Source organism: Aquila chrysaetos, chromosome 5, assembly GCF_900496995.4.
Source record: "Aquila chrysaetos chrysaetos chromosome 5, bAquChr1.4, whole genome shotgun sequence".
In the NCBI taxonomy this organism is placed as follows: Eukaryota; Metazoa; Chordata; class Aves; order Accipitriformes; family Accipitridae; genus Aquila; species Aquila chrysaetos.
This window is the reverse complement of record NC_044008.1, coordinates 36,708,711-36,812,544: the sequence shown is the minus strand read 5'-3', so window position 1 is coordinate 36,812,544 and position 103,834 is coordinate 36,708,711. Positions and strand designations below refer to the sequence as shown.

Below are 103,834 nucleotides of genomic sequence, written 5' to 3'. Positions count from 1 at the left end.
TATGGAGCCTCTCAGTCCCTCCCCTCATGACCTGGCATTATTAGTCTCTGATGTGACAGGGGAAAGAAGTGCGTGTCTTCTGGCAAGGAAGCCAGGAACATAAGCAATTCCTTGGCAACTTCAATAGTTCCAAGTAAGAAATAGTTAACATTAAAAACAACAGACCCGGTGATGTCAAGTTTCAAGTTTCCAACAGTCTCTCATCCTCACCAGCCTCTGCAGTCTTGAAGCTGTCAACTTCGGAAATATCACTGGTCATGGAGACTCATGCCAAGTCTAAGGCAGATATTCTGTACACAGAGAGCAGCAATTATGATTCCAGCTTGAAGATCAGGGTCTTCAATAACAAAACTGCAAAGATGCCAAACCGATACCTGACTTACAAGGAATTTTCTTCCTTATTTTTTCTATTGGCAATCCCCTCTGAAAACAAAACAGACCAAAAAACTCTCAACAGCATCAAACTGACAGGCAGTATGGGCTGAGGCTTTAGAGTATGTTTCAACATTGCAGTATTTTTCATTGAAGAAAAAGATGGTAGCTGTATCTAATGTCCTTTCCATTAAGGAACATGCTTCAGGTGAAAAGAGGATTATGGTGCTGACAAATGAGATTCCTGAAGAAGTTCTTAAGGTAGGCATCTGGACCACCAGTGGGAATAAACATGTTAACATGGAGAGAAAAGCTTGTCATACCGATTTTAAAAATAAGCTTATCTGAGAACTCCTCTAAACATAGATAATAAATTCGAGCAATGAATACTCTCACCTGTTGGTAATGAAATGCTGCAGTTAGCACAGTAAATACAGGTATCTTACCCTTTCTAGCAAATCTGTTTTGTAATCAAGACTTAAATGCTTAAATAAGGAGCTCAGAAATAGAAGGATCAGGTTTTGGCATGTTAACTGTCTAACTGATAGGACACAAGGACTATTATGTTCTGAATCAGAAAAGTGGATGGTAACTAATGCATTGTAGCTCTTCTATTTGATGCCTTCACAATGCGACACAACCCCCCTGTTCTGTTGGTAATACCGCTCAGTACTATTTTTATTGCAAGAATTCCATCCAGTCTTTAATATACACCTTAATTCTTTAAGACGTAACATACATTGTTAGGTGAAATCTAACAGAGTAGAGATCAGGTGTTCGATACATAATGGAAAAATGCAGATTTATTTATTTAAATAAAGTTTTGACTGGATGACTTAAAGACAATTAACACAATCATTGTATAGATTAAATGTTATAATATCAAATTATGGATTATGCACAGAAATGGATCAGTTGAGAAAGCCAATATAAAATTTTAATTGCTTAAAAGATATTAAAACTTGTTTTATACTTCTATTATTAGAAACTGTTGCAAAAAATATTTTCAGGTCTAGTTCTTGATGGTGTTAATGACAGCTGTTTACACTGACAGCCATTTTAACACTGGAGCAATTTTCTAAGGAAAACCATCAAAGCTGTTTTGAAATTAAGTCTCCTATTCTAGAAGGCTAGGACAATTAAATGGAAAAAGCTGACTGCTGCTTAAGAGCAGCATCTTACAGTCATCTTGATGAACTGCATTCTGGTTTTTGGGAAACCATTTCGCCAGTTTTGATGTTGAGTTATAATCCTGTTTGCTAGCGTACTTGTAATACATCTGTCAATTTGCTACCGTTTTAGTAAGCACACTCTCTTATCCTTATATTGTATTCAGAGAAGCTACATGTAGAGTCTGCACACTCTGACCTTGATCAACTAATACTTGCTTTTAGGGTCTTGTCTGCTTGGCTAGACTCTGTTTCCCTGGTTTGCTTATGAAAGAGTCATGTGAAACAGCATCCAAAGCCTTGCTAAAATCAAGAGTTAGCAACTAGTTCTTATCCCCATCCACAACATATGTCACTTTTTCATAGAAAGAAATTAGACTTGGTTTATGTGACTTGATCACAGCAAATACTTATCAGTTGTTACGCACGTCATGGATATCTTGCTGATGCTAACAGCAGATTTTGATTTTTACTTGTCAGAAAAAGAATTAATGTCAGGCCAGTTGATTTCCATCTTCTCCATTTTGTCCTTAAAAAGTTCAAGCACTGGTTTTGTTTTTTTTCAGTTACCTGGTACTTCTCTTGTTTTACATTAGTTTTCAAAGATGATCTTAAAAATGCTGAAGTTCCTCAGATTAGTTCTTCAAATACCAGGAAGAAATTCTTCAGGCCCAGTCAATTTGACAACATGTAACTATCTTCTATCCTGTTTTCCTTTTTCTAGGTAAACTTCTTCAATGTTTGTCACTCATATCAATTGCACGAGCAATACACTGGCAGTCGATTTTTGACATTTTGCATTAGTCATCACTATTAACAAACCAAAAAATTCAACGCACAAATTGAAAATTTGAACCAAACACATGATCACCTGTGTCAATAGCCATCCTCTTTTAAGTAGTCAGCACTTTTGTTAGCGGAAATCTTTCACTACTTACGTATTTATTCTCTGTCAGTTGACAGTTGTATCTCATCTACTTTCATCGCTATCTGTTAACTCTGTTTTTTGGTGGCATCTGAATTTCCACCTTCTGTAGGCCTCCCCTCCTTGTGTTTGAAAGTCAATGAAATTCCTCATTTAACTGAGTTGGTCTCTTATTACAGCTAGTCTCTGTCTCCTGCACTGGGGTATACTTTCAGTCATGACCTGCACCTCTCCAAGGAACTGTCTTATCTCCTCAGTTCCTCTCTTACCTCAGACTTGTCTTCTGTGAGATCTTACCTATCAATTTTCTGAAGTCTGCCTTCCTGAAGTCCAGCGATTTTTATTTTGATGTTCTCCCTCCACCATAAGAATCGTGAACATTTAATTTCACTATCTTTCTTACACAAGTTGCCTTAAACCATCCAATTTGTTTCCTTACTTGCTGCTGATGTAGTCATTCTTGATCCCAGCAACTGGTTCCTAGAGGGTGTAACATTGTCTGTCCTAAATGAGAAAGCAGTCATATTTTGAATATGATAAATCTAAACACAGCAACTGGGCTATGAAACAAGATTTACATTTGATGAGTTCTTAAAATATGATGCAACCTTCATGTGAGGAAAGTATTCTTATCCAGGAAGCATGCTTACATGCTGGTGCACAGGTCCTACTGAAGCTCTCTGTTTGAGAAGCTCTTTCCTGAGACTTGAGATAAACTAAATACTGCACAGACCTTACTCACTAAATTTATTCATAACCTGCAGCCAGGAAAAACTGTCCATATCCTGTTAGCCTTGCAATAGACAGAGCAGGAATCAGTGAGGTCTCAAACAATTTACATCCCTACCTAAGCATTTTTACCTAAAGATGCTAGAGATGAAAATTCTGAATCTCGCCTGCATGTACAAACACTAATCATTAAAAGAAAATGTTTTTTTGTACCAAACCAGGCTCATAATGAGCACCACACATTATCTTAGAATATTTTATCCATAAAACTGGAAGGCATTCCTGAGAATTCTTAAGCAACACAATCTCAGTTCACCATGCTAAAGGGGGAAGAAAAATGTTATTCATTGGTACCACACAAGCCACATTTTCATAGCTGATTCCTTCACAACACTATACGCATGCTATGCACATGTACACAAACTATAACTTTTTGTGATACTCCCCTTCCTCCTTGAAAAGTGGCATGGAGAACGATAACAGAATGAAAGCTTAGAATAGATGGACAGAAAATACACATAGTCTATTTTATTTTCTGAAATTTCTGCATCCCTGGAAACTAGAGGTGTTTCCGCTAACAAAAATTTCTACTGCAAATTTGTTTTTGAGAAAGCCATTCTCGTATATTCAAAATTTTTAGTGTGGGCTTTTCAGGTTCCTTTCCAGCAACAGAGCTGTGCTCTTGGACAGAGCCTGGAAGTTCTGAGTATTGCGTTAGATTAGCCCAAGTTTAGATCCCTCAGGTTCTCATCCCTTAATTTTAGTTGTGTTACTTTTTTCATTAATGTCTTTTTTTTTTTTTAAGCTAAATTTTTAATAAAACACTGCAGCTTCTAGTGAAGCATTTTTAATTATTCTTTTCCCAAAGAACAACCGTATCTATTTACAACCAATTCTTAGCACTCTCTGTGACAAGGCTGCTTCAAAACTTGGCTTTTTATATTGGTAACACTCAATAGTAACAGCCAAATTCTTAATCAAATGTTTCTAATGAACATCAGATGTTAAAATAAACCTAAAAGACCCCACTAGTATGAAAAAAATGCACATTTTCAAAACAGTCTTCTACAATGGAAGATAACTATATTAATCCTTCATGACTTCAAAGGACAGAAAGAAGAAATAATTATTTTCTGTATGTCCCTTGTAGACTTTCCACTGTAACATACTGCCCATCAGTGTTACAAGTACAAGAAGCCACTGCTCAATCATCCAGTTCTGATTTAATTTGAAGATTCATATGATTCGCTTAGCTGATTTTTAAGCTTCAGCTATCATATAAAGCTTCCTTCTTCCTCACCATTTCTATATTCATCTAGCACCAGCTTCCTCTTCCTGCTTTTCATACAATTTCACCATTTTGGGTGAAAGACTTCTGTGTAATTCAAAATCTGAAGACATCCTTTCTTTGCACATCTCTGCTGTCATCATTATCTCTGTATTTTCAATTAAATAAAACTTAAAGGCTGTAAGAAGCAAAGAAATTTTTGAGTTCTATTGTATTTCTTAACAAAGAATGAGCAGCCTTGTCTGATACACTTTCCAACATTCAAGAAGGTAATACTGCAACTGTAATACTGTTATATCAGTATTGCAAAGCACACATTTATAACTGAAACAAACTTGTGAAACCTAAAGAGTATTTACTCCCCAAATGAAATTATGTTCTACATAGACTGTTACAATCATTTTTATTGGACTTGTACTTGCCCTGATATGCAAAATACTGTCTAGACAAACAGTCCCTGCTCCCAAAACTTAAAAATTAAGAAAAGCACACACAACAAAGTATTGTCAGAAAACAGGGGTGGAAAATCCAGGGAGAAAAGAAGAACACGGGCATATGGGATTATTCCTCAGTGTCTTAAAGTAACAGATCAGATAGCAAAATAGTAAGTGATAATGTAGTAAAGGTTAGTAAGTGCTTACAGTTAAGTCACTTGAAGAGATCAGACAAATGCTCATTAACAGATTCCCATCTTAAGCCAGTCAATAACTATTTTGGACAGACAAAAAGGAAATAAAATGTCTACCAGATTGCTTCTTAGTGGTAAAAGCTCATCATAGGACTGTTCTGTAGAGCTTAAGCAATATTCATGACTCAGCAGTAACTGACTGCTTTCTCTCTAAACAAAAAAAATAATGCAACATGTATCTCTAAATTTAACTTAAAAAAATCAAGGAGAAACTAGCAACTATTTGGTTGAAATTAATTCTTGCTTACATTCACAGCTCATTAAGTCCTCCTGATCTGAACAGTAAAATGAAGAAACCTCAAAGAAACAAAGAATTTTATAGTGCTACATTTGGAACAACTGAAAATGGTCTCAAAGACCAAAGGAATAGCACATATCCTTTTCAACGGACAGATGATGTTCATGCTTCAGTTGGGCTTTTTTTTCATTGCTGACACAGGTGTCAAGCAGTAACAGTTCACTCTGCTTCCCCAATAAATGTTTAGTCTTCCACTAGATAGCCAGTCATACAGGATAAATAACTGCTACAGGAGCCTTAACTGCTTGCATAAACAAAAGTGTAACTTTATGGCCCAATGCCTCAACAAAATAGGAATTGCGAAGAATTTACTTTTTATTCCACATGATTGTAGAAGATGACTATAAACTGTAAACACTGTTAATACTTTTACTTGATTTATTCCTATATAGTTTATTTCACATATAGCAAATTTCCAAAATACTATTTTCAAGAAAAACAAACTAGAATTTCTGCAGATCTTCCCTTATAACTACATCTAGATAGACAACATTAAGAACAAGGCTAAACAGTATTCTACATTGCATGTTACAATTTCTTTAGGGCGAAGAAGAAAACAGAAGAACCTCGACTAGAGTTGCTAGTTCACATTTTGTTACAATAAGCAAGGTCTCAACTAAATTTATATGAGTCCCAGGGCAGATAAAGTGAACTATATATGTAAATCTATATTCTTTTGTCAGAACAAGTAAAACTTCAAAAACACTGAAAGAAGAATGTTGTGAGTACAGTGGCATATAAAGGTACTATAGAAGAATCCTTTTGTCTCAACTCCAATATCAAATCATTCCCTTTTTTTTCTTGCATTATCATGAAGTAAAAACCAAAACCCAACCAAACAGGAAAAGAAAAGAGGATGACAGCAGAACTCACTGCTATATGTAAGGAGACAGCTGGAATATCCTAGCATTGTCATCACATAATCTGAAATTAACTTCCAAGAATTAGGAATATATTCTAAGATACTAGTCTGAGGCTATACAACTGAGGAAATTCCAAAGAATTAGACCGTGGTCTTTTGAGACAGCACTGATCATCTTTTTTCCCCTTGTGAAGTCAAACAGTAGAACCTCCACTGAATACAATGAAATGTGAATTAAGCTAACTCGCTGCTTCTGTAGACACTGCACAATACCTTAAAATTTACCACATTTTTAAAGCACAAAAAGTTACTGGAAGTTATTATCAGCCAATGTTTCAGGAGGAAAGTCTTTTCACCTATGCAGAAGTTCAACTAACTACTTTTTTTAAAATTTGCTTTTCTTGGGGAATACAAATATTCTATCAATTAATATTTTGCTGATGGAAATTAAGTGCTGTACATGTACACATGTAGGCCATGTCTGTGCACTAGTTTGGATCCCAGTTTAAACAAAACCTGCACCCTAGCTGCCTTACTTGTAACTTTCTGACACACTCCACTCTAAACAGCCTTATAGGCATGTAGCAGTACCTACAGTCAGAATGTGCACCACTCGCAATGCAACTGTGCCCAGAAATTCCTTCTTTCACGTAAAGAGCCTCACCTTATTCAGGAGGATTCAAGCTGAAGGTTGGAGAATATGCCTGCCCACAGAGGAAATGAGTAGCAAGCTGCATATTTGAGGTAAACAACTAATGAAAGACACAGAACTGAGCCGTACAGAAAAAGATGAGGAGAAAACAAGCTTTTTTTTCCCCCAAGAACAGTAGTATCCTGAACTTCTAAATGAATTTCTGTAGAATACATTGATGACTAGTACTTGTGTTTGCCATGTGCTGAGGAAAAGGAAGGCATTAACCTCACTAAAAACATCTTGCCTGAAGGGTTCAAAAGGCCAGCTATAAGAAAGTTTGCCATTTGGCACAAAGAAACAACTCAATCTGGGTGAAAAAAAAAAAGCCAACCCTATCTGCAGAATATGATGATAAACTACTGAAGTTTCACAGATGTACTCCTACTTGCTCTTTTAAATAACTACAAGTGACCATGTATTTCATGTGGCTTAATGTCCGGTAACGTTCCACAGTTCACCAATAAAACAGGTGGGAAAGCAGGCACATGTAAAAGGGAACAAAACGGATGTCCAGTTAAATAAGGATCACTGATAATAAGCAAATAGCCACTGTAAGTTATTTCTAGGAATAAGTCTTTTTATAAGAAGTTGTCTGCTTGAAGCATCTGTTTCTTTTTCTTAATCAGAGTTACTATGTAGTCTTAAATCCTTGTGTACATTAAGGCAATGGTCATGGCATTGAGACACAGAAGTTTTCCCAAGTCATCAAAAATCTTGATATGAACCTTCTAATAATCTGTAAGACACTCATATTTTCTCTTTGGATTCCCAATCCATGTCTTTTTTAAAGTTGGGGAGAAGAAGAAAAAAGGTGAAGACTGTGGTTACATTCAATAAGCAATTAATGCTCTTCCTCTAACTTCCAGCTGACATATTTCTATACAGTCAGCTGTACCCCTTTTCTAACTGATTTCAGCGACACAATGCAGGCACAATCCTGAAAATGTCCACGTTTTACTTCTCATGACTAAGCAACCCTACAGACTTGAAAAGAACTTGGATGTGCGTCTACTCAATAGGTAACATCAAGTTAAATTTCTTCAGGAACAAGACTTACCTTGTTAGAACATGTAAAAATGTGAAATTTAAATATTAAGAAATGCTGTTTGCATCAAAGAAGCCCTAAGAAAATTGAGCAAAAAGTACAAATAGAAAAAAGAAACTGATACTTCAAGCTGGAAGAAATAATGGAGCACTGGACAAGAAGGCACAGTAAAGGGAATAATTCTTATTCACAGACAAAACTAGTCAATGAAAAACTTCTTTTCTAAACTAAGGAGCCTTGTTTTTAGTTCTCAAACTATTTATACTAAATACAAGAAAGCAGTTTGATTATGGTCAGCCTCAGCTTGCATGTCCAAAACATGCCTCAAATAGCACTGATATTATTAATTTTGTAATTAAGAGGAAAGGAAGGCAAGTTAGCTCATTGGTATTTTACTTCAAAACCTTTTGACGATGAATGTCCATAGGTGGTAAATTTTCTAAGTTCTGGAGTCAGGAAAGACTTATACACCTCCTTTTGAAAAAAAACCGATAAAGCTGAAGATTTGCTTCATTGAACAGAATGCATCTGTGTTATCACCAAAAAACCAATTAGAATCTAATTGGAAACACACTCACCTTCAGTTTGGTCTGCACACCTCTTTCCAGAAATTCTGGTTAAGATAATACATTCTAAACCAAATTAATGCCCATCTTTCCTGTCCTACCCTTTGTTTCTTCAATGACCTCATAGAGCTTGACTTATCTTCCACTAATTAGGAGAGCAGTTGCCAGGTTTTCACTTTCAGAGTACAGATAATGTTGTTATCTCTATGTGGGACCCAGTTCTGCAGTATACTGGAACTGCTCCTCCTAAGGAGCTATTTTGACATAAATTCTATTAATGAGAAGCATTTGTTTCCTTAATGTAAACTATGTGTTCTCTAAAAACTATCCACGCTTGACAATTAAGTTCCATGCAACTTTGGTCACAGCAAGCTGTTCAAAGCCGTGCTGGCATAACATTATTCACACAGGGTATTTCTAACCCTGACCAGTTCATCACACCTTCAGCTTGAAGCTCCTACAACCTTTACATCTATTCACGTATACCGATCAATGTCCCTTTAGCCAGGAAAGTGTAAAGCAAACAGATATAATACCATTTCTTATGCATGATAATCTCTTTTAATATCTACAAAAGACTTTAAGGAACAAAAACCTAAAGGTAAGCTCTGAAATTCTGAAATTGATAAAGGCACCTGTCTTTTTTTTTTTTTTTACATTTGGCCTTTGTGCTTTCACATCAGAGGTTAAAAATATGTGAATACAGGTGAAACATTATTGAAATAATAATTAAATAAGAGTTTAAATGCTAAGTCACAAACTTTAAAAACAATACTATTAGAAGTGTTTTGCTTCGATTGTGTATTATGTGAAACATTCACAGTTACTTAATGACAACTTTTACTGCACTTCTAAATGAGTAGCTATCTTCAAAAATACACTTCTCATGATTTTATATCAGACACAGTTTATAATTAAAAGAGTAGAACAATTTGTTTGGGTTGAAAAGACATTACAAAACAAAGCACTTAAAATTATTGAACAAAATATTACAGCCAGGTATTTCAGATATTTGAAATCACCTTTCTTGGGTCATGATTCAAAGACTGTGATACCTGCCAAGAAGGTCAAAAAAGGCTAACAACCCTCAAATATGTATTTTTTTTAAAGCAAGGCTGCAACTACAAAAATGGATAGAGTAGAACAAACATCTTGAAACAAATATATTATGAAGTGAGGTATGGTAGTGCTGAAGTGCTACAGTGGAGATCAGCAGACTCTTGACTGCTTGCTGCAATCTTTTGTCATATGACCCTTTCTTAGATGTCCAATGGCCACAGAGAAGATACATTCAATTAAGCAAAAACTAATAACAAGATCAGATATGAATGAGTATATCTGGCAATTTAGAAGGCAAACTGTAAGTAAAAAGGCAAGCATCCAACTTATTAATAATAAATACATTTTCAAGCATTTAACATTATCAATATTTTAAAAAGAATTTAAACAATAAATGCAACTATTTTATACAGAACTGTACCATTTATTATACACACAAGTATATCAGTTCCCTTTGTTTACAAAGGCTGGTTACAGATATATGGAATGTTACAGTACCATCTTGCATAAAATTTTAGTACAATTTGTACTTCAAAAAAAGGGTGCAAAACACCAGCCTAATAAATCTGACTGAATTGAAATATTTTTAATTACATCATTAACACATACACAACAAGCTGTACATAAGCCCACTTTTCAATCACCACTTCAAGATACTGTAGCAAGTACATTAGATTATAAAGGATTCCAACTATTCAGTTAAATTTATTAAAGGTTTGCACTGCTACTCACTCTGGAACCTTTGAGATATAGCCTGTATTCATGAATTACTGAGCTCTTGTTAGTACAGTTAAAAGGCAGTCAGCACTGGTTGCCAAAGTACTAGTCACAAGAGATTTCCTCAGAGAAACTTCACCCGGGAACAAACATTTTTGGATACTTTTTTTCCTTCAAGAATAAAAAAAAAGGTTTTATGGGGTCAAGACTCTCCATTCTGTACCTTGGATGCTGGTGGGTGCATGAAGTCCTTAAAGGGAACCAGTGCCTCTTTCAGAGCAGAGCACACTTCCGAGGATGAGCAGGTGATACATTCTACTAAAGTCGGGTACAGGGCAATAACTTGTGCCCATGTGTTAGCATCAACTGCAATGAAGAAAAGAACAGACTGAATCACTTACTACTGTCCAAATTCTTACAATGGATTTTTTTCAATACCTGTAAAAATAAGGGCACATTTGGGTGCCTAAACATAGGTACCTAGTGCTATACAGACACTACGACATCTGTACAGGGCTCTCAGATATGATGTAGGATTTTAGCAGGAGAGCCATACTCTTTTTTTTTGCAGCAGCAGCTGGAAGCCAGATGGGATATCCATAAAATGGCACCACACACCTGTGTTTCTACATATGAGTCATTCACTGTGTTTTCTGGATGAAGAACTGACAAACTGAAGATAATACTTTTATTAAATCTGCAATCCACATACATTTTCTGCCTACTTTTCTAAGCTATTGATGGAAAATTGAATTGGACACACATTTCACTTTTGGAAACTTGTCAGCAATGAAGCCTTCTATTAATTTCAAATCATTCCAGATTACAAGAGCTATAGAAAGCAGAGGGAGAAACACTGGACCAAGACGCAAAAATATCCATGGTAAGGTTTGCTAGTGCAACAAGTGAAATTAAACACTGCAGCATCAATCTTATTTATTACGTCACTTCCTTGCTTATCTCTGTTTTAGCTCTGTTTTCAAAAGAGAACAAACTGCTGATTTCAGACATGAATAATTTTCTTAAAGAAATAAAATTATTAAAAGCTAGAAGAAGTGGGAGTAAAGTGATTCTCTACTTTGTCCACTGGTTCTCTTCATAAGAAAGCATGCAGGAGGTTTGGCAATCACTGCCACATACGGACCAGGTGAAGAATTTCTCTCATTGCAGGAAGAGGGATGTGGGGAACAGTCCAGCTGAGTTGGCTACTCTACCCCTCTAACAGAAAGGCCCACCAAAGTAGCACTGCAGTTGCCTTCAGGGTTCGCCAAAAGGCTTTATGTGTCCTGGCATAGTTCTGCCCTCAGCCTTTTGCCATCAGCCTTGGAAACCACATTATCATAAACCTGGCTGCTCAGTGATGCTGCAAGTGAGGCACTGCCTCTTTCAGGAAACCACCTGCCTGTGCTTTTCTGGAGAGGCGGGTTTCTTTGTTTGTTTCAGGACTGAAAAGTTCTCTTCTGTTCCTCATAATATCAAAAGCAGGGAGGTAGAGGGAAGTGTTGTATATGCAATTCAGTCAGAGTTTCAGAGTCCAATACAGCTGGTTTAACTAAGACTCCTAAGTTTTCTGGTGGGAACTCTTTACGCATACAGTAGGTGCAGCTTACAGGAGGAACAGGACACATGATGATACGTGAAGTTAAGGTCTTCATTTAATTCAGCCCTTCATATACATCTGTCAACCATTTACTTGGGCATCAATGAGCTAAGACATCTTTCTCAATGCAGGGGACAGGAGGTACTAGAGCAGGAAGAGAGGGAAAGCAAGACTCCACTAAGTATCTAACAGCCTACCCATGCGTTTAACTTGTACACCCCTTTAACTGCAGAGTGAACCTATGTGAACGTGATCCACAGCAACCTATAAAGGTATCATGAGAAGAAAAAAAGATCTAGCAAGACTACATATATTTCAGAACTCTATTAACACTTTCTGGAAGGGTTTTTATTTGTTTGTTTTTAGAAGACACCAAGCTCTATCTAATAAAAGACACCATAAATTGAAGTTTTCTATTTTATTAAACATATCTTGGGACCTTATACTTTTAGGTATACTGGAAAAACTTTGTGGGTTGTTTTTTTTTTTGGTCTACCTGCCACCTACATATACACAGAATTACAAAATACTGCATCTTACAGATCACACTTTTATTTCAAATTTGTGTGAAAATTACTGCAGGAAAGAATAAATATGTCTTTGTGGCAGACATAAGCTTATCTTGTTTAGAACCATGTTGTTTAACAATAACTTACCATTTTCAGGTTGAGTTTTTTTAAGTGAATCTATGAGAGTACTGACAGCTTTTAAAACAAAGATGATTTCTGTTACTTGTTGCCTACAAAGGGAAAAATGCACAGTCAACTACTCATTTTTGTCTCAAGAATGTTAAGTTTTCTGTGAAGCTTACACAACATTAATAAACCACATAATGGAAACAGCTGCAATGAAGCCTACCAAAAAAAGGATATTTAGAGATTAAGGTTATCATTTGTCTTTAACTTTCCCACCATCATCGTTGTCTCAGCTAAGATAGCTTTAAATTTGATACTGGAAACAGTAACAGCATACACATATCAACCTGAAAATATTCATGTACATGATTAACTGTAACACAAAAATAATCAATTTCATCATTCATGATCAAAACCTTCAAAAGTTAAGTGAAATTTAAATAAGTTCCCATTTAAAAGAATTTCCTGGTACTTCGGTCCATTTTTCTGTTTCAAGAACAATTACTTAAGTAATGATTCACAATGTTACTGTTTGGATATTTTATCTTATTTTTGAGGAGACTCCACCTCTCAATTTAGAAACTATACATAGCTCTACTGGGAATAAAGGGAAACCAGATTTCAGAAGTATTATGTTATAGATATCAGAAACCTTGTTTCAGTAACTGAAAATGATAGTTACTAAGTCATATTCCTATTGTCTATGTAACAGCACTGAATACAACCATTATTATTTAAAGCTTTTTCAACAAAAAATTAGTATCAACATTTTCTTTGAAACGTCTTCCCCACAAACATTTCCCTGGCTTTAAATTTCACCCCCCTCCACACACTATTTTTTTAATCATTGAAGGATATTGTGAATGCAACCTTCTTCTCAAAGTACTAGTAATACCTTTCATTTCCTAAAGACGATGTACCTACCGTGGAAGAGGACATTTGCCACTCAATCTCTCATCTTCTATGTAGCGATGCAATACATCCTGTGACCTTTTCAAGAGCACAGAAAGTGCCATTCTAGAGATGTAGCCTTCCTGAGGAGTTGTGACTTTATTACTGAATGAAAACTGGAGCAATGTTTCAAAACACACCTTAGAAAACTCCTCTCTCATTCGAATATCTATTTCGGCTTCTGTCAAAGTAAAATGTCGTATTTAATTGTGCAGGGTGCATGCCAATACAGTAAATGTTGCATTTCAATCAGTTTATTATAATTTGCAAAAAGGTTATTGCTCCTCTAGTATTAAAAAAGATTAACAGTGATAAGAACAAATATTAAGAATACATTCTAAGAAAAGGTGACTGTGCAACAATCACGATAGTTCCAAAAATAAAAGATAAAATATGCAACACATTCAGTAACATGTCACCTACTTGACATTCCTTTAATAATAAAATATACAAAATCAATTAAAAAGCCCCAGCAACCCCAGTTCCGCATCATAAGTACTAATATTTGGTACTGTACAATCCAAATATTTTTCTCTGTAATGGCTTATGTCCATTTTTTTCATCTTTCCCAAAAAACTATAAGTGTTTTTTCTTAAAGGCAGAGAAGGTATCTGGTTAGGTACACCATGTAGTTACATTAAGGTAACTGCATTTTTAAGAACAGGATATTATGTCTGTCTTACAATTGCCTGAAATTATTGTTAGAACTACTTCAGCTGGCACAATGCAAAACAGACTATGTAGAAAGTATGAAGTAACATAAGTACAATATTATATATGATATTGACCAAGAAGTAAGGAAATAATTTTTTAAAAATTGCAAGGAATGCTTGGCAAGTTCCATGAAATAAAATATAGTTCATAAAAACAAGCCGGATATCAAACAGTCTATACTGAATACATGCCATGGAACTTCAAGTTTTTATCAGAATAAGTACTTTCAACATTTTCAATACTTTCTAGTAGATTTAAACACCATATCTTTTGTCATTCAGGTACCATACCTGTAAAGGAGGATGACTGAGAATGTATTGAGCCTTTATTGAGCATAGTCATTATTTGACCAACAAATTCCTTAGGAATAAAATTAGCATATGGCAGTATCTCTGTGCTGATAAGCTGCACCACCTAAAATAAATTAAATGTATTTATATTGGTTTTCTGAATATTAAAGTTGTAATTCTAGTATGAAGACGACAGAAACATTAAACAAGAGACATGCCTAATGAAACTTCACAAAATCTTCCAGTGCTAGCTTTTAAAATTTGCAGATATGTCCAGAATTGTGGTCTTGCATGTAACATTAAACCCGAAATAATACACACACCCCCCACCACACTTTTGTCAAAGCTTCTAAAGCGGTTATCACTCAGATTTCCACTGACATTTGAAGTATGTTCTTCAAATTGAATTTATGGTTTTGAAAAGAGAAGATCTAAGATTAGGAATCTCCCTCTCCCTCCACCCAATTCAATATCCTCACTCTGACATTAACATATATAGCACATGCTTACAATGTGACATCTGAAAAGCAGAACAAGTGAGTTAATTATCTAAACGAGCTTAAGGCAAAATGCACATTAAGTGAAATGCTTTCTGTCCTTGGTCTTGATGCTCTCATTCAGGAACAGAGTGGGTTTAGATCTCCATAAGTTAGTGCATTAGATCTCAGAGTTCTGCTCACTGCAGACAGAACCGCTCCCGCTTTTCATCCAGACATCTTTGTGTCCCAGCTGCCACTCTGGAGAGATGACAGGCAATCAAACCCACAGGTATTGCTATGTCTTCTCTGCAACTCTTCTCCTTTGTACCCCTCATCCCCAGTCTGCCACATCCCTTTGTCCTGGAGTAAAAGGGGACCAGTCCCTCTTCATTCCAAGTATCATCATCTCTTAATTTTCTTTGGCCTTATCCAACCAAACATGATCGCTTTTACAATTACAGCGGTCTCTGTACTGCACAAAAAGACATCATTTCTTCATTTATGCACAAGCTTTCCAGTATTGAGAACACATCTAGAGGGCAATAAGGTCATTGCTGACTGAATGCTCCCCCTCAACACAGAAAGCACTCACTTTAGGTTTAATTGTCAGCTTCCTCTGTGGTTTACAATTACCTGTGTAATTGCTTGGCAATAACATAATAAGGAAGAATCAGGTAATGGGTTAGAGGCAGAAACAGATTCTGGTTTAGCCACTTTACACTGTTTTGAACTTGAGTGGACAAGAAGCAGTTTTTGGCATGCCGCTTCCTACTTTTTGCATAACTCCAAAGCAGCCGAATACTGAGCCTATGAATTTCCTGTCTTGTTTTCAAAAAGGAAAACAGTATCACAGAAAAAATAATGAATGGGTAACCTTTCAACAAATTATTTCAGGACCAAATGCAATCTGTGAATGTCACTATCTCGTTTTGTTCGACAGTATATTTGTTTTAGTCTCCTTACCTCAACATCAATACTCTCATTCTTCTGAAATTCTTGAATTGAGAGATTATCAGGAGGTGTACTAAAAATGAACATACTACGTTATACTTTTAAATTCACAACACGTGTAAGGAGATAAATATGGGAAAATGCATTACATTTAAAGTTATTACATGCATCAAGTTGGTACTATTATATGGTAATAATTAACAGTTTAGAATAAAATCTTACAAATAATGATGATAAAAGTGATTTAAAGGAAAAAAGTAGTAAAACACTAAAATTGAAGAGTTACAACTGATGGACCTGATTAAGGACTTGCATCACCAACACCACTTCTCATATGCATCTCAAAGTAATCTCTCGTCTTACATGTGCAAAAGTTACAGTATCTGTTCACATGAGTCTGTGAAGGTATCATCAGGGGATCACAGTTTATTACATTTTACTTTTTCTCTCACTATGCAAGATAAGATATATCTTGTATATTGATTTTCAGCAGTACATCTATAAAAAACTTAATTTTAATTTTACATTTTCTTAAGTGAAACACGTTTTTCATTAATGGGACATTACTTTGTCTTTTTCCTTGATAACTGAAATGATATATTTGTTCTCATTCTTAATTAATTTTATGAACAGACAAACCCATTTTACAAACAGTAATTCTGAAGAAATTCAGAACTTTCTGCAGTTCTTCCATTGTATATAACAATGTATTTACAGATGAAATATCCAAAGTGATTCAACCATGAAAATTACCCAATTTACCCAAAACTTTATCAGATCCTACCTTACCTGCTTGTAAATTTGGAAATCTTGTACCATTTGATTAGATGTTTTATGCCAACCACCAGTCATGCAGTTTTCTCCTGTGGAGTTTTATCTCATTTATTGAGTCCTTCCTTGTACTTACTGGACTACTCTTTCAGTAAATTCAAATTTCTTTCCTTTGCTGGATTATGCTTCTGCTAAGTTATTGGGCCAAGTTCCTCAGCAGGACAGAAAGAGTAAAGGCCTCCTACTTAGACAGCAATCAACTACTTCAGCTGATGTGCCTATGTCAGTGTTTTAGTTTGGATCAGACATGGGCTTTTCGAGTTAAACTTTTAGACATACCCGTTTATAAACCTTGGTTCATGTCTGGTCATGGAGTGCATAGAACTGGATTTATTTTCGATGAAACTAAACCAAAAAACGTACTCCAAGCTCTCATAGATGCTTGCGTGACGAGAAGCCAGACTAGAGCTACTCTGAAATAAAACACCCGAAGTGAGCATTCTGCGGGCGATGGCTCCTTATCATGAACTGTTTTGCTCTACAGATCTGCTTCTACAGCTCCTTGAGGAGGGGGCACGGAATCAAAGAAGGTCCTTCACACAATAGTTAAACTCTGAAATACCTTGCTTATAATCCCATAATCATAGGATTGCCTGCTAAAATCTACACAGATTAAACATACAGTTGGCAAAATTATTAGAAGAAAAATCAATTACGAGTGAATGACAACCTGTGGTACAAGAACTTTCTGAGCTACATAAATCGGGAAGCTGAAGGAGCATATCATGAAAATATCACTGTGTGGTCACCTTGTGCTTTTCCTTAGGTATCCCACTAATCCAGCAGAAACAGCAGACAGGTCTAGATATATGTCTGTTCTGACTTAAGTTATGCTGTTCTCGTTTTTCTGACATAGAGCAGAAGTCAGAATCCTCATGCCTACGTCTCTCTGAAATTTAAAGACAGTTGCAAAACTCACTGGATTGCAGGTTCAGTTTCTCCATAGTGTCTGATTTGCACTAAAGGTAACATGTTACTAGAGCTAATGGAATAACCAGTAGCATTAACAACAAAAATCAGAGACAAGGCGCTATAAAAGGTCCGTATAATTTCATATATTGCATTCTCTCCTTTTCCCATAGTTTTACTTTTTGTCTTTTTAAAATAACTATATAACATCTTCCAGCTGAGGAACAGTTTGGAAATTTGACCATTTGAAAGGAATAGTTAGAAATATTGGAATTAAGATTGCCTGTGGTACTTCGACTTGCTGCTGTTGTGTATGATGCATCTTAAATTAGATGATGCTTTTTTTTTTTTCCTCCAGAGAAACCATCTGATTAACTACACAGAACGGTCACTGCTGAGAAGGAAGGAAAATGATAGATTCAATCTGCCACAACATTCCCCGCCTAATTTATGGTGGAATAGGCAGATGCAAGGAAAACAGAGCTCTGGACTGAACAAGGAACCAAGCTGTTCTGTAAGCAGAGGAATCAGTGCAGCATTGTAGTGACAAGCAGACTGGCATCCTCTGGCCTATTCCCAAACTCCCTCCCCAGCCCCCAGCTTTTCCTCCAGCCCATGTCCCTCCCCAGGAAACAACAGACATGTGGTGGGTAGTGCAGAGCTAAGCACGTGCTCACTGGCAAGGCAGCTGCCAAATATATGATTGTGGACCTGTGCCAGCCTTGTCTCATAAGGGTACTCATCTGGGCCTGTCTTCTCCAACCCACTGCCAATTTTAATGAAAGGTTTAAGAACTTTAGAGGCTTCTAAATCTCGTTCAGATCTGGTTAGTTTAGCTAACAGTTGGGTTTCTTTCCCCAGTGCTCCTGTATGATGCTGACCAAGTCAAATAAGACAGGCTTTTTTCCAAGATAGGCTTTTTTCCGCCCCCATCTTCTGGGTGCTTAGCCTGAGACAGCCAAAGTTCAGTCTGCACACCTACAGCTAATTTTCAGTTTTGACAGTTATGACAGTATGTACCAATGTTCGTGCTTGAAAAATAAATATATCTCCCTTCCTCAAAGGGATTTTATGAAGATAACTTCACCCCTGTCCGTGAAACACTCAAGTGTTACCTGTATGACTAGAAAAAACCCAAAGAAGAAAATATGAAATACTGTATTTATTCTTGGTTTGTGTGTTAAGCAGTCAGGAAGTTTGGAGTTATATATTGAAAACAAAGAATAAAATAAAATATTAAGTAGCTGTTCAGTCAGTACCTTTGGTAGCACATAAAGAAGTTAACTATGCCAAACATTTAAATAGTAATGTAAACTATTATGATGCATACAAATGCAGGTCATGTTGAAATAGATGGGAAGCTTTCATTCTAACACTTCCTAATTTACGACTGACTGACTTTCTGAGCTGAGGTTTACTTTAAAGAGGTGTTAAGACCTTTCTGTCCAGTCATCCATATCTGATCTGCCATATATGCTACAGATTATGCTACATACTTGTTCATGTAGCACATTACTCCCAAGTAAATAGATTTTTTTAAGTGTCTATATGAAACATCTATCTAGGGGCCAAAAGCTTTGCTGGTCTGATGCAGTACAGCCAAACTGTACCAGAAGGGTCAAAAGCCGGGGAAGATAAGAGGCAGTGCGATGCAGACTGTAGCTATGTGCAGGCTGTCCTAGGTACAGAGCTCCCAGCCGCTGCCCACTGTCTAGGGAGGGCTTTAGAGCCTAATAACAAAGAGCTAACAGCTACCCAGAATCCTGCTGTGCACAGCAGCACGCTGCTCTGAAGCATCTTTTTGGAGAGTATTGATTTAATTCCCTCATGTGAGCACAAACTTCTGCTCTAGTAAATTATATATACACACACGTTTGTTGAATTTTATTTTATGTAACGGCTTGACATGCTTCCATGAAAGCCTCTGGGAAAGAAGAATGATATGAAATAATAAACAGAGCAGCCTCTTACTAGAAGACAACTTTGTGTAAACTAAGTTACATGAAATGTATTAATTTTTAAATGTCATTTTGATTCATAATAAAAATCAAGACTATTGAGCCTCCCGAGCTGTAACTTGCTTTAACAAAAAAAGAAGAAAAAAAAAAGCTGAAACCTATTGGTTGGAAATTGTTAATTCTCTATGACAGTAACACTTTCCTTTTTCATTTACCTGGGCTCTTTTGGCTATATTTGAAATTTCTTGATGTACAAAGCTGCAGAGACCATTTCTGCTGTGCTTTGTACTTTTTAAACATCAATGAGCATCTCCTCTCATTCAGCCCCATAGCTGGCTTGAAATCCTGTTTCTGTCTAAAAGACAGAGGCAAGACCATGCAGAGGAGGTTCACTATTTTAAACACAGAGATTCACAGAGCTTTAATTTAAGGGTTCTAACCACAGTGACCTCTTGCCTAACCAACGCCAACTCAGTTTCACTGGTGGAAGCAATATTAGGCTATCAACCCGTGCGATTTCTAAGACCACGATGATTAGAAGAATTGTAAGTTAGACTATAAAAATGTTTAAAATGTTGATTAAAAATTTAGAACATCAGTGAAATAGAAAGAGTTTTATCTTTCTACTCTATCCTCAGCCAGGTAGAGTCTTGGAGAATACGCATACAAAAATGAGACAGTATGCACTGGGCTATTTTAATGAACAAAGCTAAAGGGAAAAACTAGCCAAATCTGTTATGCAGTGTTGCTAGGAGGACTGACTGCAGAAAGACATTAGCAAGTTTTACAGAGATGCAGATGTTTCATATTTAGAACCACCCCAGCAGTGGTTCTAAATTCTTCTAAGCAGTCAGCTTTGAAGAATAAAGGTTTGAAGAGCAGGTACAAAAAGAAGATATTTACCTAGCTTGCATGAAGCCTGGACAGACGATAGCACGGAACATGTAGAACATTAAATAGTGGAAAGTGTGGATTACAAAAAGGTATACAGGAGTAAGGAAGAAAAGTAAGTGTCTTTGTGACAAAACATTTCAGTTTGCTTAAAGCAGAGAACTTAAGAAAAAATTACAGAATGCCAGCATAGGAAAGTCAATTTTCAGTTCTAACTGTATTCAGGTCTAACTGAATACATCCAACTGTATTCCTGCCACAAGGGATGACATGTTGGATAATGGTAAAAATCCAGATAATGCAGTAATGCTGTTACTCTGTCTCACCAATAGCCTCTTGGGGTGTCTCTGAATTGCATCTTTCAAATTCTTTGCGCTCCAGAACATTTTCACTCCATACTGGTCTTCAGCAGCGTAGCCAGATTTGTACACTTCTACATCTGACTTAATAAACCCCCTGTCCTGCATGGCCTATTTGCAAGTTGGAAAGCCACCAGGGGTGACTGACTTGCAGTCACAGTAAGCCACAGTTATGGTCAAGCAGGGTCACTAAAACCAAGTCAAGTTTACAAGTCACTAATCTAACTAAGAGCACAGGGTGCTCTCATCTTCTCATCTGTGGCTTGGTTAATTGATTTTGGCGATGTGGACAAAAATCCATGTATTACCAAAAGTTTTAAAAAAACACAACTCATTGTTAATATAAATACATCAGGGAACACACTGAAAACCAGTTTTTCTATCACCTAGCTGGCCTAAAACAAAGGACCAACATGGACAGTTGGAAAGGAAAGCGCATTCCCATTGCCTTCTCCTATAATCTGAAGGTTGACATGCACCTCAACTCAGCAATAAATTTTAGCTGTTATTTTCAAAACAGTGAATAGGTTCTCCCAAATTACTCTGGAATAAGACACCACTATGATTAACATGTATTTTCTATCAGAACTATAACAAAGAAAAAAAAAAATCAAAAGAACACAGTAAATTTAAAAATTCTGAATTCAATTTACTTAGAAACGGAACAACTACAAATGTAAGAGACTGACTATACTGCAATTGCAATCCATGAAAAGCCACAATTTAGAAAATTTTAACACAAAAGGGACAGGTTGCCCTATTTGCCAAGGCTAGTTTCACAGCATCTTGCACAGAAGTGCAAAGGACTTAACCAAAGGAAATCAGAAGAGAATTACCTCAACGTGGGGAACTTCCACAGCTATCTCTAGAGCCCTCCTTGCATCACAGTGAGAGAGGCACGCTTCAGGAGCATTGTGAGGGGGAGGAGGAGGAAGAGGATGAAGAAAAGGAGAAATGACTGCTATTACTAATTGTCCTGACTACTGACATGAGGCAGATGTACTCCCTTCTTAGCTTTAACTTTTTCTAGGACCACAAGGCTCAGGCTGACAGAACAGAAAGGCTATCTATCCTAAAGCTACCAAGGGATAGGGCTCTAACTGTAAGTAGGAGAACCATGCACTTGGTAAGACACACTGCTATTTAGAAAAAGGTGGACATTGCGGGGGGCAAAGAAAAACCCAACCCCAAACCAGATGTTCAATAGCCACAACATATAAGCAAAAATCATCTACTCCTAACAAGCTGGGAAACAGTAATGATAACGGCCATTAATTAACAGGCCAAATTATCCTGCTGTAGCCATATGGTTCTATAAACCACCAGCCTATTTTTAATATTTTAAATTCTTTTGAACCTTAAAGCTTCTAAGTGAGAGAACAGAAAAGTTTCGTATAACTTTTCCAAAAACATCTTTAATTCTGATGAAAACGCTGATCTCCAAACCACATTTTATACATATAGAATACACTTTTGTCTCTGAAGAGGCAAAACCAGACTTAAGTGAACACCGACAAGTTTTAGGGCATCATAAATATTCACAGAAGTACTATTTTTCCTTTACCTCCAGAGAATATTCAGCCATGTATGACAGCTGGCAAAAGCTATTAGAATTAACGCCAACAGTGATTGTTTCTAGTAAGCAACATGTTAAGATGGAATTTCTATGGCTGGACAACTTTCAAGAAAAGTATAAATCAGTCACTGTAAATTAAGAAAAACAGACAACATATTTGGCCAAAAAGGTCATGCAGATGACAGTGGATTATCTTGAATTACATTGAAGATCTGTGATAATCTTCCTTGGATTTATGAATGATTAATACCCAAAAACTGTAGCAGTGCCAGCCTGGGTCAGCTAAAAACATGCAAAATGGATATGTTTCATTTGTTTTGCAGATATTTAGGAATAATTCATTTACAGCAAATAGTACTATGTATTCCCAAAGTAACTTCTAAGTCAACATACATTCTTCTACAATCAGCTGAAAAACCTTCATTTTAATTTTGTAAACCCAACAATGATATTGATTATGGGTTGTTAACTGATCTGGACTGCCTCTTTCAGAATGGCAGCAGGACTACTAACCACAGCTGAAAACAAACCCAGACAAGATACTGCAAAGATTATTTTCAATTAAAGAAACAGTGAAGCATCAAAACAAAAACTTAGATTAAAGTGTCTTTTATGTAGTCTTGATGAGCTTTTCTATTTTAAGGACCTCCTATTTAATAATATTTCTTTGAAGTAAATGCAAAAACAAAGGAAAGGTTTTTCATTCAATTGTCATGTAACCCTACTGATGAAATTCCAAACCCATTCATTATTAAAAACATTTTCACTAACAGATGTGTCTTTAAAATTAAGTTTCATTGGTATTTATTTTTTGTCTGTTTTGGGCAAGCTGCTACTTATTCATCATTAGTAAATACAGCTGTGTTTGGTTGCTGATTTTTGTGTGTTTGAAAACTATACACACACAAACACACAGCATATTAGTGTTAGGTACAGAAGAACCCTACTGTTTTCTATTAAAAAGAAAGACTGTTACTGAAATCAGCATACACACAGAAAATCAGGGAATTAAATTTTTCATATTCCACATTGTCCTTTAATCCGAGACACTATTAGATATACTTAAACTACTCCTAAAAGATGCTTACCCACAGATGTTCACAGAAGATGGAAATTCCATACCACTCCTAAGCAGTCTTCTACAATACCTTACCTTCCTTACAGTAAAAGCTTTCCTTAATGTCTAGCCTAGATAATCTTGCTGTACTGAAATCCATTTTTACCCATTCTCAGGGGACAATAAAAATTCTTCTCTGGAGCAATCTTCTACCATATTCTGAAGACCTATCATGTCTTCCTAATGATATATTCTTTTGGTTGAACAAACTAATAGATCAGATTGTCTAAGTCTCTTATTGTTATTATTTTTCACTTCTGGACTTTCTCAACCTGCCCACATCTATAGTGTTCCATTCTTGAGAGATTATGCATGTACTTATACATCTGCCTGTCTGCCTAGTTATAAATCTGACTATTTAGCTACACTTTTCAGAAAGTATTATAAATAAAGCGTGGTTAATTATGAAGGTGCAGTCAATTTATCTTGGGTAGAAACAAATGCAAGATAACTACGGGCTTCTCAGTGAACTGCAACATAAGAAATAATTTTCCAAAATTCATTGTAAGTGGAATATTTCAAGATGGAACTCAAGAGAAATACATATAGTTAAAGGTGTTCACCTTAACTAAAAAAAGTTATTGTTGCAATTCTGTTCAAAGTGAAAAAAGGAACAAATTGAGCACACATCAGTAACTCTTTATAAAATCTACAGTAAACGTCCTTGGGAGTCCATACAAATTCCTTGGCCTAAACAGAAAGGTTTTGCCTTGTATTCAGAGGTCCATTGAGCTCCTTCTTGCTCTGACATTTCACATTTTGAATGAAGATTTTTCTACTACTTTCTAAAAAGTATACTTTTTTGAAGTAGACAGTCTGGTTACCTTTTTTTCTTCATTCATTAAAATAATTTTCAGATATCACATATCTCTAAAGATAAAGCTATTTTTACTGAACTCTACTGACATATTTACTGAACAATTTACTTACAAGTATTTTTCAGTATTAAATAAAAAATTAAGAAAAAAAAAAAGGGAAATTGTGTTTACCTTTTGGTGAATAAAAAGTCTTCAAAAGTATTTGCTAGCTCTGGCCACATACTGTCAAATTTTCCAGAAGATGCGTGCTGCCTTGCAACAGGTAGTCCGATAGAAAGAACTTTGAGAAGAGAGGAAACAGCTAGCTTCCATGTGCTTTCAGAAGGACAAGAATATTTCAGACTAAGAGGTATTCTTAGTGTCTGCAAAATGAAAGTTAAAACAAAATTTATAGTTCCTCAGACAAATCTAAGAATACCACAGGTTTCTGCAGAAGATCTTGGCAGACACTGTCATAGATGATAGTACACATCCCTGCTGGTATATGAGATGTTCTTTTAAAAAAATAATTATAAAGATGATTTACCATATACCAGCTGGCTAAAGCACAGGTCTGTTGCCAAGTACAAGGTTAGAAGTCAGAGTTGATCCGTTACCAACTACACTACGAAATTACATATTAATTTTCTTTTCCTCTATTGCCATCCACCACTTCTGCTAAGCCTGACAAATGGGCTTTCCTAACACCTAACAGATTGCAGGCAGTTCATTATGATCAGTGTATTCTGAAGAGTTTAGTCCTGTTCCTAGAAAGCTATCACAAGTGCTTCCACAGTAAAAAAAACAAACCTCATAAATTTAAACTTTTCCTAATATGCAAAAATTGAACTGTATACGTAACCACTGCAAGACACCTGGTCACTGCTGACTGTTAAACCACACAAAGATTAAAAGCAAAAAGAGTTAGTGAAATTCTAAGAAAAAGGCTGCAATACAACTCAAATGTATAGCAGATGAAAACACAGCAAACTAAGTCTTTTAGATAGAAAGACAGCTTCAGTATCCATAAAAGAAAGTCATTAATGAGTTTTAAAACATTAAGCATATGTGCTATTTACACGAGATGTATTCCTGTCAGCATTGTTAGTCAAATTAACTAGAACCTGATACCAAGTTATCTTGGAAAACTAACTACTTAATTTACATTTCAAATACATAGTGACTAAACTTGGGTATGTCGCATAGGCCCCCAATGCTTTTAGTGAAGTTTCTGATTTGAGGAAAGCAAAGGGTGAAAAGAGGAAAGACTCACTCTTGCTCTCAAGTGTGAGTCAGTTGTAATTAACTCCCTATTGCCAAAAATTATGAGAGCTAGGATCTAACCCTGGAGGTAAACAGAATATTTTCTTCTGCTGCTATTGTTCATAGGGCTCAAATCTAATTCCAATATCAACATGGGCTTTAGGGACATGAAAAATAATTCTTAAAACATTTTCATCTACTGCAATAGATCACATCATTATCAACTGTGAACGTTAAAGAAAAGTGGTGTTTATATCAGTTTCACCTATCCCATTAAAACAGAAGTGGAAAACAACTGCATTAACTTTGAAATAAAAATATTTAATTCATAACAGATTCCAAATAATACCACATAACTATTTTAAACACATTCAGGTTTCTAAATTTCTGTACAGGAACAACCTGATGTCAGCCAAGTCACTACAAACAAACCTAGGTCACATACATTTTTTTTCCAGGCATTTACCACTACTTCTATTATTTACCAAACTTATTTGCTAAAATGGAAACAAGGTCAAAAAAAGTTGGGAGTTTGGCAATTTCACATTAAAGGCACATTTGTGCACCTGTAACATTTCATAGCTACATCAATGACACACAAAGTCATTAAAAGCAAATCAAAAGTAATAGCTAGAGCACACATCCCCAAAGTATGTATGCCAGTCTACAGAAATTGGTCTTTGGCCTTCAATGCCATATTTACAAAGAGGCCTGCTTATCAGATTCAGGTGCATAATACTTTCAAAGATTAATATTTTGTGGCCCAACACATTTGTTAATTTTTATCTTAACATTGAAATACTGATGCTGGCATTATCCACCCAAAGAACAATACATGAAGCCTAATCAATAACCTTGCAGCTTCAAAAGAAATTACTACCTGCTGCTCATCTTCATAAAATATCAACTTGTTTACTAAAACTTTAAGCTTTCCAGAAAGTGTTTATCAACACTAGCTCAAAATAAAACTCATGATTTTCAATATAAGCTCATTAAATGGAGAGCATATGCAGGACAAACTTTTACCTTAATTACGTTCTGAAGAACCTTCTCTGTTACCACAGCTTTATGGCAAGCTGTTTTTTGGTATAAGTCCACAACGACTTCCAACGATCTCTCAGCAAATGGTACGTAATTCAATGCTACCCATTCCGCCTAGGAAAAGAAATTAGTAACTTACTGAACTATTAATATGTGAAAACATAATAATTAAGGAACAGAAAATGTATGTTTTGCATTGAACTCTCAGTTTAATGCATGCAAGGTTTGCTAAGAATATGGTCCAAGCAACAAAACTGCAAATACAATGTAGTCTGACTATGAAAATGTACTCTACATTGAAGTAAAGTACGTTTAAGTAGGAGAAATGTTGCAGTCTAGGCAAGACAACTACATTAGGACAATCTTTAAGGAAATTTAACTCACCGGTGCAAATAGTTGTATCTAGTGTGATTCCATTGTGTTGCAGGACAAATAGAATAAGAAAAATTAATACATACATAATAGTTACCTCTTCGATTACACTGAATCAGATGCTCATGCTTTGTGAACAGCAGAGTACACAGATAAAGAGAGTTATTGAACATGTCCCATTTCTTTACAGCATGTGCAATTCAAAAATTTGCAGCTTGAGGGAATTTTCTCCATTCAAAATTATCGTGTCTTCTATTAAAATGGGTACCACATGTAGGACATGTTATTTTAGACTAATTCACTGGACAAATTCAGACACATTCACTATGTCTGGTGTCCAGGCAAGACCCTTCCTACATGGAGGAACACAAAATATAAAAGCAAAGTAGAATTCAAAGGGAGCAAATGAAGATAACAAAAGCACGTAAAAAACCCCTAATAAATTAACTTATTATACAACATGCACAGAAAAGTTTTTACAGATGGAATAAATGCATCTTGCTAAACAACCTATGTCTGAAGCTGAATTGGGTTCACCAGCCAAGTGAAACAAGCAAGTTTTCTAATTGATTACCTGATTATACTTTGCATTTGCGATATGCTTTGTTTCCAGCTGTCCATACTGTGGAGGCTTGCAGGAAAACTCTACAAAGGCCAACAGCTGGTCGAAGATTGCAGGATACATTATCTGCATACTTTCTGAGCCCACACATATAGCCTATACCAAAAGAAAATACAAAAGCTTGATACGTATCTTGAGCTTTTGTATTCAAAAATCTGCATCAGTGCAAGGAGCTCCTAAAGAAAAATTCCCGTATAAGACTACGCAAGAGTCATGCTGTATAAAACACAGTGTATAGTTCTAACACTAAGGAAAGTAAGTTTTGTTATTTTTATTAAAGTAAATTAAGTGGCAAGATAGCTGGATTTACTAAACTATATATACCCAGGTATCTCATTTTGTCCAATAAAAGATATCTTTTCTTTACAAACTGTGCTTTGACATGACAGCAAAATATAAGTCTTATGAAGTAAGTCTCTTCTGTTGATCTCACCCACATCTTCTGTAAGTTCTGCTTCAAGGAACACTTAGACCTCAGAAGTAATTCAATACAAGGTTTTTGTAAGTAGTTAAAATCATGTCTTACAGAAAGGAACATAAAATGAGAATGATATGATTTTGGTATAGCTGAAACTCATAATCTTGCTTTAAAATGGAAAACGTTTCAGGAAGGGTGTACTTCGAAGATGTCAATGAAGTATCATGTTGGCATAGGCTAATGATTTCCTGTTGCAATATAAATCCCAAGACAATCTTAGGGGATTTACTTTCAAAGCCAGATACAATGATTCTATGAAGTTACTGCAATTATTTTCTATCATTTTAGATGTCTTGCTCTTTCTCCCAAAGTCTTTCCTCTCAAAGCTTCAATAAACAGTCTATTTATTGCTCCACAAAAAGACCCTTGTGCTTGTACTGTCATTTTTCTCTGTGGAGGAATCAAACCCGCTTTTCATTAACCACAGATCATCCATGACAAGTTGTGGCTGAACTCACTCAAGGTGCCAACAGCTCTGAAGCTCTTCGAGCACAGCCTCCATGCTGGGGCTGTGTAATGAGCTGTGGCAGTCGATGGGCTAGCAAATATCCTGAGTCCCCAGCCACGAGAGGGAGCAAGCGAACGGGGGCTACAGGCACTGTCATCACTAGATCACCCCAAGACCTAGCTGCACCTTCAGGCAATCTACAACCTGCAGCAGAGCACTCCATAAATCATCAGTGGCCCTTCCCTTTTCCTCAGCTTCCTGCAATTCAAAATGCATGTCTAAAGCTCAAAAAGCTTAATCAACATTACGAGTATAGTGCAACACTCCTTCTAAAAAGCCATACTCCTTTTCTGGTGCTCAAGTTCAAGACTGTACCAAACTCTGAAGAAGATGCTTTGATGCTAGATACTCACCTGTGTGGCAGAAGACTAAAAGGTTAATTGCTGATCTAAAAGTATTCAACACCATGTATAACAATTTCAGCTGATATGCTGCTGCATTAAAGTCACTGCATTAAATTTTAACCAGTTAATGCAAGATTACATACCTATTAGAAAAGGTATAAAAGATGATTTTATGTACCAACACATGGGTTAGAAAGGGAAAGAGAGCATCCACAAACCCCCAGATAACTTCTGTATAGATGCAACTTACTTGCACTGATGCAACTTACATTACCCGCAGAAGACTATCTTAACATCTGTAAAGGCAAAACTTCAAAATACATTTGCCATTCACTCCCCATTGGTTTTTATTATTACTATTATTATTATTATTATTATTAATTTCAGGATCAGTAGAAAATAATTTCAGATGCTACTTTTTCTGTACTGGTGAACAAAATAACTACTTCCTATTTGAAGTTTGTGCACGAGTAGCTTCTTATTCTTATTTTATGAAACTCTTGTAAAATTTTTGTTTTACACATAGAAGTATTTTCTAACCAGTCTACTGGGGTATTTTCAACTCTAAAAATTATCCACATAATATTAAAAAAAAAAAAAAAAAAAGGAAGATTAGGTCACTTAGTCTTGAAAATTCATCTAACTAGAATTGCTTTTCAAAGAGGTTTATGCTTCTGACTGACAGCAAGTAACTTTTATTTAAGCATATGAAAAACTCAAAAATAGCCTAGTGAAGTGCGTGATGAAGGATGTTGAAAGTATCTTTAAGAGCTGCTTATAAAACAGAGTACTATTTACTGCACTAAGTGCACTTATTTACATACTTAAGTAGAGAGACACATATAAATCAAAAAGCAATGGTCAGGCAACAACAAAACACAAACCAACCCTAAAATAAAATACTCTGCAGATCATTGTTGTAAAAATTGACACAGTACTTTAGTTTCAGAAATTTATGCTTTAAAGCATTCTGGTACTAACCCTTCACATTTTTTAATAATTCAGATTTATCTAACAACTCCCAGGGCAACTATTGTCATGGACTACTGTTGTTTTTTTTTTTACAGCTCTCCGTAGCTAATTCTCTACCATCTTGCCAGTGTCTATAAATACAGTGTTGAGTTTACCATACTCATAGCTTAAGAGGTTTGCATCCATACTGCCTGGAGAGGCACAATTCAAATATATCTGATCCCCAAGTATGTATCTGTGTTTCTCTACCTGATAAGCCAGCTGGCTCACTGCAGAGTTGACCCAGACTCAATGTAAGGAGGCAGTGAAAATAGTCAGAGAATTTGGGCTTGAGTACAAACTTTAGCTGAACTACAGTGATGAAGCAGGCACTTATACTACAGCAGTGAAGGACTAGAAAACAAGTTCTAATAAGCAATAAAAAGAAAACTAAGAACAAAACAAAGGGTGTAAAATGGGCTGAACACAGCAAAGTCTGAAAGGAGAACCAAGGTTCCATTCCAGTCCCATGTTCTTGAGTTGCAATGTCCTTTGCTAGTGCAATCACATCATAAAATCTCTTTGTTAAACCAGTCAGGGGCTCAGTCTTAAAAATGTCTGGTTTTTTTCATGCTATTCCAATTACAAGATTGTTCCAGAACTACTTAGAAAATGAGAACTGACCCAAATCTTCCTGTATCAGCAAAGAACAAAACTTAATCTGATCCCGCAATGCAAATATGTAAGAAACATTTTGTTTAAAAGCAGGTGGCAAGTATTTACATACTCTAACTGTTCCACTAGCTTCTGTGTGTACTCCTGAGACTATTAATTCATTTCAACACAGGAAGAAGATACTGTGGCCTCCAGCAAAACCATCTGACAGATGGCCTTTGCTCCACAGCAGCACTGGCTGGCCAGCTGTCTTACGTGATTTGTACTGTGTTACATAGCCAAGAAGAATGATCCAGTGACTTCACAGAACTTATGTCCAAATGACTCACAGTACTCTATGTCCAAATACACTTTAACTTATTTTTTTAGTGAATTCAGTGCTGTTCTGTTAGTAACTATAAATGGGGTGGGAGGTACTGTATAAACTGAGGTACCTAAGACTTCCTATTGAAGTCTGTATTTGCAAAGGCTTGTAACTGTCATGCTAACCATTTCGACTGGGAGAGGACAAGGGGGGACGTCTCTGTTTCTCATGGGGATTTATTGCTTTTTTGTTTAAGAAAACTTCAGCTAAAAGAGTTTAACATCTTGACAAGAACAAGAGTATAAAAAAAGTGCAGTTTTTTCCTCATGTTAAAAACTTTGGTAACCCCTTCTTTGAAAAGCATTAATGCCTGCAGCCTTTGGGAACTAAGAACATGTGGATAAGGAGACTGGCAAAGAAAAATCTAAGATGAATATATGGAGTGATTAAGTGGGGAAAACAGGACTTGGGGAGGGCTGAGCTGCTGGAAAGAGAAAGGTACAAAAGGGTCAAGCCTGACTGGAAAAGGATGACAATTTAGTGGATATGATTGGTGTTAAAACTTCATGTTATTCATATCCCCACATACAAAACTGAGATTTAATACCAACTTCTAATCTTATACTTCTGTTCCCAAAACACATTCATGAATATTTGTTAAACTCAAACTAAAGGAATGACTGCACGATAAATGATTTTGCCTTGCTTGTGGGGTTTAAGTAAGTATGACATAAGTCAACCCACACTAAGCAAAAAGAAAACAAGGTGCTGAATTGCTGCTCATTAAGAAGGCATCATGTGTTCTATGAGCTAAATGAGGCAGGATCCTGCCTGAGAGGGGGAAGGAAAAAAAAACCACAAAAAAATAAACCAAATGGTATGACCACATAGTTAAGCAAAGTAGTCATAATATGAAAGCCCAAAGGGAATTAAGTCCGGTCACACGGATAGTTTTAATACTGGCATTGCCCAAGTGGGTTTTTTGTGGGGTTTAGGGACTTGTTTTTATTAAAACAGTGCTTAACATAAATGTATGATCTCAGTCATTATCAACTTTGTTTCTTTCAAATAAATAAGTTTTTCTGAATGAACAATGTATTTTGCAAGGAGATGTTTTACAACTCCAGAAAGAAAGAAGCAATACCTTTCTTCTTAACTATCCAGAAAAAGGGCACCTAGATTCACTTGCATGAAGGGTGCTCTTTGAAGATGGGTTCTATGGTAAGAAATTCTTAAGCAGAGATGCAGCATTTTCCTTAAACAACTGATTAACAAGAGGCAAGAAGGTAGGTGGCCTGCCAGAGATTTTTTTATATTTTATGTTTTGCATGAACTCAAAGTTCTCATGATCACTATTCTTCTAGACGTTGTTTATGGCAGCACCTGGGCAACACAAGGAATACTGTTTCGGGGACTATTCCCCCAACTCTGTGTACAGACCCTCACAATAGTACAATACTGTAATATTAGATAGACAAGTAAATGGCTACAAATGGCTACAGCACCACACTTAAGGTATTTCTGCAATCAAGCAAAAGTGCATTTCATAAAGATTACACCATTCCTTTCAATGCAGAGCACCTGGGTTGCACCAGGAATGGAGATCTGATTGTTCTAATACAGTACAGTGTGCAATTATAAGTAATTTAAAAATTCATGTTTCAGTCACCGCACTATAGTTCTGAGAAGAAGAATTGAGACAGAGTGTAGTTTACCTTTCACCACGCATTTGAAGTCACATTATTACCTTTTGTAAAACATCTAAAGCTGTAAGCACCGCTTCCTGTAAACTTGTCAAAACTGCTTCAGTGTAAGATGGAAGGATGAAAGGGGAAGCATCAGAACTGATTGGAACTGAAACAGCACCGTGCAAAATGACACCCAGCTTCTGGAGATCATCCATGCTGAAACCAGTTTTGATGTGTTGGTAAAGAGCCGGGAATATTTGAATTAAAGCTGTAAGAAAAGGCTGGCTGGGAATGAAAGTCAATTTATCACAAGTAATTGGAGGCCTTGTACTTTCTGAACCAATCCTATACCAGCTGTTCCAGGCTGCCCACCAAAGATTCAAATCTTCAATCTCATCTGTTATTACAGGTGGTTCAGATCCATTGTATCTTCCTATTCTTTCTCCTATGGAGTCAGTTCTCATGAATGATCTGCCAAGACTAGTGGCAGTTGTTGTCCCTACCACCACAGGTACAGAAACATTGATAGCAGGTGGTGTGTCAGGTTTCTCTGAGTCTCGGACAGGAGAAACAATTTGTAAGATCTCCTGGAAGCTTTTCAGAGCAGCCAAGGAAACTTCATTATTTTTGCTGAGTGCTGCTGATTGGATGTGATCAAGAAGAACATCCCAGGCTTGGGAAAAGTCTCCTATTTAAAAAAAGAGAGGAGAAAAAAAAAAAAAAAAAAATCAACTTGGAACCAGCTTCCTATTCCCCTTCCCACCGCCCCTGTCTCTAAAAGGCTGTTCAAGTACTTGTTACTCTAATACAGAGAAATTTCATGAGGTTAGGTGATGGCTTGAATGACTTTCAGAATGTATCAGTTTAACTGTAACCAGAAAGAATGAATGTGACAGGGAAACACACAAATATGAAGAATGAAACAATATACCAATGTTTAAGTCGAATTTGCTAGTGAAAAATCACATACCACATCCCATACCAGGAAAATACATTTTCTTTATTCAGGATATTGAAACAGATTTTTCTTATACATACCAGATGCCTGTTGATTTCAGAAAGCGTTAAGTACGCACGAAGAATTACAGGTCACGTCTATATATATATATATATATATATATATATATATATAGTCTACATATGCATTCATAAAGAATTGATTTTAAAATGCTCTGATAATTGTACTGTGGAGAAAGATTTCATTTTTTGAGTTTTTCATTAAATTTAGCATTAACCTTCAATTTTCTATGTTAGTAATTACTGGGTTTGAATAATTAAAACAGCCCTGTAGTGTTTTAATTTTTTATTTAGTTTTACCTCAAGTTTAATAGAGTTTAAAATCTACTACATTTGTGCAAATGACTAATACTCTTGATAGCTATTAATGTGTTGATATCTGTATCACAAATAACCAAAATGAAATAAAACACAACTTATTTCTAGTTATATATATTAATTGCATATTATGGGATGGTGAAGATACATTAATGTAATGGGGAATTTTCTTTGCGAGCTATACATTCTTTATATCACATTTTTATTTTTGAAAGTAATTTATTTAAGTGATTCCAGTTAAACAAACCAGAAATGAAAGCTGTTTTGAAATGGTATCAGAATATCTGTTTAGAAGCCTAAACTGAAAAAAAAAACATTTTTCCGTACAAAACAGGCATGAATGCTGAATTATATTATCTAGTTCAACACATTTACAATTGTATGTAGTAATATTTTATATTTTACAATAGTTTAGTAAATGACCTAATGTTTAATTTCTATAAGGAGAAAGCGAAAAAGAAATAGGGAAAAATCAGAGCCTGAGAAAAAGGAAGAGAAAGACATAAAGATACCAAAGAGTTAAGGAAGAAAAATAAAAAACTTCAAAATGGGAAAGGTAGGATTTTAAGGAAGAAGAAGAAAAGGGGAACTCACTTCAGTTAGCTACATTAGGGACAACAGTAAAGTAACTCAAACTGTCATCTCTGTATAAGATAAACAGTGGAAGAGTATCACGAGGGGAGAAAAAGAATCACTTGAAATACTGGGTAATCTCTACATCTTTCACATCATAACAAGTCCAATCGTTTCATTAAAAAACTCCCTTTCTTGTTTTCTAAGCTATATACTTCACTGACTTTACAAGCAAGTTCCCTTTACATTGTAAGAGCACTGCTAAACTTGACACACTGATGCCACAGAGGAGTTGTAGGCAAGTGTTGCATAACCTTAGAAAGACAAGAGGAAAAATATGTTCCGACAACCAAAAGAACAGAAAAACTATTATTGTTATCAGGCTACTATAAATTAAAGCTATTTGGTACCCAGAATTGTGACTGGCGAGATTTAATCTCAAGTACCGTGATACAGAAGATGAAATTGGTACTTACAATTTTTGGCTCTAAGGAGCATGAATTAAAAACATAATTTTCATCACATTTCGGGTGAGATGCAACAGAACACACTTTTAAGCTAAGATTAAAATTCTTCCCCAGTACTTTAATTGAAAAAATATACAAAAGCAGAAAGTTTATTACTGTATCTTTCAATAACTTTAAACTATAAATTTTACCTAAAGGCTGCAGTAAGTATCTCCTGGTGTTAAATATTCTTGCAACTCCAGCCAGTGTTAATACCCACGTCTCAGCCCACTGTTTCTCAGCTGTATCCCTTGAATGATGGATGAGAATGTTGCCTCCTCCCGATTCAATCTTCTCTTTGTCAGCTGTGGTAGAAGATTCTCGAACCCTATCCAACAGGTGAAATAAAACCTGCAATAGTCAGAAAAAGAAGAAAAAAAAGCAACTTTTCAAACAACACAGTTGTATTCATGGTAAAACAACAAAAAATAGTAATTCTTCCATTATCCTTTCTGTCACTGTGTCACCTTGCAAATTCCCTTATTCTAAACAGTCTCTGCAACAGCTAAGAGCAAGAATCAGCCAACTGATGTTCACTCGAGAAAGGTTAGAAACAGCATGATCAAAACCACTGAGAACAGTGTTAGCACTAACAGAAGACTAAAACTGATGGATCTCAGTACCTCGCAGGTACAACAGGCAACAGACTCAACAACAGCCTGACTTTTTCCGTAAGGCACAACATTGCAACATGACTGTGACCTGGAAGAGGGCATTTGGCAGATCCTCTCAAATAAGAGAGCCAAAACAGAGTGCAAAGTAAAGCTTGATCTAACATCAGATGAATCCAATCACACAACCCTCAAACGTCACCATATTTTCACACAAAGGAGTCATTCATCTTCATAGGAAAGGAGCAGCCTTTTTATACAACTCCTAAGTAAGAAAGAAATGGTCAAGATACAAAAATTACATTTCATAAGAGGGTTTAAGGGCCAGAGAAAATAAACTGGGAAAAAAAAAAAAAAAAAAAAAAAGAAGATGGTATCAGACTTCTGCCACCATATTTTGCCTTTAAGAAGTCTTAATAAACTAGTTAACTGATATTAAAATAGCATATCAATTGTGACCAAAATGTGAATGCAATTTAAAAAACCTTCAGTGGAAGCTTACACATCATACCTTCCATATTACTGTGTGCCATGTTGAATGTTGCAATAAAGTTCCATGAGCACCAATAGTAGAAAACAATGTCTGCCCAGCACTCTTTCTAACTGCAGGTCGGGGATCTACACACAGTTCTCCAAGTTTGGCATACAGGCATAACCAAAGACAGTCAAATGGTGGTGCAGGGTGAAAAGGTCTATTCAGCATCACCCCCTTTTCTTCTGCCTGTTTCTGCAACACAGCTTCTTCTTTGTTTAGCTCCTTTTCAATTATTTCACCTCTTTGGAAAAAATAATCCGAAATATTCCACTACAAAATAAATAAGACATATGCTGTTGTACAGTAAAAATATTATAATGTTCTTAATGATCATGAAATAAATTGTTTCCCATTTTCACATTTAAAAGTATTTTGTGAAGTACATCAAGATATTCATTTCCCTACACTGATGGAAGAAGATGAGCACATAAATACTGCAAGGTGCAGAAAGTATTTTTCTTAGCCTCAGCTTTTAGGCCCAGTTATACATGAAATACTAGAAAGGGAAACAATGTATTAAAAATAAGATACAGGTGAACATGGTTACAACACAGCTATTTCTTCACCTAATCCTGGAGTCGTGCAGATTAAAGCTAAATTGTGCTCACGCAATTTACATATGATTCCAAATGACAGCATGGGAGTTCAATAAGAACACAAAAAATACGTTTTGGCTTTCATGTGTAGAATTGGCAACAGATAATTTTTCATTAAAAAAAAAAAAAAAGCCAGAAGCAGTATCACTGTAGGTTAATATAAAACTCACCAACAAACCAATTGAAGTTAAGCTAATATTTAGCTCTTGATTGTGTAGTCCAAAGCTTCCTGCAACTTCAACAACTATCTGTAGACAAGTACATGGCATTGTTGGAAGAAAGTCTGTCACAACCAACTGAAGACACTGGAATGCAGTCCGTATTAAGGACTCTCTTAAAAAAACAAAACAAGAACAAAACACACACACACACTCATTTCAAATTTCTTCCAGAGCACAGGAATGTTTTGAATACAATATCTCGGGAGATAGCTTTATTAAAAAAAAGAAAATATTTAATGTTTTTGAGATGACCTTGCAACATTTCAAATGTTTCAACTAGAGGGTTTTTTGAGATATAACATTAAGCTGAAGCTTCAAATTCTGACGAAGTATTTTAGTCCATGTTAACCAACTAGTGAAGCTGAAGTTTAGACTCTCCAGTGGTCCTCAGCTAGTTTTATATGGTAAAATCCACTTCTCTGTTCTAGAGTTCTAAGACTTGTTAGTTCAAATGTGTCAGCTAAAACGTTCTAAAAAAGCCACAATAGACAAAACAAAGCTGAAGTTTTAGCATGATAATCTTCTGAAGAGTAAGGTGTTCTGAACAATTTCTTGTATCAGCAGTTACAAATTACTTGAAGTATGCCAAACAGGTGGGCAAAATGTATTTTTTTTTTTATTGGGGAAAATGCATGCTAACATAATGGTAGTCTTCAATACTGTATTATGTTGGACAAAATCTTTTCAAAATATCTGCCATTAAATGATCTTTAATAAATAATTTGCCTTCAGAATTAAATTCTGAATACAAACATAAAATAAAAATGTAGCATGGAAAAGGTTTGTGAGAAGGAGCTTTCAGAAGCAGCAAGGTCATCTATAACTAAAACCTTAGTGAGAGACAAAATGAAGGAATCAAAAGGAGTGGTGGAGTGTACATAATACAAAATAGGGAAGCTGCATTTAAATTTCACTAGAGTTGGGTTTTCTTAAATGCTTAATGTTTAATGTACAAAAGAAAAAAATTCCAAAGGTTTGTAATATAGAAACTTAGTGACCTTCAGAATATATATCCCAGGAAAAAATTCAGAATACAGATATGTCAGTTACATATTTCAGAATCCTTAATAAAATAATAATTTTTTCAATTAATTCAAAATTAAAATCATAGGTGGGCCGTTTCCACTGTATCATAACAGCCAACATGATATAGAAGCCAGAGGAACGCACAAGAAACTTTACATGGACAATAATGGTATAACTGATTCTCTAATATGATGCATACTGCAGAGAGACATCCATCCTACCAGATAAGATCACAGGATTCATCACGGCTATACTCATGGAGGAAATGCTCACACACTACTTTCCCCCATAATCATTACACGATATAAAGTGAAACACACCCAAAACTGCTGCAGTTCCCTCTCCACTACAAAGTTCCAGAGGTCTGTGACCTCCAAGGACTCTAAGAGAGAAGAGAAGGAGGCAGGAAATCAAAGTATAGTTAACACTACTCATTTTGAAGAGCCGAGTTAATGGGAAAGTAACCTCTCTTTCTAATCTTCAAATGGAAGGCCGCTAGAACAAATTCAAAACAGTTCTTTTCCCAATTAATGTCCCACACTACTATGTGCTGGGAGAAAGCTTTCAAAGTCCTTCATGCAAGTGGCAACAGCAATACAGCTCTTCAAAATGTAAAATTGTCCTTAACGTTACAGGTGGCCACCAAAAATGTAAATATAAATGCAAGAAACTTAAGCTTAGTTCGAAAACTTAAGATCATATAGGGCTTCATCTATCATTAAAATAAACAGGGGCATCCCGTTGAAAAATTCTTCAAAGACAGACTTCCTTTTGTTTAGCAGGCCAGTACTGTACAATCAAGAAGTGACCGAAGTATCTATCACTGGCTCTCAAAATAGCATCTTCTGTATTTATAGCAGCTTGGCAATTAGTTCTCCTGGAAGGTAAATGGATTTCTGCCCTGGAATCCAGGATGTTCACTGACCAGAGGGAAGAGACTTGTGAAGAAAGTCTCACGGTCAATAAGTTTGTATTTAAAGTATGACAATAGTGCCCACATCTTGTGCTCGCAGCTGTAAGCGAGGCAAGAAATTCACTTGTTTCCCAAGGAAAAGGAGGCTTGCTTCATTTTTTTTTTTCCTAATGTAGTTGATATGATGCAGGCAAACAGTGCTATGTAATTGAAGAAAAGTGGATTATTCTATATGCTTTGTAGGAGGAGACTAAGATATAACATGAGATCTTAGTAACGTCTTGAGATATCCACCAGTGAGGTATGGGTTTGAGATGTAAAAGGAGCTGAATGCTGTCCTGAGGAGGAATCTGTGTTGGTTCTCATCCATCAGCAACTACAGCAAAAAGCAAAAGACATGTAGGAAACACAGAACACACAGCACCAAGTGTGGAAACAGCAGGTACCAAAGGAAGCATGGTTACCAAAAAGAGGATGCTCACAACCAAGAATGCCAACATCCCTGAGAATTTTGGCGAGTACTACTGCCACAGCAAGCAATACTGGTACATGAGCAAAATCCTTCAAGCATTTGAAGGGTCTTTAGGTGGTCTTCATACAGCCAGAACACAGAAGCTAAGGTGGGGTGAAAGCAGAGATACGCCAAAGTGAATTCTTCTGATACCAGAGTTATTTGCTGACCTATCCTAGTGTGAGTCTTGGCTAGCACAAAAGAAGGAATAATATGGTCTAAGTGTGTGGGTATAGTCCTTGGTGCTTACAGTTCCAGGGCCAGATGCTCATTTCAAAAGAGCTCCTTGCAACTTCACCTCTCACTTTCCCTTGTGGGCAAGAGGACCAGTCCAGTCACATTCCCCCTTTGTTGGCAACAGAGTCAGCTGTGTTAGTCAGTCAAGGGATTGACACACAGCAAGTAAATAATCTTCCATCCTTGTGCTACCAGCAGCTGTTTAGGGAGGAAGGCTTCAAGAAAAAGAGAGCGTTCAGAAGATGACACACACTAGAGAATACCCAAAAATTTAAGAAGAAAAAGAAACAACAGAGGAACTGTGAGCAACAGCTAAGTCATACAGAATTATCTGCAAGCACCAGAGATGTGTACAGCAGATGGTTAAGATCAAACGAATTAACGTAGAGTACTCCCCAGTATATACTGCATGCTGACCACAGGAGAGGATAGAGTGGAACAATATCGTGGTCTTCTGAAATATTAATTCAGTAAAATAAAAGTGTGCTACAGGAAAAATTAAAAACTGTATTTTTGTTGAGTAAAATTGTTCATAAGCTAAAAATGACAATGAAAATTAAGGCTATTATCAAAGTGGTTATTAAGGTTATCAATGTAAGAAAATAAAAGCAGAATTCTTTCTACTGTTCTTACTTTACATGATTTTAAAATTTTACTTCTACCACTTACCCCTGATCACTTCGGATGGCACCCATGACTCCAAGCACCAACGGCCAACCAGGTCCTAAGCTGTCACCCTGACTTTGCAAAATCTGGAGTACACACTCCAACTGCTTGATCCTGATATCAGGATGACTAATGTTTGACAGTTCTTTTAGTGGATTCAATAAAAGCAACTGCAGTCTCTAAAAGTAAACAATAAAGCATATTAAAGATGCTAAATCTTAACTGATCCTTAATTGTTTTTATGTATACTAAGTGAAAACATACAGTACCAATTGAAGATTCATTAAATGAATTCAGTAACTCATCCATTAAATGCTCAAATTCAGTGTCAGACTGACCTTTCCAAAAAACTGTTTACAAAGGATCTCAGCAGGAAATCTACATTTTTTTCTTCCCTCTCCCCTTCCCTCCCTACCCCCACCGTTCTCCAGGTCCCTCAGGAAGTAGCTACAGCGTGCTGTCACAGTTGCATAAAAACCATCGTGCAACTTTACACTCACCCAGCAGGGCTAGGCTCAAGCTTCCGACTAAAGAGACCTTGAAAAAACTATCCATTGAACCTCAGTAAATATATTTGAACATTTTATTAATAATGGACTGAACAGCTGTGACGTAGAAGGTTAGGCAATTTATTTTTTACCTGCCACCACATCACATACATACTTCTAAACATTCTGGAATTGTTTTGCACTCATGAGGGTGACCCATAATTTGTTTTAACAAACAGACATAATACTCAAGCATCTTTGTTACGCATTGAAAAAGGAAGGAGGGTAGTTCATTAGAATGCATGAGGTGATTCTCAATAGTTACATCTGAATGTTACAGCTGTAGCCTTTATAAACTCAACAGTAAAGTTGCTTTATGAATGCTTCCTATTCACTGAACTGTAGAAAACCTCCTCTAGGGAAGATTTTGATTTTATGTTCATTTTAAGTTCCAGAAAAGGAGGACAGCAGCTGCTCTTAAACTTACTTTACCTGATTTTGAGATAATGGAGGATCATGGCTGAATGTTAGTCCTGCTTTAATGAGAGAAGTTAAAGCTTCTGCTCCCCATTCTCTCATTCTGGAGTTTGGATGCTGACAGACCTGAAAACAGCAATGTTTTGTTTAAAGTCACTTTTATTTAACCAAGACTTGCATATATGCAAAATCTAAAAAAATTGATATTTTCATTATATTAGAATTAACATGCAATATTATAAATTTTTTACAACAATACAATAAATCTCTAGATGATAAAATTAGGTTTAATAGTAAAAAAATTCTTATCTTTCTGACAGACATACCTTCTGGATAAGGAAGCAATAGGAAGCAGTGAAAGACACAGAAGGAAACATAATGAAAACCACAGCAGTTCAAGCCAATACATTTTCCAAAATGAATATACTAACTACTAATTCAGATAATGATTGATTAAAAAGCACCAAACAACTCTTCAATGAATGCCTGAAACTCTCACGTTTAACTCAGCCTTAAGCTACTATAAAATTCAAAGTTTCACCTTTCATGCACTGCTTAACATAATCAAGTGAGGAAGCACGACAGTATCCAACACAGAAAGTGTCTGCTCTTCTACATTCTCAAATACAGAAGGTAACTACATAGTGAATGTAAAATAAGCCTTACACTCCACTATTTCAAAAACTTGACAAAACAATAGCATACTCTATTTCAAGCTTAGGTTTCAAATGCATGTCTTCATTTCTCTTTGTATTCCTAATTAACTAAACCTAATAGTTTTGCCAATTACTTTTTTCAGGACAGAAAAATTAAAAACATTGTGCACAGCCATTGCATAGATACCTAGTATGAACTGTACTCCCATACCTGATGCATTACCCTCAAACAAATAAGGTAAGTCTACAGTCTCATTGACCTCTACTTAATTATTTCCACCTACCCTTCCAGCCCTAGCTCAGGTGGTCTGAGAAACCAGAATCAAATTCCAAGGCAGGATCATAAGAATGGCTGATACTGTTGGTTTGTGGACCATTCCCTTATCAGCCACTAGCCAAACTGAAAAGGAGGACAATGCAGTAGAGCTAGCTTCATGTTAAAAAATGCAGACAAGAAATAGCTACTCTCCTGTATTACTTATATTTTCGTTATCTTATATAAAAGAAGAGAGAATTTGAATTACTTCATGATGCTCTGAATCTGACCAGATAATCAGTTCCAGAGACAGGGAATGAATTCTTCCCTCAGGTTGTGTTTAATTGAATTTGCAGCTGGTGTTTTCTCCTTCCTTATTCTACCTCGACGACTTAGGTTTAAAAGGAAATAAGGCAGTACTTGAAAAGAAATTGAAATAGACTGTGTATTTCCTACAAAGCAGTGGCAAATACCCACAATGGATAACAGGCTGAAACAGACTGCTTACTAGATGAAAGCAGAGTCTCAAGATGTGGATGGTGAACCTTATTGTCTGGGAGGGCAACAAAAGACAAGAGAAAGAGATGCCTGTGCTTTAAGTCTTTAAACCCCTAACTATACAAATTTCTTCTCCCAGATAAAAGATTATGTGGAGATGACCTCCATAAATAAGGTTAGAGATGTCCAATCCTTAACACTTTGAAATAATGCACTGGTTCTAAGGAAGCATCTGATAGCTTTTCTTCCTCATTTTCCAGAAAGTTTCTCCTTTACCCACTTAAATCGAGCCCTGTTCTTGTATTTCACTCTTCTACATATCTGTGTAGAGAACTAAAACTTTAGAATCACATTCCATCACCTGTTTTTAGTTTCAAATTCAAAATTTAAGATTTTTTTTTTTCCCTTGCTGAAGCATATTTTTCATGTTGAAGTTAAGATACTTAAGAAATTGATATAGGACTATGACACCTATTTTTCTATTTGTACAGCATTCTCTTAAAGAGACTATTCAAAAAGTTGGCTTAAACATTTTTTAAAACAAACAAACCCTTTGTTAGTAAATCTAATGGCTTCAATCTATCTGGTAAGGACACAAAAAGATATCTTAAAATCTTCCTAGATATTTGTACTATGTGAATCCAAAGTGAAACTTGTTTGTGTTACCTTAATTATAACACATATATGAAGTATAATAAATTGATCATTTTAAACATTGCCGTATTTAAAACGTATAAAGACTGACGGCACCAGAAAGACAAAGTCAATAAAAGATATTAAAATATTGGAATTTAAATATATAAATTCACTTTTAAATCCAAATTGTGATGCCTTCAAGTTGCAAAAACAAAGTGCATAAACCAAAACATGTAAATACAATTTAGATTTTTTTTTAAATTACACTTTAAAAATGCATTTCCACAAGATCTTTATTAATACAAACTAAGTTCTAGTACTACTGATAAAAGCAGTTAGTTACCTCCAGAAGATGACCCGTCAGAGGTCTCCAAAGAATCTCAATCCTGTGCATGTTAACTAGTCCTGTTTCCAGTAATTTAGCAACAGCAAAAAGCGATGGTTCCTTAATAAAATGGAATTTGAACACATGACTTTGAGGTAACTCAGATAACATCAGAGCCTTTCACTACATTATAATTTATACATTAAGGTACAATTGATCTCAGTGAAGTACTGTATTTTGTAGGCTGTGAACACTGTCAAAACAGCTTAGGAAGCATGGCTAGGAAGTTTCCACAGCATCTGCAGTACTTCATGAGAAGCCACAAGGGGGCAGCAACAGCATACCGTGAAGAATACTTCTTTCGTAACTGTTCATAGTTTTCTCCAAGTTTGAAAATAACCAGAGCATTGATATTCCTTTAAAAACTCTCATTTTCACATAGTCCTCCCTCCAAACAGTTTTATAACATACTTTACAAGCAAAATAGCCTTTTTCCCCATCACAACTTTTAAAGTTAAAATTATGTATCAACAAACAATATAGAGTATTTCATTTAAGAATCCCCTTATGCTTTATCTTCCATTGACTTCATAAATGCCCTTCAGGAATATTATAAATTTCCCATTCATCAAATACATATGCAAATATCTGCAATAAGCTTATTTTAAAAAAAAAAATTTTTAAATCAACATATAGTCAAAACAACCGTTGTGCTGGAATTATTCTCTGTTCCTGTTTCTGCTGATTTTTTAATTCTCATTTGCAACTGATTTTAAACACAAACTTTGCTTATCTTAATTCATTCTCTGTTGTTATAATTGTCAAATATTATCATGATGACAGAAAATATGCTTTATCTCTAGTGTAATAGATGAAGGAAAAACTCTCAGAAACTCTCCTGTGGATTAGATTATGACTAGGAGAATATATACTCAATTTTATTCAATCACGGGGTCTTTAACCTTTCTGGGCTAAAGGTTGTTTACTGAGGCTGACAGGAATACTATAATTTTCCCAAGTAAATATGAATGATCAGGGTTTTTTTAATGTCTAAATTGTCAGGCTTTTTCTGAAGTATTTAATAAAAGAAAATTGAAATGAAAATGAGCACCTCGCAGAACATACTGTGCTATTCAGAATCCCTAACCTCTGAAATTACATGGGCTTTTAAAAATTTTATCCACCCACAATCTGATTAATAGAAACACATGACATTCCTTAGTTAACAAAACACTTAGCAGGAACATAATGAGAATGTTCAGAGAATTCAGTAACCGTATGAACCATTATAAACAAGACATTCTCTGGTTCATAATTTATCTTTTACTCTAGAGTATCAAATGTATTACTGTCTTAAAATTAGAAATAGTTAACTTAAAGGATAAATGTACAAGTCTTCTGCCTGTTTCACAAAAACATCTAAAAAGGAAATAAAGAACTCTTTTTATACCTTATTGTTTCCATAGGCCATATCCATGGCTTCCAGAGACAAGGAGCAAAGGGCATTTATTAAGTGATGTAAAGACACATCGTCAAGGTACCTGAAAAATAACAGCTATCAAAACACTGCCTAGTTTGATAAACATGCATTATTTTAATTACAAGATAAGGTTTCTTACTGTGAGCTTTCAAAAAGCCTTGAAAGTATGTTGGATATAACTGGCAGATCAGTCATAACTGCTGTAGTCAGAACCTGGAAAAAGAGACAGAAATGTGTCTTACAGATTGCAATAGAAAATACTGCATAATCATTAACTGTAAAATGAATAATCATGCTTACTGTGCTGGGCCCTTCTACAGCCCTCCCAGGTTTTAATGCACCCCCAACACCAGGCTTCAATCCCAGAATCCACACAAGATGCTGAAATACAAAAAGATCATTTTCAGCAGAAAAGCCTTTTCAGGCAGAGAGGAAACTAACATTGTGCTCAACCTATCTGGCAGCCTTCCAGTCAAACAGAATTCAAGGGAAATGCTACAGTACTTACTCAAGGCAATTCAAAGTACACCACGAGTAGAATCAAAGCTTCTTCTATTGCTCACATAAAAAAACTCAAAACCAATTTATGGCAAAAAAGCAAGGCATAAATATTTCTTATTATACCTGAAGAGTAGCCAGGACAAGTTGCCATGATGTACCAAGAACGGCTCCGTGGCAGTGAGCTAAGTTGAGTAATGTCCTCATACACTGGATATTTTTTGAAGTCAGCTAAAAAAAAAACCAAAAAAAAACCCCAAAAAACAAACGACCACAGAATTTTTATTATTCTACAACAACAGTGTTTCTAGGAAACCTGCAATTTTTTACTAAATAGCTTAAATATTACATTTGCTTTGCACTGGTGCAATGTATCTTTTTTAAAGAAGTAGTTCAGTATCTCTCCTTCTTATCTCAGTCTTATCTTGCTGGGGTTGAATACTATTTGATCACTGCCCTCTCCTCCCAGCTTCACATTACTGTCAAAGACACAAGTTCAAGTACTCCAGCTTCAAGTGCATCTTCTCCACAAAATCAGTCTATCTTAAAAAAACCAAATAAGCGAACCTTCACAAACAGGCGCATAAACAGAGCTGAGCCCTAGGGTTTTCAAACGGAATGGATGGGAGCTGCTGAGCTAAGAGTCAGATAACAAGAGTAAGTCCTCTTTACAGTTAGAGAACTTTGCTGTCCAGGGCTGTTCCAAGCTAAAAGCTTAGAATAATATTTCAGATAACCATTATTTGTAAGAATGCTGTTTATCTGTTGTCTATTTTTGAGACACATTGAGATGCAGAAAGAAGCAGTTAAGCAGGATGAGATGACTTACAAGTTGTACTTACCATTACTGTTCCTTGTGGCTGAAGAGCTAAGGGTTGCCCTACTGCTACAACTTGCTGATGAGACTCACTTGAGGGACTGATCATTTGAACATTCTGTCCCTGAATGGAATATGCTAGAGGAAAATTGAAAATAAAAGAATCTGAATTTAAAATCCAGTACTTACTTGTAGTAACAATCACCTTCTGGCAAACACACTCCAGAGAATTTTTTCACAGTATTAGCTTTAAGGTAGCTCACTTTGAGACCTTTAGTTATATTTAGATTATTATGTCATTGCCTTACAGAGTTAAAGGAACCAGTAATTACTTCTTCTCACTAACTATTAGATATTTCTTGCAATACATTAATACATTTTATGTTGAGACTGAACTATTTGCACTAAGATACGAGCATTAGACTATGCCTCAACTCAGGTATCTGTGATAATTGTGTGTAAATGGTATCGCTGTGTGCTACCATTGTACTAGTGCACTCAGCAAATGAAGATGTCATAAATGCTATGTCGTGATATTTTTGCAATACAGGACTTCAGTACACCCATTTTATAACTCACCTGTAAAATGAAGAGTAACCTATATAAAATAACTTAAGTTCACTGCTTCATTTCCACAGAGATTAATGTAGCTCAGTCATGCATACTGCTTCACAGACTTACGATCTAGTAATGCACTTCGCTTGTGGGCTGGAGGAAAGGTGCTGGTCCTTGTTCCCAGGCTAAGGTATTTTTGTTTTAAATTAAGAGGTCTAATATTAGGCCCATCTGCATATTCTCCAGGTAGTTGCATTTCTCAGTACATAGTAATTAATTTTCAAAATTAGAAACAGAGTACATCTGCAACTGGCATATCCCATGAATTACAACATTCTCTCAAGATGTGGAAAGCATCAATTCAACTTCTTGTAAGCTGAACAGAGCCTAGAACTTAAGATCTTCCATTTACACAGTAAGTACTACCATCACTAGACAATTGTAGGAAAGACTGTAGTACACCACAAATGCAGGATATTCTAGCCAACTCTTAATTACCTGAGTCACCCAGAGATGTTTTCAGAATTTGCATGCCTTAATGACATCCTAACAGATCTGTTAGGATGACTGACAGATCTTTGTAGAATGTGAACTTCTGATATATGCTAAGCATTCAGGAAGTTTTAGGTTGACTAGAATGATACCCAGCAGATGCTGCAAGACTAATCATTTCTGGAAAGCAGGCGGTCTAGATCCTGTCTGAGGATTCTAACAATTTAGTATATCCAAATACTACAGTTGCCTATCTTTGCAATCACATCCTGAGAAAATTTGGGTTTAGAGGACAATACATGGAAACACAACTAAGGAAAACCTATATACTTACATTTGCTGGACAGAGCTGCAGTTGTGTTATTTAATACAGTAAGGGCATAGTGAGGAGGCAAGGATCCTTTGCAAATGGCAGTGATAAAGGCATCTCTTGATGTTACAAGACCCAGTCTTCCACAAAGTGCAGCCATGGTCAATTCTGCTTTTAGAATATTTTCAGTGGCAGCTTCATCAGTACTGAAAGAGTACACATCATTTAGTAAGAATTAATCCATGGCACAGAAGCAGGCAGCTAAACAAAACTGAAAGCAGTGAGAACGTATACTTTAAACCTGTCAACCCTATAAATACTGAAGAGCAAGCATAACCAATCAACAAAATTCTTCAGAACCATTTCCTATAAAACTGGTCTTTAGTTTTGACTGACTTGGCAAAGGAGACTATGAGGAGGTATTTAACACTAGTTTCAGAAAATGGTGTTTGATAACAAAAGACTCTTTGAAAGAGACAATTAAGTTACCAAAGTTATTACCTAGTAAACAGCTTTTCCACTTCAAAGACTGCATAGTACTAACAAGTACTAAGACATTATTTAGTCTCTTATCAACAGTAATCAGGACATAGGTAGAATCACTTCAATGTGTTGAAACATTCACTCAAAGTAAAAAGGAGTAAAAATAATGTAAATAGTTTAAATGCAAGCTTTTGAAAATGTTAATTAATTGTTCTGCATTGAAATACATTAAAGGTTGATGCTAGGCTTCTGCAGACTTCTGTGTCGTTTACTCTTAACAGATCCTCACTCAGTCTAGCCATCACTAACCCACAAACCTGTCTGCTCTGTTGCCATGAGAAGTGTGCTCTCATAAAACCATCAACTTGACTAGTATCGAGTCAGTTCAACATATAGCTGGGAATGTCATCATTGAAAAAAATCAAGAGAAATGAAAGACCAAATACCTTGCATCAAGTAGGAGGGATAAAGCAGCCAGAAGACCACACCAACAAGCATTCACCATTTCTTCCCATACAGCTCTGCTAACTTGAAAGAAATACTTCTTTATAGCAGAAACACAGTATTTTTCTCAATAACTTTCAATTATATCACAAACAAAATGCTTCCTACGGCACCTTTTAAAGTGCATTTTTATATGCATGTTTAGACAGACACATATGTGTGTATATACAAACACTCACACCAGTACCATTTAAGGAACTGCATTTAAAGTAATACTGCTAAAGTAAAAATGTCACCAAGGCAATGCTTATTCTAAATTACACCACCATCCCCCCCCCCCCCCAAAAAAAAAAACCCCAAACCTTAGAGGTATACATAACTATTTTTAATCTTTGTCTGTAAAAATAAACATTCAGAAGTGTATAAATGTGGGACAAGAAACTCACTGAAATTTTGCAGCGAAGAAAAAATACTCTCCCCTGGTATTTATAATTCTCCATATTTTTTCATTTCTTTAATTTAATAGGGAAAAAAAAAAATACAGGTCCAAGAGACCTATAACCTGCCCCGAGCCTGGGCTGAGCCGGTGCTGCCTGCAGCACCACGGAGAGCTCCACAGCGCCGAGGCCGCGGGCAGCGCTCTGGACAAACCCTGTCCGTCCGTCCGTCCGTCCCGACCGCTGCGCTACGGTCTCTGCTTCCCGGGACATAAGCCGAAACCACTCCCGAGAGCCAAGTCTTTCTGTCCGTACACGTACGGACTCCTCACATGGTGCACAAAATAGAAGCCTCAGTTCCTACTAGTTCTGCTTTTCAAGAACTTCTTCCCTAAATACTTCAATCTTGTTTCAAATCTCTCCATTAAAATGCTCATCTTTTTATCTTGTTACTAGAAATACATTTTTCTTTTAATGTGGTCACAACTGCCAAATTTCTCTCCGTCAGGTTGTCTCTTGCGACCTTGGATCTCAGTGTTAAGCAGAATTAAGGACACAGAACAGCAGAATAGTAGTTCTGGAGAACAAAATGCCTGTTCTCTCTCCCTCACATCCCATGCACATACACGTAAAACAGCATTAATAGACCACAAGGAGTCTATGGCCAAGGTGCTATAAGGACCAAGGACAGAAGCAGTACTTCAAGTCAAGTATTTATGTTTTTTTAGAGACTACCGCTGTCCCATTACACACACAAAAAAACCCAAAAAAATCCCACCACAAATCACCACACCAAAACCCCCCCCACAACCAAAACCCACTTCATTAAAAGTTTTAATATACGATTTAGAAACAGTAAATTTAAACAACAAAGCATGAACTATTTTAATCCTGCTTTATGTAAAACTGCTGTATTTTATATAGTGTTTGCATTTTCAAATACCTAGTTCTTTCTCTGTTTGGTCAGATACAGACTGCAAGTCTTGCTGTTCTGAAGACTGTGCTGGTAATGAAGTTGTCTCTGTTGTGCTTTGACTGACTGTTTCTGCCTCTCCCAACTCTCCTTCAATCATGGTAGTGATACCACGGACAAGATCCAGTAAACAGTGAAATGCCACTGACATGGCATAGCCTTCAGGAATCGTAGGTGGCTCTACTTTGTCCAGCATTTCCAAACTAAGAAAATGAAAGCATGACAAGCATGTAATAGTACCACTGTGATTAAAAACAGTAACAAAGAACAGGATTCCAAATTAATGTTAAGTACAAACAGGCCCCAAACACCATCCTTCAAGATCTATAGCAACTCAAGAAAAAAATTCCTTGATTAATCAAGTCATTAAGTAAAAGAGTAAATGAGTCACTATATAAAATAGTAGATGAAAGGGTACAAACCCTGAGCATCATATTTAGATCTGCAAATAAATATTTTTTAAAATTAACACATGTAAGAAAGCATCACTGAATGAATTATTCTACTTATATTATTATTTTACTTCAAGCCACTGCAACAGAACCTATTCAGAACACAAGGACATAGGAACAATGGAGGAAATAGGTCAGGAAGTCATGACACTGTGAACATAGTTATAACAAATTGAGAACAAGTCAGATGTTCCATTATTATCTTTGAGTCCATATGACCAGAAAAGCCTGTCATAGCTAGATAATATATGACCAAATATTCATCACCTACACGCATAGGTAAACAATGGAAGTTATTTGTACAAAGAGTAAACGTCTACATGGTTCACTGCTGAAAACCATTCAATTAAAACATCACTATGCTGGAACTGCAGCCTCATTGCCGCTTTTCTTCATATTTTACTTTAAATGTACATAAAGCACTGCTGAGTTACAAATCCAGCAGGAAACAGATTGTAGCTGCCACAGCAGCAGCAACTACACAAGGAGAGACAGTCTGTTACAAAAACTACCTGCTACCCCAACAACCACTATTTCATTATTTGCTCTACAAACTTCTCTTAAAAAGGGCCAGGCATTCCAGCGACTATATACCAAAGACACTTTTGTACTGCAGTGTCACCACTCTTTTCTGCACAAAGGAGTCTCCTTCTCCCAAACACATAACACTTCAGTTATTACCTCTAATTTCCTGAAGATGGCTGCCTTAGATATCTGGGGGCATAGGCAGTATAGGGAAATCAAATGGTCAACATTTCACCCTCTGTCTATAAATAAGTGTGTACATATCTATGGCTCTGTTAAAATTATTAATGGGTTTTATAGTTACAATGTACCTGTGAGGTAGAGGTCATGTACTCTTACTTTCAAAGACTGGAAAGCAAACTGCTGAATAAATGAAGTGAGTTGTTACAGTTACATGGGAATGGCCATGAAAAATTTTGGATAATCTTTGTCTATTCCTCTAAAAAATACTTACTTCCTCACGTAAAGAGGAAGACAAGGCATAGCGGTCTGGGAAGAGACAGGCCCACACTGGCAAAAAGACTCTGCTAGCTCTGTTCACAATTCTTATCTTCATTTAAATCATTGTGTAGAAGTACAAGATGAGGCCATTGTCTGAAAATCTAGTGGCAGCAGTAAGAGAGAATCAGTGCTCGGACGTGACCCAAATCTACAGTTACAGTTAGTCATTTCCTTACATGCAGGGACGACAAACGTACAAGATAGGAGAAAAACTGGTGACATGACATGCTAGCGACAATTCTGCAATCTTACACAAAAGAAAAAAAGAATGCAAAAATTACTCAGAGGGAATCATGGAGTCACTAAGGGATCCAAAGGTAAAGACACAAGCAAGTTCAGTGCAGCACAGGAGACTGTGATGGTGGCTGCAATGTCCTTGAGCCAGTTAAGAATATAAAGTAAGAGAAAAGAAAAGGAAGAAAAGCAGGAGGTGTTATTAGCTGGCCAAAGCATGACCTAGCTTTCATCCACTTTTGTTAAAAATTTGCATTTCCTGAGAACAGTCAGGTAATCTAAAATAACGTTCATGGCCACTGCTGGAACAAAAAGCCAAGTCAACACATAACAAGTTAAACTATTGAAATCTGAGGATGAAATTGTCCTTCTGAGTCTCAAAGACAGAAAAAAGAGTTTCTACCTTAAAAAAAGTATTGAGATCCAGGCTATTTGCTGATTTCACTGAGTATTATTTGTATGCCAAAATTTCATGGGCTGTACAAGTAACTTTCAATTTGGAAGAGATTGACCTTCAATGACCATGAAAAAAATTCCACTATTTCAAAAGTAATGTAGTGTTCACAGCTCTAAACTGAGAGCACCATCTCCATTATACAAAGTCACGACAAAATAATTGGTCACTCTAAGAAGCATTCACAGTCTAACCTTCATATATAGGTCAATATTTTGTTTGGAATAACAACCTGGCCAATATCTACCACAATATCCCGTTCAATAAGAACTGTAAATACAGTAAAGCTGGTGTAAGAAAGCTGTTTTTCACTCCCACTGATGTCCCATTTGCTTAATGCCCCTAATATTTGCCATTACACAACCCAGCAAAAGATATTCTAATATTGTTATATACTGTAGTGAGGCCTAAAAGTGAAGAGTTAATACAGCAACAGTATGATAGAAAAAATCCAACAGATGCTAAAGCCATAGGGGACATTTGGATCAGAATCCAGAGCATTCGGACAAAATAGCAAAAAAATCAGAACACCTCATGGCACCAACAAAAAGAAAATCCATAATACATTTCAATGCCAGAGAAATCAAGACCTCAATATTCTCTAATAAAAAAAATCCTTAAACCATCAAGTTGGACATTAAAACATTTCTTATACACATTTTCAAAAAGATAGAGGTACTTACTAGGTAGCTTTAGCACTGCCTTGTACTGTTACATTCAGGATAGGTATCCAAGTGCCTCTGTACTCAAAAGCAGGTAATACAGTTGCACCTCCTCCCATTCCAAGCACTCCCGGGTTAGTCTGTGCTGAGCCAGTATTCCCTGATGCATTGCTTCCTGTTCCAAAAAACAAAGTGATAAAATTAACCAATCTAATTTTAGTGATCAGCAAACATTCTTTTTCTATATTTAATTTTTAAGTTGAGATACACGGATTAATATGAGATGCCCTGCTCAATAACAAAAACCACCACCAACACAATTTTTGAGCTCCCTCTGCTGTCTAAAACACGATCTTATGTGCAAAGCAATCAGTTCAAGAAGCACAGTTGATTGATGCCAACTGCCTTATTTTCAGCCAGAGTAAAATGTTTCTGTGAAAGGTACAGCAGCATTCCTAAGATTCTGTGAATGAACTAAACTTACGTGGTCTCAGTAAAACAATATATATTTTAGTGAAGAGTCTGACAGATATTTAAAAGTTAAGGATTGTTTGAATAGTTGCATCTAGAGCTCAGTAGTAGGAAAGAGAGGTTAGTCATTCCAAGGAAAGAGATCAACACAAACTTTAAAGATTTCAGAAATGTAAAAGTTCTCAAAGAGAACTGCAACGTTTGAATCTGTTCCATGCCAAGGTAGAAGAAAACAAACCACACTAGGGAAGAGCTGACAACGTGCCAACCAACAGCTAGGAGGAAACAAATGTTGGTTCCAATTCAAGAAGCCAAAAAAAAAAACCAAATAAAAGGACAAGGAATTCTGTATATATAAGACTTGCTACATATAGAAGGAGGTCTATACTTACTAGGAGTAGGTACCACAAGTTCACACTCTCTCTGTACAGACAATGGGGAAAGAAGGGCAGAGTTGCCAAGAAGGCGACTCACAGCACATAATACATCAGTGTAACAACTGCCATTTTCATGTGCTCACTTTTAACGTGTAGGGAGATGAAACTACTAATTTAGGCAATATGAATACACACAGAAGCCTATGTATACGCTTAATAGACTGAAACAACAAAACCATACTGCTAAACAGAAATGGTTAACCAAACACTACCACTAACACACACACAGTTATACCGGTATCATTTTCTGTGATACCACTGAGCAGACACATATAACTATTTTTATATCAACATAACTCCTTAAAGTGGTAAAAAAGCTTACAATATACCAGTATAATAAAAGTGACACAAAACTTAGGTAGATGCAGCATTCAACTTCTATGAAACAGCTACCTTGTTGCAAAACTGAGGCTCAAAAGCCAACTACAGGTGTGTAAGACAGCCTGCTACAACAGGACTATCGTTATAATCAGAAGACTCAGTTTGAAAGTTAGGTTGCATTGACCTGCTTTTTGCATGTTAGACATGGCCATAGGAAGAAAAGAGGCAGAAAGACAAATGCATGAGAAAGAGACATGAGAAATACTCAGGCAGAAAGAAGTAGTGAAAACGTAAAGGAGAAAAACTGGAACAATAAGCCAGAGAAAGAGCAACAGCACTAAGGGTATGACCCTACTGCAGTGCTGTTTCAAACAAAGGCAAAATTTAAGTTTTCAGGAGAATGAGTATTTTAGAATGGCTTCTTATATGTGCATGTTACATGATGAAAAGCGCTTTCCTGATTTACCTTAAGTGGATTAAACTAACCCAGAAATAATACTGACAGAAATGTTCTACCAGCTTCCATACATCCAACTATTGAACAACCGCTACTGACACAAATTTCTTCACATTATCAATGCTAACACCAACTTGGAATTCAGACTTCATGAGTGAACCCTGGAAGGTGTGAGTCTAAACCCAGACTTTTTAATGTTTATTAGTTTAATAGTAGATCTGATTGATAATAATTATACTTTATCTGTTTATTATCTCTTTTAAGAGGGCATGTCAAAAGACACCCTTAGAAATTGTTTTTATTTTGTTTGTTGCTGAGGCCTCTGCTTCCAGAACTATGGGAAGAAGCAGAGAGCCTTCACTTGGACATAAACACCTGCAAAAGCATTAACAGGAGGACCATTTCTTCTTCTAGAAATAAAGATATACCTAGTAAAATGCCAAAACCCCGGCTGCAAGAAAAGACAATCAAGTTTAGTTTCAGTAACTGACTGTTTTCAGCTTACAGGAAAAGCAAAGATCATCTGTAAAACACAGATCTTTCTTTCTACCTCTTGGCTTCATCAGTCCAGTTTTGCCCCTGAACATACAGAAGAATTAGCTATTGCCTCCCAGGAGGAAGCAAACACACACTGTCTTACTACTTCACTTGCACGCTGCCATAAATGACATCCCCGCACAAGGAGACAGAAATCAAATTTGTTATAGTCAGAAATTGGAAATAATTCCCCCAGAATTTCCCTCAGAAGAGTAGTGAACCAAGGAGCTTGGTTGCTGTAGAAGCAGCTACAAATGCAGCAGCACTGCTCTGCTGACTGCGGGCTACGTCTTCCCCACAACACAGGTAGATAAAATCACCTGTTGTACCAGATCTGAAAACACTAGTTTTTCCTCAAGCTAGCTTTTCATCTCAATGAACAATGAGCATGAAAGTACAGAACTGTACCAAGCCAAATGTATATACTGAATCAAATCAGAATTTATTATTGCAAGAAAATGCTGGAAAATTAAAATGATAGCAAGGACAACGCTTTACCAGTTTGGTTTGGCATCACTGATGTGTTCCCTGTGCTTGGCACAAGAAATAGCGACTGGATGAAGGACCCCAGTGCATTCACAATATCACGGAAAACTTTTGTGGAATGTTGCTTCATATCATACGATTGACAAAAGGACCTGGAAAGTATTTTATAAAATACAGTAAGTATTTGACAAATTAGGTACTAAAAGCATATTTTACAGCAATTTTCCCCCACCCCTCTAATCTGTAGACTAAAAGTACATTTTAACTGCAAGTATTTAGGTAAATAATAATATTTAGTTTTAGGTAAATGCTCCTTTGACACTGGTAAGACCGAGAGGGTTTGGAATACTCAAGTAACTATAATTCAGCCCTTCCTGGATAATAAGAATTGCCTAGTGCTTTATAAAAAAATTATCTTGAAGAGTTTATTGCATTTAAGTTTCTAAATATTTACAGTGTTTTAAGAAGCATTTTCCACTGGGAAAAAAAAAAGAAAAATTCTTAAATTTTATGTAGAAGTGAAACTTAATATATTTAATACCTTAATAGCTGAGGCTGCACACAAAGCCTGTGAATAGATTCTACTGCAACAGCTCTTAGCCACTGTGGTTTGTCTGCATCCAGAAACTTAACCAGCAATGACAGAAAGATTTCACATTCTGTTACCTAAAAGATACAGTTTATAGCTATTAAATCAGAAGAAAAAGGCTCCTACAAAATATTTTCTCCAAAAAACTTCTGTTTTGTCTTAGGAGTTCCATTCCAGCAAGTTTTGCACAGGATCTAAAAAACCCCTTCAACAAGCATTTACTCAAAATTATATAAAAAGAATACCTAAGAATAATATTTTTTTTGCCAAGCTAACACCACATATGCAATTGTATTGAAGGAGTTAAATTCCTCACAGACATTGCATTAAAGTTCTTACATGTGCTACAGTAAACCAATGAAACTGAAAAAAATCTTTTTTAGCAAGTATCTAAAATTCGCGAGGTAAGAACAGCTGAACATGCGTTTTTAATGCACATTCTGTCAACAGCTTTAGCAACACAAGTCAAAAGCATCTTAGCAAGTATTAACAAGGCACAGCAATTAACATTATCTCAAGCCAGGCAAATAACGCAAGATCAAAAGATTCCCAAAACTTTAACTGAAAGGCAGTTAAGTACAGAAAAGAGAACAGCTAATCTACTCTGAGAATTTATACAAGCCCATGTTTAATAAAATCATACCTGTAGAATACATGTAAACAAATACACGTAAGAGGAATAGAATATTTAGACTTTTCTTCCTTCAGTATACATCAACAGTTCCCAAGAACTAATTTATACTATTTCTGATCACAGTACTGGCATATACACAGAAAAACAGAATTGCATAAAGAAAATTTGAACATTCTTACCAGCAAACTGTAAAACTGCTTAATCAAAACAGAAACTACTCTCAGCAAACGCATGCAGATGGGGAAGTATGGTTTTTCCACTGGTGCTGGGGAAGATGATGTGCTGGAACCTTGCCTGAATTTGATATTTGGGGAGAAGAGCTTTATAACAAGAGGGCATACCCTTTCTTTAAGAAGAAAACTGAATTCCTGATGCTGAAAAAGAAAACACAACAAAATATAAGTAGATATTCTTTAATTGCTACCAGTAGCTCTGATTATGCATCTTATTTACATTTACTGTTATGACCAAGCACTCTGAAGTCATGTAAATGTTGGTATAAATTACACACTCAGGAAATGAAAAGGAAGAACGGCAGACACCATTGTAAAGCTACGAAAAAAAGCATGATGAAATGACATGGTCAGGTTCATACCATGCACCCCTCTTCCTGTATTTTGCAAATTGAAATAGGCTGCTAATACATCATTTATTATATATTTAATTTTTTTATTTAGCTACTGTCTGCTAAAATGTGTTACTGTAGGATCATGGTGCATTTATATGCAGTAGATCCACACAATTCATAGTCATGATTCTTGCTGCTTTGCAAGTGGGGTGAGGTTAATGCTTTCATAGAAATAACAATGCCACAAACTAAGTTACAGAGCAGTCAGAAATCACGCAAGATAAGAAAATGCATCTTTGGAGAAGATATAAATGGCAAAAAAAAAGTGAAACAGAGTACAACATGCTCTACAAAATGCAAGAATAAAGTGTATGAAAATAGAAAGAGTGGACAAAAAGCACACAGTACTTTTCTATCATAAAAACCCAACATGTAAAAGCTACAAGTTCTTTTGAAAAGTAGTACTCACGCTAAATTAAAGAGGAGTTAACGAAGTGTAAATTTTACTACCCATGTGAACAAAAGTCTTCCTATTTTCCCTTCAAGAACTACTCACTTGTAAAAACACTTGTGGAAAGTCATTGAGGACTGACTCAAGAAGTTCGAGGCCAAATGTCCGGGTCATTTCTGTCATACCCACGAGCCAGTAGGGAGCATCAGCATTAACTAACTGACAAAGATCCTTAAAAAGAAATACAGTAACATTTACATTCTCTGCACAGTCCTGTACCGCCATAAGTTTTCTGAGTCTACACGAAAATCTACACTCTCTCCCTCTTTTGCAATGAGTAATTTTCCAATTTCAACATAATTTTTCCTCAAATACTTCTTTTACATAAACTATTAAGCAAAAAACTTCTTAAAAGAAATTTTAAACTTTGCTGCTATACTTCTAGCAATTATGTTCATTCCTGTCCTCAAAAATATCTCAAGACCAGTGAGTTTGCCAAGTCAAGAAGATTTTTATTGGCGTGATGAATACAGCTACTACTTTTCATTATATACTTGACTTTAGTATACAATACCAAGCACAAGAAGCAAGACTGAACTACAGTAGCAGTGTTTGGTTCATGGAAAAAGAATCTTGAATTTAATGCAGACATGCATGCTTAGCTATTATTTAAGATTTATAGTAAAACATTTTCCTAGGCTGCTTTGTCTTCATTTTCCAATCATCTCCCTGGGATACAGCATTTCATTGCCAATTACAATAAATGCGCATAAGAAAGCCTGAGGCTCTGGTTAAGGACCTTGTCAATATGCCAATAGCAAATTTTTGAAATTTCTTACAGAGATGTAGAAGCACCCAGTTGTAACTGCAAATGTATAAATATATGCTCCCCAACTACCTGAAAAAGCATATAAGCATCTTTAGCACATGGCTTCAGTGTACTGACAGATCTTCTGTTACTATTTCCTTGAACTGCAACTGGCTGGTCAATAGCGTCTGTGTAGAAACAAAAATCAGTTTTGTGAACAAAGGAACTGTTGAAAATCAAGTATGCATTAAGTGTTGTTACAAAAAAGATTCTAGGAGAATAGTCAGGTAATTCTTCTGCAACTTATGTCTACAGAAATAAACACAAGATTGAATACCAAAGATCATCAATACCAAGCACTTCTTTCCAATAAATTTTCTCTTCAGAACTACTACTGCCGTGTATTTCACACTCAGTAATCTAAGTTACCTTCACCTCAAATGACACCCTCACCTCAAATTCCTTCACAATACCACCTTGAATACCAGTTCTCACAACTTGAAAAAAAATCTGGGTTTTATATATTGCTGTACTGACGTGGACTGACACAACAGCTAAGGATTTAATCTCCTTTGAATACAAGTAAATGTATAAAAGACAGTAAAAATTAATAATGCCTGTGATTTTTTTTTAATAACATTTATTGACTTTTTACTACTTCTTTATCTGAAAAAGATAAACATCTGATGTGTGTCCAAAAAACAGGTTAATACAAGCAAGCAGAGTAGAGAAGAATGCCCACCTTTGTATTGTTCATCTTCAGCAACCACTCTCTCAAATACAACAGTAACTACCTGCCGCACTGTAGCTGCTGCAGTATTATTTGTTATATTATCTTTTGTGAAGTGCAATCGAAAACAAAGTACAATTGCCTGAAAGACGAGAAAAAAAAAAAATCACCTTACAACAATATATTTTCATCTTTTAGCTAAGAGTCAAGAAAGCCGATTGAGGAATGCTTTCCACTGCAGTTTGTCAAAAGGTTGCCTGAAAAAAAAAAATTTGTTTTAATATGTGGTGGGTTGACCCTGGCTGGATGCCAGGTGCCCACCAAAGCCATTCTATCACTCCCCCTCCTCAGCTGGACAGGGAAGAGAAAATATAACAAAGAGCTTGTGGGTCAAGATAAGGACAGGAGAGACCACTCACCAATTACCGTCACATGCAAAACAGACTCAGCTTGGGGAAAAATAACTCAATTTATTACAAATCAACCAGAGTAGGGCAATGACAAATAAAACCAAATCTCAGAACACCTTCCCTCCACCACTCCCTTCTTCCCGGGCACAACTTCACTCCCAGATTCTCTACCAACCCCCCCCCCCCAGTGGCACAGGGGGACAGGGAATGGGGTTTACGGTCAGTTCATCACACGTTATTTCTGCCGCTTCATCCTCCTCAGGGGGAGGACTCATCACACTCGTCCCCTGCTCCAGCGTGGGGTCCCTCCCACGGGAGACAGTCCTCCACGAACTTCTCCAACGTGGGCCCTTCGCACGGGCTGCAGTTCTTCACGAACTGCTCCAGCATGGGTCCTTTCCACGGTGTGCAGTCCTTCAGGAGCACACTGCTCCAGCGTGGGTCCCCCACGGGGTCACAAGTCCTGCCACAAAACCTGCTCCGTGGGCTCCTCTCTCCACAGATCCACAGGTCCTGCCAGGAGCCTGCTCCAGCGTGGGCTTCCCACGGGGTCCCAGCCTCCTTCGGGAACCCACCTGCTCCGGCGTGGGGTCCTCCACGGGCTGCAGGTGGAGATCTGCTCCACCGTGGACCTCCCTGGGCTGCAGGGGGACAGCCTGCCTCACCATGGTCTTCCCCACGGGCTGCAGGGGAATCTCTGCTCCGGCGCCTGGAGCACCTCCTCCCCTCCTTCTTCACTGACCTTGGTGTCCGCAGGGCTGTTTCTCTTACATGTTCTCACTCCTCTCTCCAGCTGCCGTATACTGCCTGTCCCAACTTTTTCCTTCTTAAAAATGTTATCACAGAGGCGTTACCACTATCGCTGATGGGCTCGGCCTTGGCCGGCGGCGGGTCCGTCTTAGAGCCGGCTGGTATTGGCTCTCTCTCGAACACAGGGGAAGCTTCCAGCAGCTTCTTACAGAAGCCACCCCTGTAACGCCCCCCGCTACCAAAACCTTGCCACACAAAGCCGATACATAATAATTTTAAATTTGAAGAATCAGAATAAATTTTATACATTACCCTAGCCAAAAACCTGTTTAGTAATCCTCCCCAAGGGTAATCTAAAGTGGTATTAACTGAAGACACTATGATATGCCAATAAAACTACAATCATCATACAGAGACTATACAGTAATCAACCACATAAAACAACTTATATGAATATGAATGTCAAAAGGACATTAGGATTATACAGTTAATCACAGAGAGGTCAGTCAACTCCAAAGCTAAAATACCATTCCTCTCCTATGTTAAATCACAACACTTTCACACCCACATTGCCTCGACTGCTATTATTTCTAAGGTGCTTATTTTAATGTGTCATTGTGCTAGCACTGACCTGAATACTGTTTCCCATTGGATTCTGTATTACCTCTAACACATAAATTAATACTTACTTATTTTATAATGAACTTTTAAAATTAACATCTGTATGTATAGTGAAACCTGTATTTCTTGTTCTTTTGTCCTTATTCTGTGTTCTTGCACTTCCATGAACCTCAACCACACCCGGCGATAGCTTCTTTTTCCTGTAAATGATTTGTGGACCCTGCTCAGATGGTATCCCCATTTTAGTTTGAAATTTTACAACACAATCATACACCTCTGGGCTTTCAGAAGATACTGCACGATTCTCTAGGTGAATCATAGAATCGTTTAGGTTGGAAAAGACCTTCAAGATCATTGAGTCCAACCATTAACCTAACACTGCCAAGTCCACCACTAAACCATGTCCTAAGCACCACATCTACACGTCTTTTAAATACCTCCAGGGATGGTGACTCAACCACTTCCCTGGGCAGCCTGTTCCAATGCTTGACAACCCTTTCGGTGAAGAAATTTCTCCTCATATCCAATCTAAACCTCCCCTTGAGCAACTTGAGGCAATTTAATCTTGTCCTATTGCTTGTTACTTGATAGAAGAGACCAGCACCCACCTCACTACAACCCCCTTTCAGGTAGTTGTAGAGAGCGATAAGGTCTCCCCTCAGCCTCCTCTTTTCTAGACTGAACAGCCCCAGTTCCCTCAGCCGCTCCTCATAAGACTTGTGCTCCAGGCCCCTCACCAACTTGGTTGCCCTCCTCTGAACACGCTCCAGCACCTCAATGTCTTTCCTGGAGTGAGGGGCCCAAAACAACACGGGACTCGAGGTGCGGCCTCACCAGTGCCGAGTACAGGGGAACAACCACCTCCCTGCTCCTGCTGGCCACACTATTTCGGATACAGGCCAGGATGCCGTTGGCCTTCTTGGCCACCTGGGCACACTGCTGGCTCATATTCAGCCGGCTGTTGACCAGCACACCCAGGTCTTTCTCTGCTGGGCAGCTTTCCAGCCACTCTTCCCCAAGCCTGGAGCGCCGCATGGGGTTGCCGTGACCGAAGTGCAGGACCCGGCACTTGGCCTTGTTGAAATTCATACAGTTGGCCTCAGCCCATCGATCCAGCCTGTCCAGATCTCTCCGTAGAGCCTCTCTACCCCTGAGCAGATCAACCCTCCCTCCCAACTTGGTGTGGTCTGCCAACTTACTGAGGGTGCACTCGATCCCCGCAACCAAATCATCGATAAAGATATTAAACAGAACGGGGCCCAATACTGAGCCCTGGGGAACACCACTTGCGACCCACCACCAACTGGATTTCACCCCATTCACCACCACTCTTTGGGCCCGGCCATCCAGCCAGTTTTTTACCCAGCGGAGAGTACGCCTGCCCAGGCCACAAGCAGCCAGTTTCTCCAGGAGAATGCTGTGGGAAACGGTGTCAAAGGCCTTGCTGAAGTCCAGGTAGATAACATCCACAGCCTTTCCCTCATCCACTAGGCGGGTCACCTGGTCATAGAAGGACATCAGGTTGGTCAAGCAGGACCTGCCTTTCACGAACCCATGCTGACTGGGCCTGATCCCCTGGTTGTCCTGTATGTGCCCCGTGATGACACTCAAGATGACCTGCTCCATAACCTTCCCTGGCACCAAGGTCAGACTGACAGGCCTTTAATTCCCTGGATCCTCCTTCCAGCCCTTCTTGTAGGTGAGCATCACATTTGCTAACTTCCAGTCAACTGGGACCTCCCCAGTTAGCCAGCACTGCTGATAAACAGAAGAGGCTTGGTAAGCACTTCTGTCAGCCCCCTCAGTTCCCTGGAGTGGATCCCATCCAGCCCCACAAACTAAATGGTGTAGCAGGTCGCTAACCATTTCCCCTTGGATTATGGGGGTTTCATTCTGCTCCCCATCCCTGTCTTCCAGCTCAGGGGCCTGGGCACCCAGAGAACAACTGGTCTTACTATTAAAGACTGAGGCAAAGAAGGCATTAAGTACCTCAGCCTTTTCCTCATCCTTTGTCACTATGTTTCCCCCCACATCCAATAAAGGATGGAGATTCTCCTTAGCCCTCCTTTTGTTGCTAATGTATTTCTAGAAACATTTTTAATTGTCTTTTACAGCAGTAGCCAGATGAAATTCTAGCTGGGCTTTGGCCCTTCTAATTTTCTCCCTGCAAAACCTCATGACATCCTTGTAGTCCTCCTGAGAGGCCAGCTCCTTCTTCCGAAGTTCATAAACTCTCCTTTTTTCCCCGAGTTCCAGCCAAAGCTCTCTGTCCAGCCAGGCCAGTGGTCTTCCCCGCCAGCTCGTCTTTTGGCACATGGGGATGGCCTGCTGTGCCATTAAGATTTCCTTCTTAAAGAATGCCCAGCCTTCCTGGACTCCCTTGCCCTTCAGGACTGCCTCCCAAGGGACTCTGTCAACCAGTCTCCTAAACGGGCCAAATCTGCTGTCCAGAAGTCCAAGGCAGCAGTTCTGTTGACCCCTGTCTTACTTCTCGAAGAATCGAAAACTCTATCATTTCATGACTGCTATGCCCAAGATGGCCTCGAACTACCACATCACCCACAAGTCCCTCTCTGTTCGCAAGCAACAGGTACAGCATCTTCCCTAGTTGGCTCACTCACCAGCTGTGTCAGGAAGTTATATTCCACACACTCCAGGAACCTCCTAGGCCGTTTCCTCTCTGCTATCTTGTATTTCCAGCAGACATCTGATCAGTTGAAGCCCCCCACGAGAACAAGGGCTAGCAATTGTGAGTCTTCTCCCAGACGCTTATAGAATATTTCGCCTGCCTCTTCATCCTGGTTGGGTGGTCTATAACAGACTCCCACCATGATAACTGCCTTGTTGGCCTTCTCCCTGATTCTTACCCATAAACACTCAACTCTATTGTCACCATCGTTAAGCTCTAGACAATAAAAACACTCCCTAACATACAGGGCTACCCCACCACCTCTTCTTCCTTGCTTATCCCTTCTGAAGAGTTTATAGCCAGCCATTGCAGCACTCCAGTTGTGTGAGTCATCCCACCGTGTTTCCATTATGGCAACTATATCATAGTTTTCCTGCTGTACAATGGCTTTCAGCTCCTCCTGTTTGTTGCCCATGCTGTGTGCATTGGTGTAGATGAACTTCAGTTGGGCTACTGATTGCGCCACCTTCTTGGGGGGATAAGCCCTACTTCCTACATGACTGTTCTCAGGTGCTTCCGTGGTTTCTAACACACCAATAACCCTTGCATCTTTGCTGCCACACGGATCTCCATCACCTACCTCCACTGAGATGGCAGACCAAAGGACCTTGCTAGCATACCATCCCTCAAACACTGGCATGCTGCCCCACACTTCTCTCTAGTGAGTGAGTCTGGTTTTATCCCTTTCCCCCCTTCAAATCTAGTTTAAAGCTCTTTCAGTGAGCCCTGCTAACTCCTGTGCAAAGATCCTTCTCCCCCTTTGAGACAGGTGTACCCCGTCTGTTGCCAGCAAGGCTGGTGTCATGTAAACCAAGCCATGGCCAAAAAACCACAAAATTCTGCCAGTGACACCAGGCTCAGAGGTAGGTACTGATCTGCTGGCTCTTCCTGTTTCTTCCCTCATCTTTCCCTGCAACTGGAAGGGTAGAGGAGAACACCACTTGTGCTCCTGATCCCTTATCCAGTCATCCCAAGGCCCTGAAGTCTCTCTTGATTGCCCTCGGACTTCTTGCTGCAACTTCATCGCTGCCTATCTGAAAAATCAACAATGGATAATAATCTGAGGGCCATACCAGAAGAGGAAGCCTTCTCTTCACATCTTTAACCTGAGCCCCAGGGAGGCAGCAGACTTCCCTAAGAAGTGGGTCTGGTCTGGATGTTGGGCCTTCTGTTCCGTTCAGAATGGAGTCTTCTATGACAATGACCAGTCTTTTTTTCTTTATGGAAGCAGTTTTGACACAGGGCATAGGCCGACTTAACCTCAGTGACACCTCCAAGCTAGATGAACCATTGTGCTCATTATTGCCCAGCTCCAGTCCTGAGAAGCTCCCAATCCACCCTCGTTGCTCCAGAAAATCCCTGCGGGCAGCAATGGTCTCCTGATATTGATGAACCCCAGTTCAACTGGGGGACATCTGCTTTCACCAGTTTGGGACCCCTTTCCTTAAAGAAGCCAGCAATCTCATCACAGGTTTGAACTGCGATGGCTGTATGCCAGCTCAGCACCTATTGTCCATTCTAGGCTCCGACAGCATATTAAGAATAACAACAGTGAAGCAGGAGAAGTTAAAACAGAAGTAAATTTCTTCACTGAGAGGGTGGTTGGTCACGGGAACAGGCTCCCCAGGGAAGTGGTCACGACACCAAGCCTGTCAGAGTTCAAGGAGAATCTGGATGCTTTTAGTCACATGGTTTAGTTTTAGGTAGTCCTGCAAGGAGCAAGGAGTTGGACTTGATGATCCTTATGGGTCCCTTCCAACTTGAGATATTCTGTGATTATTGTTCGATTCCACTTGCAGAGCCTCATACCTGTTAGGCAAGGGCACCTGGGAAGGTGGGGTAGTCACAGAGGAGACATGCCTGCTGCACCGGGCAGGAACTTGTTGCCATTGCACCCTATACGTTAAGTCACTGTGTTCAGCCAGGCGGAGAGAGGATAAGGAATCCTCTGTATCACGCGTCCTGTCTGCCTGTTGGGCCCGTCTCAGGGAAGGCAGGGTGCAGTTCCAGTAGTCCCTCTCTCTCTCGTACTCCCTGATGCTCCTCAACCTACTCACCTCCTCCCAGAGCTCTGTCACTAAGCGGAGGAGTTCTCTCCCCGGGCGTACCTCCCACAGCTCTGCTCACTGTCCCGTCCTGGCGTAAGAGCAGGGCACGGCCCGCAGCCCAACACCTGGCTGGCAGCGTGTTCCCACCAGAGCTCTGTCTGGGCAGCTGCATCAGTCGTGGTGGCTGCAAAGCTTAGAGAGGCCGCGGCTTTCTGCCAGGTGGATACCATGGCTTCCTGGTCGAGCTGGCAGAGCTTCAGCACCCTTCCTGCACGCCCTTCCGCGCAAACTGCTGCGCCACGTCCTGTTGGCTAGCGCTCCCCAAGGACTTCTTTCATACACGGCTGGGGGGCTTGCCCACCGCTGCTCCTGGCCCTGCCCAGGTCCCAACAGCCTCCGTGGCGCGAGCCGCAGGCTCCCGGTGCCTCTCTTGGCTCCCCTTCAGGTTCCCCCCGTTCGGGAAACCCCCTGTGCACTGCACTGGAGCACTCCGCTGCGGATCCTGCCGGCACCGGAGCTGCCTGTCTCAGCAACTCAAATAATCTAACGGCAGTCCCTGTATTAAGGGGTTCTTCAAGATGGTTTACCAGTAATTTTCTTAATTTACATCAGTCAAGCTGAAACATGAATATGCAATGTATGTCTGGCTCAAACTGATTTTCTCTAAGAACTTTTCAGCATGGAAAAAAAAAAAAACCAACTTTCAAATATTTCTTGAAAGGATCTTGGGGGGGAATGACAAACAAACCATTGCACCATTTTACCCATGCCAAGTAATGCTTATATTTGGTGAACTGAGAAACTCTGGTAATTCCAGGCCTTGGACAACACCAAGAAATTTTACAGGATATTGCTCTGTCAGGAATGGTTTTTTTCTTACCCCTGTCACAGCCTGGCCAAATTTGACTATACATTTCTAAATGTACTAGATTTTAACATGCACTAAGGAAATTGTTAGATGTACAGCAATTAGATTCTCCAGTAATTGTATTATGTGAGCATGCTTCTGGATCAGGACACAAGGCAAAAGAAAGATGTGCTGGGAAAGACCTTCCCTACTCATCTGACACTGCTGTGCCCACATGCTCTTATGGTTGGTTGGTGTCCAAAAGGAGAAAGTTCCTAGATGTTAGAGAGATGACCAAATAAAGGATGTTGAAAAAATGTGTTTGGAAGACACACACAAATAAGGTAAGTGAAACAGGATGTAGATACCAAGAACCTAAGAATAAGGCGGGGGGGGGGGGGGAGAGTATATGGAGGCAGGGGAAGAAGAATAAATGCGGGAAGTGATGAGAAGCAGATACGTGATATGCATAAGGGAAAGGTATGGTGGACTTAAACAGCAACTGTCTCCTTCTAGAGCCTGGATTCATGCTTCTGCCCAAGAACATAGCACCTCATTTGGAAAATGAGCGTTATTTGGAACAAAAGAAACAAGATAGTGTTGAAGAGTCTTTGACATAATTTGACTCCTCGAGTAAATAAAGAACATACTGACAAACCATTCAATCCTTAGCAAGTTTCTATTCTGCAATTTATAGGTTTTATAAATTTTCCATTATCTTCTTGCCTTCAGCAGACCTTTGTAACTTAGCTTTGTTTTCCTTTCGTGTTTTTCCTTCCCTTGGTTAAGTAGATTAATAATGATTTTAATATCCACACATTTAATCAGCTAGGAACTTATTTCATTAAAACCAGAAGCAAAGAAAAACTGAAAACCTTCCACCATAACAGAATGCCTTCAAAAATACTCTTCAATTCTATTCCCTCTCTGTCTCTGTCTGTCTCTCAAAAAAAATATTGCTCTGATATTAAACCAATACACTGAAGGCAGAGCATAATAAAGACAGCAATTTAGAACGATTTGTTTACAACCAAAAAAATCTTTCTTAAGTTAAAGAGAAAAAATTATAAAACGTAGTCTAGAAGAGGAACTTACTTTAAACAGAACTTCACAATTCACAGATGGGTAAACAACGTTGCTCCTTCAAAGAGAAGTATCTAGTAATTTAAGATTAAAATGGATCGGAATCCTTATTTTTTGTCTTAGTTGAAACATAATATCCAAAATGGTACATGTTTAAAATTATGCAATAAAGTTATTTCAGTTCTGACTGAAAGAGCAATAACTGGACTGCTTCCAAAAGAGATTTAAGGAAGGGTGGCAGGCAGCTTCTTCTAATATTTGCTTTATTAGTGAAAGCTTACATTGCACTATGTGCTCTGATTTCAGTTCAAAAACATACATATGACAGATGAGAAGGATAGGCATTAGCCCAGTGTTTTTATTTAAAGCTTCCATTAAGTCAAAAATTTATTATTGTGGAGAAATTAAAAAAAACAGATTGAAAAGGAAGCTAAAAGAAATCCTCTTTTCAGAGTCTAGATATAAAGACAATAGGGACACAACAGAATCAAGAAAGCCCCCTCCTCTTCCATTATTTCCAAATGCTTCATATGTAAAATTTCTCCCTGTTTTTCCTTTTGGATATTGTAAGTACTACTGTTGGCACTAACAAATTCTTACCTTGGACAGTGCTTCATCATGCACAACTGTATTGGTTGTTAAAAGTACAAGAACTGTCTGGAGCAATTTAAGTTCTTCAAGACTATTTTCCATCAGTTGCCAAAGCATATTAATAATGTTTCCTGCTGCAGCCTACAAAGAAATAATTTTTTGCCAACAATTAAGATGTTTACACAGTGGTATATCATGTGTACACATGTAAGATTAGCACTCTCATAAATGCATATCGTAACGGAATTTGCCTGTTTGGCTATATCATAAGACTACATTGAGAACATAAAGCCAATTTCATTGTCACAAGCTTCCCAACATGTTTTTAAAGAATTGACAGCAGAAATCTCTTAATGTGTAGTCCAAATTAAAGTGTATATTTCATTTTCTACTTGGAAATATAGAAGAGACAGTACAAAGACATTTTACCCTCAAAATTAATTCATATCAGGAAAAAAAACCAGTGTAATTTTACATTATGCAAGCACAGTTGAAGGTATATTTTAACAGCATTATTTTCACCAGCTTCTTAACACACCATATATGCAGTACCATAATATATCATGACATTTGCAGTTGCAGGAAATGTGCATCCATTTCATCTTATTTTTAAAAGTAAAATGTAACAAAACTGTAATACATAATGTTATCACACAGAGTAAATTTTGTGGATGCAACTTTAAAGATTATATTTATCAAAGACCATTACATGTTCTGTTCCTGCAGTGTAAGAATGCAAACTAAATGAGCTGGTTTGAATTTTCATGAATTTCCTTCTAGAAGTTAGTAGTGTTTCCTCACCTCTTTTTTCTTTTTTTTATGGTCAAAAAGGTTTTCGTTTAAATTTCATTTTTTTAAAAACAGATAGGAGTAAAATATTTTGCAGACTCTGTTCATTATAATATAAACAGCCTCAAAAAAAACCCATTCACCTTCATTTTGAGGCCTGTATTTCTCACGCTGAAATATTTACGTATTTATATAAAGATTGATCTTACCTCTGAAACAACTTCATGGGACATGAGCCTCTGTATGGCTGCTAGACACAGCTGAGTGATCTTTGGTTCCTTTGTTCCACAACCCATTAGAAAAGGCTGAACTACCTCTGAGCTGTTCTCTTTCAATGCTTTCAAAAAGAGATATGGAAGCAGTCAATGTTTAATACTTTGTTACAATGCAAAATTTGTTAATCATACCTATTAACAAAAAGAAATCTCCAGCATTGGAAATTTGGGATTTACTCTTGCACCACAGGGAAAAGCCAAGTGAAGACAGACACTGGGCTGCCACTGCTCACTTCCACAATTACCCTGGCTGAAGCTCAAATCCCACGCACCTTCTCCCTTACACGCTCAAGTGTCTTTCTCTTTCCAAATCCAAAACATCCACCTAGAGTCCATTAGGTTAGTAAGATGCTGTCAGGTTCTGCCCACCCCAGAGCTTCCTCTGGCCTTGCAGCAGTGACCAGTCTCCGGCTGGTAGCCGCCTCCTTCTGCTCTGCTTCACCTCCGCACCGAATTCAAAAGCAACACAAAGTGTGGCACAGAGAGACATACCAAATTACACGGCACAAAGGGGAACAGCAAAATGGCACTGACAAAACAGGAGGAGAAAGACTGGACTGTTTGTATCCTGGGTACGTACACCTGGCTGTGAATTTTTCAACCAGTGTTTTAGTGAGAAAGGGCAGCTTCTTAAAATGAATCTTTGTCAGGAGAAAACACAAGTTTCATTAATGTCTTTTTTTTTTTTTTTTTTTTTTTTGAGGAGAAAGAACTTCACAATGAATACAACATTCCACACTGACATTTAAAAAGTTTTTCCCCATAAAACTCTAGAAATCTGAGATAAACTTCATAAAATTGAAAAAGAAAATATTTTTGAAAGATGAAAGGAAAGCATGACTCTGACCAATGAATGCTTTTCTGTTTGCAGGCATGGTTGTTGATTCATGCAAACTTTTAAGATTTTAGCCATTTAGCCAGTCATCACCATTTCAGACACTAAAAATTTCCTCACAGTTTAAAGTTCAATGTGTGCTCTTATACTGAATGTCATACACTATGTTTTAGTCTGTGTGTAATAAGAGAAATGTGTTCATGAAAAAGTTTCACACGCATTTTTAGAGCACAGATCTTACCACAAACAAACAAATACATTCTCACATAAACATGCAAACATGATTTTTTTTTTTTTTTTCTATTGAGCAATTTGAAGTTTGGCTCACAATAGGGTTTATTACTAAATATCACTACAACTGATCTGGAAAAAAAAATGAAACATTGAAGTAAAAACTACAAAAATGTATTTTAGTGATGTTTTCAGCTGAAGCACTAACTAACATGACTAATAAGTGTCTATGAAAAGAACAGGCTAGTATAAATTATAGATGCCTACTTTCTATTAGGTAATAGTTCTTATAGGGTGATATTAACACATATACAGTCCATAGTTTTGTCAGCCTCTTCAGAGCCAGTACAGGCTCTATTGTCCAGTTGACAGAGGCTGACCTGGCACCCAATGCCTTATCAAAAACAGTTAAACTGTCAGCATAAATGTGAATGAATACATAGGTTCACTGCCTGTTTAACAATCTGCCTTGATTTCAACAGTTTTTTTAACTCTGAAGCAAATAAACCTGCTTTTAAAATATACAGTATAAACCATATCCACCAATACCATTCTCTTATGAAACACTCCATGATTTTCAAATTAAAAACAAAACAGTGGCTACTTCATAAAAAATGGAAATCTGTTCCCAATTAAGACATGTAATTCAGGCATCTAATTGCGAGTGTCTACATGTGAGCTTGATGTCTAAGCTGCCTTTATAGCCTACAAACACCTACAACACATGGCCAATAGAGCCTAGGGAGCCCACTCTAACATGGGCACAAATGCTTCTTCACTCACATACATTTCTGAATTGCCACTAAATTCTAACCATCAAGCAGAAAGAAGAAAGCAAAATTTTTAAAAAGATACCAAAAAACATTTATACTTAACATAAGATTCATAATAAAGTTCTGAATGCCAAAAATGGCATGAGAGTTAATAAATAACAAGACAAAGAAAAATTTAAGACTTTTACAGTGTTTTTCCTATAATCCATTCAAAACAATAATCTCACAACAGGATCTATACAAGGATTTTTCCTTTATGAAGGTGAAAAATCAGTGTTTTGTAGATCTGGTTTGGTACCGATCATTATATCAGCTTCAGTCTTAAAATACATGAAAATTTTCTTATATCCAGGCCTGCTTCCATTTTGCTACCAAAATTATGTAAGAATATATTAAAAAAAGAAATCTATCATAATGAACCATATCAAAAAAGAAGTTTTGGGAAAGTAAAACTTACTCCTTCATTCCATCAACAAGATTATAATTCTAATTTTTTAAAAGCACTTCTAAAACAAAAGTATGAATTGCACATCTCAGAGCCACGTGGAAGTAATTTCTCACATTTATCTCCTGTGATATAAAGCGCAAGCTGACTTCTCTTTTGGAATTACTCAAATCCTCATAAATAAATTATACAGGCACATACAGACTGCCAAGAACGAAGACTTTGAAACTGTTCAACTTAACTTTTCCAAGAGAAAGAAAGAAGTTTGATCAATGACCTCAGAGTTCTGGCAAGTTAAACACATCTCACCAGACAAAAAAAAATATTTTTAAGATTTTAATACAGATTTTAAGATTGCATCTATTTTCCTAAAAATTATAATCCTACACAGTGTAATGCTTCAAGAAAGCATCACGTCAGCTTATTCAAAACAATCTGATACGGCTGTTGTCATCTATATTAGTGAAATGACAGTTTACATCAAAATATAAAGAAAAAATCATATCCTGATCAAAATACTTATTTGGATTACTAGAATGTCTAGTAGGTATTCCTAAATGATCTAGCAGTCAAAAAAAGTATCTACTTCACTAGATTTCACAATTACAGTAGCCTTTTGCAGCTTTATTATTACTAAAGTATACATACTATCTTCCTCCAAAAAAATTTTGAATAGCAGATAGGAGACAACAGAGATCTTGACATTAACTTAACTACAAGATTAGGTTACAACTGATACCTCAAAAAAGACAGGAGTCCATAAAGAACCGGGACTGTTTAATGGCATTGCATTGAAACTGTGGAATGTTAGTATAACGTGCAGGCAAAGCATATGTTCCCCTCTGTTCCACAGTTTGTTTCTTACTGGGGAAAAAAGTTATTATCCTATTAGCAAAGATTAACAAATCAAAGTAACTTTTAGGACCTGCTGGTTTTCCAAACCTCGTAACAACAGATCTCCACACTTATTTTGATTAATGAAATAAATACTAACTACATTCTAGTTTAAACCTTCCAAAGGAAAAGTACTTATAAAATTTGACCAACTACCAGAAAGTGTTCCCTCAAAAAGGTAAAAGTAAAGACTGCCTATCCATGCCAAAAATCAATGATCTTTCACATCTCTTCACTTTGAAATGAAGATTAAAAAACAAAGAATTTCGCAGGATTACAAACTAGCTTTCTAAAATATAAAGTTCTTTACACAGTAATACGCCAAAGAATGTTGACAGCTTCCCAAATGGCTAACTAGAGATTTCTCTTGTTCATTTGTGTATTTTGATATAGCTGACATTACCTGGCATAGTTTTCCCACTTATGTCAGCATTCATGACAGCAGTAAAAACAAAGAAAATAAACAAATAAAAGAGAGGCATTAAAGTGAAATATTGAGGGGTGGGACTGCTACTTCAAATAATTCTAGAAAGTGCCTCCTTACCAATATCTGATTTACATACCTCAAAACAAGAAATAGTTTTAAATCTATTTCATTTGGACCTTTCAAATAATTCAGCATTTTAAGGATTTTGACTACAGCTGGGATAGACACTCAAGTATTAATACAGGGACATTCAAATCTGGCCCAAAGGCTTTACCAGCAACTGGCAAGAAGCCATCAATTTACATGCCATTTAATACAGCTGAAGAAAGTCAGAGATACTGTTTTAAGCATTTACAAAGCTGCAACTCCCTCAAGGCAATGGTACATCTTAAATTGAATGACCTTGTCTCAGATTAAGATGGATTTTTGCCTGCCAGGTACAAGTCTCCATAGGCTAGATAGACTCTCATACTAAACACACAGATGAGGATCATACTGCCGAACTCCACACAGAGCACTCAACAACAGCTGTGGTGAACACAGACAGAGAATAAAACATTGAGAATTTGGAGTCTAAGTATTTCATGCTATTTTTCTAAGTGGATGATTACTTTTGTAGAGCCACAGCTGAAAATGGAGACCTTCCTCAGCATCAGTATAGTACTCACATGAAACAGAAGTAGTATTAAAAAATTCTTATGCTACTGGATTTTTTGCTAGGTGCCCAAAAGTAAAGCATCGCTGATATAGCACACACCAAAAGACATGTAGGATTATTACACGTATCCAAGACATCTTTTTAACATTTTGATCTGTAACCAAGTTTATTTTTCCCATTGCATTGCAAATCATTACCTGCCAAAATATCAGCGTTCCGTGCAGCTATAGTTTTCACTTTTATTATTCCTGATTCAGCCGCCTGGAAGAGAAGAAAATAAGTATTTTAGATGCTATTTCATACATCAATATCTGGAAAGAAATAAGAAAATTTAAGATAAATAAAAAAGTACAGCCTCAGAACAAAAATGTTTTTGTATTGTTTTCAGTAAGCAGAGCTAATGCAGAAGTGAAATCTTTGTAGCTTCTGGAATTCCTTTCCAGAATTCCACAAGAAGGAGTATATTCTATGGTTAAGAATTTTTAGAAATCACAATTCTCAGTGTATTACCTCCCAGTCCTATGAATGCAAAGAAGAATCACTAGTAAACAAAAAAATTGTTATATAGTCTCTGTACAGTTTCAAACTGTGAAACGATTACCATGATATATAATCTCTCACATTCATGGGGTTGAAATGCTGAAGAAACCGAGAACATCAGTAATTATATCAATGCTTAATACTTAACACTTACACGACACTTGAATATTATTATTGTTCTTCCAGTCAGGTAGCAGTACTCTGCATTTGAAAGCTAACACTTTCACTAGCAACGAGTCTCAGAATGAAACCCATTTTCCCATGGATTTTTGTATCCTAAATGCCCTACACAATTTATCCCAGGGCAGTACCATGAAGAAGCCTTCCTAACGACACTCTCTGTTCTTCCTGACACGCCATACAATCCACAGCAACAGCTCCTCCCCTTTCCCCACACGTCTGACCTGGCAGACCAACAGCATCCTCCTCAGCAGGACCGGGGGCTGCAGAGGCGCAGGCTGGGGGACGCGTGTGCACGGACTGGCTGGACGACAACCAGGTGCTGCCGAGCTGAGCAGCCCACCAAGGAGATCACGTACCGTGGCGAGGGAACAGCAACTCTCTCTTCAATTCTCCGTAAAGACTTCCCAGCATAAATCACTAAAGTCATGTCCTCTAATGAAATCAAGCCAAAATGAAAATGTAACATTGAGGCTTTGCGCTTCAAAATTATGATTTCCGACAAGTTTTGTGTACAAAACACAAAAATGCATTGCAAATGGTGCCTTTCCATTTTTTAATTCCATTAATGCGCTATAAACCTCTGGAAACAATTACAGAAATCATGTCCAATACACTGTGCACCAAAATAAATGCAACAGGTTTTCCCAAACAATAGGACGCAAATTGCTGGAAAATACTGTTCTGCCAAATCTGAAAGTACGCTTCCCCCTTTATTTCAGCTGCGTATTTCTGTGTACTTCCTACACTAAACATTTCCATTTTTCCTCTGATACTACTATGTAAAGAAGTGTGCCATCACTATATAAAATAGATTAGAGAAGTAGACAAGGTGTGGCAGCAGAAATATGAAAGCGACAGCACATGAAGTTCTACCAAGTAATAATATTCCCCCTCCATCAAAACACTACTCCAACACGATTTCCCAGAAAGTCAGGTTAAGATGACTGCATAAATTCATAATCAAATATTTTAATTAAAAGTTCACATACATATTTCTCAAAATAGGTAAATTAGAAATGTGGAACTGAAATTTTCAACTTTTTTTTTCTTTTTCCCAAAACAACATAGAAAGACTAACCACTGCCTTGAGATCATTTAAGACATTTGTGAAATTCTGGAGAATTATTTAAGCTTTGCTGAACAGAGTGTTTCTACTTTAAAAACATAGACAGAATAATATCCACAGTGCCTGAACTAACATACAACATGCTCAAATAAGCACAAAGTGACATGCAAATGTATCTTTTGCATAATTAAAATTAGGAGTGCCAAATGCAGTTCTCATTTATTTTAATTACATTAACTTAATGTGTTGAAGTGTCTAAAGTTTTAAGTCAATCCCGGTTCTTCTTCAGTTATAAATTGTCAGCTAATTAGGGGTGTCTTGTCACAACAAATTGTTCCTATTAATTAAAATGAAGGATTTGTCACAGTCCAACTTCAATTATCTTCAAACTAAACCTCATCACACCTACTAGCAATCGATTTTTGTCTTGCCAGGAGTGACAAACTCTCTCTGAATCAAAGAAATACTAGAGCTTGCCCACATGCGTGACATTCGCAAACACTGTGCACTCTGCACGAAGAAGGAAAAAATTATTTCCAACATAATGTCTCCCAGTTAGTTGTTTCCATGCTAACTTTATATAAAATAGCATATATTTTTTAAACACTACGGTAAAATAAAACAACAGCTATTAGACTTTTTACTACCGGTCTCAATATAAGTTTTTCTCCACGAGACATAGGAAGCTCTGTGATTATCTGCATTATGGTATGGTTTCTATTTAGAATCTCAATTCAAAATGTTTACAGTTAAAAACTAATTACACTGCACACATCCTACAAAAAAAAACCCCTCCATTAGATATGTAAAAAAGGCCATGTATTAACATTTACAAAAAATTACCTCAGCTGATCACAAATAACCAGTAGAAAAAATGAGACTATAAGCAGTTATCTGGCTATTCTGTATACATCAATATAAAAGTATATTGGGACTGCATCAATTTAACTTGGCAAATTAAAAGAGACATCAATAGATTTTGAGTTTACAATTTTATATCAATTACTGCAGCACTCTCCAGGACACTGCCCCATTAGAAAAGGATCTTATAAAAAACACTAACCAAGGAGATGGCCAGCATCATACTGTGTATTTATGGGTACAAATATGATAATTTACTTTCACACAAATATAAAGCACCATGTTTTTAAAGCAGTCACCACTTTTAAAAGTAACATTATCTGTTTCCATTAGCACCACAGTTAATAGTAGTCTAATGAGTAAGTCAGTTATCTCTTTAATTTTAAAAAGAAGCATATACACATAATTCCTGCAACATAACAAAACTCAAGTGTACCTGAAACCTTCAGTCAATTAGATTTCCTATTCTGCTACTTTAATAACTGTGAAATAAAATGTCTCAAACACACATTTGTCATTATTGAGTTTTGCTTCATGTTTCTGCTGAAGCAACTACAGCACCCAGTCTGGGGAGGGGAAATACTGATGAAGAACAGAGAGTCTCAGTGATATTCAAGTCAATCTCTTCTGGCACTTTGATTTGGTTTTAATCAAACAGTCAATAATGTCACAGCAAAATTCAACAGAACCCTTGGGGCTCAAGCACTTGCCCCATCATCTTTCTGCTTCTTTGGAACTTACCAAGTATTTGCCAATTACATGGAAATCACCCTTCACGGAAATCAAAGTAAGGCAAATGGAGAATTTATGTACAAAAAACAAGATACACATAGTGCAGTTCCAAGTAGACTGAAAAGCCTGTGCATAATACCTACCTCCTGGCCTCAGAGTTCCTCTCCCAAGGTGCAGTCTGACAACAACATTCACAGCTCCCCAAGCACCTCACCCTACAGCTACCTTAGAGACAGAGGCTCTCTGCACAAGAGAGACCACGATGTGGAAATTCACAGCGACTTTCAAACCCAGCTTCAAGAGTTTCTCAGATCCAAAACTCTTCCCCTACTCATGGATTTCTCAGTCCTCAGTTCAAACAGGGAAGAACTTCAGCCTTCCTGTCATTAGATGCTGTCATGCTTTAAGCCCAGCTGTGCACCAGGAAGCTGCTCGCTCACTCCTCCCTCCCTGGTGGGATGGGGAGGAGAAAATATAAAGAAAAGCTCGTGGGTCAAGACAAGGCCAGGGAGGGATCACTCACCACTTATGGTCACAGGCAAAAGACAGGCTCAACTTGGGCAAAAAACAAAATCAATTTAATTTACTACCAATGAAATCAAAACAGGATAATGAGAAGTAAAACCAAACCTTAAAACACCTTCCCCCCAGCCCCCCCTCCTTCCCGCCTCAGCCCCACTCCCGGTTCTCTCTCCCCAGGGGAGCAGGGGACGGGGGCTGGGGTCGGTTCCTCACACCTTGTCTCTGCCGCTCCTTCCTCCTCAGGGGGAGGAGGACTCCGCGCTCGGCCCCTGCTCCGCCGTGGGGTGTCTCCCGCGGGAGGCAGTCCTCCATGAACTTCTCCAACCTGAGTCCTTCCCGTGGGCTGCAGTTCTTCATGAACTGCTCCAGCGCGGGTACTTTCCAAGGGCTGCAGTCCTTCAGGCACAGACTGCTCCAGCGCGGGCTTTCCCACAGAGTCCTGGCCATCCTGGGGGGCCCCCGCTCCCCTCCATGGGCTGGGGGGGACAGCCTGCCGCCTCACCGCGGGCTGTGGGGGCATCCCCTCCTCCAGCGCACCTCCTTGCATAGGGCGAAAAGCACCAACGAGGTAACAGAGACGAGCAATTTCTGCTCAGGCACTCAACAAGCAAAGACTTAACCCATCCCCAAGCAGAATCAACATTTTCCAACATCCAGGTAACATTCAAGAGCTAAATTTCTCCACATTACAGTCTCTGTGCACATATTTGAAGATCTATAACTCATAAATAGCATATGGAGGTATTAGGATAACTGGGGTATGCAATTCTGTAAGGTACTGTTCAGGATGATGTAAAGGCAAGCCACCCATACCAGCATCAGAGGAATAAGTGCATCTGAAAGGCAGCAGTTCCTCAAATTTGTCTTCCAGGGACACTGTGGAAGCTCTCAAACCCAGCTGCACCAGACAGTCTACATTACCAAAAGATACCACTATAGCTAATTCCGTGATCGTAATAATGTTACCCAGCAGCCCAAGAATGGCCACAAGGAATAATGGCATGGGGTATGCTTGAACACATAACTGTATAATTATTTAGCTGTTTACTTCTCACAGGCAAAGACATCATGGACATCTGTTGCAATGCATATGGACGGGCAAGCAAGGTACCAGAGTGGTCAGCTGGGACGTGATCCGAGAGCACATCAGTTGCTCCACAGTAATCCCTATGGATTTGGCCTTACTCTGGGGTAAACGAGAAAGACCTACCCTTCTTTCATTGAAAAATAACAACACAGTTAACAACTTCTCATAAGGGAAAGATGACACAAAATTCTAATCTTGAATCTCTCTCTTAACAGTGAGCCTTTTCGGAAAGTGAAAAAACCACCCACTGTCTGCCATATCAACAATTTTTTAAAAGTTTCAAAAAAGGGTTTTTAAAAAGGGGTTTTTTTAAAGGATCAACTTGCTGATCTTCAAAGAAAGTGCTACCTCACAATTGGGACCAGAAGTCAGTACCTTTTTTTTTTTAACCAAAAATTATATATACACATAAAGATATTTAATGTAACAACCAGACATGTGCTAATTTCTACTAAGGATTGATTTAACATTAAATATATTTTTGTATGAACTTCTAAATGCGATAGTATTGTTACCAAAAGTTAATAAAATAAAGAATTTCCACTGCTAGTACTTTGAATGACCATTTGTGTTTTGATTGTATGTTCAAGAGCAAATTGCTGTCTCCAGAGATACCAAAATTGCTGTAAGGTTTGCAAGCTTTTGATTTCTCTCTTCTAAAAAGAAAAGCACTCAGCAATGCTTTCAGGAATGATGGTCTGTGTTGGTATTTACATTACATTGTTTGCCAACCTTTTACTAAGATTGGATGAGAGTAATATATGTCATCTATGGTCACTTCCACATCTATTACATGAAATAAAAACAGCAATTTTTTTCTATCCAACATTTTCTGCCTTTCCAACTGGAACATGAACCCTATATCCAATAGTTTAGATAAGAGATCCTCCTGTCTAAAGTACAGTTTCACTTCATTGTTATTCTGGCTTGCTTTGCAAAAGCACATTCTAGACCATTACTGTACTGTCAAACTATTATTTGGAAAAGGACACACTCACAAAAAGCTCCACACTAAATCAACCTCATGAAAGCACTCAAGTATACCACGTTTGTGTGAAAAAGCACTGTACTTGCCTTCTGTATTTTTATCTTCCTCCCCAGGAGTACAATCCCTACTCAGACCCTTCTCTTTTATATACGTTCATTCTACCCGTGATTTAAACCGGTGAAATGTCAGTTCTGATCTGAGAGCGCTGTGCACTCACTGGGATTTATTATGTTGAATGATTTAATGTATTTGGATCAGAGCTTGCTCACACACTACTTGGCAGAGTCTCTGGGAATGGAGGATCACCCACATAAAGGCAGACACAGGCAGGGAGTACCTGAACCAAGTACTTAAGTCAACTGGACACGTACAAGCCCACGCACCCAAGAGCCAGTGTCCTTGAAAGGACACCCTTTATCAGGGGCACGGTGACTGGGGAAGGCTAATGATGACTGGGGAGAGGTAAGCACCACACAAATCTCAAGGGAGGGCAGGGAAGAGCTTTCAGGGCACTACAGGCCTTGACAGCTTCACGTCACTCCCTGGGAAGGTTATGGAACAAATCCTCCTGAAAGCCATTTCTAGGCACATGCAGGACAAGATGATGATTAGGAATAGCCAACACAAATTTAGCATGAGCCTCACCAACCTGACTGCCTCCAACAATGAGATGATAAGCAGTGTGTGTATAGGGAGAGCACTACATGCTTTATACCTTGACTATAGCAAAGCCTTTGATGCCATCTCCAATTGTATCCTGATAGTCAAATTGGTGAGATATGGATAAGTGGACAGTAAAGTGGGTGGAAGATTGGCTGAAAGGGTCATTACAAATGGTACAAAGTCCAGCTGGTAACCAGTTATTAGGTGTGCTCCTCAGGGATGGATACTGGAGCTAATATCATCTCACATCTTTATTAGCAGCCTGGATAAAGGCATAGAGTCTGCAGACAAATATAAAATTCAGGGTACTATTCAAGATTCAAGGGGAGGGGGGGCGGGGGGGGGGGGTGTGTATTCAGAGGAACCCAGACAGGCTGAGAAAGGGGCTGGTACAAACCTCATTAAGTTCAACAAAGGCCAATGAAAAGTCCAGCCCCATGCACCAGTACAGGCTGGGGGCTGGCTTTGCAGCAAATGACCCAGGGTCCTAGTGGACAGCAAAGTGGAACCAAGAGCCAGCAGTGAGCCCTTGCAACAGAGGTGGCCAACTGAGTGCTGGGCTGTATTAGCAAGAACATAGGCAGCAGGTTGAGGGAAGGGAGTCCTTCCCCCTTTGGCTCTTGTGGGACTGCTGCTGGAGTAGTATGGCCAGTTTTAGTCTCCCCAGTGGAAGACAGACATTGAGAGGATGGAGCAAGTTCACTGGAGGTCTACCAAGACAGCTGAGGGATGGAGAACAATAGATAAGGAGATGCTACAAGAGCTGCACTTGTTCAGCCTGAAGAAGACAAGACTAAGGGGAGGGCTTGTTAATGTCCATGGCTTCCTAAAGGGAGGCTGTGGTGAAGAAAGCAGTTTGCAGTCACTGTTCAGATGCATGCTCCATCCTGGATATATGTACAAGTAAAGAAAGAAAGCAGGGAACACTGAAAGCAATAATGCTCCCTTCAAAACACTTCATATTCTACAATTCCTGCACAAGTTTCTCACTGTGATTTTTCTTCCACAGAATCTTAGCAATCATGGTAAAATAGTATTAATTTTCCTATAAATCGAAAATTGAATTTTGGTAAACCACTTTCACTACCACAAAACCTTCAAGACAAAACCAGCTACAGTTTTCCAATTTTTTAAGTTTGGAATGTGTAATTTATATTAATTGTTGAACAGCCCGATTACCTTTTTTTTTTTTTTTTAAATCAAGAAATTAATATATTTGCTGGGTTTTTTTGTATTGCATTCATTTAGCATATAAAGACAAGAAATTGCAAACAGACCATCAGTCTCTATTCATATACAAACTAGTTTCTTCAGCTGTTCACACTTTACCTGAGACAGAAGCAAAATTGCTGTGGTTTACTCTATGTCATGATCTACTTGTGCTCAATGAAGGAAATAAATAGTATGCACTTCTGATCCCAACAGGCACAACAACAGTTGAAGATACCAAACTCTAATTCCTGCTAGACTTGACTCTACTCAAGGATGGTGCCATTCTCAATTACCAGAGCTCCAATGCTTTGAGAAAAAATAAAAGTATTAACTGATCCTATTATACACTTTCTCCACGAAATCAAGATTTATGATATTGCAGTTTTTGGTTTGGGGTATTTTTTTAAAAACACACAACCTTGTCCATTTCCAGCTTTAGCGCAACTATATTAGTTGCCCTCATATTAAAAGTGCTCTTTCACTTGACAGGAGCGACTACTCCTCTGGTCCACTAATCTTCTGAAATTGTCAGTGTGCAGTATCAGCAGCCAATTCAGAATCCTGAACGTTAATCGTCAATAATGCCAGGAGAGGTGCCAGTGTTACCTAAATTGCTTCAGAGCTGTTGTCTCTGGATGTAACTCACTTGACGTGAAGGTGGAGGTAAAGAGAATGAAATGCAAAAATTTAATATCAGGAGTTTTCATTTGACAATCAAAATATTACACCTCAGCTGGAAAAACTGTCACATATAAATGAACAGAACAAATCAGAATGAATAACATAAAACAACTCATTACTGAACAGCAATGATGTAGACAAAGAAAAAAGCTAACCAAGACTTGATACAGAAGAAACATAGCTAATTAGCAACAAATTCTTAAGTTACACTTCTCATCCACAGTCAGATAGAATCAGGATGTACCCTGTATGTTGCATTATATTATATATGTTATATATATATACACTATATTATATTAATACATAGTATTTTTTAAGATATATACACGTAGCGTATGGATATCTTGAGAGAGCCCATGTCTACCATTAGTGGATTTCTGAGTGATCCATCAAGTACAACACAACTGATTATAAATCACTGAAATAGAGCACTTGAATTTTCATGACATACTTTTGTCACAACAATCATTATTCTACATTAAAAAAAAAAAAACAAAAAACAAAAAAAACACCAAACACCACCACCAAAACCCTGTTTCAGAGTTTTAGGAGATTTACACTTGAAGTTCAAACTAATTTCTCTTCCAGCTTATTGATCAGAACAGATGGGACCAGGAAACTCCTGAGGCTTTGCCACAAATACTATATTCAGGATCACCCAGTCAGAGACAGCGATGCCTGTTTGTCTAGCGCCTGGTAAAACGAAACAACAGTCAACAGTTTGGGCACTAGCTGAGAACTGGAGTCACCAAGAATTTCCAACTTCTGCTACAGGTTTCCTGTATAATCTTCAGGAAGCCATAGGAGGCAGATGGGGATTCAATCAGAGATTAGGATGCACAAATTTAAATATTTAGACTCCTGTTAGACTAGAGATTTAGTCTCTACTGAATGCTCCTTAATTCTTAAAGCCTCTCCTTAAGCCAATTCAGCTGACCCGCGAGTAGGGGCTCAATACAGAAGTCTAAGCTTAGACCTCCGTATCCGAGACAGCTGCCTGCAGACAGCAGAAGGCCCATGCTCTTCTGGACCAGCTGCTGGAAGACAAGGAAGAATCATTAATGCATCTCAAGTGACAAAGATACCCAATGTGTAGGTAACAGAGCGAATCAATCCCCTGGCTACAAGATCCTCTGAATAGCTATTTGGCTCTATTGACAGTATTTCCTTAACAAACCGAGCCTGCACAATCAATGAAGGGAGCTTAGACACCCGAAGTTAGGCACCTTAATCCTGCACTGAAGTCTAACTTGAGAAGTTTACAGATAGACTGAGGTACAGAAAATTTTTGTCATTTTTTTTTATTCATTAAATTGTAAGGTATTACATGATGGAGAAATCGGGTCTATGTGCGTGATGTGCATCATTTCTGAACGTGACATTTCTTACCCAAAGACTAAGATGATGACATGAATAATATATCTTGACACTTAGAACACATTTGTATAGATGACAGTCCCCTAGAAACATAACCGTACACTTTTAAAAACATAATTTTGAAAAAATACTGCTGTACACAGATCAATATTGAATAAAAAACACTGTAAAATTAATGGATTCCAAACATGAAGCCAGACACGGCAATTGGAAAAGATCGGGAATTATAAAAGGAACTGTAGGAAATACTAGGGATCACCTGTTTCAAGTTACCAGCTCAGCTACAGCCTGGCAACTAAAGAATGCTACAAAATAATCTCCAGTCACATGCACAAAACACATGCTTGAGTGCAAGCTGCCTAATTATGCCAATATGCATTTTACAGAACATATTTTATCTATTTCAAAAGAACCGTTAAAATATTAGTTAAGTTAATACCCATTAAAGCAAACAAAAAACTCCACAGTATTTGCGTCCTTCTGAACTAATGCTGTGAAGACCTGAAAATTAACCAACCTGGAAAGTTCAGTGTAGGTTAAGTTCCCTGTAGGTTATAGTGTCAGAATTATTTAATGCATTTTATTCAAAAAATGAAGCAGGAAATCCCAAAACTTGGTTACTCCTACAGAAAATGTACAAAGGTTTGTTCTTTGGCAGGTCCATTTGGCTTATCTTTTTACCACTGGAGTAGCATGAACGCAGAGCTGTCTGAAACTATTCAATGCTAGTACTACAGCAAGATACACAAGACTCAAACGCCCAAATCATAAGGCATTTCAACAGGTCGTTTTCCTTCTTAGCCTTCTCTGATTTGTGTACTGCACTACATTCAACAGATTTGCTGAAATGCTGTTACTGTTACAGAACAAACAGCTAATATTCACGCATATTTTAACTCTTCCTTCCAGTTGCATTAGGAATCTTAATGATCACTTTGACAATATAAACCCAATTAACTGATCTGTATCTTTTTAACATATGTTAAATTCTGCAATACATCCTCATATTTAGTTTCATACAGCTACCCAATGACATCAGAGAGGCTCCCTAAAAGGACAAGCTTCCCAACTAATTTCTTGGCATTAGCCCTAAGATACGTTCAGGATCAGCATATCATTCCAAAATGAGAATGATTTAACCCAGACAATGAAACCGTCATGTATGTCACTCAGTGCAGACAAGAGTGGACTCCAAAGGAAGAAATGCATGAATAAAACCTGTGTTCACAGAACACAACAGATAGCCCCTCAGAAAGGGCAAATCCTATCTCTTGGCTCAGCTAGCCCACACCACTTTTACTGTAATTAAATAATTTAAAGTTTGCTTTATCCAGAAGTCACTCAAATCTGGATTCTTTAACTTTCACCCAAAGAATTTTGTAGGCTACTTGCCTGCAAGTAGAGTTACTTATAAAAGACGGAAAATAACATTGCAAAATTGGATTCTATTATTTTTTCCTAGATACAGCAAATTAATTTACAATACAGTTTCAAAAATATGTCTGCATGCCAAAGGCATGCACAAATCAATAAATAGTTAAACAAAAGCAATACTGCTGTTTCAAACAAAGATCTGGAAAAGAAACAGTACAGAGAGGTTATCAAAAGCTATCTTTCAGGAGTCTCAAGAGAGCACTTCAACAGACCAAAGTATTCAAAGCTAAAACTGTGCTGCTCTTCCAGGTTGAGGGAAGTTGAACACTATTTCTTTTCCAGCCCTACTACTCCAAATCACCGCAGCAGCAAACGTCCCAGAACATACCTGCAATCCGTTACACGACTGCTAAGCAGAGGGCACAGCCTGTCCCACGACGGGTCTGAGCCAGGCCAAGCTGGTCCTGCCACGGGAGGATGCAGCCCCTGCCCGCCCCAACCCCGCCTGCCCTCTCCTACCAGCACAAGCATGACTGCAACTGTGCAGCGAGCTGGCTAACAGTTAATTTTTTTCGTGTGTTTTGTTAAGCTCATTTTGCTTTTACTGCTATTTAAAAGTCAAGGAAAAAAAAAACCTGAGTCAACATAGAGACTACAAGCCTACTTGTAGAAACCCAAGACTGTTGGACTGGGTCTGTGCAAACAGCAAGGAGATACATATGACTGGGATTCAGGCTGAGAAGAACTTTTGGGGTATACTTATTTCCCCCTTTAACCCCATTATTTCTGCTCATTATAAATATTTTCCCCTTGTATTTCTAAGGTTTCTTACACAGCAAAATTATCTAACCCAATCAGATGCAACTTAGAGAACAGTATTTTCATTCAGTAATAAGAAACAGCAGGTAACCTATTTAGCACACTAAACTATTTTCAATTTTGTGACAAGACAAAATTCTTACTCCAGTTCACTAAAGAGAGCACCTCCGGCTTCCCACACACCCAGCACAGGCTACCGAAACTCCAGTCACTATCAGGTTAAAATAGTTTATAAAGCTCTATGTGTGTGCCACTCAACTCAGTCCAGAGTTAGAAGCATTACAGGGCTCTCTAGTACAGAGCAAAGCTTAGAGCCCACCCTATTAAAAACAACAGAGTAATGACCAATTAGTATTGTTTTCCAGGAGAAATGCCAGATTACTTCACATAACATGAGCAGAGCTGATGCCTGTACCAAAGACTGCTTCATCCTCTGTAATTTCAAGCTCCAAAAGACACTGTTCAATTTACACTTGCCCTGAGAGCTTCTATCACCTCCGTGGTTGGTGTCTATTTTTCTAACTGGGGAATAGAAATGTGTTGTGAAAATACGAATGCGTTTTTCAGCAATGTCATTATTTGTATGTCTGCCAATAGAAACAGTTTTGGCATATCACAGACGTAACCACCAAATCACTCCTTGGTCCTAGGATATAGCTTTCATGCTTAGTATACTTCTGTAGTCAGTGCTGATCTGAGAAAGTATCAAACAGAAAAACCACCTAGCAACAAACAGACGTGGGTCTGAAGTCTAATAGCAACTGGTATTCCCAACACCCTTAAGAAATAAGCCTAGCACCTTAGTTAATCCCCAAACATCATCAGCAACATGATTTCAAACGCACAGATCCTTTCTGCAGCTCCCATTCTCAGTGCATTAATCGGCACCACCTAGGAAAACCCTGCTCGGGTATTATTTGTCACAGGGAGCAAAAACAAGGTGTGGATTGCTTTGGGGCCAACAATACATTCTGTTATTTCTTAGTCAAAAGCTCTAACTAAGGGGAAGGAAGTTTGCCACACATTTGTGTCATAAGTTTAACATTGGGAGAAACTCAGTAATTCAATGTTTCTTAACAGATTATCAGAGAGTCAGCAAAAACCTCAGAATCACTGTTTTAAGTGACTGGACTTATAACTACATGATTTCCACGTAAGTGTGACCTACTAAGAAAATTTTACAGACTCAGAAGTAATAGAAAAACATGAGATTAAAGTGCTTAAAACAGTGAAGAGTTCAAGTTCCATTTCCAATAAGGGTTTAAGACTTTACTTCCAGCCCCTAACTGAGGATAAGGTCTAAATCCCACAGTCTGTCTGTCCCCTTTTCTGCTGCATCCACTTCTTCCCCCCCCCCCGGCAAAAAAAAAACCAAACCAAAACAAACAAAAATCCGATAAAGCTCTTCAGTTGTCATCTACCTGCCTGTTCAAGGAATCATTTAATATTGTTTTGGTCTCTCTGTACCTAATAGATATGGCATTAGTTTGTAATAACATACGCATTAGAAAGATCTTTAAAAAATGAAAACTAAAACCCTATTTAATTAAAAAAAAAAAAAAAGCAGGCTCTGTTTTTCTGATCATACCACTTTCTAACTCCTTACGGTATTAATTAAAAAAGGATTTGCTCAAATTAATCATATGAGCAACAAGTAGAACCGAGAACTACACTACTACTTTTATCAGCAGCAAACCTATCAGCTAAATTAATTTTGCAGAATTTTAACAGTATTAATATAAAAATCAAAAAACCAGAATAGACAAATCATTTTAGAAATAGCTGATGATAACAGATAGCTGTGAGCAAAACTTTAGATTACGTCAGAAATTGGAAAGATTATTAGAAGCAGTTTACCTTCATAAAGTACCTATCAAATCTGACAACTATAACATAGCTCATGACTATTAATTTTGGACTAGGAGTTTTTCAATAGCTTTATCACAGTACGGTAAGTTTATGGAAGCATACATACCAGCTGCAAGATAAACTCATAAATTACACTGCATGTGGTAGTGACAAGGAGAGTCTAGTTACACTGCAAGTAAAAAAAGTGACATTATAAGAAGTCGGAATTTGTTTTATGAAGCCTGTGTTTAAACATGGTTTAAAAAGCTGGTGCTGTTCCAAACCAGTAAGAACAACACGCTATTCCCCTGATCAGTCTAGCCAAATCTAATCATGATCAGACCAAATGCATGCAATTAAAATACCTGTTTAGCAGTTGAGATTTGACAGAAAAGGACACCCGTTTCCTTTAAAACTAGAACAAAAAAATGGCTTCCAGAAGTGAGGAAGTAAGACCATTTCCTGCGACTGTATCATACATCCTACTGTAGGACTGCTCTCACCTCAGACCTCTCTGTAAGAGCCCACAACCCACAGCAGAAAGAGTCTCACCTCTTTATAAACACCTTCCACTACAATTCCATAAACCTACCCGAACTCCAGACAACTGTGAAAAACTTTTAAGTGTTTTTAATGCAGTAAGCTATGCAAATTGCTGTCGAGATGTAAAAGGGAACACAGAAGTCGTACTTACACAAGAATATGATAAACATGCTGAACAAGTACCAAGAACTGCACATGCAGTAGTTACTCGAACCTTCAGCATGGCAAATATAATGAAGAATTACTAAAAATACTAGCTTGAGAATTACACTGCCCATCTCCTTGGTGGATCTTGAAGAAAGTAAACATTAACACGGTGGGGAAACTTGTTCACAGACCAAACAACTTAGTCACACAGTATTAGACGGGAGAAAGTGGAAGCGGCACCCCTGCTTCCCTCCAAAACACACACACAGATTTCTGTTCAGTTGACCACAACTTTTTCTTATTTACATGTGACCACACACAATTTCTCAGAACCGATCACAGCCTTCTCTTGTTTTTCTGTGACCACACACAATTTCTCAAACACACCGGTACTCCTCTGCAACCTACAGTCATATAAAACATGCTCTGCTACAGTGTGTCGCTTCATGCCTTTCAAAACCAGCACAATCATTAGCTTCGATTCACGTGTTGAAGTGCATAATACTTCATACAATATTAAATATGCCATCACTTAATTGGAACTAAAGTCACATTACATACGCAATTCCTTTCTTCCAAACCGGCAGAGTCTTTACCATATTTTTCCAGGTACCTTTCTGGTTCTGCAGCTTAATCTGAGTTAATAATTAGCATTTTTCGTCCCACCGTTGCACAGAAAAAATATTTCTTAAAATGGCAAGTGGCAAACTACTGATAGGGAAAAAGTTAAACTGACCGCATAAACACGCCAGAGAAACACACGGTTGAAACGTATACTTTAAATCAGGGAGAAAAATTCTGATCGCACTTCAATTAAACCGATCCTGCTCATCGAGATTACCTAAGTCTCAAGCCGCACACGGGGTAAACTGAGGTTTGAAAAATAAGACGCGCCATCCTACCGGCGTGAGTTTCTTTAAGGGTTTTTTTTTACAAAGGGGGGAAAAAAGTGACCTGAACCGCCGCGTCTCCCCGCAAGCTCCCTCGGCGGCGGCCATACCGTCGGAAAGCCGGGCAAGCCCCGGGGCTTCGCCAGCCGCCCCCAGCGGTCCGCGCAGCGAGCACCGGCAGACCCGGGGCCGCAGCAGGGAGGCACAGGGTACGCCTGGGGCCAGGGAGCCTGGGCCTTCGCCCGCGGGCAAGGCACGGACCCCGGGGGGACCCGCCAGCCGCCCGCCGGTGCGCCCGGGCCCTGGGCAGCCGGCCCGCCGCGGGAGAGTTCCGTGAGGAGACGCCGAAACGGCCGCGCCAGACGCGGCCGCTTTTCCCCGGGAGGGCGCTGGGGGCGAGGCGGGGAGGGGGACGGGGACAGGTCGCCCCCGTTTCGCCCCCGCCAGCAGACGGCCCGGCCCCGCTCGCCGGGGTGCGCCGGCCCGGCCCGGGCCGCCCCGAGGGCGACCACCCGCAGACAAGCCCGGCGGGCGAAGCCACCTCAGGCGCAGACGGCGCTCGGCGACCCGCGGCCGCGGGGGCCGGACCTCGCCGGCAGCGGCGCCGGGCGGAGGGCGCGGGGGCTCGGGCGCGCCGGCAGCCTCCGCTCCGGCCGGGCCCCGCGGCGAGGGAGGCCGCCCTCCGGCCCGGCCCGGCTCCTCCCGCCCCTCACCTCCTTGACGGGGGGGGAATTTTTTCCGGCACTCCAGGCTGAGGCCCCGCAGGTCCCCCTGCATGTTCTCCAGCAGCTTCTTCACGGCTTCGGGGCTGCTGGTCCCGGACATGGCGCCGCCGGGCCGGGCGCTGTTCCCAGCGGGCAGGGGCAGCGCCTCTCGCTCCGCGGCCCCGGCCGACACGTCTGCGCCCGACACCGGAACCCGTCAGCCCCGGCCCCGCCGCCGCCCCCCGCTCCCACAATGCCGGGCGCCGCGCGTCAGCCCGCTTCCGCGCAGCCGGCCCGGGGGCGGGGAGAGCGGCGGCGGCGGCGGCGGCGGCAGGGCCGCGGCCTGCCGGGCCCGAGGCGGGGCGGAGCGGAGCGGGGACCGTCGCCCCTTCCCCGCCGTGTCCCCGCAAGCCGCGCCGCGCCGGGCCGGCGGGAAGGAAGGGGCAGGAGGCGGCGCCGGCGAAGAGCGCCTGGAGAGGCGAAGGCCTTCAGCGGCCACCAGCCCCGGCGAGGGGCTGGGAGCGGCCGCTCTCGCCGAGTGCGGGGTCCCCCGCGGTGTCCCCCCGACAGCTTTGCAGCCAGCTGCCTGTAACCCACCCGTCCCCGAAGCGGGCACCCGAGCAACGAGCGGGAGCTCTTCGGCCGCTGCCGCCGGTCCCGCTCCCCGTGTAACTCCGGGCACGGCCAGCGCTTCCCTCCCGGGCGGCCTGGACGGTGCCGCGGAGCTCCCTTCTGCGGGACGGCGTTCGTCGTCGCCCAGTTAGCGTTTCGCGAGGGGTTCGGTCCCTGCGGCCGTGCCTTCGCCGCGTTCTGGCTGCTGTGACTCTTGCACTGCCGCGGCTGCCTGCCCGTAACGCGGCACGGTTCGCTCGCGCTCCCGTAAACCCGGGCAGTCGGAAAACGTTCCTGAGTTTCTGCGGTCTGTGGCCTTTAAACTTGGGAATCTCGGGAAAAAAATGGTGAAGAGTCAGAACAGAGGAGAATAAATTTTTACCGCCTTCCTATTTAAAATTATTTTAAATAATGGCTTCTCTTCAGACTTCCCTGAAAGTCCTGTGTCTTATTCAGAGAACGTTCCAAGATCTCCTTTTATCCTTGTTTTTGTTTGTGTCTTGCAGTGGAAAAGGGAAAAGAACCTCGCCTGAATTTGAGCATCCCCACTTGGATGCTGGGGTTCATTTACTGTGAGGGATGTTGCAAATCACACGGTAAACAGGCTGCCACTGGCCTGTACGCTCCCGTTGTACGCTGTAGCTCTAGACGTAAATCTTTAGGTGTGCTTTGTGAGGGCAAAAAGTACAGGATTGCTTTCCAAGTAATTTATTACTTTAAGACCTTTGTTTGTACATCGTTTTCAAATTACTGGCTGTTAACTTGACAGAACTGGGTGAATGGATGTCGGGTTTTAAAACTGCCTGTAATACTGGCACAGTTGAATTTGGTGGTCAAACTTGATGTGCCTTCAGACAAGGCATTAGGATTTCAGCCTGGGTTCAGTAAAATCAAACCCATGATTCTGTAACATTGTTACGCTTTCAAAAGGCATTGGTCTGTGCATCCTCAAAAGCCTTGATTTTTATATGCTTACTTAAGAAAAGCAAAAAAACAAGACTGTTGTCTTCAGTAGAGCTGTTTACGTGCTTAACCAATAAGCGTTTTCCTAAGGATTTTCCCGTCCTAAGTGCTTCTGTTCTGGGCTTCAGTCCTGATGGCAATTCGCAGACCAGTCCGAATACCTTCATAAGAAACATGGATGATTTGCTAGGAGGATGAGTCAGTTAATTATTGACTATGCATAGGTGTTTCTTAGGTAAGCTTTAATGATTTACTTCCTCTTTGTTGTTTGGACTTTTCCACCTATTTACCGTACTTGGGGAGCTGTGGGGTTATTGGTACTCCCTGAATCTGCCTGTCTGCCTGAACTAAAACGATTGAAATTTCTTGTGAAATGAGGGTCAGTTAACTGTTCTATAACACTGCCTTTCTTACAAAAAGGGAGCAAGTATTTTGGGTAGAATTTGTCTGCGTGTTACATCTTGAGTTAAAGCATCCCACCGTCGTTATTATCCCTGTAATCAAAAGGAGGAAGATGAGGAAAACTGTCATATGGCCATATTTGCCTGTTAACAATGGTGAGACAAGTAAGAAGAATTGAGATTAAGAATTGAGATTAATCACATTTAAAACAAGCATTAGATTGTACGTGCATACTAATTCCCTGCAAACCTTACTGTTTTGTTTAACCACACTACTGTAAACATTCAGTTTGCATGGGGGGGGGGCAGGGAGGGAGTACTCTTACTTTGTGAATGCCTGATAAGTTAACCTACATGAAAGATGGATGATGTTTCCTTTAATCAAAGCCATAGCAGTAAATTTTTCCGCCCCTCCTCACAGAGTAATGCCAACTTCTGAAGTAAAAGTACCGAGGGAATAGATGATTACTGCATTTGAGTAAAATTGACAACTTGTTGCCATATGATTTTTTTGTTAAGGAATGTGTAAAAAAATTGTAAAAATATTTAAGAACAGTAGTGACAAATATTTTGGAATATAAACTACTACACATCTCAGGAAGAAATTTTTTATGTATTCTTTGTGTTGTAATTTATATTTGCGTAAAATGATGGTTTCTTGAGAAAAAGCAAATTATTTTATGATGTTAATTATTTTTATCATATTAGCTTGTACCTGCTGATTATCCATCTTTTCTTATTCCAGGTGTGTAGTGGCATAACTGGGAGCAGGCTAGAGGCTTTCCATATTTGTAACAGCTTGATAGCAACCCTGCCACCTCTATTAATTGTGACATAACATTTTTTTTAAAGCTCTTTCTTGCTGACGTTCCACCCTTTTCACTAATCTCAATTTGCTCAGTGCTCTGTTTTGTAGATCAGGAAAGAAAGGACCATATGCTATTCCCGTCATAAGCAAAAAATATTAATGTTCTTGATTCTTAAAATAATTTTCTTGTTACATTGTAGAATCTTAGATTTATTAGTCTGCTGAGATGCATGAAAAAAAATGTTACTGCAGCTCTTTAGTTGTCTGTTACGATGGCTGGTGTTTAGCTTTCAGTCATCCGCTGTCCTCTCCGTAGATTAACAGCACCCTTCTTTAACTATGTCAGACCAAAATGGACACACAATTGTAATAGTACCCAACTCACGGTACTGGAATGCAAAATTAATCTTGGAATGCTGTAACAACGTATTCTGGTGAATTTTTTCAGCTTCCAAAATTGAGACTATGACTCTTTAGTATCACATAATTTCTCTTTACACATTGTGACGCTTTTTGAACCAAGCAAAGCAGTTGTGAATTTGGTGAGACCTGCTGTAATTCAGAATCTTAGGAAATTGGGTATAGAACTACTTTAATAAGCAACATGTCTATTAACTAAAAGGGTTTTTTTTAGGTTAAGTGCAGCTTCCATCTTCTCTGAAGGCCATTCTGTGTTTGATACTTAAATCTCAGTGCCTGAGTTTAAAATTTGTTCTGTTCGCGTACTCCACCTTTTATCATTTACATTTATCATACATATCTTTTCGACTACCAGCTTTGACACTCAGCTTGCTCAGCATTGCCAGCCAAACACAGCAAGATTGCTCGTGGGTTTGGAACTCAATCATACGAGTGGTTGCAGAATTGGAAACTCTGCTGCAGCAGAAAGATCTGCTGAGTATGAGAACTGGGAACTACACACGTGCCTGAGTCTCAGGCGCACCTCTTAAACACAAGATAATCTTTCTCACTGTTTTGATGTACACCTTTTGTAAAAGCAGAAGATTTATTAGTTGAGCTAAACCAGAGCAGTTAAACTACTTTTAAACTAGCCAGGATCCTTTTAAGTGACACTGACTTGATTGTGAATGTGCCTTACTGTAGTTGCCTTGCATTGCAATAGATATTATTGCACGTTTTCCTAAGCCTGAGTAAAAGTGCTTGCCTGTCTTTTGGTGTGTTTTGAATGCCTCGGTTTCAATTCAAGTAGCTTTTGAGTCAGAAAGTAGAGCAGTGTATGTGGACATCTCTGAGGGCACGTTTTTGACTAGCAAGCTAAAAATGCTCGTTAGGTGTTAAGCTAACTTTGTATTGTGCTGCAATTATTACGTCGTTGTTTGCTTTGTTATTTAATTACATGTTATTTCATGATGGGCAGTGGGTGATTGAAATAATTCCCTGTAGCTTTATGGCCCTATTTACCAAGAAAAATGCTCATGAGACCTATTGTGATTCATTAAATTACCTCTTGGAACCAGTGTTCATGTTCATTCCAAATGATGCGCATCAGTCATTTTGATTTGATTAAACATGGGATAGCACTTGGCTGTATTAATTTCAGGTGTTTACAGCCCATCCTGATCGGTGCAGGCTTTGAATATGAGCACGGGGTTCTGTTGGCACATTGTACAGAGGCAAAGCTGTCAGATTTTACTGTGGCAATGATTTGGTTTCATGCTGATGAGAAGAATCATGGCTTTTCCTCTTGAGTTCGCTTTATGAACACTCCTTTTGTATGATTTTGTAACTTATACAAACCTATACATAGTAACACTACTAAATAAACTTCAGGATAGGAAATATCATCAATTGTGTGGCCAAGTAAAGGTGTTTGCAGACATCTCTGGTGGTTTTTTGTACTGCAGAGTTAAAAGCCATGATGGAGAAAACTTTGCCTCATAGTAGATTGAACATAGATACTGATACCAAAAGGCAAAGTTAATTTTAAATTAAAAGAGCATGAGGGATGGATTAATACCAAATACTTCCTGGAGTCCTTTATAAGAACCTGTGCATTGTATTGGTCTGTGTAAGCACAAGGAAGCCATATACACACATGCTTTACTATGTAGACACTTCAAAAGCTCCTTCTTAAATTATGGATGCAAGAAATGGGGCAAAAGACCATTTCTGCTGTGGTCACAAATGGGTTGAAAGCAGAAGTAATAACCTTCCCTCAAGTACCTGGTGTTCTTTTTTTATGGAATAGGAACGAAGCCTGTGTTCCTTTAGGATGTGGCTGTATGAGGAAGTTGGATCTACGAGTAGATTGAAAAATACTAGTTTTCCAGTGTGAACTCCTCGTGAATTTAGCCCATGTTCCTTTCAACATAGGTGTGAGCGTATATTCACGTTAGTACACGTTTTGTTTGTGTATTTGCAGTTAATACACATTTTATTTTGTTTAGTCAACTAAAAAAGCAATCCCAGGTGCTGACTCTCAGTGAATCATCCTCTTTCTTTGTCATTAGCAAACTATCAGTAACTATGTCACATTATCTTTAAGGTCACTGCCAAGAATGTTAAGTAGCAATGCCCCAAATGTCAGACCTATGACACGTATTAGGTACTCAGCAATGATTCCCTGTTGAGTTGCAGTACGATCACTTCAGGGCCTACACACAAATCTCCCAACCAGAGGCTCGGATGCTTCCGTGGCTCTTGTGTAACCGGCCGGCAAAGCTGTTTTTCCAATTTTTCCTGCTTGAATCTTGTCCAAACAGATTCTCAAAGCGGTGGGTTGGTTTGGTTTTTTTTGCATTGCCGTTTTGAGTACTGGTAATTGGATCAGCTGAACCTGTTAACGTCTTTTCTGAGAAAGAACCGCTGTCCGCTGCTTGATTTAAGTTATTGCTGTCTTAGAGCTAGCAGTGTAACAACAGACACAAAGAGATAACATGATATTCACAAAATCTTAGCAGCGGCTCCCATAGCCTTCATACTTACAACTGAGCATGAGTCAGGACAGATTAAATAACTTTTCCAGCTTGCACAGGAAGTATCTGGCTGGGCTGGGAAACAAACCTCACTCTGTGTGTTAAACTGAATCTGCCTTTCATTCCCTTGCACAATAAACAGTGTTTGTTAGATAACGGATTTATTATCTGTTCAGGCAGCTCCTGTGAATTTTCCCTGTGTTGAATGTAACGCAGTCCATTCATGATACCTTTCTTTTCTGCCAAGTGTAGTAAATGCAGAAACCGTGATGGAGATTTTACCTGACGGTTGTTCACGTTAGAAAACCCCGGCTGACCGGGCCCGCTGCCGCCTTCACAATTAGCACAGCGTGAGGTCGCAGTCAGCAGATGAAGAAACTTCAGTGATCTTGCACATCTGATCACAATTTACTGCAATCTTCATGTCCGTTATTAGGAATTTTGGTTTAGAAATAAAGGCACAGATGTGTCGAAGCAAAATAACTGTGACTCTAGGCAGTGTTATTAGATCCAGAGCTCCTGCAGTGGGCAGCGGATACAGCTGCACTCTCGGGAGAAGGCTTTTCCCAAGTATCTCGTTCTGACTGCAGGATGCGTAACATACAAATGCCCATCAAGAATGCCAGAAGTATGTGTTGTGCTGCAGTCTGTTTATTTTGCTGCTCTCTCATCTATTTGCCAAAAACCTCCCTACATCTGTTCAATCATTTCCTTTTTATCTCTTTTTGTATGAAAATTATGGAAATATTTCTAGACACCTACAGACAATCTACTAATCGCAAAGCAACACCAGAGAGGAGAAGGCTGTTCCCCCGTGTAAAAATAATTCTTTTTGGCTGCTGCAGCAGTGAGGGGAAGCCGCTGGATGCTTTCCGCAAGCTCCATTGAATCCTTAAGTTAATCGTTCCAGATTGCAGCCCTGGGGCTGCCAAGTGATACCATTACTACAGGAGAGTTTCCATCTACTGAATGGATGTTAGATCCTTTGTGTTAGGGGTGGCCTCTGTCTACATAGCAAGCATTGCAGTCATAGCTGTAAAAAATAATTATAAAAATAGATACACTCACTATACTCACATAAGTAGCATGGAGGCCAGCACACTACATCGGTATTCTTCTTTTCTCACACTGCCATGGCTACACTGCCAGCGTGACCAACTTAATTTGTAGCTAACTCAGACCCCCCCTAGAAAAGACTCAGTATGGCCACGTACTTCTGAGAGTCTCCAGCACAACTGTTCGCAAAGATAACCAAAGTGTGACCACTCCGTTATTTTACAGGCAGTTCTTCCCATAAACCATAAGGATTAGAGATTTCTTATGGAAGACATCTTGATGAAGAGCTGTTTGGTATAGAGGCCTTGATTTGCCTTATATGTTGTGCTCATCTTTGTTGCTTTATGAAGATTATAGACCTCTTCTTATTTCATTCAAAGGCCTTTGCCCTTGATATAAGTATTTGTACGGCTGCATGTGTGGCTGTGTTTATAGGCAGCAGTCTGAAAGAAATTTTGTTGCTCAGGTTGAGCCAAAACAGATAAACAGAATGACCATACTTCTCAGGGAATTTGGAAGACAACCAAAGAAATCCAGCCGTAAAGAGCTAAGTGCTTTCCCTCATAGCAAAACGACTATACAGATCACCTCCACGTGTGAATCCGTATTCCCAGTAAAGCGGGGCTGCACCATTCATTGTATGTATCTACGTCCTGGGTCGTGGGCAAGCAGGTACGTGTCCGTATTCAGGGATGCATACCTGTTGCAGTTCCATAGTTATTATTGGCCCTTTGGGAGCATTTCTAGAAGTTGTATTCAGTATTTCACGAGTGGGAGCCCCTTTCTGGAGCCCGCTCCCAGGGCACGGTGGACGAGCTTGTCCATCTCCTCACCCGGGTGGGTGGAAGCTCTCTGGAGCGTAGGAAATTCCAGGTCTGAACACTGGCTCCTCCAGCTGAGAGCCAAGCCCTGGAGCTACGGAGTGGATCATTAACTGGGATGTGTAAGAAGCTCCCATGAAACTTGTTCGGCCAGTCTGAGCCCTTACGCCCCTTTGGCAGCATGGTCATCAGTAGATTCCTATGGCTGTCTGTGTCCAGTGGCCTTACTTCCCCACTTCAGTCTTAACTAACAAAACCACACCATGATCTAAGAAGATTTGAGAAGCAATTTAATTATAAAATTAGCAGTTAACGTGTACTAAGCATTGATAAATCCTTTACCAAACATCTGTGCTCCTGACCAGCTCAGCTGCACTTTGGTATGTGGGATACAAATGTCTGGTGGGCTTGAATGTCTTATTTTGTTGGAGGCAAGATCATAGAAAGCCAGGACCTGCCTTACCAACAGAGTTACAGCAGAGTTTCAAAGAACTTGCTTCATTTCTTTTCCCCTTCAGGACATTTGGAGCCTTCCTTTGTAAACCTGTTCCTCAAAATTATTAACACAGCTCCTGCTCTCGAGACATTATCCGATACTGGAACACATAAACTGCAGTTTTCTAGATAATGACTAGGTGAGGACGCATGTCAAAAAATAGTATGGCTCTTCTATTACTGCCTCATTTCAAAATGTCCTCATAATATCCTAGCATCACCTGTAGATGTTTTCTTTTCTAGTGGTTTTCTCTGTCACTAAATTAAATCCATTGTAGGAACCAAGTTACTTTTGTTTTCTTTCCCTACAAGGCAACCCACATCTATCAAAGATTTTAATTCTCAGTTGCCTGTTAGTGACTTTTGCAGTATTTGCTTTTTTTTTTCTTTTTAATCATAGGACTCTGCTTTTTTTTAGAATGGATTTGAAATCCTTTACCACTTCCTTATTAGTATCGTACAGCTACTTTCTTGTTACATTCATCTTTTGTATTCATGCAGTATAGGCTTTGCTGTACTCGTGCCCTTGTCTTTGCTGTGATCCATTGTTTTTACATACATTCACAGTTCTGCACAATTTCCTCCCCTTTGCCATCAGTTCTTTTGTTTTTGTCTCCTACTGGTGTGTAGTCACATTGGATTACTTGACACGTTTGTTCTGGAATGGAGTATGTAAATTTAAATCTTACATCTGGTTTGTTCCCTTTTATTTTTAACTGCACATTTGTTCACAGAAGTTTTGGGAAGATTTTTATTGCTTAAATAAATTAAGTTGGTATGTGTATGTGGGCTTTTTATTTCAAGGAAAGAAGATCATGTCTGTCAAATTCTAATAATATTGCCAAATGCTACTGTGAAAACAGAGACATTATAATCCATCACACTTGATATTAAGGGAGCAATTTACATCATAAAAATGGGCTTTCTAAATTACAGTCTCAGACTGAGCATGACGTTAACCAAACTGAATCCAAATGTTACAGACAGATGATAACCGAATGCTTCCCATAGTAAGTAGTTCTACAAACTTCTTTGATTTCTCTCTTAGTCTTTGCCACCCTATCTGAAAAATATTGCAGAAATGTCTAAGGGTACATTTCCTGAAGACAACTTCTAAGGCATTATTTCCTATACCAAAAATCAACATGTACATCTGTTTTCCTCAAATTGTGTAAAAATAAGTTAATTCAGCAATTCAGAATCTTTTATGAAAAAAGTTCTATTGTCTCCATCCCATCAGTGATTGTGATTATTGTGTTTGATAGGTCTCAGAAATCTGCTTGATCCAAACATTTCCATTAACTTTATTGTCCAACTGTAGGTCATTAATCTAAAATGTTCACAACATTTTCTTTTAATTGAGAATTTGGAAAACAAAACATTTTTAGCATATAACTGATTGTATTTTACAGTAAAACCCCAAAACATTCGCACAGTGTCAGTAGCCAGCAAGTCATTGGTGGCAGAGAATTTTTTCAAGTAAAAGATGTGAAAATCAAACCGCTGTTATTGACAGTCCTAGTACACTTTTGAAAAATGGGTCTGAGTCTAGGTCTCAGCTCTACGAGTTGTATTTAGGATCCATGTCATACACAGCAAAGTTATGCAGGACATCAGTCTCACCAAACACATAGGCTGTTTAGACACTGCATTTAATTCACTGAGCATCTATTAGGTCATGCAAAATTAGTCAACATGACTAATACATTTTATTTGATTTGGCAACGCAACTACAGAGCAGCAATACTGCATAACTTTTATTGACCTGTTCACTTGCCGCTGAATTATATTAGGGTTTATGGAAGCTGCTGTTTCCCCATTGGAATGGCGGGGAGCAGAACTCAAATAGGCTCCAAACACCTTCTCCTCGTATTCAGCCAATTGCCCAAGGAAACCAGTCCTGTATGAGCCGTGTATTTCTTGAGAACCACTGAGAAACTTCTGTCGGAGTGACAGAAGGGATGTTCTTCATATTTGCTTTTAATAAGTACAGATGATACGGCGTTAGTAATTACTGTGCCTTCTGCTGGCAGACTTTCTCCTCGGCCAAGAGACGCGCTCGCATTCACAGAACGCCCACGGCACAGGATGGATTCTGTAACATTGACAGAGGTTGAAAACAAGCATAGCTCATCTGAATTCTTTCCAGACAGCCCTGGTTGTGTTCTGGAAAACACCTGCGTGCCCCCAGAGCTGGCTGCAGACCTCGTTTCAGTTGCACGATGCCTAGGTTTTAATTTTCATTTTTGAGGAACCATGCATTTTTCAATAGGGGCATGTCTGAACCGGTCATTGTGCTTTAACAGAATTTGTCATGAAAAAGCAGGGATGCTTTTCCAGAACCGCAAAGAAAGATGGAAAAGGCAGATGTGTGTTTCAGTTTAGGGCTAACCGAGGGGAAGAGTTACTCTGAGGAAATGAAATCAAAGAGGTCGTTCAGATGGGAACTGGAGCAGCTTCAGGAGTTTGATTTAAGTGAGCAGTAATGGTGCCCATGACTAAGGGGGAAGAAAAATAATAGTGTTTGTCACCCTGAAACAAGAGCATGGGTTTCATTCCCATATTGAGGAATTCTTGTAACACTAGCGAGTGAAGGCCTTCCCACAAACCACGCTGAGCTCAGAGCAAATACCTACAGATTCAGGCCTCCGTTCCAAACTTTTCAGCGGTTTTCAAGTGGTGCCGTTAGCTCGAAGAGGGAGGAACGTTCCTTACGTGCTCACAGATCTCAAAGCCGAGGCAGATGGCCGAGACCGGTCTCCATCCCGGCAGGGGAAGGGCCGCTGCACGTCTCGGCCGCCCCCCCTTGACCAGGGAAGGCGTCCAGCCCAGGGGCAACACAGCACCCGCCACGTGCCGCCGCTGGCACCTTCCTCCTCCTTGTTAAACGCTAATTGCATAGAAGACTCCCACGCTTATCTCCGTTTTCAGGTTGTCTGGTTTCAGTTTTGAACCATCAGTTCTTTGAACGTTTCTCTCCACTCCAATACCCCCCGCATACAGTTATTCCACCCACCCCTGTAACGTATCGCACACAACTTGAGCCACTCTGGGTAGTCTTTCCGAGAAAACAATTCTTCTTTATCTCTGTTAGCACGCGTGTATTTACTCTGGGGCTGTAACTTTTTTTCTATAATGTCTCCCCCAGGTTACAATCTGAACTTTTAAAAGGAAGTAACTCAAATCGTGTATTTTCCCAGGATCCTTACCACAGACCCGGGGAGATTAAGTCAACTTCTTAAATCTGCTTATGTATCCAAGGACAAGTTCTTACACCGCTGTTTCACATTGGGAGCTCATGCCGAATTGCTTGTCTACCAGGGCTGCACAGGATTTAGGGGCACTTACTACTTACCACCTTCTGTAGCTATGAACTGAGTATTTTACACACTGAATAAAAACATTAATTGAAGACCAAGTACCACTAGCTTCTCCAGCAACAACCCTATTCCACAATGACTTCCTAATGGAAACTATTTTGAGATTGTTGGTCGGTTCCTAAACTTCGCATCGGGTGATACTGCACAACACTCACGTTTTGATGAGAGTAATGTGATACTTAAGGTGATAATTAAGTCCCAAGCACTTAAATAATTCTAGGTGCACCTATACTATAATCTTTATCAACTGTCATTTTCAATTACTGCCCCCCCCAGTAACAGATCTTCATATAAATAAATATAAAACTTCATGTAAATAAAACCATACTGACTGATGTGAATTCTTTATCATTTGAGTCCTGATGTGAATTCTTTATCATTTGAGTCCGGTATCAGCTTTTGCATTATTTGGCCCAGGATGATGGTTAATGCTACCTTGCATATAGTAACCCAATTCATTCCCTAGTTAATGGGATAAATTGGTCACAAATTTGTCACATTTGGACTCTTCTGGGGTTTCCATGCTATTATTCCAAGATTTAATTTCTTTTCAGTAAGACAGGCGTCTCTGCCTGCCTCAGGAGCACATGGTGCCAGTAAAGCAAGCAACATTGGAACCAAGAAAGTGGAACTGTTTTCACAATTTGTTTACCCCCCAAGGAAATGGAACTAAAAAATCTGAAGAGAGCGAGTCGCCTACAGACTAAGAATATGCTTATTCTTCCAAATATAGCTTTCATATTAATTGTTTCACTACATTTATAGTGATTTCTTTGTCAAAGTAACTAGTACTTAGACACAATGAGAAAACATACCCTGAAATTACAGTCTGACATCAAAGGCGGTGGCATAATTTTTGAAGAAAACCGGTGGGTTTGCCAAGTAATTTCTTTGCCCGCCACACCAACTTCCCTCTAAAGATTTCAAAACGCTTAAAAAAAAAATCCACTGCACTCCATAGCACAGCACTAACGGGCTGGGAAAGCTAGGAAAGGTCATGGCCTTCCCATTAGCATCTGTAGATGCAGGAGAGGTTTCTACGTCCTTTGGCAGGGCTTTCCTCATCTGTCATCTCAACCGCAAGTTCCAAACTTCCCTTCAGTGTGCCAGGAAGGCCGGGAGGACTTTCATGTAAGCGAATGATAGAAGAGATCAGGGAACGGACCTGCACCGACGCCTCCAGAACGCTGTCCGAGGCCAAACGAAACAAGAGGTCCTGGGCAGCGTCTCTTCCCCTCTCCTTCCCTCCCAGCCAGGCTTTACAGGACGTATTGCCGTCACAAAATCCACAGAGTAACTGGGAACTGCAAGCTGTCTTCTGCCTCCTACTCTGTTTTGTTTCTGTGACTCTCACATTAACAAGGTGAACTGTATCTTATCCTTTTGGGGTTTAGGCTGATACTTAGAGCGATCAAAAAGCTTGCTGTCAATGTAACTGAAAGAAGAAAGCATCCTGTAGATTTTTATCAGACGTGATTCATAGAAAGAGATGTCAGGACCCTCTTTATCTGCTACATAAATGACTAGCTGAGTGACAAGAACTTCTGGTAGACACCGTAAAGAATAATGAATAATATGCTTTCTGTAGTTTTAAGAATGTCCACACTGGACCAGTTATCATACCTTATGTGTGAATACACAATAGTTTTACAAAACTCACAACTTGGCTGAATTCCCAGAAACCTTTGAGACAGTCATATAGAAATGGTACTGATTTTTAAATCTGATTAGGAAGCTTACAAACCCAGTGTGTGTCATCTTGGAGGCCAAATTAACAATAACAAAAAAAATTAGAAACTATGTAATTTTTTCCTAACTAAATGCTACTTTGATCAATACCCTTTTAAACTCTATCTGGATGATCAAACTATTAGTAGGTAAGTACCTTCCTTCAAACATAAGATCCCATATAAGTATATACATCTGCATTTTCAAAGGGATAATGAAGTGTGTTAGGAGACTGAGCTATCAGATATTAAAGCTCTGATTTACAAACTCCGAAGTGAGACTTTTGTAAGTCACAGCAGATCCTTTGCTCCTTTGCGATTTTTCCAAGCAAGTTCTAGGCTAACATGATACGGGAAAACCAGTGGCAGTGTGAATGCAGGGGGGCTCTTTGTGTGTGTTAGAGAGATGATCGCTTCTCTAGGATTACTTCCTCTACTCCACAG

At 38.6% G+C, this 103,834-nt stretch overlaps 1 protein-coding gene and 1 long non-coding RNA gene across 7 annotated transcripts; one reads left to right on the top strand and one right to left on the bottom strand.

The window, feature by feature from the left end:
* Positions 1-240: 240 nt before the first annotated feature.
* Positions 241-90,431, bottom strand: MON2 (MON2 homolog, regulator of endosome-to-Golgi trafficking). Of its 6 annotated transcripts, none has more exons than XM_041123816.1 (36): positions 74,152-74,215; positions 69,626-69,753; positions 68,637-68,768; positions 59,601-59,730; positions 58,949-59,046; positions 58,156-58,281; positions 57,211-57,405; positions 56,350-56,474; positions 55,821-55,960; positions 53,121-53,274; positions 50,242-50,474; positions 48,864-48,945; positions 47,959-48,140; positions 46,603-46,715; positions 45,887-45,991; positions 45,563-45,643; positions 45,402-45,475; positions 45,233-45,323; positions 43,801-43,902; positions 41,738-41,740; positions 41,427-41,537; positions 40,450-40,625; positions 37,043-37,205; positions 36,253-36,546; positions 35,283-35,481; positions 32,776-33,404; positions 27,721-27,864; positions 27,159-27,176; positions 26,760-26,888; positions 24,663-24,853; positions 16,045-16,105; positions 14,603-14,726; positions 13,572-13,779; positions 12,669-12,751; positions 10,636-10,778; positions 241-351 (listed from the first exon to the last, which is right to left on the bottom strand). In XM_041123816.1, exons 2-36 carry the CDS (start codon positions 69,710-69,712, stop codon positions 340-342), a joined length of 4,938 nt encoding a protein of 1,645 aa, XP_040979750.1. In that variant the 5' UTR covers positions 69,713-69,753; positions 74,152-74,215; the 3' UTR covers positions 241-339. The 6 variants fall into 6 exon arrangements, 4 of the variants coding, with proteins under 4 accessions (XP_040979750.1, XP_040979749.1, XP_029869117.1 ...); XM_041123815.1 differs by lacking the exon at positions 241-351 and adding an exon at positions 653-2,970; XM_030013257.2 differs by lacking the exons at positions 241-351; positions 41,738-41,740 and adding exons at positions 85,158-85,165; positions 90,210-90,431 and having other exon boundaries at positions 10,099-10,778.
* Positions 90,432-90,474: 43 nt separating this feature from the next.
* Positions 90,475-94,780, top strand: LOC115342056. Its single transcript, XR_003923618.2, has 2 exons — positions 90,475-91,150; positions 91,310-94,780. It is a non-coding gene; the product is annotated as an uncharacterized LOC115342056 (long non-coding RNA).
* The last annotated feature ends 9,054 nt before the right edge of the window (positions 94,781-103,834 follow it).

Coding starts and splice junctions, on each gene's coding strand:
- MON2 (XM_030013257.2), bottom strand. CDS start 90,312: ATGTCCGGGACCAGCAGCCCCGAAGCCGTGAAGAAGCTGCTGGAGAAC. Junction 59,731..68,636: donor ATGATGAAGCACTGTCCAAG/GTAAGAATTTGT, acceptor CTCGTCTTTCAG/GCAATTGTACTTTGTTTTCG. Junction 13,780..14,602: donor TCAGTCATCCTCCTTTACAG/GTATGGTACCTG, acceptor TTACTTTGACAG/AAGCCGAAATAGATATTCGA.